The sequence below is a fragment of the Ochotona curzoniae genome, unplaced genomic scaffold (genome assembly GCF_017591425.1).
Source record: "Ochotona curzoniae isolate NIBS_2020 unplaced genomic scaffold, NIBS_Ocur_1.0 scaffold_1037, whole genome shotgun sequence".
In the NCBI taxonomy this organism is placed as follows: Eukaryota; Metazoa; Chordata; class Mammalia; order Lagomorpha; family Ochotonidae; genus Ochotona; species Ochotona curzoniae.
The window spans coordinates 21,086,390-21,229,995 of NW_024467083.1; the positions used below are offsets into that span (position 1 = coordinate 21,086,390).

Here is a 143,606-nt window from a genome sequence, read left to right on the forward strand (position 1 = left end):
AAAAATATTTATCTTTATTTGGGAGGAAAATTTATAGAGAGAGGAGAGACAGAGATATTCTCCAAGCTGTTCACTTGTCAAATGGCTGGAGCTGAACCGATCTGATTGGAAGCCAGGAGCCTGGAGCTTCTTTTGGGTCTCCTGCATGGGTGCAGGTCCCACGGACCCCCTTCAATGCTTTCCCTGGTCATAAGCAGGGAGCTGGATTAGAAGCAAAACAGTTGGGACTTAAACTGGTGCTCATAGGGATGCCACTGTCTAGTTACTATAATCTTTATTTCTTTTTCTTTTTAAATATTTATTTTTATTGGAAAGGCAGATAACAGGAGAAGGAGAGACCAAAATATCTTCTGTCTGTTGGTTCACTGCCCACATGGCTACAATGGCTGCAACTGAGCCTATCAGAAGCCAGGAGCTTCTTCTGGGTCACCCACGTAGGTGCAGGGTCCCAAGGCTTTGGGCCATTCTCAGGCCACACGCAGGGAGCTTAATCCTTGTTTCATAAATGAAGACATAGCATAATGAAGTATACAGCATTTCAGATTATTCATGGAAAATGCGTGTTATCTTTTAATTCAGCTTGTCCATGAAATCTTTAAAAAGATTTATTTATTGCAAAGTCAGATATACAGAGAGGAAGATCTTCCATCTGATGATTCACTCCCCAAGCAGCCACAACAGCTGAAGCTGAACCAATCCGAAGCCAGGAGCCAATTCCGTGTCTCCCACATGGGTACAGGGTCCCAAGACTTTGGGCTGTCGTCGACTGCTTTCCCAGGCCACAAGCAGGGAGCTGAATGGGAAATGGAGCAGCTGGGATTAGAACTGGTGCCCATATGGGAGCCCGGGTATGCAAGGCGAAGACTTTAACCACTATGCTATTGCAGCGGGCCCTCCATGAAATTTTTGCAATATTCTGTTATTCCCCTTAAGTCACAGTCATGATCTGGGTTTTAACACCAAGTTGGTCGATTTTCCGACCTCTAAGTTCAGCCACTATGTACACCAGCTTTTGGAAAAAGGAAACTTGGTGAATAGGTCTTCAGTGAAAGCAGTGTCTTAACCCTGGTGGTTATAGAGGCTGAGTGCATTTCACTTAGAGAAACAAAACACAAGACCTGCTTCAAATATTTTTAATACTTAATGTGGAAACTATGGGTCTTGAGCATATAACCAGGGCAACAAGGCAGATCAATGATCTTCTCCACTTAAGGAATACTTGGAATTATCCAAAAGTGGCAGGAACTCCTTTGCAAACAATATTTGTGTCTCTGTGTGCCCGGGGTTGCTAGGTGCTGGGATGCCGTAGTGATGGGGTGCCGCCCCCTGGAAACTCCCTGCCAGCAGCTCAAAGCATTCAAGGAAAAGATGACCAGTATCTTGTTCTGGAATCCTCCAAGAAGTGATGGCATTTGACTTGATCCATTACTGGATGTGGACTTGCACCCGTGAAATCTAAGCCTGTGAGTAACTCAAAGATTCTTATTTGTAAATTCTTGGATAATTGGGTGTCTCAGGTTCTTTTTTTTTTTTTTCTTTTTTTCTTCTTATTGTTATCACTTTAGGATAGAGTCCCATAGGCCCTGGAATTTCCCTTATCCCCTCCCAAAGTTCCTCCTCCCACCCCGCCACTGAATTCCCCTATATTATTACTTTAGTATATTTCCTCATAAACAGTCATATGTCCATCACTGCGGGCATGGACAATGGCAGAGAGTCCAGCATCCTATTGTCAAGACGTAGCTAACCGTTTCACTGGGAGTCCATCTTTGATCTGTAAGCAGAGACGCACACTGCACTGCATCCTATATCTGGACATAATAGTCTCCATTACACAGTTACTATACATCCCCTTAAATGAAAAGCCACAAAACAAAATCAACAACAGGAAGAAAAAAGGAAATTAAAAACACCACAAACTTAAATAGCATGCTACTGAATGACCAATGTATCACTGAAGAAATGAAAAAGAAAATCAAGAACCTTCTTGAAGAAAATGATGCTATTGTATGATCTACGAGTCAATGAAGAATTTAATGAGTAAGAAAGTATTTTTGAACAGATGAAACTAAAGCAAAACAACATTAAAATCCATGAGACATAGTTTCCGCTGATCTTTGTTGGTGACATATGTCTTTTGTAGGCAACAGATATATGGGTTTTGTTTTTTTTAAAACAGTCTACTAATCTATGATTGATTGATGCATTTAAGCCACTTACATTCAGGGTTAATACGAATGGGTGATAGATTGGTCATGTCATTTTAGGAATGGGTTGTTCATTGATTTACTCTTCTGTTGTTATTTTACTGGGATGTTCTTTACATTTGCCTTTGGTTTTAGTGAGTGCTAGTCCTCTTCTCTGTCAAGAGAACATCGTTAAGCATCATTTGTAGAGCAGGTTTGGAAGAGGCATATTCTTTTAGCCTTCCTTTACTGTGGAAGAATTTTATTTCATTTTCAAAGACAAAGGAAAGCTTTGGTGGGTACATTATCCTGGGTCAAAAATATTTTGCTTTTGGAATCTGGAATATGTCACTCCATTCTCTTCTTGACTGTAGAGTTTCCTGTGAGAGGTTTCCTGTGAGTTTAATTGGCCTTCCTTTATATGTCAGTTGATGTTTTTCACGTGCACATTTAAGGATCTTTTCCTTATGTTCAATTGAAGAGAGCTTGATGATCATGTGTCATGGTGAAGATTGCTTTTGGTCAAGCCTGTTGGGAGTTCTGTGCCCCTCCTGGATGTTGTTTCTCAATTCTTTCTCTAGATTAGGGAAATTTTCCTTTATTATTTATTGATTTCACCTTTAATACCAGCTTTTCTTTCTGTACCTTCTGGAACTCTTACGTTTGGTCTCGTAATAGTGTCGCTTAAGTCTTGAATACTTTTTTAGCTTGACCCAGCTCTGCCTCCAGCTTTTTGTTTGTTTCCCCCTGGTGGCAGGAAATATCTTCTAATTTTGAGATTCTTTCTTCTGCCTCCTTCATTCTATTTTAGAGATTCTCCACTCTACTTTTAATTTGCTCCACTGTGTTCTTCATTTCTGTTAGATCAGCTTTCATTTGATCCATTTCCTATTTGACATACTCCTTAAATTCCTTGTACTCCTGAATCACATGCTTCTCATTGTTAAGAAGTTTTATCACAAATGTTTTGAATTCTGTATCCCCCATTTTCTCGATGTCTTCCTCAGTTAACTCTGAAGTCGGCAAAGGGTTTTGCTCCTTTGCAGGAGAGCCTTCAGTAATATTCATTGTGCCTTTGTCTCTTCTTTGCTCTTGGTCATTTTACTAGTTATCAGATTCTTCTCCCTGGGGCAGGTTTTTAAGCTGTGTCACCCACAGGTCTACAATTCGATTTTACTTATTCTGGTTGGTACACAGCCTTTTGTTTGCAGTCACTTGTGCCATTCCCCTCCAGTGAATTCCAGGTCTGGGTTCTTATATTAGATTTCCACCATGGTCTCCATAGCCCAAGCTCCTGGTTCACCACTCTCTACCTCCTGTGATCCCATGCTGAGGCTGCACTGTTGTTTGTACAACCTTTCTCCCATTTCTTGTTAGAGCAGGTCCCAGGATTAGGGAAACACCAGGTGTGCTATATAGCTAGGTTGGTGGTGGCACTAATCTTGCCAGAACTGTTGGCCATTAGATCTGAGGGCCACACGGACCTATTTTGATCCGTATGATGTCATAGTCGGTATTATTTTCCTGTGGGACCAGTGCAATGCACTGAGCTCAGTGAGTTTTCCCCAAGCTCAGCACATGTGCAGCTCACTGTTGTCCCTTGCAGTCCACACTGTATGAAATGGTGCCTGATGTGCCACTACTAGAGTTCTTGATCGTCTGGCCATCAGGTCTGAGAGCTGCCTGAACCTATCTTGGGTGGAACCTGTAGGGTGCCATGTTGTTGCGGTTCACTAAGCCAGAAATGAGTTTACTTCCAGCTCAGTGCATACGCAGTACTGTCCATAGCCCTTGCCTCTTTAAACAAAATGGTGCCTGATATAGCTGTAGGGGGCAGACTGGGTTGTGAAATCCACCCTGTTCCCACACTGCCTGTCTGGGATCTGCTGCTCTGTCTCTGCTGGTCAAATCAAACATACCAGCAGGATGGGCTTTTTGTGTGTGTGTGGGTTTACCTCCTGAGCTCCCAGTGAATGCCTCTTCCCACCTTGTTGCTGGTGGAGTTCCAGCTGCCAGTGCAGTTCAGATCACTCGCTGAATGCCCTCAATCACAACTGTCACTGCTGTCTTTAAAATCGGACGGTGAGGTGGTAATGAGTGAGGGGAGGTTAGTGCCATGGTATACAGCTTACGGCTTTCTGCCTGTGACACAGGCATCCCATATGAGCACTGGTTTGAATCCAGTAGAAGATGACCCAAGTCCTTGGGCTCCTGAACCCGCATGGGAAACCAGTAAGAACCTCCTGGCTCCTGGCTTCAGGCTGGCCCAGCACTAGCCATAGCGGCCACTTGGGGAATGAACCAGCAGATGGATTATTATTTCCCTTTATCTCTTCTTCTTTCTCTCTGTAACTCTGCCTTTTAAATAAAAATAAACAAAGCTTTAAAAAAAAAGGAACGTAGACTTAGGGTCACTTGAGTTGAGGCACAGCAGGGAAAGCCTCTACCTGTGATGCCAGCATCCTATATGGTTGCTGGTTTGTGTCCTGGATCCTCCACTTTCAATCCGATTCCCTTGCTTATACCCTGGGAAAGCAATGGAAGAGTGCTTGGGTTCCTGTTACCCACGTGAAACTGCTGGTACCTGCGATCCAGTCTGGCCTAGCCCTCGCCATTACAGCTATCTGGGGAGGGAAACAGTGGGTGGACAAATTCTCTCTCTGTGTGTCTCTCTTGCTCTATGTTTGTTTCAAATAAAACAAATGAAGAGTTTAAGAATAAAAAATTCAGACTGGTTTGTTTGTGTATACAAAGACTTGTAGATGAACTTTGAAAGGAGTCTTGTTTGTAATAGACACAAACTGGAAATGACTTAAATAATGAATGGTTTCATAAATCGAGGTCAATTCATTGGATATGGTTCAAAAGAATTCGCTATTGATAGGTGTAACAACCTGGATAGATCTCAAAAATAATTGCAGTGTGTGGAAGAAACCAGAAAAAATGAGTACCTAGAATGCCACTGGTGAAATGCTAGGACATAAAAATTGCAGAGAGAAGGCAGCTCAATGGATATTCACAGATAGGGTTGGTGGTGCTGCAGGGACTAGAGTGGTGCACAAGGAATCTTTGGGGATGATCGATAGCACATTTTCTCTGAAAAAAATTTTTATATATTTGTTTGGAAGGCAAAATGAAAGAGAAGGAGAGCCAAAGAGATCTTTCAGGATCTGGCACAATGGCTCAGTGGCTAAATCCTCGTCTTGCAAGCACCAAGATCCCATATGGATACCGGTTCTAATCCCAGCAGCCTGCTTCCCATCCAGCTCCCTGCCTGTGGCCTGGGAAGTCAGTCCAGGACAGCCCAAAGTCTTCAGACCCTGCACCTGGCTCCTGACTCAGCTTGGGGCCATTGTGGCTACTTGGGGAGTGATCTACTGGATGGAAGATCTTTGTTTCTCCTCTCTATAAAAGCTTCCTTTCCATCAAAAATAAATACATTAAAAAAAAAAAGAAAAAACCAAATTGTCTTATAAGAAAAAGAAAAAAAAATAAATAAAAGCCTGGACTGAAAAGGCTGAAGCTAGGATCCTAAAACTCCTTCTGGTTTTCCCACATGGGTGTCAGGAACCCAAGCACCTCTGCCTTCACTTGCTGCCTTCCCAGACACCTTAGTTGGAAGCTGGATTAGAAGCAGGGTAGCCAGAACTTGAACCAGCACTCTGAGATGCCAGGGTCATGAGCAGCAGCTTAACACATTGTGTCACAATACAGGCACCTGGCTAGTGCATTTCTAATGATGCCAATGTAAGTGATTTGACATTGGTCAAAATTGATAAATGGTGGGTTTTAAATACACCTAGTCTATGGTATGCCTTTTATACTTTCTAAATGCTAAAAATTTGGGGGCTGGAGTGATGATTCAACTGTTGAGTCCTCCACTCTCATGTGTCCTGGCTATTCTGCTTCAGATCCAGCTCCCTATTTATGGCCTGGGAGAGCAGTAGAGGAAGGCTCAAGTTCTTGGGCCTCTACACCCACATGGGAGATCTGGGTGCAGGTCTTGGCTCTTGGCTTTGGACTGGCTCAGCTCCTGCCATTGTAGCCATTTGGGAAGTGAACCAGAGATGGAAAATCTTTCTGTCTTCTTTACTCAGTAAGTCTGACTTTCTAATAAAAAGAATTGTTTTAAAAAATACTAAAAACTAATTAAAAAGAAAAAATATGAAAGGAAATAATGGGAAACCATGATAATTAGTTTTGAAGCTAGGGCTATGGAAAGGAGACTTAACTTTCCTTTTCTGTGCTGTCCAAATTTTTTAGGGAAAAAAACCCCACAGATTGGAACAAAGTGTCTTAAAGAAATAAAACTGTTCACATGGGCACAAAGCATCAGGTTGTCTTGAGTCTAAAAATCAATGGATGTGGCAAACTGCTTCCAAATAGGTTGCATGCAGAACAAAAAAAGACTGTTGTGGGGAGGAATGTTGAGAGGTGGCCTAATTACTGAGAATGGAAAGGGCTGATCTCTAAGCTCTGTCAATGATTTTATGTTTCTTTTGCTTGGGGTCAGTCTATGGACTAGCACAGACCAGAGAATAGCATTCTGCTCCTCGGAGATTAAAACAGAGGTCATCAGGTTAAGAAACTCAGACTTGGTGCACTCTTGACAACATGTGTTTAGTGCTGAGAACAGGCCCAATAGCAGGATGGATACTAGTTGTGGCCATTCATTGTAATACTACCTTGTGAGTCAACCTGTGAACTGTTCTGTGCCAGGGGACTTTAGATGGAGGATTTCTATTTAATTCTAGCACCCATCTAAACTATCAATATTGTTTTTAGTCCCCATCTTACTGCTGAAGAGATTAAGTTGAAAAATGGGTTGGGGCGGCGTTTCAGATGTCATTTGGGTTGCCTGTACCCCACATCAGAATTCCTGGGTTCAGATGCCAGCTTCCTGCGAATGCACACACCTTGGGCAGCAGCAGGTAATGGCCCGAGGGCTCAGGTCCCTGCCACTGGTGCAGGAGACCTAAAACTCCTGACTTCTTCCTCCTGGTTCAACTCTGGCTGTTGCAGGCATTTGGAGAGTAAAGTCAGCAGATGAAAGATCTCTCTTTGTACCTGTGCCTTTCAAATTAAAAAGTGGAAATAATTAAATTTTAAAAGAGGATATTGTACCTTAGATTGCAGAGTTATATGTGGCAGAGCTGGGATTTGATTTTAGATTCTTCCACAATCATTTTGCTTATCTATCACTGTAACCTTGTCCTAGAGGCACTCATGGTCAGTTGGGGGAGACTGTACAGAAACACTTGACACTTGGACCCTACCACATGATCAGCACTCTGATGAAGGCAAGTGCAAACCAGCATGGAGACGAAGAAAGAACCCCAGCCCTGCCTGGGGAAAGAGGCCATTTTGTGGGTCTTGAGGGACAGACAGTTGAGAGGGTACGGCAGGTAAAGGGAACTAACCTGCATGATAGGCAGCAGAGACTGAAACAAAGCATGGCAGGTTTGGGGAAAAGCAAGTCATTTGGGAAGGGCATGGGATGGCACAGGGAAGATGAGACAGGAAGCAGCTTGAGAGAAGTTCTGCTGGTTCCTGAGGAACCCTGGGCAGTGTGTGCGCAGAGTGACAGAGGCAAAGCTGCCCCATGGTGCTGCTGGGACTCATGTGCTTAACATGGGAAACTTAAGACCCTGAAGTTCAACTGTTCATCACTTTGAAAGAAGGGAGGGACACCTCTTTTTATAATTTATTTGCTTTTGTTGCGGGAAGTCAGCTTTATGCTGTGGGTTCTGGAATAGGCAGGAATAAACTCTAGCAAATCCTTGGCTGCTTTCCTATAACACAGGAAAAATGCTCGGCCTGTTGCCCTGCCTGTTGGTCTCGCTGCCTGCACAAGGAAGGACACGCATGGTGTTCTTGGTAGGCTTTTGGTTTCAACTAACTGAGAAATATACTTGGATTAGCGGTTTGTTACTTTCTGATGCTGGGAAGCCCAGTGGCAGCTGGCTCTAAACAAGGTGAGATCTCGTTTTCTCTGCTGTCTTCGTGCTGAAGCCCACTGCCTCTGGGGCCCCCAAGATGGCTAACCACAGTTTCCAGAGCCACCTGCCTCTCATTGCTGCTCAGCAGGCAAGACAACATCTTCATCCCAAACAACAGAGCTAAGAGCCATCCTGATGGCAACAACCTAGGCTACACGCATGCTTTCTAAGCCAAGCAGCCACAGCAACAGGGCGATGGTGCACTACAACATGCCTGCTTTCTGATTACCTTAGCCTTTAGGAGTATGCTGCATCGCCCCTGATGTTGGCTTGTCTGAGACTGCAGACTGCCTGCTGGGAAATAGGAAGGGTCACTTAGCAATCGCTCTGCACCGTCCTGTTACAGAGCTACAGAGGATTTGCCAGCTCAATACCTTGATTCTCACAGAACCTCATCTGTGGGTTCTTAGGAGCTCTGGAAACCTTATGCTCAAGACAGCTTCTGTTTACTCCAGTGATGCTCAACTCTTTCACAGTATTGCTTTCCTCGGCTTTGAGCTCAGCGTTTCGTTTGCTGTTCACCAGGTGATTCTCCTGAGTAGCCATGGCTGGGGAGCACTGCTTTCATCTTTTATTCTTGCCACTTCTTCAATCGTGGGCTTAGTTTTCTGTCCAGCTGACTGATGTTGACTCTAAACAAATAAGGATAATAGTGGTGCTATAGTTGGAATGTGTTAATACCAGAGTTGATGTAATGGAAACTTAACTTCTCAAAGTCATGTGTTAATGGTATTTGAGAGCTAGGTACTTCTGAAGGTGATTGGGCCATGACAATTCTGCTCTTCTGAATGAACTGATCTACTCATAGACTAAGGGATCAACGCTTCCTTATAAAATTGAGTTCACTGGGGCAGACATTTTGCCTAATGTCTGTGAAATGTATGCACTACATCTTGAGTCCCTGGATTCCATCTCTGGCTCTGACTCCTGATCCCAGCTTCCAGTCAGTGCAGATCTGAGGAGGCAGAAGGGATAGTTCAAGTAGTTGGGAATCCCAGCCGCCTGGACAGGAGATCTGGATTGTCTTCCTGGTTCCTGGCTTTCGCCTGACCCCAGCCCTGGCTGTTTCCAGCATCTGGGGAGAGAACCATAGATAGGCTCTCTCTCTTTCCTCTCTCTCTTTCATTTCTCACTGTCGCTCTAATAAACAAATCTAAATACATATTTGTCAAGAGGGCTCCAGCTCCTTTGCTGTCTTGACATATGATGCCCTATGCTGTGTGGCAATGCAGCCGGAAGGTCCTACAGACACCAGAGCAATGTTTTTGGATTTCTCAGCCTAAAGAATCATGAGCTGAATAAATTCCTGTTCTTTAAAAAGATTGTTTATAACTTATATTGTTTGAAAGGCAGAGTTATATATATAGACAGACAGAGAGAAAGAGAAAGAGGGAGAGAAAGAGATTTAATCAGCTAGTTCCCTCCCCAAATGCCCACAATGGCCACACTGGGCCAGGCTGAAGCTAGGAGTCTGGGACTCCATCAATGTCTCTCTTGTGAGTGGCAGGTGCACAAGCACTTGGGCCATCTTCCCATGTGCATTGGCAGGGAGCTGGCTTAGAAAAGAACCAGGGACCATATGGAACACCAACACTGCGGACAGTGGCTTAACCCACTGTGCTACAATGTCATCCTCAATAAACCCCTATTCTTTTTTTTTAAGTGTCAATATTAAAATCCTCTTTTTTAAAATTATATTTTGACAATCTTTACATAGTTAATTGGGGTAAAAAGGTTCCAGGGCAATAGGAAAGTGGGTAAGATTATTATTTCCATATTGTTTCCATCATGTTTAAAGGGGGGTATTAAAGGAGAAGGCCCACCCAATTTCCCACCCTCCCCAGGTCCTGGATGTAGGGCATGCTCTGAGGTTCTTGCTCAAGTGGTTTTGATATTTCAACAGTTATGAATCGCTGCCAATCTTGCCACTCCAAGCACTATGAGGTCATTAAAGAATCCATTAATTGACATAGTCCATTATAGAGTCTCCATTTGCCCTGTATTTCGCTGCCAGCATATAGCTGAGATGGTTGACTGACCTGTTCTGTCTTCTCTCTTTTCTTGGTTACGGTTCTGAGTCCAGCATTTTGATTGGGGAGATCTCCAAAGAAACTCTGTCTGAGGTGTTCTCAAACCAGATTCTTGTATGTGCTAGCAAGTACAGGGCCCGGCACAGTCCATCGCCCTGATCAGCTGGTGGTTGCAATTGCTGGGTTGATTCTGTTTTCAGCCCCAACTTCCACTAAACCCCTATTCTTACAAATTACTTGGCCTCAGGTATTTTGTTATAGCAATTGAAAATGAACTAAGACAATAGAAAAACACACAAGAAGAAAAATAGTTGTACATAACAAGAATATCCCAAGCACATTGCAAGGAATTTTACATATGCTATTTCACTCCCTCCATCCAACAACCTTATAAAATAGTGATTATGTCTCTTTTTCACAGATGAAAAGATCTGAGAGCTAGAGAACCTCACTCAGCAGAGCAAGATCGCATATCTCAGATGGACTTGAACTCAATGGTTTCCCAGCTCTACACACTTGATCCTTGTTAGTCATTGTTTGGTCTAGAACCAGAACTTTAGCATATTCCATTTATAGTTCAATGTTTCACAATCCTCTTTAGTTCCTGACACGCCTGGGGCGTGGTCAGGGCTGGCCAAATCACATTTAGGTGAGGTTTTGTTTTTAAACCATATCTTGGTGCCCTGTTATAGTCCTCGTATTGCACATATTCACATTATCCTGAGTATAGATCTGCATGTATAAAATGGGGTGTGATCTAAGGATGTGTTCAGAAATTACATTGGTAGGGTATTTGTACTTAGAATTTATATCTAGAAACACACACCTATATTTTATGCATGTATAAAAGTTATGGATGTAATACAGGAGAGAGAACACTTTGAGCTGACACTGTGACCTCACTTCCCATTTTGTCCAATCCCCTATTAGTAGTCTGCAGTCCTTGTTTTGTTGTTATTTTCTCTCACATGATTATCAGAGGCTTGGGTGAGATTCCACACCTAGCAGAAAGTCTTGCCTAAACATTTTTTGCCAGCTAGTAAGCTAGCATGAGAACTTCAGCAAACATAAGTGACATATGGGTTCATCTTGTTGAGAGTAATGTCGGACCGCTGTGGCACTCTCGAATGAGCCCTGAACGCCTTCTCTTCCCACGTCACCTTTGCTGCTGAGCTTCTGGACTTCTCTAGAAGGAGCAGGGGCTAAAGGTCAGCAATATTGTCAGAAGCAGGCTAAAAGATAGTAGGACAGGGAGCGTGGGAGAGGCTTTTCTACGATGCACACATTAGCATGCTGGTTTTGTTTGTTTGTTTGAACTACAAAATAATTCATTGTTGGCTTGGGTTGGAGACATCACTTTTTATGCAAAATTGTATAAAAAAAACCCTTGGAATCTAGATATCAAATTGAAGATCAATATATCACTCCCATTTTGAACTAGAAAATCAAAACCAAAAGCAAAACAAGCTACTCAACCATCCACCTTGTTTGTGGCAAGATTTTCACAGAAAAAGTCCCCAAAAGACAACAAATGGTTACCAGTGGAGGGGAGGGATGTCTGGAAGGGCAGGCCAAACTGCTCCTAGATTCTCCTCTGGGTTTTGCAGGAGCATACAGCATTTATAATTTTTTTGTGAAAGTGAAATAAGCCTAGGGCAGAGGGCAGCTAGACGGGCACCGGAGCTGTTCTCCTGGGCTCTCAGCTAGGCCAAGGCCGGCTCCTGGTCCCGGCAGGGCGTGACCCCTCCTGGCCTACCCCCTCGTGCTGTTTTGCCCCACGTGTCCAGCTGCTTAAGCAGCAGGTTCCCAGTGGCTGGTCAGCTGGAACCACTTGAGGAGGACAAACAGGAAGGGCACAGCTGCCAATGTAGATTACTTTGTTGTCCGCACCGACAGAAATCACATTTAAACCTTAACATGCTGGGGAGAGAGAAGAGGTTAAGTTTCTTGGGACATGACATTCTATATAGGATATCTCAAGTTCCTGCACTTTTTTGTTTTATTAGAAAAGCTGATTTTTGCAGACAGAAGGAGAGACAGAGAAACAACTTCCATCTGTTGATTCACTCCTCAAGTAACATCAACAGCCAGAGCTGAGCCAATCAGAAGCCAGGAGCCAGGAGCTTCTTCCACGTTTCCCAAATGCAGGACATGCAGGGTCCCAAGGCTTTGGACCTTCCTTGACTGCTTTCCCAGGCCAGAGGCAGGGAACTGGATTTAAAGTGGAGTAGCTGGGACAGAAACTGGCCCCCATATGGGATCCTGTTGCTTGCAAGTCGAGGATTCAGCCACTGAGTCACCATTGTTCCAGACCCACTGCTATACTTCCAATCCCAACTTCCTACAAATGCACACCCTGGTGGCAACAAGGGGTGGCTAAGTTCTTGCATTCCCCTTCCCCATATCCCTCGACACCTGAATTTACTTCCTGTGTTCTGGCTTTGGCTTGCCATTGGGCATTTGAGAAGTGAAGCAATGAATGAGAACTACTTTTAAAATAAAATAATAAGAACAGCATTTTTCAATGCCAAGATCAATGTCATACTGTTCACAACTCCACACTTCTGCCTGGGTGGGCAGGTTGATCTGAAGGAATCCCATACCCTGGCAGCTTGCCTTCCACACTTGGGTAGAGCTTCAGTTCAAGGGCTAAGGCCATGGCGGTCCTAATCCTGCTTTGTCAAGGTCCCACTTCCTCTACAGAAAGGGAGACCATCCCACAGTTCCTGCTGGGAGATGCTTACAGGAACTCAGGGTAAAGGGAACGTCCTGAAGAGAGGCAGTGTGGTGAGGCCAGAAGCTGAGCCTTGTAGCCAGGAAGACAGCTTGGCACACTCTGCTGTGATGCTGTGTGGCCGCAGGCACAAGTCTTCACCTCTCTGGGCATAGCTCTCCTTGGGTAAAGCAGGAAAAGAAACATCACCTGTCCGCAGCAGGTTGCAGGTGTTGCCCCCTGTAAATGACTCAGCTCTCTGCCTGATACAGAGGCACGTTCAACAACTGCCACCTGTTTTTCTGCCTTGAGCCTCATTCCCTGTGGCTCCCTGCTGTAATGGTGGGTCAGAGATGGCTCTGAAGTCAGATTGTCTGGGCTTAAGTCCTGCCTCTATTACTTCTTAGAGTATGACTTGGGCAAAGCTCTTGAGATGTCAGTTCTTTCTGCAGCAAAGGGAATCTAAGGATTTCTACCGTATAAAGTTTGTGAAGGGTAAGTGAGATGACATGCATGGAACAGTAAAACACATAGGACACAGCACTGGGGGATGGGGCTCTTATCTGCTGCTGACAGTGTACTACATTTCCCACACAGGACAGGGGAGCTGCAAAGCCACCTTGTCAGTCCCCCCCGAATGCTTAGAGTGTGAGCTGCTGCTTTTCGTCTGGGGTCTGGCTCTGTTGGCCTGTGCTCTAGGGGGCTTCCATCTGCACCCCCTCCATCTCACTCTTCCAGCTTCTTCCTCTCTCCTTGCCTGGTCTCCTCATTAGTCTGATTAATAAACCATGCCTGTCATCACAGTTCAGCCCCAGGAACCGGGTCCCTTGGGAACGAGGTGTGGGTGGGTGATGAGGGAAATGAGAGGGTGGAGGAGCAGTGGGGCTGCCTTAGTGCCACAGGGCAGCAGAATGAGGACGTGGAATTGGTCGGCAATGGGCCTCCCTGGGCCCAGTCTCTTGGGACACTAGCAGGATAATCAGTGAGGACTTCATTAGACCAAGTGCAGGGGCTGGGCTGTTTGGCAGAGCATCACAGTCCCATTCAAGGACAAGAAGGTGCTGCCCTAGAGATAATGACCAGCCTGTGGCCTCTGGCCCTCTTCCATCCACTGCCCTTCAGCTCCTCCCCCAACACCTGCTTTGGGCATGCACGCACATGCAGGCAGGCACGCACACAAGGTCTCTAGGCTCTCAGTCACCCGGCCCGGGTGGGTGGCAAATCGGGTGAGGCTGGAGGTTTCAGAAACGCACGACTGCCCCTGTTGATTGCTGAGAACATCCGAAGGCTGAGATTCCCAAGAGCCCATTAAGCCCTCACCCGTGCCCCAGCTAGAGTGGCTTCCCTCCCAGCCCTGGCAGCATCCAGGAGCAGGCCCCGGGAGTGGCAATGGTCCAGCCAGTAGAGAATAAGAGGAAAGGACTTGCTGCAGGTGAGCCCAGAAGGCCAAGCAGCTCCGAACTGGGTTAGTGGCTGGGTACAGAATGAAGGTCAGTAGTTTCAGCTCTGTTCTCTGCAACCTGCAGGAGGGAAACTGAAGTTTGTGACAAGGTGGCGGTAGGGTTGAGTGAGGCAGTGGGAATGGGGGAGCAGTGGGGTTATAGTTTGATGAGAAGTCAGCCCAGTCGTTTTCCCAACCAATTACATATACTTAGGTCTTCAGGCTTATATTTAGGGAGTGGGGGCAGAAAGAGGTTCACATGACACTCGTAGTGCTGATACCTGGTTCCTGACTGCTCTGCTATCAACACTCCTGCTCACCACCTGGCATTAAGAGCTTCTGTGCTGGCTTCAGACCAAGGAGAGTGTGCCAAATGCCATTGTGGGTTTTCTTGTTTTGTTTTTGTTTTTTCACTGCTTTGCCTTATAATCTCCACCATCCCCATCTACCCAACCAAAAAAACACATATGTTGTTATAATTGTTACTGTATATGTGTCAGGAATGTGGCCAATGAGCTGGTCATTTGGGCAACTTGTTTTTCATTGGTTTGGTTGCTTGGTTTTTTACATTTTTATTGGCAAAGCACATTTACAGAGAGAGGAGAGGCAGACAGAAATATCTATCCATGGGTTCATTTCCTAACTGACCGCAACAGCCAGAGCTGAGCCGGAGCTTTTTCCGGGTCTCCCACGCGGGTGCAGGGTCCCAAGGCTTTGGGCTGTCCTCCACTGCTTTCCCAGGCCACAAAGAGAAAGCTGGATGGGAAGTGGAGTAGCCAGGACACGAACCAGCGCCCATGTGGGATCCTGGTGGCTGTAAGGCGAGGACTTTAGCCACTAGTCTATCACACCGGGTCTTATGTACTTATTTATTTACTCAAAAGACAGAGTGACAGAGACGTAAAGAGATGATCCTCTAATTGCTGGTTTCTCCCTCTAAGGGCTGCAATAGCCAAGCTGTACCAGGTAAAAGCCAGGAACCTAAACTCCATCCAGTTCTCCCATGTGAGAGGCAAGGATCCAGGCAAGTACTTGTGCCATCATGTGCTGCTTTCCCCAGAGCATTAGCAGCAAACTGGTTTGGAAGCAGAGCAGGCAGGTCTTGAATTGGGACTCTGATCTGTCATGTGGGCAACTTAACTTACTGTACCACAGTGTCGGTTTTTACCTAGTAGATTTTGCATATTTGGAACTGTGTGTATTATGTTTAAGTTTTCTATTTTAAAAAATATATTTATTTATCTTTATTTAAAAAGGCAGATTTTATGCAGAGAGAGAGAGAGAATCACGCATCTGTTATTCCCCAAATGGCTGCAATGGCCAGGGCTGAGCTGATCCAAAACCAGGAGCTAGGTACTTCTTTCTGGGTCTCCCTGGTGTGTGCAGAGGCCAAGGACTTGGGTGATCCTTTGCTGCTTTCCCTGATCATAATCAGGCAGCTGGGTTAGAAGTAGAACAGCTGGGACTGGAACTGGCGTCTATATGGATCCTGACGCCACAGGCACATGATTAGCCTGTTATGTCACTGTACCAGCCCCAGAACTATGTGTCATTTAAGCACTGTCCTTATCTGTCAATGTTTTGCTTTTTTTTTTCATTTTACCATTAAGTTTTTTTTTTAAAAGATTTATTTTTATTATTTTTTCATTGGAAAGGCGGATATACAGAGAGGAGAGACAGAGAGGAAGATCTTCCGTCCGATGATTCACTCCCCAAGTGAGCGCAACGGGCCGATACTATGCCGATCCGAAGCCAGGAGCCTCTTCCGGGTCTCCCACGCGGGTGGAGGGTCCCAAAGCTTTGGGCCGTCCTCGACTGCTTTCCCGGGCCACAGGCAGGGAGCTGGAAGGAAAGCGGGGCTGCCGGGATTAGAACCGGCGCCCATATGGGATCCCGGGCATGCGAGGCGAGGACCTTTAACCACTTGCGCCACCGCGCCGGGCCTTACCATTAAGTTTTGAGACTTCCATACTACTCCTGCCTTTGCCTTTAATTAAAATATATTTAAAATATTATTTTCTTTGTATAATACTTATGGAATACAGTGTGATATTTACACACATACATTCAATGGATGAAGATTAGATCAGGTTAGTTCACATTTCCAGCTCCATTTAAATATTAAAAATTTTCTGATTAAAATAATTGTACCATTTACCTCCTTTATTGTTGGTGGATATTTAGGTTGATTCTAATTTATAACTTTTTTAAAAATGCATTTTTTATTTGTTATTCTTTTTTATTTATTTATTTATTTTGAGAGGCAGATTTATAGAGAGAAACAGAGAAAGATATCTTCCATCTGCTGGTTCATTCCTCAAATGACCACAATAGGCAGGGCTTTTTCCCAAATTTCCCACATGGGTGCAGGCGTCCACAGACTCCAGCCATTCTCCGCTGCTTTCCCAGGTGCATTAGCAGGGAGCTGGGTTGGAAGTGGACCAGCTGGGGCTTGACTGGTACCCTTTTGGGATGATGGTACCATAGGTGGAGGGTTAGGTTATTAAGCCATGGTGTGGGTCCCTTACATTTAGCTCTTTATAAATAAAACTCTAGTCTCATGCTCATGAAAGTGTGAGTTGGAAGTCTTAATATTCTCGGGTAAATAATACGTTGTCTCAGCATACGTGCTGATTAGCCCCTCCCTTACTGATTTGTAATTGACCTTTGCCTTATGTTAACTATCCTTGTGTACATGACTTTAATTCTGGACTCTATTTTTTTCTGTAAGACTATTTGTCTATCCTACTATCTTGTCATCACTTTCTGGCATATAAAAAACAATAAATATTCAATGAATAAGTAGATTGTGAAATTATTTTCTTCAAAATGTTTTCATTGGGATGAATGTCATTTTATACAGTAATAAAGAGAATCACAGAATTAACTTTCATATTCTTAATAATACATATTTTAAAATTTTATTTCTTTAAAAAAATTATTTTTGTTGGAAAATTAGATATACTGAGAGGAGGACAAACAGAGAGGAAGATCCTCCATCCAATGATTTATTCTCCAAGCGGCTGCAACGATCAGAGTTGTGCTGATCCAGAGCCAGGAGCCAGGAACTTCTTCTGGGTATCCCATGTAGGTGCAGGGTTCTAAGGCTTTGGGCCATCCTTGACTGCTTTACCAAGCTACAAGCAGGGAGCTGGATGGGAAGTGGGGCTGCCGGGATTAGAACTGGTGCCCATATAGGATCTCAGGCGTGCAAGGTGAAGATATTAGCCACTAGGCTACTACGCCAGGCTCTAAATTTTATATTTAATATTGTTTACATAGTTGAAAGGGATGCTCAGACATGTGTGGATACGATCAGGGTGTGTGTGTTGGAAGGGAGTCATGCATGGAGGAAGGTGGGTGGGACAAATGTTTCAATACTTCTATTCTCCTGTGTCCACAGGAAGGAAGGGGAGGGAGCCACTCCTTACTAGCAAACTATATCAGCACCTGGGGATGTGGGACAGTCATTTCATGATGCCTTAAAGACCCCAATGTAGAGAAGAGTGCTCCGAGGGTGATACTTGACTGGGTTTGATAGCCCTAAGCTGTCATCACCTTCATTGTACCAGGCTTGAGAAAACCTGTCCAAGGTCTATTGGCTGACCAAGTCCACCTTAGTGCATCTGCAGGCCCAGGAACATGCTGCAAAGCTTGGCTGGGAGAATTGTCCAACCTGTGCTGCTTTCCCAGCCTCTGAAGAGGCACTCACTGTCCTCCACTGGCCTAAGTGAGCTGGCCATCATGTCCCCTTTGCACATCTGGACATGCTGTCCACCAAACAGGCAACAGCAACTGAGGAGGCCCAGTCCCAATATGTGCACTTGAAGGTCAAACTGCAAATGCTGTGATTCAGCCTGCTGCCAGCATTTGAGTCCAGTCACCCAGCTGGGGAGTTCCCCAAGAAACCTTTCCTGGGGTGACCTCAGGCTTGACTCTTTGGTACCAGCCAGTACGGGGTCAGTTTCAATTTGTCACTTGTACCGTTCAACATATCTACTGGTGAATTCAGCTGCCTGGTCAGTTTTGCCCTCAGTCCCATCTTTCACACAAACTGATGGCTGAGATACAAACAATAGTGATAAAATATGGGAAATGTTAGTTGGATTGGGTATTGCTTATATAAGAATAAAAAATTCTAGGACCAATTTTTTGTAATTAAAAAAAATTATAGGTAATGAGAAATCATTTTTTTTTTCGATTTTTCAAAACATTACAAAACATTAGGAGACACACAGAATGTTGTATTATGATACACTTTTGTGTAGAGAGAAGCTAAAAACACACTTAAATTGGTATGATTTGGAAAGATTATTTCAGGGATTTTTAGAGGATGGGAGGAGAGACCGAAAGACCAGAAAGTTCGTAAGTGATTGCAATTGTAGTCATGAGAGATGAAGGTCTGAACAAAGTGGCAATGGAGAGGCAGGGAAAGTTCTGAGGCCTCCCACAGGGGACATCAACAGAGTCCAGTGACTGCTGAGATGTGGCAGGAAACAAAGGGGGAAAGTGCATTTTCCTGAGGTTTCTAGCTTGAGGGAATGGAACTTATTCAGTTAGTTAGCTTTGACTTTGCATAGAGTAATGACCTGAGACAATGGGAGCTAGCTCGGCTCCATTTGAAAAGGGTTGGGTCTACATCAAGGTCTGAAACAGAAGATCTAAACTGGGTAGTTTTGGGTGTTGTTTTGTTTTGTTTTTAAAGCAGTTTTGAGCAGCTGATGAGGTTCAACTGGCTAAGCACCAGCCTGCAAAGTGCAAGCATCCTACATGAACACCGGTTTGTGTCCTAGCTGCCCCACTACCCTTCCACCTCCTTGCTCATGGCCTGGGAAAGCTGCTGAGGATGACCCAAATGCTTGGGACCCTGTACCCACATTGGAGACTCAGAAGTCCTGGTTCCTGATTTCGGATTGGCTCACTTCCAGCCATTGTGGAGAGCCATTTGGAGAGTGAACCAGAGGATAGGATATCCTCTCTCTCTCTTCTGTAAATCTGCCTTTCAATAAAAATAAATCTTAAAAAAGCATTTTTTAAATTTGCTAAACCCTGGTATTGTACTGTAATGTTTATATCCATATTCCATATTAGAGTGCTAGATTAAGTTACAGCTACTCTGCTTCCAGTCCAGCTTCCTGCTAATACACACTGTGAGAGGGAGCAGGTGACGGCTCACTTGCCACCCCCTGGGAAAGCACACTGCATTTCTGGCTCCTGGTTTCAGCCTGGCCCAGCTCAGCTATTATGTGAATTTGGGCAGTAGGCCAGTAGATGGAAGCCTGCTCTCTAGCTCTGTCCCTCTGGCTCTCAAATAGCTATACACAGAAGCAGGCGTTAACTAGCAGCTTAAGATGCTATGGATGGGGCCCGGTGCGATAGTGTAGTGGTTAAAGTCCTCGCCTTGCATGTGCTAGGATCCCATATGGTCGCTGGTTCTAATCCCAGTGGCCCCACTTGCCATCCAGCTCCCTGCTTGTAGCCTGGGAAAGCAGTTGGGGCCAGCCCAAAGCCTTGGGACCCTGCACCCATGTGGAAGACCTGGAAGAAGCTCCTGGTTCCTGACGTCAGACTGGCTCAGCTCTAGCCGTTGCGGTCACTTGGGGAGTGAACCATCACATGGAAGATCTTCCTCTCTATCTCTCCTCTTCTGTATATTTGCCTTTCCAAAAAAAAAAAAAAAAAAAAAAGAAATCTTAAAAAAAAAAAAAGATGCAAAGATGCTATGGGTGACCACATCCTTTACTGAATTACCTGGATTTGAGTTCTGTCTCTACTTTTGGTCTGGACTCCTGCCAATGCACCTAGAAGCAGCAGACAATGGCAGGAGTACTTGGGTTCTTCCCATGTTTGTGGGAGACCTGGATGGAGTTCCTGACTCTGGACTTTGACATGGCATAGCCTTGACTGTTGTGGACATTTAGGGCATGAACCAGTAGCTAGAAAACCTCTCTCTCTTGGTCTCTTCTTTGACACTCTTTGTCACTTTTTCAAATTAAGAACAAACAAAACTTTAGACAATTTTCGGGCAATGATTATAAAGACATTTTATTCCGTTGTTAGTGAGAAAGGATTCACTAAGACCTGTTAAAAATTGGTATTTACCCTCCAGCAGCAGACAACTGCCTAGGTTGCTGTGTACCTAGGCAAGTGTTACACAGCTGGGAGAAAAGCAGCTAATGGCTGGCGGGCGTTCTGGACTTGGTTAATGCCAAATTTGTTTTAACTATACCAGTGTGCCAGAAAAGTTGCCCAACCTTTTTTTTTTTTTTAAAGATACATGGAGAAGGCTGAGAATGCCAGGCTGGAGCATGTCACTCTGACTCCCAGGAGATTGCCCAGGGAAGGGGGTCTGGGCACATATTCAAGTGGGAGTCTCTGAGGACATATTTGACAGGGGAGGAATAACTTTTGAGATCTTCTACAGACTCGGCCACTGCATTCGCAGAGAGGCAAGGGACTGAGACCAGATGCACTGACTGGTACCAAAGAGTCAAGCTTGAGGTCACCCCAGAAAGGTTTCTTGAGGAACTCCCCAGCTGGGTGACTGGACTCAAATGCTGGCAGCAGGCTGAATCACAGCATTTGCGGTCTGACTTTCAAGTGCACATATTGGGACTGGGCCTCCTCAGTTGCTGTTGCCTGTTTGGTGGACAGCATGTCCAGATGTGCAAAGGGGACATGATGGCCAGCTCATTTAGGCCAGTGGAGGACAGTGAGTGCCTCTTCAGAGGCTGGGAAAGCAGCACAGGTTGGACAATTCTCCCAGTCAAGCTTTGCAGCATGTTCCTGGGCCTGCAGATGCACTAAGGTGGACTTGGTCAGCCAATAGACCTTGGACAGGTTTTCTCAAGCCTGGTACAATGAAGGTGATGACAGCTTAGGGCTATCAAACCCAGTCAAGTATCACCCTCGGAGCACTCTTCTCTACATTGGGGTCTTTAAGGCATCATGAAATGACTGTCCCACATCCCCAGGTGCTGATATAGTTTGCTAGTAAGGAGTGGCTCCCTCCCCTTCCTTCCTGTGGACACAGGAGAATAGAAGTATTGAAACATTTGTCCCACCCACCTTCCTCCATGCATGACTCCCTTCCAACACACACACCCTGATCGTATCCACACATGTCTGAGCATCCCTTTCAACTATGTAAACAATATTAAATATAAAATTTTAAAATGTGTACTTGCTGAGAATATGAGAGCTGTGATTTTCTTTATTGCTGTGTATATTGACATTCATACCAATGGAAACATTTTAAGGAAAAATTTCAGTGATTTTATCATGTAGGGTTTAAAACAATTTTACTATTTACTCATTAATTGAACATTTATCAAGTGTCTATTGTGTGCCAGGTAGTGTGTTAGCCGATATGGGACAACACAGGGGTACTTAAAAAAGTTGTTGGAGGAGCTTGTGCTGTGGCATTGTAGGCTAAGCCTCAGCCTGTGAATCCAGCATGCTATACTGGTGCTGGTTGAGGCCCAGCAGATCAAGTGCTGATTCAGCTCCCTGCTTACAAGCTGGGAAAGAAGCAGGAGATGACTCAAGTCCTTGGGCCTTTGTACCCATGTAGGAGACCTGGAAGCAGCTGCTTGTTCCCAGGCTTGGATCAGCTCAGCTCTTACTGTTGTGGCCATTTAGAGAGTGCAGCAGCAGATGGAAGCTCTTTCTGTCTCTTCTCTCTGTAACTCTGCCTTGCAAATGAGAATAATGTAAATCCTTTAAAAAAGATGTTTATTTAGGCACAAGAGAGTTTGAAATACATGAAAATATACCTTGTTAGAAGATTATGCACACTGTAGATGCTATCAGAGTGACAAAAAGGGAGGAACAAAGAACTGGAAAAATTCTGTTGACTAGGGAGACTCAGATGTCACAGGTTAGGGGCATGAAGCTTGGATGCACCCATTTGGCATGGTTTCACAGGGAAGGTCTGAACTTATAATGCATGGGGACCCACTTGGGTCCCCGTCTGAGCCCAGATTCTTACTGTAAGTTGTTCATCCTGCTCCACAGTCAGGAGAAGGAGGCAAGGAGGTACTCACATTGTGCCATCAAGGCTTTAAAAGTTTGGTTTGGGGATTGGCACTGTAGCTAATCCTGGTCCTGACACAATGGCTCAATGGCTAAGTCGTCTTCTTACAATCGCCAGGATCCCGTGTGGATGCCAGTTCATGTCTTAGCTGCTCCACTTTCTTTCCAGCTCCCTGCTTGTGGCCTGGGATGGCAGTGGAAGATGGCCCAAAGCCTTAGGACCCTGCACCCCAGTGGGGAATTCGGAAGAACCTCCTGGCTCCTGGCTTCGGATCAGCTCAGCTCTGGCCATTGTGGCTGCTTGGGCGCTGGGGGTAAACTAGCAGGTGAAAGATCTTTGACTCTTCTTTTTTTTTCCCCATAAATCTGATCTGCCTTTCTAATAAAAATAAAGGAAACATTTAAAAATCAATGCAATCCCAATTAAAACAAAGAAACCAACCTAATCCTCTGTCTTGTGGTCCCAGCATCCCATATGGGTACCAGTTTGTGTCCTGGTTACTCCATTTCCCATCCAGCTCCCTGCTTAGGGCCTAGGAATGCAGTGAAGGATGGCCCAAGTCCTTGGATGCCTGTAGTCACATGGGAGACCAGGAGGAAGCTCCTGGCTCTTGGCTTTGTATTGGTTCAGTTCTGGCTATTGCAGTCATCTGGGAATTGAATCAGCAGATGGAAGATTTCTCTGTATCTCTTCCTCCTTGTAAATCCACCTTCCAAGTGAAAATTAAAAAAAAAAAGTTTGGTTTGGGTTTCATCTTTGACTGTGGCCTTGATACCAGAGAATCTTTCAGCATCTTGCAATGCAAAAGGAGCTTTGGAAAGGCCGAATTGGACATGCAAACCTGCCATGGGAAAGACTGATTTCACTTATTTGCAGGGTTGGCCCTCTGACCTACATTACCATCTTTTTAGCTAGCTTAGTTTTTAGTTTTTTTTTTAATTGAAGGCCCTCCAGGGCCTTTCATTTATTTATTTATTTATTTTAAGACTTATTTATTTTTATTGAAAAGGCAGACTTACAGAGAGCAGGAGAGATAGCAAGAATGGTCTTTTGTCTACTGGCTCACTCCCCAAATGGTCAGAACATTTCTCATGTGGGTGCAGCGTGCCGAGGATCCTTTACTGCTTTCCTGGGCCACAAGCAGAGAGCTGGATGGGAAGTGGAGCAGCTGGGACCTGAACCAGCAACCATATGGATGCTGGTGCTTGTAGAAGGAGAATTAGCCAATTGAGTCATTGTCCAACCCGTTTTTTATTTTCAAGTAAAAAAAATCCATTCTAGAGACAACCCTGTTTCTGCCAGCAGGTATTTTTTCTAACTTCTCTGGGTTTATTTTCTCATCAGCATGAACTTTTGCCAACTTCAGTCACTGAAGCATGAAACAAGGGAACAAGATGAGTATGCTCTATTTGTATTTAAAGATTTCTTTATTTTTAACTTAAAAGGCAGAATTAGAGTTAAAGGGACAGACAGATCTTCTGTCTTCTGGTTCATGCCCCAAATGGCTGCCATGGCCAGGCCTGGGCCAGGGCAAACCCAGGAGCCAGGCTTCATTTGGATCTCCCACGTGAGTGGCCTGGTCCCAAACAATTGGACCATATTCCACTGTTGCTGCCAAGCTGGACAGGAAGTGGGGCAGTCAGGACACGCATCACCAGTTAGCGGGGATGCTGGCACTGCAGGTGGAGGCTCAATTCACGACACACAATGCTGGCCCCTCTTGATTTTCTAGTGTTCACTGACTTGTTTTCATCTACTTGAAAGGCAGAGCATAGCAGCACGCAGCAGCACCCAAGCTCCAACTGCTGGCTCATTCCTTAAATGCCTGCCACAGCCAGGGCTGACGTCAGGAACCTGGAGCTCCATCCACGTCTTCCACATGGGTTGGCAGGAGCCCATACACAGGAATCTTCACCTGCTGCTTCCCAGGATACATCACTAGAGGTCTCGGGACTGGAAACAGCCCTCTGACATGGAACGCACACCTCTCAAGCAGCTTAACCCACCACACTACAAACCTTGACCCCAGCAAACACCTTTTGACCAGTAAAATGCACGACATAAAGATAAGCCATTACGATTACTCTAAAATACTTATTTCTAACCTGGATATAATGCCTGGCAGAATGTGAGCCATGTGGGTAGACTTCCCTATTTCCAGTAAATTTCCATAGCCTCTGCTTCGGGATAAATACAATATTTCCTCATACTCTGTTTTTGCTTTGTTGGCTGCTCAAACCCTCCTCCCCCTACCCCCTTTTTAAAAAATCATAATCCTCTTCCAGGCGCTTTTCTGAGACTAGGTAAGCAGGACAGTGTTGACCAAGGCAAGGAAAAGAAGATACACTTGGACCTGCACTGCAAGTCAGAACAGAAGCTGAAGCAGGTGCACGGATTAGAAACCAGGGCATCAGGAACCTACACTCCAACAACAGCTATGCACTGGGAGAAAGAATTATCCCATTTGGGTAGGGCAGCAGGCGCTGCACTTGAGCAGCAAGGAGCTATGGAGGCCGCCCTGGCCAAAGCTAGGGCAGAAGGCAAACCCTTCTTGCCTTTCCCTTCAGGGAGTCCAAAGAAGATACATTTTTCTGTCACTACAGCAGGTTTGCCGCTACTCAGGACTTTGGACTCAGCCGTTGGCCCCGAGGTTCCCTCTTCACGGAGCCACCGCGCCCTCCAGTGGAGGAAAGGCCGACAGAGTCCAGAGGGGTACCCCCAAAGTCAGGGTACACCTTAGCACCCCGCTCCGGAGGAGCTCGCCGGCTGCGACCTCGCCCCCGCCGCCGTCCCGCCCCCGACGCCAGCTCGCCTTTGGCGCCGATTGGCTGGCTCCCGTGCGTGAGGACGTCGCGTCGCGGGGCGGGGCATCCCAGGGGGTGTCTGTGGGGCCTCTGTCGGAAGTCACCCGGGCCGCCGCCCCCGCTGTCGTGCGGCCTCTGCCCCTCAGCTGCCTCGAGCGGGTGCAGGCGATCGGCGGGGCTGCGGGTGGCCGCGCGGACGCCAGCCTCGCAGCCGAGCCGCTCTTCTGGGCCAGGTCCAGGTGCTGAGAGGGGACTGGAAGATGGCGCCGGCGCCCCTAGGCGTCCTGGGGTGTCGGTCCGCACCCCTGTGGCGGCTCCTCTTCCTCGTGCAGGCCCTTGTGCTGCCCGCCGCTGCAGCCGGCCTCTGCCCCGGGCTCTGCTCTTGCCGCATGCCTCTGCTGGACTGTAGCCGCAGGAAGCTGCCCGCGCCGAGCTGGAGGGCGCTGTCGGGCCCGCTGCCCCCCGACACGGCCAGCCTGTGAGTAAGGGTGACCCAGCGGGAGGGGAATGCAGGACAGGGGACCAGGGGCTGGTTTGCAAGGACCATGTGGGGGTGCTAGGAATCTGGAGTGGCAGCTGTGGAGGTTTCTGGAGGCTTAGCCTGGTCAGCAGCGTGCAGATGCTTGGGGCGGGGACAGGTAGTGTGAGGGATACCGGTCCCAGGTCCAGCGGGGCGGGGCGGGCGTGGGGAGCCCTCCCTCTGGGCTGCTTCCTTTGCTGTGTGTGCTTGAGCTGGTATGGGCCTCAGTCGCGTGGGTTTGGGGATCACAATGGTCCAAGAGGTACAGACCGTGTGTCTCGTGGGCGATTCTCTTATGTGTTGGTTGGTTTGGTACTGTGGGTTTGGTCCAGGGTTGCAAATTCCACCCTGTGTGAGGAACTTCAATGCCAGCTCCGGAAAGCTGTATAAAATAGCATGTTGGAGCAATTCAGGAGTGAGTGTCAAAGGAGGATTCGGCACTCATGTTTTTGCAAAGCGACCTGGTGCTTGTTTCAGTTCTTTACCTCGTGTCCCAGGACCCCTGGATCCGTCGGTTATGTTCATGTAAGAAGCAAGTACAGTGGTTGCATGAATCCTACCTGGAGTTTCGACCGGTCAGCTTGCATCTTGACAGGCTTGTGTTAGAGGCACCTTGGAGAGCCTGGTGGTGTTGGGAACAGCAGGAGTTACTGCATGATACAGTTACAGGCCTTCTTAACCGCCAGCGCAGTTAATTTCTCAGCCGCTTCCCTGAGCGCGTTTATTAATTGGCATCCTTCTAATACAGTCCTTTCCGAAAAGGGAGTCATCATTTCAAAAGAGTAGCTGGAGGTGTGGTTAAAATAGGACAGGCTGTTGAGATTTTCCAGGAATAGTATGCACCGAGAAGGCCTCTGTTACAGATGTTAACTACGCACCTGCAAATAGGTGATGGATTGAGATGGGAAACAAAGATACCTCCCTGAGTAGCTTAGCCTGGATAAGCAGACCTGGTAAACAGACTCACACTAGAGTAAGTTGGCTTCTGTTGGGTCATGGTAGTGACATCTGCACCTGCAGGCTTAAAAATCCCTACCTCTGTGTGGCGTAGTGTGATTTAATCCTAGCACAGCATCTCTATGACGCAGCAAGTGCCCTTTCCTGAGAAATTCTTGGAACAGCCGCCTGATGATGACAGAACATCTGGCCCAGGGTTAAGAGCAGCATGACTTCATTTAACTGTAACTGAAATGAATGTGGTCTATTTTGAAAGTTCCTCCCTTGGTAGGTAAACTGATCAAAAGTAATGCTGTGTCATAGATTTATTTTATATCAGGCTTTGATTGTGGGTTTTTTTTTTTTCTTTTTTGGTTATCAAGACAAATTGCCTAAAGCCAAGTGACGTTCAGAAATTTTAAATGTCCCATAATGAAATTGACATTTTCATTTGCAGTGAAATGCCTTGGAGGGCAGTTCTGGTGCAGAAATGTAATTGTATGGACCTCTTACATTAGCAGAAGAACACTCAAAATATTAAAAGATGCATTTGTGCTGTTTCAAGTTGAGAAATGAGACATTCATCACCAGTTGTACTTTTCTGTAAAACTACCAAGTACTCTTGGGTTCCTTTTCTGTAATTTAGAGTTATTTAAAAATGTTTATTTGAAAGGCAGACACAGAGAGAAATACATAGAGGTCTTCCATCCTCTGATTTCCTTCCCAAAATGCTTGCAGCAGCTGGGGCTGGATCAGACCTGCGCCAGGAGCCTGGGGATTGTTCTGGGTCTCAGGTGGGTGACAGCACCTGAGGACCAGGGTGCACACTGGGAAGAGCTAGGGCCGGAAGCAGAGGTGGGACTGGAGCCCAGGCACTCTGCCGTGCCTTGTGGGCTTCCTAAGTGGCATCTGTCGTTGTGCCCAATGCTCTTGCCCTGTCATTTTGAAATTTTTAATGACTTATTTGAAGAAAAGAGAGAAATGGCTGCCTTGTACCAGTTCACTTTGCCGAAGACTACAACGGCCAGGGCTTAGCCAGGCGCCCAGAACTGCGGCCTGAGTGGGACCCGAGCACGTGGACCATCTCCACTGCTTTCCCAGGAGCTGGGACAGCGGGGGTGTGAACTGGGGCCCCTGGGGAGGCTGGCATTGCAGGCAGCAGCTTTACAGCTCCCTGTGTCATGTTCTGTTTCTCCATACATCAGTGTTGGGGTACTTCACAAAGTTTTAGGGAAATGAAATTGGACCAGTTTATTTTGGTGCAAAAATTTTTTTGAAATGCATATGTAGTTTTTTTAATAATACGCATTTTCACAGAATTTTTGAACGACCTGTTTATTAGTCTATTTTGTAAATATTGCTTTTTAAAAATTTATTTTTATTGAAATGCAGAGGGAAAGGAGGAGAGAGAGATCTTTTGTAGTTCACTTACCGAAGGCCTGCCATAGCCTAGCCCGGACCAGGTTAAAGCCAGGAGCCTGGAACTGTCTTGGCCTCCCGTGTGGGAGGTAGGGACCCAGGCACTTGAGTCTTCTTCACTTACTGCCTTCCAGGGTGTGTATCACCGGGAAGCAGGAGGAAGCAGAGAAGCCTGGACTTAAGTCAGGCTGTGGAATGTGGGCACCCCAGGCAGCAACTTAGCTTGCTGCACCACAACCGCTGTCCAACAGTTTGCATAGCTTTCGGAGACCAAGGGGGACTTCTTACAGCAGCTCATGCTCGCTAACTTTTCCAGTCTTTTGAATATCTTATTCTGTACCTTTTCAAGGTACCTCATATCTCATTGTAAATACTGTAAATGAACCAGAGCATTATTGAGCATTATTTTAGCTGCTTAAGTTTCAAAGTCATTATTTGTTTGTTTGGGTACAGAGATGGGCCAAGAGAGAACAAATGTGGTTATTCCCAGCTTCCTTTGTTGGTTCACTGCCCACATTCCTGCAGTGGACCCCACTTGCACCTGCAGTCCAGTCAGGACACAGTTCAAGGCTGACTGGTGAAGATTTAATCACTTGCCAGTATCTGCTGCTTCCCATGGCTTCATCATCAGGCAGCTGGACACAGAACTTGATGCCAGCTCTTCCTGTAAGAGGTGCAGGCTTCTTAGGCACCAGGCCAGCTGTGCACCCATCGAAGCCATCTTTAACAAAAGGAATCCTAGGAGCGGGCTGCTGCTTGGAATGCCTGTTTCCTGTATGTGGATGTTGATTTGAATCCCAGTTCTGAACTAGCTCCCTATTTATGAGCCTAAGAGGTGAGAGATGATGGCTCAAGTATTTGAGTCCATGCTACCCCGAGGGGAGACCTGGTTCCTGCCCTTTACCTGGCCAACCCTCAACTGTTATAGCCATGTAGGGAGTGAGCCAACAGATGGTAGCTTAATATGCTGCGCCGCAACACCCACTCCAGTGTGGGAAAGTTTTGAATTCCTCTGTTCTCTTGAAATATACCAATTGTTGACTGTAACTCCTGCATTATGTTACACAATATCAGATACTTGGTTTCTTTCTTTCTTTCTTAAGATTTACTTATTTATTTGAAAGGCAGACTTGAAGAGAGGGAGAGATAGAGTGAGAGAGAAAAGAGATCTACCATCTGCTGGTTCATTCCTCAAACGGCCACTATGCCTGGCGCTGGGCCAGACTGAAGGCAGGAACCTGGAACTCCATCCTGGTCTCCCACGTGATGGCAAGGATCCAAGGATCTGGGGTTTCTGCTGTTTTCCCGGATACATTAACAGGGAGCTAGATTGGAAGTAGAGCAGCCAGGAATCAAATCGGATGACAGTATTAGAGGTGGCAGCTTAACCTATTGTGCCGCAGTGCCAACCTCTGTTAGTTATTATTTTTTTTAAATATTTATTTATTGTTATTGAAAAGCTGAGTTTGAAAGAGAGAAGAGACAGAGGGATCTTCTGTTTCCTGGCTTGCTGCACAGATGGCACAACTGCTGAGGCTTCTTCTAAGTCTCCTCATGGCTGCAAGGCCCCTAGCACTCGGGCCATCTACCACGCTTTCCTAGACACAATAGCTGGGAGCTGGGTTGCAAGTGGAACAGTGGGACTTGAACTTTCCCATATGGGATATTAGCATTGCAGGTGGATGCTATCCTACTACACTGTGGTGCCAGCCACGTGACAACTATATTCTAACTTGTCTCCTTACCCACTTCCCAGAAAAACCTATATATGCGCAAACAGTCTGCCTTTTCTTTTTTTTTTTAAGATTTTTATTTATTTTTATTGCAAAGTCAGATATACAGAGAGAAGGAGAGTCAGAGAGGAAGATCTTCCATCTACTGATCCATTCCCCAAGTGGCTGCAACTGCCAGAGCTGTGCCAATCCAAAGCTAGGAGCCTGGAGCCTCTTCCAGGTCTCCCACACGGACGCAGGGTCCCAAAGCTTTGGGCTGACCTCAACTGCTTTCCCAGGCAACAAGCAGAAGCTGGATGGGAAGCAGGGCTGCCGGGATTAGAACCAGCACCCTTATGAGATCCTGGCACATGCAAAGTGAGGTCTTAAGCCGCTGAGCTACCGTGCCAGGCCTTGCCGGTTTTTTTATTATTATTATTTTTTGTTAAAGATTTATTTGAGGGCCTGGTGTGATAGTGTAGCAGTTAAAGTCCTCGCCTTTAACGTGCTGTGCCGGGATCCCATATGGGCACCGGTGCTAATCCCGGCAGCCCCACTTGCCATCCAGCTCCCTGCTTGTGGCCTGGGAAAGCAGTTGAGGATGGCCCAGGGCCTTGGGACCATGGTCCCGCATGGGAGACCTGGAAGAAGCTCCTGGCTCATGGCTTCAGAATGGCTCCGCTCTGGTTGTGGTGGCCACTTGGGGAGTGAACCATCAGATGGAAGATCTTCCTCTCTGTCTCTCCTCCTCTTTGTATATCTGCCTTTCCAATAAAAATAAAATAAATCTTAAAAAAAAAGATTTATTTGAAAGGCAGAGTGACATAGACGTTGATCTGCTTTCAAGCGGTTCACTTCCCAAATGGCCACAGCAGCCCAGTCTGGGCCCGGTTAGAGCCTGAAGCCTTCGTCTTTCTCTTTCTTGGTCTCCCACGTCTGTAGCTGGGGCGCACATACTGGGCCATCTTCACTGCTTTCGCAGGCTTGTTAGCAGGGAGGGGAGCAACCAACATTCGGATTAGCACTCTGTGTGCTGCCAGTGTTACAAGTGGCAGCTTCCCCTATTGTGCCACAATGCCATTCCTTTGTTTTAGACAACTTTGCAGCATCTGTTAGATCGTTACCAAGTGCTCATGAATAACTAATTGCATGTGGAGTGTCATTAGGTCTTGCAGGTAGTTTGAGGAGCTGTTAAATTGTTTGAAGCTTGATGAACCTACCTATATGCTTGTATCAGTCGCCCATTTCTTTTTTTCTTTTTTGGTTAAGCTTTATTTATTTATTTTGGAAAGGCGGACTTCTAGAGAGAAAGAGAGACAGAAAGAAAGATCTTCCATCTGCTGGTTCACTCCACAAGCAGCAGCAATGGTGGTAACCAAGCTGATCCACAGCCAGGAGCCAGGAGCCTCTTCTAGGTCTTGCATGTGGGTGCAGCGATGCAAGGCTTTGTGCCATCCTCTACTGCCTTTCCAGACCACAAGTAGGGAACTGGATGGGAAGTGGAGCGGCCGGGATATGAACTGGCTCCAATATGGATCCTGGCCCATGCAAGGCGAGGATTTTTCCAGGCTCTAGTTGCCTGTTTTCAGAGTTTAGATACTTCAGAGGCATTGTGGGTGTTTCGCATACCATAGCTTTCTAGGCATTTTGCAAAAATACCAATTTTAATCTCTTAAGAGAAAGAGACCTACTGGTAAATTCCTAAAGTAAATTGGATTTGTGGGTGGGATAAACTGCTGTAACGGTTCCAGAATTCAGGATATGTTGCTTTTGGCTTATATTTATGCATTACTATTTTTAAAAAAAATTTTTTTAAAGATTCATGTATTTATTTAAAAGCCAGAGTGTAGAGAGAGGGCTTGCATCTATTGGTTCACTGCTCAGATGGTTGCAACTTTGAGTGCTGGGCCAGCTGGTAACCAGGAGCTTCTTTCACATCTAGCACATGGATGGCAAGAACCCATGAACCTGGGCCATCTTCAACTGCTTTTCCCAGGTGCCTCAACAGGGAGCTGGATTGGAAGAGGAACAGTCAGGGCACGAACCAGCGCCCATCGGCATTATGGTGTCAACAGGCAGTGGCGTCAATGGTTATGCTACAATGTGGCCTGCTTTATGTTCTATCTAATGAACTGTCTCACTTTCAACAATCACTTCAAATATATGCAATATGCCTTGGGGGTTTTTAGTGCTCTTTTTTTTATCTTGTTATTTTGGGGGAAATAGTAAACAGAAGATGTGAGCCCAAAATAATCTGGTGCTGTCGTCAGACACTTTCGTTAGTTCCAAATTAAAAAGCTCATGATGAGAGGATCTGAAGAAATCCAATCTAACATAATGGAAAGGAAAGCATTTTCTCTCTCCCAAATTTACCTTTCTGGCCCAATGTGTGCCTGAACATGGCTCAAGTATGTATGTGATTTCTTCACCTTTTAAATAAACTTTATAAAAGAGAATTTTAAAAAAGAAATCCAACCTATATTAGATTTTATATGTATCTATTAGGGGTAGCTGTTATAGTAGATTATGTTGTGATTTTGTATTGAGCCCAGCAGACTATTTTTATATAAAGATTTATTTATTTCTATTGGAAAGGCAGATCAAATTTGCAAAGAGAAGGAGAGACAAAGATCTTCTGTCTGCCGGTTCATTTCCCAAATGGCTGCAACAGCTGGTGCTAAACTGATCTGAAGCCAGGAGCCAGGAGCTTCTTCCATGTCTCCCGCGTGGGTGCAGAGTCCCACGGCTTTGGACCATTCTCAGCTGCTTTCCCAGGCCACAAGCAGGGAGCTGGGTGGGAATTGGAGCAACCGGGATCAAGCTGGTGCCCGTATGGGATCCCAGCACTTGCAAGGTGAGGATTTAGCCGTTGAGCCTAGAATAATTTACCAGTGGAATCTTCTGCTGCCATTGTGAGAGTACCTGTCTTCATCACGCTTTCTCTAGTGTTGAGTCACATCATTTTTTTTCCTAATTTGATCTGAAGAAAATAATATTGTTTTTCCTCTGCACAGACAATGTTTAGTTCTGTTAATAGTGAAGTTGTCATTTTTCCTGACTGCTAGGCTACTGTTCTAGGCCCTGTGAGCCAAATTTTTGAAAGGTGTGTGTTCTCTCCTTATTTTGACCTTTCCTGCCCACAAAGATATTGCTGTTATGTTCTCCATAACAAACGAGTGGCAGAATAGCTGACAGCATCTGTAATGGTTATTAGTAGTTTTAAAGTTAGGCCATAAACAGTATAACAGTAAAAAATTGTGGATAGGCCCAGCGCAGTAGCCTAGTGGCTAAAGTGCTCACCTTGAAAGCACCGGGATCCCATATGTCTGGCAGTTCTAATCCCGGCGGCCCTGTTTCCCATTCAGTTCCCTGTTTGTGGCCTTGGAAAGCAGTCGAGCATGGCCCAAAGCTTTGGGACCCTGCACCCACGTGGGAGACCCAGAAGAGGCTCCTGGCTTTGGAATGGCTCAGCTCCAGCTGTTGTGGCCACTTGAGGAGTGAATCAATGGATGGAAGATCTTCCTTTCTGTCTCTCCTCTCTGTATAGCTGACTTTACAATAAAAATAAATATTTTAAAAATTGTGGATATAAATTTGTGACTGCCTCTTAATTTTGAGTTTCTCTTAACACACTTTACTTTTTATGTGTCTATTTCAAAATCACTAGCTAGATTCACAGCAGTAAAAGCAAAGCCAACCCTGAGCCTCAATAAGCTTATTTGATGAGACATTAGAGTTGGTGCCAAGTTAAACTATGTGGGAGTTGGGAATTATGGATCTCATTAATAATGAGAAACCCAGTTACTATCTGGCTTTGATTAGGCTTTTTCTATCAATAATGTATGGGATAAGATGACTTGTTTTGATATCTAATAACTTTTGAGAATATTTATAGGAATAATTATAAATATAAATAATATGAAACAAAGACATGAACTCAGTTAATAGCTAAGTAATCACTAACAGTGATGGGAAGTGTCAGTGTTTTCTGTATATTTTTGAAGCTGAACTGTTAATTTATTCTGAATGGAGAACAAAAGGCATTAAAAACATAAATGGGAAGGGCCTGCGTTGTGGCACTGCAGGTTAAGGCCTGCCTACAGCTGATATTGAGACACCAGTTTGAGTCCTAACTGCTCTGGTCCCAATCTGGTTTCTTGCCAATGTAGTTGAAAAGGCAGCAGATGATGGCCCAAGTACTTGGGCTCCTGTCACTCATTTGGGAAACCTGGGTGAAGAATGGGCTCCTGGCTTCACCTGGGTCAGCCCTGGCTGTTGGCAGCGCTTGGGGAACCAACCAGTGGCTGGAAGATCTCTCACTCTCTCCCTCTGTCTCCTTGTTCTTCTCCCTCCTCTCCCTCCGTCTCCTTCCCTCTTTTTCGCTTTCTCTCTCCCTCTCCCTTCCCTCTCTCGCTCTCTCTTTTCTCTCCTTCCCTCCCTCCTCTGCTTTTTAAGTATATAAAAATAAATGAGAATTTTTGAAATGAAGATTTACTTTGGGATAGTGTTATGCCTTAAGCTATAGAAAAATGTTATGTGAACATTATCTGTACCTGTGCTTCCAGTCATCAGATGCAACCTCGTAGCAGAAATGCTTGCGGGAAGCGTTTAGTCACAGAGGAAATCCTCACTTGGATCCCATTTACTGCTAATTCAGACAGTTCTCACTGACACCTGGGGTTGCCTCTGATCGTTGATTAGAAGCAGCAAGTTAGAGAAAATGTAAGCAGCCTATTACAGACAGGAAGCTGACAATTCCAAGGAGTGAATTACTGGTACTGGTAAAGGAAAAGCAAGCCTATAAAGGCAGACAGAATTTTAAGACTTGTTTGAAAATTCTTGTGTTTTTCTTTATCCCAATAATATTCAGGGTCATTAGCATGTTAAATTATACCACAGCATGATATTTGATTATAGAAAGCCATAGTAACAGTAGTGTTTTAAATGTATAAATTACAAATGACCAATTTTTAAAAGTTTTATTTGTTTGTATTGATGAGACAGTGCTTGTATCTACTGGTTCAAGTGACCGTAACTGCTGGAGCTGGGCCAGAGTGAACTGGCAGGAGCGGGGAACTCCTATCTGTGTCTCCCACGTGGATGGTGCACCCAGTCACTTAGCTATCATCTACCACCTCTCAGGGTTCTCGTTAGCAGAAGCTGGAATCAGGGCCTCAGGACTCAAATGCAGGCAATCTGAAATGGGTTTCCCACATGGCATCTTTACAGCCGGCCCAATGCTTGCTACACCTGAGCATTACTTAATTTTCTAGAGACTTACTTATTTATTTGAATGAAAATGCTACAGAGAAGATGCTCTTCCATCTGCTGGTCTCGCAGCTGCGTGACTAGGTCTCCACTGGTGCTCAGCCATGGAATGCCAGGGTCTCCCGGTGTCTCAGATCATGGCTTAGCCTGCTGCATCTCAGCACCAGCCTCCTCCCACCCCCTTGTAAAGTAAATTATGGGTCCAGTATGGTAGTTCCAAAGCCTAATCCTCCACCTGCAAGCACCGGCACCCCGTATGGGCACCGGTTCTTGTCCTGGCTTCTCCTCTTCCAATCCAGCTCCGTGCTTGTGGCCAGGGAAAGCAGTGGAGGATGGCCCAAGTCCTTGTATCGCTGCACTTACTTGGGAGACCTAGAAGCGCTTCTGGCTTTGGACCGGCCCACTTCTAGCAATTGTGGCCATTTAGGGAGTGAACCAGTGGATGGAAGATTGTCTCCCCTTCTCTCTATAAATCTGCCGTTCAAATAAATAAGTAAATATATGTACCTATTTAAAAACCAGTGAATTTTACCAGGTATACTCAAACAAGACAGAGATTTCAGCTCACAGAATATGGAAGAACTATGCTAAGTAGTGTTTTCATATCCAGTATTATAGGCAGTAATATTTTCTTGCCCTGAGCTTTTGCAAAGGGTCCTGTTTTGAGAGGTCTCATTATTGTTGAAGTTGATAATTCTGCATAGTCAGAGCTGCCGATTTGCCAAAGCAGAAGGTTGCTGATGCCTCAGTGGTGTGTGGGTGGGACTGTGGGACTTTGCTGTTAGCTTGCAGAACTTGATTCTCAAGCTGTTGTGATTGCTCTGTGTATCCTATAAATAATTTACACCCTTGATGGCGCTAGACGATTACCTTAATGGCACCTCTGGCTCCACACAGTATCAGGAACTTTAATAATTTATCGTTTATTACAGCTCCATGGCTATAGATCAGCATGAGTGGGGAGGTGAGATTGTAATAGACAGGCTTTGTCGTAAGTCTTTACTCCTCAGTCAGCATGTCCGTAATTGCTCAGATATTAGTGGTATTAGAAAAGAAAAGAGAACAGAGAGACTAATGACAGTTGCAAAGCCAGATAGTATTTACCAAACATAGATTACTTCAAGATCCTAAGTGCATTTTAGGGATACTTCAAGGCGAAGTACTTTGAAAAATAGCAAAACACTTCAGGGCTCTGTCTTTAAAAAGAAAAGACAGGCAGTCACGAACTTAGGTAAACTGAAAGTGATGATTGAACCTTGGGAAGAACAGTGAGAGACTTCCATTGAAAAAATGATCTGTGTTATTAATCATATCCAATATTTTAAATACTCAGAGTTCATTCTCAGTCTTTTTGGGGAACTTTTAAAAATAAGCAAGATGGAGCAGTGTGTGGCACAGTGGGTTAAGACGTTGGCATTGGGCATCCCCTGTGTGCACCGCTTTGAGCCCCTGATGTTTGACTTCCAACCAGCTCTCTGTTAGCGTGCCTGAGAAGGCAGCCAAGGATGCTTTCTCACTTGGGAGAACTGGGTGGGGTTTCAGACTCCCAGCCCTGGCTCTAGTGGCCATTTGAGGAGTGAACCAGCAGGTAGAAGATCCCCTCCCCACCATTTGTAACTCTGCTTTTCAAATAAATAAATAAATAAAACCTTAGAAAAAGTATGTTTATGGAGAACAAGAGTAGGTCTGTGTACCTTTTTTGGGATGACCCCACCCAAGAACTATAAATGTTGCTTTTGGGAAAAGAAGAGGTTACTGAAGATGATATTGTTTGTGTAGTTTGCACAGAGCTGGTATGTGTACCAGTGATTTTTTTTTTTTTTGTATTGCTACCCAACCATTGTATCAGTCCATGTAGTTGCAGTTGGACCCTGCTATATTACTAAACAAATTAGTTAATAAAATATTAATTAATTAATTACTAATATATGTTACTTGCTTTATATTTTAGGACTGCTAGGATTGTATTTTATTTTACTTTAAAATTTAAAAAATTCTCAGTGTGGATTTTTTAAGAACGTTGCGGAACACCTCTTTTTTTTTTTTTTAAGATTTATTTGTTTTTATTTGAAAGGCAGCTTTACAGAAAGTGCAAAGGAGAGACAAAGAGAGATCCTCCATCCTCTGATTCAGTCCCCAAAGAGCTGCAACAGCTGGAATTGGGCTGGTCTGAAGCCAGGAGCTCCTTCCGGGTTTCCCTCTAGGGTGCAGCATCCCATGTACTTGAGCCACCTTTCTCCGATTTCCCAGATGTGTTATCTGGGAGCTAGATCAGAAGTGGAGCAGCTGAGACTAACTGGTGCTGGTATGGGTTGCAAGCACTGTAGGCGGAGGCCTGACCTGCTACACTGTGGTGCCTGCCCTGAGAGTCTCATATGGGATTCTGACTTATGAGGCTACTTCAAAGCATACAGCCTAACGATGGCATCGCATAAAGATACTTCAGAGTGCTCTAGGTGTCTGATGGGTTCCGTCAGAAAGTCTAGGTTCTTCAAAGGTACAGAGAAAAAGGCTTTCCCCAGATAAAAACATTTTCACTAATACTGACCACAGAAATGTTTAATGCTTGTATAAAGTAGGTTGATTTTATTGCTTTGATTTTTTTTTTAAATAGTGGTTATCCTTAAAAATGATGACGTGGTCAGAAAATCTAGCCAGTGATTATCTGTGTCCAGTAGGGGAGCCACAGGGGATGAGTACAGTCCACAGTTAGACTACTTGGCAGACTCAGGGCTTGGAAGGTGTCATGGGCCCTGGTAAGCTTTAATGAAAGCCTGTTCTCTGGAAGGGGAGTGATTGTTAAGTTTTGGTAGTCATGAGATGTAGAAGCAGATCATATTTTATTAACTTGCTACAAATATAATATAGCTCTTAATTTGCCAGACCAGCCAGTTTGGGGCAACAGATAGAGTATCTAACTTGAATTAAGACAACTGAATGTCTGCTTGAGTTAAAATGCTTCAAAACAACAAGAAAAGGGCCCAGTGCTATAGCCTAGCGGCTAAAATCCTCGCCTTGGACACGCCGGGATCCCACATGGGTGCTGGTTTCTTATCCCAGCGGCTCCTCTTCCATCCAGCTCCCTGCCTGTAGTCTGGGAAAGCAGTCGAGGATGGCCCAAGGTCTTGGGTTCCTGCACCCGTGTAGGAGACCTGGAGGAGCTCCTGGCTCCTGACTTCGGATTTTCTCAACTCCAGCTGTTGCAGTCACTTGAGGAGTGAATCATCAGATGGAGGATCTTCCTCTCTGTCTCTTCTTCTGTCTATACAGACTTGACTTTGCAATAAAAATAAGTAAATTTTAAAAGAACAAACAAAAAAACCCAAGAAAAACCTCTTTTAATTTGTATAAAATTTTCTTTGTCTTTAGTACTGAGTTGAATTAAAAAAAAATCTAACTATTTGAGCTTTAAAGATTTTTCATTAAAAAAAAATTATGTTTACTCTCAACTACTTGAAAGGCAGAGTGACAGAGGATTTCTCATCTGCTGGGTCATTCCCCAAATGCATGCGGCATCCAGGGCTGGGCCAGGCAAAGGGCTGGAACTCCATTTAGTCTTCCACATGAGTGGCAGGTGAGCAGGCATTTGAGCAGTCATCCACCGCTCGCAGGATGCTGGGTCAAGATGCTGGGTCAGAAGCAGAGTCAGCCAGGTCTGAAAGTGACACTCTGAAGCGGATGTGGGCCCTAAAGTGTGGCCCAACTCGCCATATCACAGCACATGCCCTGCAGAGTTTATTTTCATTTTATTTAAAAGACAAGCACAGATGTATCTCGTCTGCTGGCTCACTTCCCAAAAGGCTACAACATGCTGGAGGCAGGAGCCTGGAACTCAATCTAGGTGTCCTGCCTCAGTGGCTGGAACCTTGAGCCATCACTGCTGCCTCTCAGAACACACCATAACAGGTGTGTGGATGAGAAGCAGAGGGGCTGGACTCGAACCAGGCACTCTTGTGGGATGCAGGCATCCTAGGCAGCAAGTGAAGCGCTGTGCCACACACTTTCCCCTGAATATCAGATTTTTATATGGAATGAATTCATGTTTTTGTCTCTTACATCCTTCCATTATCTAAAACCCCTCCATACATGAGTATCGTTGAGCAGAAACCATGCTAAGCCTGTTGAAATAAAGTGATGGCATGGTGTAAATTAAGCTCTTAAATGAAAGTAGTTGGGATTTACAGATGTGCAGGCATGAACCTAGCTGAGAACACACTGATTTGCTTGTTCTGCTATAGTAAAGACATCATTCAAACCTGCCTGTTTCTCTTAGCTGCCTGTGGGTGCGCAGTTGAGATAAATTGGCCCTTGATGCTTCTCCAGTGAGTCCCTGTTGCTGGCCATATTGTAACATGTAGTACGTGTCTTGTGCAGACAGCTTGTGTGGGCTGGATTCTGCCTCAGCCTGCATTTGCCAGGAAGCTATGCCAGGAAGCATGGTGGATTTTTTAAAGCCTATTTAAATAGTCAGGTGAATACTTTCAGTGAACTCTCCACTATATCTAATAAAACACTTACTAGAAAGATTTTAGAATTTCAAATTTATGCCTTTCTTATTATTTGCTGTATGGCTTTGGATTGACAAATTATTAATCTCTCTGTGCCTCTTTCTATATTAGGAAAAATGAAGGTTGTAAAAAAAAAAATAGTTGCCTCCTAAGGTTGTTGTGTGGATTAGTTAGTATGTGTAAAGTGTATAGACAAGTGCCTGGCAGTTTATGTTAGCTGCCACTATCATCATCATGGTTAACTAGATTTTCATTGTTAAGAAACAAGGATTTGATCGACTGATTTTAATTCAGAAGCTCACCATGGTGACTTGGAAATCTGTCCTCAAATTTTCTTAGAGCTAAAATACATCATGGGAATCATTAGAAGGGATGATATATTCTTTACATAACCATTACACGGTGATTAAAGATTTAAAGATTTTTTTTTAAATTTTATTTTTGATGATGATCACGTTGTTAGAAAGGTGCATTGCCCATGTGGTCTGCTGATTAAGGTGGGAAGGGTCAAGGGATAGAAGGCGGATGAGACCATTGTTTCCAATTTTATTTTTCTTCCTGTATCTGGGGGAAGGAAGTAGAGATGGGGAGAAGCCACACCCAGCAGCTTAACTGCATCAGTACCCCGGGACAGCCACCCAAAATCATCCCATGATCCCTGATGTGGAACATTCTCCAAGGGTGCTGCTCAAGTGCTTTTGATAGTTCTGAAATGTTATTGATTTCATTGCTCCAAGGATGAGGAAATCCAACTTAGAGTCTCTGTTCACCCAGATAATTGCTGTCAGCATTTGACAGGGAGAGTTGCTCAATTTGTTCTGCCCTCCATCCTCTGCTATGGTACTAGATGTCCTCTGCAGGTCCCAATGGACTGCCATATCCCCTATGGGCATCTGGGCACGCCTTTCACTGCACTGTCTTTAGCAACCAAGAAGATTCAGTTCTGACTCATGAGCTCCATCATCAGATCATAGATCCTGCGATTTTCCCTGTGGTTGGAGTTCTGAGTCCAGGGGTCCAGTTATGTGATTCTCAAAGGAACCTCACCGAAGATGACCCCACAGCTGACTCCTGTGTGTGCTTACCAGTGGTAGGTCTGGCTCAGTCCATCACCCACATCAGCCTACACATACACTAGTGGTACAGTTGCTGGATCAGTTGTCTCCAGCCCCATCTCTTATGCAAACCAATGGATGCTGCGACCCAGCCCGACCCAGCCCAACCCTGCCCACCACACACTTGGTCCTCATGTATGTTAGTGGAAACTGCAGCCCAGTTGGAGCCACCCCCCAGTAATCACCACCAGGCCCGCCTCAGCCCCGGTTTCTGCGTGTGACAGTGTGTAGTGGACTAGTGTGGTCTGTCCCACATTCTTTTTGACTCTAGTATACGTCAATGGGTTTTGGAGTCTAGCTCAGCAGAACTGACACCATTATCCAGCCCACACTTAAGCTGGCTGGTTCTGTTGCCTGTCCATCCAGGCCCACTTCCAGCCCTGGTTCCCATGCTCACTGGTGGGAGCTGCAGCCCATCTGAAGGGTGCCCACGATTTCCCTACTAGGCCCACTCTCAGCTCCAGATCTTGCACTTTCCAAGTGGTTCTGCAGTCTAGCTTAACAGGATTTGTCCTCATTGCTTGCACTTGCCAGCTGATGCTGTGGCAAAGCCCAGCCAGCCTGCACTTACTGTGGCTTATGCATGCCCCAGTGGATATGGTCGCTTAGCACAGCCTGGCTCTCCCCCAACCCAACTTACATGCAGGCCAATGGGTGTTTTAGCCCTGCCTAGCTGGTCTGCTCCCAGTCCTAGCTCTTATGTTCACTAGTGGGAGCAGTGGCCTGTCAGAGGAGCTCCTGTTGTTCCCTTATCAGGTTTACCACCCCCACAGTGTTACATGTGCTGGTGGGTACTGCAGCCCTGTCTGGGCATGGCCTGCCTCACTTCAGCATTTATCAGTCTGCAGCCCTGTCTGGGCATGGCCTGCCTCACCTCAGCATTTATCAGTGGGTGCTGCAGCCTAGCTCAGCCTGGGCTGTTCTCAGTCCTGGCCCTATGTGAACTGGTTGGTGTTACAGTCCAATCTGACTTACCCTGCACCCCATTCTGGTTCTCACATCTGCCAGTGGGTGCTATGAACTGGCCCAGCCTGGCCTGCCCTAAGACCTGACCTGTACGAATACTGACAGGCAGATACTGTAACCTGGCCTGGTCTGGGCTGCTGCTAGTCTTGATTCTTGGCACTCACCTACAGGGACTGTGTCCTGACAGAGGAGTTCCCCAAGCTCCTTTATCAGGTCACCTCCCAGTTGAGAATCTTGTGTACATTGGTGGGGGTTTGGCCCTGCCTGACTGGCATGCCCCCATGCTCGCTCTTACTGTTGGGTGCTATAGCTCAGCCGTGCCAGGTCCACTTCCAAACCCAGTTCTTTCATGGTTCAGTGGATGTAGAGATATAGCCCAGCCCATCCTATACCCACCCTGGCCTAGTCCAGTCTGGCATAGCCTGTATGCAGTGCAAACCCATGTTGAGGGATGCTACAGCCATGTCCAACCTGGTTCACTGCCCCCATTCCAGTTCTTATGCTCACCAGTGGGAACCACAACCCAGCCAGGGCATCCTCTTAGCTCCCTGACTGGGCCTGCTCCTAGCCACAGATCTTGTGTGTGTCAGTGGTTGCTCTGACCCAGCCCAGCCTGTCTCCTGTCTTGGCCTTTGCCATCAGATGCTGCAGCCTGGCCTGCATCCCATCCTGGCTCCTGCATATGCCAGTGTGCTAAGGTTTGGCCCAGCCCTGTCCCATCTGCCCCCTCTCCCTGAGAACCAAGCCACACACCTGCCCATAAGTAGAGCTGTCTTGTCTAACCTTACCAGTACTCAAGCCTGAATCACATGTTTACCAGTGGGAGCTATAGCCTACCAGGGCCACTCCACTTGTTCCTTAAGTTCCCCCACCAGGGCCATTCCCAGATCCAAATCTCACATGTGCCAGTGGGTGCTAGGCCCTGTCCCGACATAGTCTGCCTGTTTTGTCTAGGTCAGCCTACATTCCCCACACCCTGTTCTTGGATATACCTGCGGATGCTGCAGCCTGGACCAGCCTGGCCTGTTCCCAACCCCAATACCAATGAATGTTAGTGGGTTCCATGGCCATGCCTATCTCAACCGATCACTAACTCTAGCTCTTGAGCAAACCAGCAGATTTTGCAGTCCTACAGGGATGAAGCCACACATCTCCCACAAATCTTCCCCTAGACCTTGTTCTCTCACCTGCTGGTTAGTGTCATGGCCCAGCCTAAAGTTACCTGTACCCTGTTCCAATACTCACTGGTGGGTACTGTGATATAGCCCTGCCAGGTAGGCCCCTAGCCCCCTAACTTTATTGTGGCCTGGTGGATAGTGGTCAGCAGTGGTTGATTCTAGTCCCCAGCTCTGGTTCCCACGTAGGTGAATGCATTGGTCTGACCCAGAAATGTCCTTTAGCTTCCCTCTCCAAACAGCTCTATATTAGCCCCCTTGTTTTACAGTGGCCTTGTTGGTGGAAGTTTACCAAAAGTCATTCCTTACCTACAGCATACTCCCTCAGCTCCCTTCCACATGTCCCCACTCCCCCTTCCCTGAGCAATCCACAGTCTCTGAGCCCAGGAACTCAGTGTTCCCCAGCCTGGTCTTCCCCAGCCCAGTGTTCTGGTGTTATGATGTTTTGACCTGGAATCCCACCAGGGATCCGAGCTCATAGATGGGTCCCCAGACCCTGTCCCAGGCCCCTATCCTTCTATCCACCCAAAACTCAAGCACATTCACAGTTCCCCAAGCCCGGTCCACCAGCACACCATGCCAGCATGCTAAGCTAAGGCTCTTCCCTGACCCCTTAGCCTGCCTGAAGTCAAGAACATGCAGAAATCCCCAGGCTCTCTGCCTCCTGAACACCAGCCCCAGGTCCCCACACACCACCACCGGTGCCATCACCCAGGTCCTCATGAGCCCACCCTTACTTGTGGAAGCCAGGTGCTCACTTAAGATGTATTATTAAGTGAAAAGCACAAACACACACACACACACAGGTCTCAATAATGTGAATTGTATCCTTTGTGTGAACATTTAGTGGTACATGCATAAAGTGTGGACAGCTGCACTAGAAATGAGTACATTTTTATTTGTGGCTTTTGGGTGGAGGATTGGATGGCTGATGGCAAGGATGGAGATTTTTATTGTAAACTGTCTAATGTGTTTTGATATTGAATCAGGTGAATGTATTTCTTAATCAGTTAAAAACAAAGGTATTTTTGAAGGGTAGATAGATTTTTATTCATAAATACTTCTGTTTTCCTTACTTAAATTCACATTTAATAGGACTTAGTATTCCTATATTGGTTTCATTTTTGCTTTCCAACACTAAGAGTGATATTTTGTCTTTTAGGGATTTGAGTCATAATCGACTCTCTTACTGGAACATCACCTTGGAATCAGAAACATTACAGGAAGTGTAAGTTATTTTTATTTATTTAAAGTTATGTTGAATTAATTGAAGGTATTTAAGAAATTGTAAATTTGGGGATGTTCTGTTGATAGCCAGAATAAAAAAAATTGTTTTAAGTTTAAAAATCTTGTTGTCCTTGGCTTTATTTTCACATATTCATATTCTGTAGATACTGGGTTAATGATTTCAAGTTGCAAGTTGTGTAAAAATATCATTCTGTTTCCTTGTGACTAAAAGTAAGATTCCACTCCTGCTTGGAGTGAGTGTGGTAGCGTCATCTCTGTTACATGACAGAGTAGCAGCTGGGAGCTGGTCTGGTGAGACCGCCTAAATGTGTTGGCCAACAGAATGAGTTTCATCAGTAATTCCTATATCTGATGGTGAAAAAGATGTGCTAGACTCAGAGGCCAACTTTAGTGCCCTGAAATATTTCATTTTGCGTATTTATTGCATAAGCCAACATGATAGACGTAGCATCCAGTGGGATCGATGGGGACCAGTTTAATTGGAGATGTCCCAAACCTTGGCAAGAAATATCAAGGCTACTGTGTTCGCTGTCCTGCAGCGATGGCTTGGTGAACAGAGCCGGGGAACTGGATTGAAAGTGGAGCAGCTGGGACTCAAAGCGTGGACTACTGTGATGGTCAGATAGCCAAGGTTTATTTTCAGCATCAGACTTTTAAAAGAAGGTTGTCATGTAGGCTGCAGGGGTGGTGGGGTTCGAGCCATTTACATTTCAACAGCAAGGGACAGCTCCCTAATACACAATCTGTTAGTCTAGCAGGTTCCTAAACCTGCGGACCAGGGAATTTCCTGTCTATTAATTTCCATTTTAACTCCTGTCTATTAATTTCCATTTTACTGGAGAAATTGTAGCTAGCTCTGGCTCCACATGGCAAAAGATTCACAATGTCCTTCCTGGATTGTATCCTTCCCTGGGCATAGCATTTGTGGAGTTGAAGACAGTAACATTCTGTGTACTAACAACTTGGGCACTTAGGCAACATGGGAGCAGGATGAACATCTTTGGAACTGATAATCTAGAGCTGTGGCCAGCCATGTGGGTGCTTCAGTTTAGTAATCTTCTCCCAGGACTTCAGCTGATCAGGCTGGGCCTAGCTAATAGGCCTCTTATCTGTTGTGTTAACAGGCTGTTTTCCCTCTACAACAATCCCTCTGCCAGGAGTATAATGCAGATGAAGTACTGTGATACAGCATGTATTTGAGCCCAGTCTTGAATAGCATCGCTGTGGGTGCAGAGATAGAACCTGTATATTCTGTACATCACACTTATTGCTGCCAGCCATGGCTTCACTTCTCAAATGGCTGTAATTGCTGGGCCTGGGCTGAGGCCAGAGCCAGGGATGCAATCCAGGACTCTCATGTAGGGAAACAGGAACTCATGTATTTATTTTAAAGATCCATTCATTTATTTCAAAGGCACAGTTACAGATAGGGGAGAGAAGAGAGGTCATTTATCTGCTAGTTCACTTTCCAAATGGCTGCAATGGCTGAGGCATTGTAACACCTAATTGCATTGTCACACTTGGTAAAGGATGCTCCAGGCCGGTGCAATAAAAAATTTTGACTTTTGAATTTTCTGATTTTGATTTTTTTAAAAGATTTATTTTATTTTTATTGGAGAGGCGGACATACAGAGAGAAGAGACAGAGAGGAAAATCCTCCTTCTGATGGTCCATCCCACCCAAGTGACCGCAATGGCTGGAGCTGAGCCAATCCGAAGCCAGGAGCTCTTCAGGGTCTCCCACGTGGGTGCAGGGTCCCAAGGCTTTGGGCCGTCCCCAACTGTCCTCCCAGGCCACAAGCAGGGAGCTGAATTGGAAGCAGGGCTGCCGGAACTAGAACCAGCGACCACATGTGATCCCAGCACGTGCAAGGCTAGGACCCTAACCATTACACTATCGCGCTTGGCCTGATTTTGATTTTTTTTTTTATGTTTCCACAGGACTTTTTATTTTCCCTATGCTGATAACCACATCCAGGATTACTAACAGAACCCTCCGCCCTCTTAAATGCCCAGTTGTCTGTGGGGCCCACATTTTCACATAGGCAAATGAACATTTAAGATTTCCGGTTTTAGGCCCTTCAGCCAGGCAGGTGCTCAGCCATGGAGTGACTTGGATGTCAGCTGCGAGCTGATGCTGGCAGGGTCATTCTGAGCTAATGGAGGTGTGACAAATGAGCATCCAGCAGCTGCAGACAAGCCTTGCCCCTGATTTTTCTCTGATGCCTGCCAATTACCTCAGTCCGGCTGCCTCCCGGCAGCGAGCGACCCAACTCCAGGCCGGTCCTGATTTTGATTTTTAAAACATTGGGTGGCTTGTCTCAACGCCAGATTTATTAAGACACTCTCTTGCCTGTGCCTTTTCAAGGAAATGTCTGTCCTGGCAAATCTTCCTTCATTTGGCAAAAAATTCCTCATTCCCATTTTTTTTCTTAAGATTTATTTATTTATTTATTTATTTTTAAAGATTTATTTTTATTATTTTTTCATTGGAAAGGCGGATATACAGAGAGGAGAGACAGAGAGGAAGATCTTCCATCCGATGATTCACTCCCCAAGTGAGCGCAACGGGCCGATACTATGCCAATCCGAAGCCAGGAGCCTCTTCCGGGTCTCCCACGCGGGTGCAGGGTCCCAAAGCTTTGGGCCATCCTCAACTGCCTTCCGGGGCCACAGGCAGGGAGCTGGAAGGGAAGCGGGGCTGCCGGGATTAGAACCGGCGCCCATATGGGATCCCGGGCGTGCAAGGCGAGGACCTTTAACCACTTGCGCCACCGCGCCGGGCCCGATTTATTTATTTTTATTACAAAGTCAGATATACAGAGAGGAGGAGAGACAAAGAGGAAGATCTTTCTTCTGATGATTCACTCCCCAAGTGGCTGCAACAGCCGGTGCTGCGCCGATCCGAAGCTGGGAACCAGGAACCTCCTCTGGGTCTCCCACGTGGGTGCAGGGTCACAAAGCTTTGGGCCGTCCTCGATTGCTTTCCCAGGCCACAAGCAGGGAGCTGGATGAGAAGTGGAGCTGCCGGCATTAGAACTGGCGCCTGTATGGGATCCTGGCACGTTCAAGGCAAGGACGTTAGCCGCTAGGCCACCACGCCGAGCCCCATTCTCATTTTTTTTTCCTTTTATATATATATATATATATATTTATTTATTTTTCACATTTTATTATTATTGTTATCATTTTACGATACAGTTCCAAATTCCCTTATCCCCTCCCCAATTCCCTCCCACACCCCCCCCCAGTTCCTTTATATCATTACTAACATATAGTTCTTCATACTCAGTCATATGTTCATCATTGCGGGCATGGACAATGGCAGAGAGTCCAGCATCCTATTGTCAAAATATAATATAAACAGTTTCACTGTAAGTCCATCTTTGTCTGGAAACAGAGATGCCAACCACACTGCATCCTCACATCTGGTTGTTAGTCTCTATTACATAACTACTGTACATTCCCTTAAATGAAAAGTCATGATACAAAATCAACAATAGAAAGAAAAATAGAAATTTACAATGCCATGAAGTTAAATGACATGTTACTAGATATGACAGTCTCCATTACACAACTACTATACATCCCCTTAAATGAAGAGCCACAAAACAAAATCAACTTCCGGGAGAAAAAAGAAATTACAACACCAAGAAGTTAAAAAACATGCTATTAAATGTATAATGTGTAGCTGAAGAAGTGAAAATCAAGAACCTTCTTGAAGAAAATGATGCCACTGTATGATCTACGAGTCATTGAATGATTTAATCAGAAGAAAGTGTTTTGAAGAGATGAAACCAACAGAAAACAACAAAACCCATGCGATATAGTTTCCGCTGATCTTTGTTGGAGTGTGTCTCCTCCCAACAATAAACACATGGGTTTTGTTTTTTAATCCAGTCTACTAATCTATGATATTTGATTGAGCTTAAGCAATTTACATTTAGAGTTAAATATACATAGGTGGTACATTGGTCCTGTCAGTTTAGCAATGGGTTGTTCATTGGTTTAGTCTTCTGTTGTCATTCTACTGGGATGTTCTTGCCGCTTGCCTTTGGTTTTGGTAGGTGCTATTCCTCTTCTCTGTCAAGAGAACATCTTGAAGTATCATTTGTAGGGCAGGTTTGGAAGAGGCAAATTCTTTTAGCTTTTCTTTACTCTGGAAGAATTTTATTTCATTTTCAAAGATGAAAGAAAGCTTTGCTGGATAGGTTATCCTAGGCCAACAATTTTTTTCTTTTAGAATCTGGAATATGTCACTCCATTCTCTTCTTGCCTGTAGAGTTTCCTGTGAGAGATCTCCTGTGAGCTTAATTGGCCTTCCTTTATATGTCAATTGATGTTTTTCACGTGCACATTTAAGGATCTTTTCCTTATGTTCAATTGAAGAGAGCTTGATAATCATATGTCTTGGTGAAGATTGCTTTTGGTCAAGCCTGTTGGGAGTTCTGTGTCCCTCCTGGATCTTGTTTCCCAATTCTTTCTCCAGATTAGGGAAATTTTCCTTGATTATTTCATGAAATACATTTGCAAACTCAGCTTCTCTTTCTGCACCTTCTGGGACTCCCATAACTCTTATATTTGGCCTCTTAATAGTGTCTTTCAATTCTTGAATACTTTTTTTGGCCTGATCCAGCTCTGCTTCCAGCTTTTTGTTTGTTTCCCCCTGATGACAGGCGATATCTGCCAATTCTGAGATTTTTTTCTTCTGCTTGCTTCATTCTATTTTGGAGACTCTCCACTGTACTTGTAATTTTCTCTCAAAAATTCTTAATTTCTGATATTCCAGTCTTGATTTGCTTTACTGCTTCCTTAAATTCTTTGAACTCTTGCATTAACTTCTCATTTTTGACCAGAACCTTTAAAATGAATCTTATGGATTCTGTGTCCCCCATTTTCTCAATGTCTTCCTCAGTTAACTCTGAGGTTGGCAAAGGGTTTTGCTCCTTTGCAGGGGAGTTTTCAGTAATATTCATTGTGCCTTTGTCTCTTCTTTTGCTCTTGATCATTGTACTTCTGGTTAGCAGAGTCAGTCTTCTTCTTGGGGCAGGTTTCTAAGCTGTGTGACCCACAGGTCTACAATGCGATTTTACTTATTGCAGTTGGTACACAACTTTTTGCTTGCAGCCACTTGTGCCACAACCTCCAGTGAGTTCCAGGTCTGGCTTCTTATGTCAGATATCCACCATGGTCTCCACAGCCCCAGTTCTTGGCTTACCACTCCCCACCTCCTGTGATACCGTGCTGAGGCTGCACTGTTGTCTCTGCAACCTTTCTCCTTCTTCTGGTTGGAGTGGGTTCCAGGGTTAAAGAGACACAAGGTGTACTATCTAGTTAGGTTGTTGGTGCCACTGATCTTGTCGGAACTTGTTGGATGTTAGGTCTGGGTGCCACACGGACCTGTTTTGACCAGTACGATTCCACAGTCGGTATTATTTTTTCTGCGGGACCTCAGCGAGTTCTCACGAGCTCAGCACATGTGCAGTTCACTGTTGTCCCCTGCAGTCCCAAAGCTATTGCCACAGTGCGCAAAATGGTGCCCGACGTGCCACCACAACAGTTCTTGATCTGCTGGCTGTCAGATCCTAGGGTTACCCAGACCTGCCCTGGATGGAACCCGTAGAATGCCACGTCATTGCAGTTCACTGAGTCAGAAATGAGCTCACTCCCCGCTCAGAGCATGCTCAGTCCTTTCCTTTGCCCTTTCCTCCTTAGGCAAAATGGCGAACAATTCAGCTCTAGGGGCTGACTGGGCTATGAAATCCTCGCTGTTCTCGCACTGCCTGCCTGGGATCTGCTGCTATCTGGAGTCATGAGCTTCTTGCAGTTCTCCCTTGTGGTTGCGGGTTTCCAAGGCTTTGGACCATTCTCCTGTTATGGAGTGCAATCGAGAACAAACCAGACATGTCTAAGGTTTATTAATGAGTCTTTATTAACCAAACTTGGTGATAATAGAGCACTCTAGAAATAGCAAATCCCAAGTCCATATGGCAATCCAACCAATCATAATCCATCCGAACATAATCCCAAGAGGAACAAATGGTCATTACCCTTAAGTCCATCCATTAAGCTGAAGACCTATGTTCCAGCTTCCCCAACAATATAAACTATCCTGAGACATGCAACGAATAACCTGGACACACTTACAAAGCTGCAGACATTCACCTTTCCCTGGCTTCTCTGCCCATATTCCATCACTGCTGAACTTCACCTCTCCTGGAACTCCCGGTAGTACACAAACCAGAAATAACATTGCTATATCCATTGTCCCATCTAAGCAGTACACAGGGACCATGCTCGGAGGATTACCTGTCCTGAGTCACCTAAGAGTCAAGGTGCCAGAGCAATGGAACCACCTGACCAGAAAGAGAGCGAGCCCCTGCTGCACAAGCCTTTAAAAGGGGCTTGTGAGGGAAGTGGTGTGCAATACCGTCCCCTCTCAGATGATAGGTGACTCACAGGTGGACGGGCCAGAGTTGGGAGTTAGGAGCTTTTTCTGATTTTCCATGTGGGTGGTGGGGACCCAAACACTTGGGTCATCATCAGCTGCTTTTGCTAGGCCATCAACAGAGAACTGGATTGTTGGCTATTTTACCTGCTATGACACTGCTTCCTCCTCCTCCCCCTGCCCCCACAGCTTCTCAGCTGCTGTGTCAGATACCCACCCGAAGTTTGAAAAGCCTTAAAAGCAGAGTGAATGGGCCTGATGTGGTGTAGTAATTAAGCCATCACCTGTGATGCTGCCATTCCACATAGGCACTGGTTCAAGTTTCAGCAGCTTCTCTTCCAGTCCAGGTTCCTGATAATGGCCTGGAAAAATAACAGCAGTTGTCCTGAATATTTGGGTCCCTGCAACCACAAAGGAGATCTAGAAGAAGTTCCTGGCCATTTGAGGTGTAACAAGCAGATGGAAGATCTGTCCTTCCCTTTTCCTGTACCCCCCCACTCTCCTTTCCTCCCCCTCACTTCTCTCTGTAACTCTTTCAAATAAATAAATAGATCTTTAAAAGGAAATAACAGCACATTGTGTATATGTAAGGGAGAGGGAGGGTGTAGGAGGAGGGCTCTTTGTATAACTCCTCATTAGCTGTCATAAATGCAGTTTTCAAAGACTTGCTGAGACAGAATAGATTTCTTAGCTTTTCTAATCTTGGCATTGTTATTAAAGTAACACTGAAGGAGCAGTGCTTATTAAACTCCTTAGGCTGTCAATAAAAACATTTTTATCTCAGTCTAATTCATTTTTAGTCGTAAGGCTTTAATTTGGTATTTATTCTGAAGAATATTTGTTGGCTGGGAACTAGAATTCAAGCAGTAATGTTTTTCTTACTGAAGTTTACGTTTTTCCTTCCCTAGGAAAATGAACTACAATGAGTTAACAGAAATACCGTCTTTTGGAGAACCAACATCTAATATTACTCTGCTTTCACTGTAAGTGATTAAGATTTTAGATATTTCGCTTAAATTATGAATAGCTTATAGTTTACTTTGTTGTTTAAGCACTTAGATTATTGATCCCAATTATTTTAACCTCCCTGTATCCCATGGCAAATCACTGGCAAAAAGCTGTAATAGGATCTTTATTTTATAGAGTCCATAATATGATTCCAGAAATCAATGCAGAGGCATTCCAGCTTTACTCTGCTCTTGAAAGTTTAGACCTCAGCTCAAACATAATATCTGAAATCAAGACATCCTCGTTTCCTCGAATGCAGCTTAAGTACCTGTAAGTAAAAGGAATTCAAATTAAGGTTTAAATTAGATTAAGAACATGTTTAGTATTGATACTCTGAATTTCTGTTAGTTAATGTGATTTAAATATAACATATTTAAAAGACATAACGTCAGTTTTTTGAAAATGTTTTTTATTTCCCCTGAAGAAAGACTGTTATTTTCAGAAAATATGAATGAGTACCCAAGGACAATTTTTGAGAAATTAATTCTGGATTGGTTTTTAAACCAACAGTTTTGTTAGAGGCAAATAGTATGTTACTGAAGAGTGGCTTACTATGGTGATGATAATTAATATGTGTGCCTATGTTTCCTAGTTTACAGAACATATTCATACTCACTATTTTGTAGCAACCTATGTGAAGTAGGGATCGTCCTGATTTTTATATGAACAAATGAGACAGCGAGATGATTTGTGTAGTTGTATGTAGTCGGTCATAGGGCCGCTTTACAGTGATAGATTTTTAAGTGCTTTTCTTTACTATACTGTTCACTTTAGGAATTTGAGTAATAACAGGATAACCACCTTGGAAGCTGGTTGCTTTGATAACTTATCAAGTTCCTTATTAGTGGTAAAGTTAAATCGGAACCGAATTAGCATGATCCCACCCAAGATCTTCAAGCTGCCCCACCTCCAGTTCTTGTAAGTAATTAAATTGATGAAGAGGAGAGTTTTTTCTAAGTTTTTCTCCAAAAAATTTTCCTGACCGTGAACCTATTTCTGTTAAAGGGAACTTAAAAGAAACAGGATTAAAATTGTAGAAGGTCTTACATTCCAAGGGCTTGATTCTTTAAGATCTTTGAAAATGCAGCGGAATGGAATTAGTAAACTTAAGGATGGAGCATTCTTTGGCCTCAATAACATGGAAGAACTGTAAGTATTAGAAAAGAGTCCAGGGCATTTCAGGGTCTTGTGCTGGGATTATTATACAAGAGTGCATTCATTCTTTCTTTGTTCTCTGGGGTGAAATGAGTGCACACAAAGCTTTTTAAAGTTTTGTTAGTAACTAGCATTTTTGTTAATGTTAACATTGCTAACATTTGTTAATGCTAACATTAATGCTAATTAATAGGGAATCCTATACAATTTGGCATATTGATTTTGGGGAGCTGATAATTTAGTTTTCCTATCCTCTAGCACTAGATGTTAAATCAGATGCAAATATTTATGAAATAGATTTTGTTGGCTCACTTGGGTTGAGCAGAAGTATCGGTCTGAAAAATGGAAGACTTAAATCTGCTTGTCATTGAAGTGCCTTGGTTTGCAATATGTTTTCTCCTTTCGGTCTGATTCTGCAGAGAACTGGAACACAATAATCTTACTCGAGTGAACAAGGGATGGTTGTATGGCTTGCGAATGTTACAGCAGCTCTACGTGAGCCAGAATGCCATTGAAAGAATCAGCCCCGACGCATGGGAGTTCTGCCAAAGGCTGTCTGAACTGTAAGTGCGGGGAGTGTCGTTTCTCTAGAGGCTACAAGCCTAGAGTAGGAGGGAACAAATCACCCCCCTGGCCAGTAGTGACAAATCAACACCTTGCCTTCCTAGAGGTATGCAAGAATTTGTATGTTTAACCAAGATATAATGAATTCCCTACCTTCCATGTTTTCTGTTTTCAGTGATTTGTCTTATAATCAGCTGACGCGCCTGGACGAATCGGCCTTTGTGGGTCTGAGTTTATTGGAGAGATTAAATTTGGGGGACAACAGAGTCACTCACATTGCTGATGGTGTGTTTAGATTTCTTTCCAATCTTCAGACTCTGTAAGTATATCCATTTCCCTCCCTCTCTTCACCCTTCACTCTCCCTGTGCTAAATTTTAATACAATGTAAAACATTAATTAAAACAACTAATCAAACTACACATTTATGTGTGTTAACATCTTGTGATTCTTCTGCCCTGTGCCTTGAGGCAAGGCAATCTGCCTTGTTTTCTATCCCCATGAATAAGATTTATTTCAATCCTCTGGTGGGCACTTTTGGTTTTCTGCTTTAATTCTGAGCTAATTACCTGAACGGCAAAGCCTTACTCATGATGCCAGCTACTATGAATAAAACATAATTACTAGTGTGAAGAATTCAGTCATCAAGAAAAAATGAAAAAAAAAAAAAAAGAATGCAGTCATCTTCCTGTTTCTTTGGCCTTGGCATGTAGCAGAACTGCTGTTTTAAAAGGATTCAGCGCGTGTGGGGGGAGCAGCACTCACTGTTGGTGTTTGCTGCATGACTTTGGACAGGAGAAACTTGGCACTGACTGTCTGATATGTGCCGGATATTTTAAAATACCAGGAACGTTGCTGTGTTTTTCTTTAGCACATTGAGGCTCATGGAGCTGTATGTGGCTTGCTCAGAATCACGTAACTTGTAATATGAGCCATAATTGGAACCCAGGTTAAATTGATTTGGAAATTCATGTGTGTTTTCTATCTCAGCAGATAGCAAAAATCCTGGATACCATTTTGTACCATTCCTGCAGTTAAGGGAGGATCTAGAACTAGATGGTTGTTAAAGACAAACTCAACCCTAAAACCTGTGGCTCTGTAAATTCAATGTTTTAGCCTCATCAGGGAATAGAAGTTTTTTGAATGAAACTATTTTAAAGAAATACAATAATCTTAAATGGAGCAAAATAAGAGAAAACAATTATTAATAGAATTTGCAGCTTCTCAAGTGTCCTGAGTAGTGAACTTTGTGGTCATCAAGGTCAGAATTGTTAAATGGTCTCAGAAAAGAGGCTCCCAACTTTATGATCTCGACATCAATAATAAGGATAGCTTGGCAATTCTGTCTATGGATACACGTGAATAAGCATGATTTTTTTAGCATATTCCTTCTGATTGTGTGTGTGTCTCTTGCTCGCTCTCTCCGTCGGTGTCAGCAGGAAAGTGGTATCACTGCACATGGGCCGGCAGATGCCCTTGCAGCTGATTGGCAGTTCAGGAGGTGGCAGACAGTCTGTCTCTTCACTTACTGCTTTTACAGTGCAACTTCCGAGAAATCATTGCAGAAGTAAATAATTTCTGGTGCCACAGAGATAGTTAAGGTAGAATTAGCATCAAATCTCAAACTCTGCCAAATTCAATGCTCTTACCAGGTTAGATGAGTTGTTACTCAGTTTGGTGAAGAATTTCTCCCCAGATTTTCTGTGGAGGAGGAGGACAGTACTGAAGCATTGGGGCACTTGTTTCAGCATTTATTTGTTGACAAAATAAAATACACTTAAATAACTGAGAAGAGAGATGTCCCAAACCCTTTTGTTAGTCACCCAAATTTATGTTTATCCTACAAAGAAAAAAGCTTTATGTTTTATTTTACTATGAGACAACTTTAGGAGCAAAATAATTAAGTTTTTGACAGGTGTTTCTCCTGTCAGCATGTGCTGTGGTACAGTTACATGTCCTCTGAGAATGAAAGAGTAGATTTCTAAAGATCTGTAATTTCCATTTTTTAAAAAATACAATGATCAAGGGCATATCATTCCCTGCTTTTATTGAAGTTGCAAAACTCTGTATCGATGCTATTGTAAGCTATTGTAACTTCAAAGACCCAGAGAACGTGTTGGATCTCCCAGATTCTCAGTAGTCAAATAAAATTTGTAAGCTGGATCCCCTGCACCTTGTAATCCCCGTTTTTTCTTTTTAAAAAAGATTTATTTATTTGAAAGGCTGAGTTATAGAGAGGGAGAGTCACATAGAGAGATCTTCCATCCATTGGTTCACTCCCTAATTGGCTGCAACAGCCAGGCAATTGGGCCACCTGCTGCTGCTGTCTCAGATGCATTATCAAGGAGCTGGATCCAAAGTGGAACAGCTGGGACTTGAACTAGCATCCAAATGGATGTCAGTATTGCAGACAGCAGCTTAATTTGCTGTGCTGCAATGCTAGCCCCAGTCCTCTTCTTCGTAGGACCATGTATCTTCTCCACAAGTGAGATTCCTAAGTCTTTCCCTTCCAACATACCGTCCTGAACAAAGATGGCTTTTATCAAGAGTCGTTGTGTGATTCGGTAGTATGTTTATTATCCCAGGAACTAGCTAGGGACCAGGAAGAACACACACTCCGCCCACCCCGTTTCATATCTTGAGCAAAAACAGCACCTGTTCTTTGTCTATAGGCAAGCCAGGCCTACAGGAAAAAACAGTACCTGCAGATTTATGTTAATATTAATCTTTTGGACGGTTAGGCAGGAAGATAGCACTTTTAGCAGGTGTCTAGATTTGCTTAGCCAGACCAGCTAATTCCTAGCCTGAGACTCGGCTCTTCCATATTTGTCACAAATACTCTTTTAAACACACGTGATCAGGTGCTTGTAATAAGTAACTGCTGCAGTAAGAATCAGAATCAGTATATGCACCTTGCCATCGCCACGCCGAGGTAGCTGGATGCTCGGTGGAGTGATGGTTGTGCTACCATAACCTGTCTTTTCCTGTCGTTTCTGTAGAGATTTAAGAAACAATGAAATTTCATGGGCCATAGAAGATGCTAGTGAAGCCTTTGCTGGACTTACAAGCCTCACTAAGCTGTATGTATTTATGTTTGTGTGTGTCTCCCGAGGGTGTTTGGGGACCCTGCTGTAAATGTGAAGAGCCATGTTTGTTTGCTAGGACAGAGCATGCTGACCTGTGTTAACAGGGCGGCTCTGTCAGGTGACTGTGTGTTGTATTGGTCATCTCGAGGGAATTTGTTGACAAAGCATGGCTGCAGGCACTTAGTGAAGTTATTCCTGGAATTAGAATGGTTGAACTGGGAAATCATGGTTAAACTACCATGGTTGGACTGGTGATCTGTTTCATTGTATGAGATTTGTGAATGATTCACCTAGCAAAAGGGGAGGGTTTTTTCATGTCAAGATTTTAGCTCTTGAGAAAAATTTCTCCCAAGATTCACACTTTTGTCTTTGTCCTGATCTTTTCGCATGAAGAGAGAACTGGGGAATACAGTCCAGTTTAGTGTATACAAATGACCAGTTTGCCAGTGGTCAGGGTGATTGTTCAGAGGTACCTCAGGGGGCCCTGACAGCATAATGGAAGGCTTCAGCTTGTGATTTGCATTGGTTAACAATACAAGTCCATAGCTTTCCAAAAAATGTATGTTGTCATCAAAGAATACACACAAAATGCGTATAGTTCTTTGTATGTATAATTGATTAAACCTCAATGAACCTGTTAGAAAATATCACAAATGAGATATTTTACTTATTTTCATCTTGCATAGAAACTTCTTTAATGAATTCAATTTTATTTCAGAATATTACAAGGAAACCAGATTAAATCAATTACAAAGAAAGCATTTGTTGGTCTCGAATCTCTTGAGCATCTGTAAGTATTTCTTAAATATGTTTCGTTCACTACATCATCTTTGCTATTAGCAGAGGTTTTCATCACTATCTTTAGAGTGTTTATATAACTTAATTGTAGAAATGGTGACTGGTGATGTTTTATTTCTCTTCAGGGATTTGAACAACAATGCTATAATGTCTATTCAAGAAAATGCTTTTTCTCAAACTCACTTGAAAGAATTGTAAGTAACTTACGCCTTTTTAATTTCTTACTGATCAATGAGATCATTAACCAAATACCAACCCTAGCATTGCCATTCTTTAAAATTTGTTTATGTGTGTTTCTTCTCATTTATTCAAAAGGCAGAGAGAGGTGAATAAATACCTTCAATTTTCTGGTTCACTTCACAAATGCCCTCAACAGCCAGAGCTTGGTGAGGCTGGAACCTAGAGTCTGGAATTCAGTCCTGTTCTCCAGTGTGGGTGGCAGGGACCAAAGTACTTGAACCATCACCTGCTTCCTACAGAGATGTGGGTTAGCAGGAAGCTAGAGTCAGAAGCGGACCTGGGACTTGAATCCAAGTAGTATGGAATGGGATGCAGGCATTCCAGGTGGCATCTTAGTTGTTACATCCCTCAAGATAGGTGTTTTAGATCAAGTGGTGAGGGGTGACTTGTGAAGGTACAGCATTTAAACTGGGACCTTGATGAAATGACAAGTCACATGAATCCTGGGAAAAGGGATTTCTGGTCACGGGGGAGAACAAGTGAAATGGAGCCAGAGGGCAAAGCAGGAGCTTATCACGTGGGGCCAGCAGGTCATAGAATTTGGATGGTTTTGAGGAAATTCTCAGTCCAGAACCTGGCATATAGTGAAAATTGAAAATGCTGTGAAAATCATCATTGGTTGTTTTCCGCCAGATTTTTAAAGTATCTTTTCTGTTTGTTTTGTTTTGTTTTGTTTTGTTTTGTTTTGTTTTCAGTAGAGGAGAGATTTATTGAGATATTTTGAATTGTTTTTCCTAGGCTTAGTTTAATTTACTATAAATTAGTACTATTTACTATAAATTAGTACTACCTTGTTTTTTGCAAGTGATAGTCTACATATCAGTAGGAAATTTTTAAGTTATGTATTTGTTTTCATTTACTTAAAAAGACAGAGAAAGAGAAAGATTTGCCATCCAGGTTCTCTCATCAGATGCCCACAACAGCCTTGTCTGGGGCCAGACTGAGGCCGGGAGCCCACAGCTTCAACTGAATTTCCCGCATAGGTGGCAACAGTCCAGGAACTTGGGTCATTGTTTGTTGCTTCTGAGGACACATTAGCAGGAGACTGGATAAGAAGCAGAGTAGATGGCATTGGGACCAGGCACTCTGATACACCTTACCTGTTTATCCCAGCAGGCAGTGGCTTCACTCACCTGCCCCCAAAAAGTTCATCATTAGAACACAGTTTAACATGCAGTTTAGAAAGTAAGCAAAAGCAAATGTTGTCATTTCAGTCTTCAGAGAGTCATTTAGTGATTGGGAGTTGTGGCCAAGATTCTTTTCTTGACCCTACTTCAGCCTCATTTTGAACCTCCTCTATCCTTTGTGTATACTTCATGTAAAATTGTTTACTAATTTATTTTTGAATTTTTGAAAAGATTTGTATATTTGAAATTCAGAATTATAGAGAGAGGAAGAAGGACAGAGAGTAGATCTCCCATTTGTGGCTCACTCTCCAAATGGCCATAGTGACTAGGGCTGGGCCGGCTAAATCCCGGAAGCTGGTGCTGTTTCTGGGCTTCCCAGGAGGGTTCAGGGGCTGGAAGACCTGGGCTATCTTCTGCCACTTTCCTGGGAACACTATTAGGGAGCTCAGTCGAAGTGAAGCAGCCAGGACGAGAACTGGCACCCATCTACAGTGCTGGCTCTGCAGGCCTTGGCTTAATCCTCTGCTCTTCAATGCCAACCCCCATATTTCAGTTTGAGCAAAAACTCACCCACATCAGTATCTTATTTATTCTTTATCTGAGCAGGTTTCTTATCTCACCTTCTCCCAGTTGATGTCTAATCACCTTGGCCTGTCTTCAGCAGGAATCCTCTTAATTCAGCCAGAGTGCTTAACTTCTTATGCTACTCAATAGTTTTCCATCCAGCAATCCCTATCCAATTCCTTGGCTATCAGTTCCTTTTTGCCCAGACTGTGTTTGGAGTCGAGCCCTGTCTCTGCCCTATTTGAAATTCCATTGCCATGGTGCCTGTGCCTGTTGTGTGGTCCTGAATAAAGTTGCCCTTATCATGCTTTACCAACTATCATTGGGTAACTTTAATAGCTATAGTGCTGTGACTTGGATAGGATCAAGTTTATCATTGGACCCCCAGACCTCTCAACCAGGACCCCCAGTATGCACCGTTGAAGCCTTTGTCTTCACTTGTGATTGATTGGGGATCCAGTGGTGAGTCAGGCTGTGAACCATTGCTCTGGACAAGTGTCCGTTGAAGCTGGTAAGAAAGGTGATGATCTTAGGATTCTAAGTGTTCTCTGTAAATCTCTTAGGGCTTAAGGCTTCTTTTGAAAGATGTGTCCTGGGTAGAGGGCCTTTTTCTTGGCTCTTCTTCCTTTGTAGGGATTATTCCCTGACTCCCTGGGCTGGGAGTCTTCCTTCCTTGGCTCCTGCTTCTCTCATTAGAACTTCCCTGTAACAAACACCCATTTTCCCCAAACTCCTACTGACTATATTCCACCGATTCTGTCCTCCTTCATGTTGGAACATGATTAGCCATTTTGTGAAATTTAAGATATCCCCTAATTGGGTCCTCTAAGATGTCTGGTTCCACACTGCTTCCTGTCCGTCTTCCTCCGCTTGCTGACTTTTGTCTTCTTGCAGGTCCCTTAAATTCTTTGAGAAGTCCCCCTGCAGATCCTTACTCCTTCATCCTTTTGTCCACTGCAGCTGCTCAGTTGTCTGAATTTGGTCCTCCTAGTCTCCACAGGGAGTCTTAGGGGACTTGGGAACATCAGGAAGCAACTAGCTGAGACAGAAAAGGAAAAGGGATAATTGAAAAAGACAGAATTCCTTGTCTACGTACAGACTTTGGAGGTATCCAGACAGCTTCCAGACATCTCTTCAGCCCCTGTGAGCTTACGTGTCAGGGAAAAAGCACCTTGAAAGTTTTCTCCACAAGTAGTGGTAAATGGGAAACCTTTTGTCAGAAACACAGTGTAGATAAGAATATAGAAAGTAGAGAAGAGAGAAGTAGTAACTATTTTATGTGATCCAGAAGGTTTGTGTTACTTGTGTTACTGTGTCATGGCTAGAATTTTAGAGGGAAAGTTGAGAGATCTAGGTTTGCATCTGTGCGCGTGTTCACAAGTAAGTGAAACCTGCTTAGAGTAGGGGAAAACATAACAAATATGCATGCAAGAGAAGTATGCTATGGAAAAGAGTTGTTTTGTCCTATTTGGAGAACATTTAATGTTAGATTGAGAAAGGAGAATGAAGGATATAAGGATGAAACATGTGCGTTTGGCCTAGTGGTTAAGATGCTGGTTGGGATGCCAGGATCCCCTATCAGCATGCCTGATGGGAGTCTTGGCTCCACTCCCAATTCCAGCTTCCTGGTGAATACATTGAATTGACAGTGGAATACTCAGGACTCCAAAAAGCAATCCAGTATGGGATGCTGGTTTTGTGAACAGTGGCATATTTTGCTGTACCACTGTACTAGTCCCCACACACACACTTTTTTTTTTTTTTTTTACCTTTTTTAGTTTTTAGTCTGACTAGGAACTAAAGATAGACTAGGAACTAAAGCATTGGGCCGTCCTCGACTGTTTTTCCAGGCCACAAGCAGGGAGTTGGATGGGGAGCAGGGCTTCCAGGATTAGAACCAGTGCCCATATGGGATACCGGGCATGCAAGGTGAGGACCTTAACCACTACGCTATCATGCCAGGCCTGATACTTGGTTTTATTAATTTAATTTCCTGTGCCTCAAACTTTTTTTTAAAAGATGTTTTGTTTATTTGAAGGACAAAGTTGGGCCCAACGTGCTGGCCTAGTGACTATAAAGTCCTCACCTCGTATACACCAAGATCCCAAATGGGTGCCAGTTCTAATCCCAGTAGCCCCACTTCCCATCCAGCTCCCTGCTTGTGGCCTGGGAAAGCAGTCGAGGACGACCCAAAGCCTTGGGACCCTGCACCTGCGTGGGAGACCCGGAAGAAGTTCCTGGCTCCTGGCTTCAGATCAGCTCAGCTCTGGCCATTGCAGTCGCTTGGGGAGCGAATCATCAGAGAGACAATCTTCCTCTCTGTCTTTCCTCTTCTATATATATCTGCCTTTCCAATAAAAATAAAATAAATCTTTTAAAAAAAAAAAAAGAAAAGAAAGACAAAGTTGTAGAGAGATGGGGAGAGACACAAAGCTGTTCCTTCTTCTGATTCTCTGCCTAAATGGTCACAGCGAACAGGGTTGGACCAGGTCAAAGTGGAGCCTGCAATTCCATCTGGGCCTTCCTGGGATGAGGGGTCTGATCCCCTGGGCCGTCTTCTGCTGCTTTCCAGGACACATTAGTAGGGAACTAGATTGGAAGCAGGTTTAACCTCAGGCCAGGGCCCTTCATCAGATTTAGATTATTTAAGGAAACTGCATATTTTAATACAAATATTGAAAGAACCAAGTTTTGTTTACAACTATGTAGCTTTCTGTGTTTCTCTTTAAAATATTTCATTGCCACCTTGAATAAATATTGTTTCATAATTAATTGTCTATGATCCTATATTTGTGTAAACCTTTTTTTGACAATTTGACAGTTACCCCAAATCAGTGTCTACATAAGATCATTGTGACCTTTAATTAACTTTGAGATTTTCCGGGAGTGCTCCGGATCCTAAGCCTTCTGTGGGTGATGTTTGTGTGGATGTGAGTACTTGAGAAGTTGTGTGAAGTTCATGGACAGTTGTCCGTATTCTTGCTCTGGGTGACACAGTGTTGTCTGGCAGAGTGTTGTCAGTTATGTTAGTATATAATGTTATCAGTCGTGTTAGTGAAGTGTCTCCTTGAAATAAGTTTTTCTGAAAGCTTTTGTAAGTGATTACCTGAAAGTGCTTTATCCTTGAGGAGGTTCATGGAAGATTCTCTGACAAGTGTAGAGTTCTCTTAACCTTAAGTTCATATATTAGACCAGCAAAGAATTTCCAGAACTCTAATGAAGAAATTGGTAGGTTCATGGAACTGTTAAGCCTGGTGAGTTAGAACAAGAGTTAATTGCATGGGACTGAGCGACTGACGAAGGATGATTACTGTTTTTCTTCTAGAACATTGCTGGGTCTTTCATGTTTTATTTTCAGATTTTCAGGAGCCCCTTTCTGTTTCCACTTAAGTGCTCTGAAAGTTACAGCAGTTTTGTTAAGTATATATTTGTGAACAAAAATGAAACAATTTTTATTTTTTCTGTTTTCTGCAGAATTCAGTTACTTACTCAGTATTTTTATTTTCATGGCAGTGGTTACTTGCTTGGATTCAATAGTAACATGTTCTCCTTGCAACAAGACACAATTCAAAATCTTGATTTAAATATCAGGACTTTTGAGTGTCATTTTTTTAAATGATTTATTTATTTAATTTTGAAAGTCAGTGGTACAGAGTGAGAGGGAGAGACAGAGAGATCTTCTATCTCTTGGTTTATTCCCCAACTGGGTGCAACAGCCAGAGTCTCACCTATCTAAAACCTGCAGCCCAGTAGCTTCTTCTGGGTGTCTCACATGGCTGCATGGGCTCAAGGGCTTGAACCATCCTCTACTGGCCTCCTAGACAGTAAGCAGGGAACTGGACTGGGAAATGGAGCAGCTAAGACTTAAAGTGGTACCCATGTAGGATGCTGGCATTACAAGCCAAGGTATAGAGGTTTAACCTTCTAATGCCATTGTGCTGGCCCCAGTTGCCCAGTTTTTAAAAATAACTAATTGTGTGGAAAAGAAAAAAGTTTTAAATAACTGTTTATTTGAAATACAGGCAGACAGCACTCATCTGGTGGTTCAGTCTCCAAATGCCTGCTCTGGTCAGAGCGCTTTACTGATATATGAAATATCTAACTGACTTAATACCCACCCCTCAGAGTAGACTCTGAACAGCCTCCCAAGGCAGCAAAGCAGGCTAGGGGCTCACTCCAGACTTCACCTTCAGTACCTGTAATGGGGTGAGTGCTTTAGTTTGCTAAGTTTGTGACATTGTTACTTTTCTCTATCCCTGTTCCTCCAGCGATCAAAAATATGTGTTGTGAACTTTCTGGGGTGCCTGGATGTGACCTTCCTTGACTCTAGGGCTAGGAGCTGGACATCTTATAAGCAGGTTCTCAGATTAGTTTATCTAAAGTGCCTTTATAAGCATTGGCACTTCCCAGGTACTCTTATGACCTTCCTGGGATGAGCTAGGCTTGACATGTCCACGACCCATATTTAAGAACCTGGGTTCCCTGCCTGGCTCTGGCTGTTGATGCTTCCTGCTCATGCACACTCTAGCAGCCAGTGCTGTTGGCTTGAGTAATGGAATTCTTGCCACCCAGTGAGTGGTGTTTCCAACAGTCCAGTGCAAACGACTGGGGACATTTGAGGAGTGAACCAGCAGATAGGAGCCTTCCCACTGTTTGTCTGTTGCCTCTCAAAAAGAAAAAAAAATATTTGAAAAATTCCGGTAAAGCACATTGATAAAGACCTCTGTGGTAAATTATCGTTTTCCTGCACTTACATAAATAGTAAGAGTGAATTAACGAGACCAGCTTTACCTCATAAACATGAATGAAAGGTAAGGGGTCTGGCGGGGTGAGGACATGTTTTTCTCTTCATTGGGAAACTGTAGTGCGCCCTTGTAGGTTCTGTGCACATTTTGCCAATCCTTAGGAAATTAAAACTTTCAATTCTTGTGGTTTCCTTAAGTATCTAGCCATATTGACTGTTTCCCATTTTCTCATCCTGCTGACTTAGTGTGAGTAAAATTGCTGCTTTGTGAAGCCCTGTGAACTGAGGCTGATGACTTAGCATAAACCGTTAAGAGAACTCACTTCTGTCAGTCACGTGTGGACAGGCTGCACACCTGTGACCATATTCTCTGTGAACATCTTGATGATACTACAGAACAGTTCACACTGTGAGTCGGGATGCTGGCTTGTCTTGATTACATCTGATAATGGATTAAGCCCAGTATCTACAAACCCAAAGCTTCCTTCTGGACTCAGAAACTGACTGCAGTTTGTTCTGTTAACCATTTTTTTTTTTTTTAAATAGAAGTCCTCCTAAGTATCTTGATTGCTCACACCGTGGGTGAGCAGTACTCTCCTACCAGGTCCCAGCCAAAACTTATCTGGTCCTTGTGAATGAGAGCAGCAAATGAGACAGTGGCACCTAGGCTGTTCAAAGGAAAGCAGAGATATGGTTCACTTTTTCTTAAACAACAGGGCACTGAGTGATTCCTAAACTTCCAGCCCTAAACACGTATCACAACTGAGAAATTTTGATTAGTTTTGGTCATTTGAAACCTAAGTTGTACTTAAAATACTTTTTGGGCCAATATATCTTTTGGTATTTCTCCATGGTGCTTTGTTTGGCATTTGGGGGAAAGTGAAAGGGTTTATAATCTAAATTTGGGGGCCTGGTGCAAATATCTAGTGGCTAAATCCCCATCTTGCATGTGCTGGGATCCCGTATGGGTGCTGGTTCATATCCTAGCTGTTCCACTTCCCATCCAGCTCCCTGCTTGTGGCCTGGGAAAGTGGTAGAGGACAGCCCAAAGTCTTGGGACTCTGCACTCATGTGAGAGACCTGAACGAATCTCCTGGCTTTGGGTTGGCTCAGCTCTGGCCTTTTCAGCCGCTTGGGGAGTGAACCAGCAGATGGAAGACTTTTCTCTCTGTCTCTCTTCTCTGTGAATCTGCCTTTCCAACAACAACAACAAAAAAATCTTTGGATTAAAAAAAAGGTAAAGTTAAATTTAGGTTCTGGTGTTGTGAATAGAGGGTTCAGCTGCTGCTTGTGACACTGGCATCCTGTATTAGAGTGCTGGCTCAAGTGCATGTGCTTTGCTTCTGAAGCAGCTCCCTACGAGGAAGGCAATGGAAGACGCCCCAGGTACTTGGGCTGCCACCACCCGCCTGGGACACTGGGATGGAGTTGTTGGCTCCCGGCTTTAGCCTGGCCCAGCCCCAGCTTTTACAGTGTTTGGAGAATGAACCAAATAAAGGATGTCTTTGTGTTTGTTTCTCCATCACTGTCCCTTTCAAACAAACAAAATAAAGCCTTTAAATATAAATTTTAAAACTGTATTCAGTGGCTAGTATTGTGGCACAGTGTTGGCCATCAGTTGCCAACACTGGCATTTCACATCAGACAACCAGTTTAATTCCCAGCTATTCCACTACCAAACCAGCTCTCTGCTGTAGGGGGCAGGCTTGCAGATGAAAACCCAAGCAATTGAGCCCCATCACCTGTGGGCTCCTTTGTCTTAACCTAGATGACTCATGTGGCCATTTGGAGTAAACTAGCAGATGGAAGAAATCTTTCACTCTAGTCTTTCTGTTTTTCAGTTAAATAAATATTTTTAACACACACATGTATGGTAAAAAATTAGAAAATACAGTGCACATTCAGATTTCCCCAGTATTGGAGGATGTTAGGTTTCTTTTTTCCAAAGGTCACATACTTCATTTGGTTACTGAATCTTCAGTCACTTTGCTCTTGCTGTCATCTTTTGTAGTCTCTTTCATGACATTGATATGTTTGAAGAATTGGGGCTGACAGATTGAATATATCCTACATAATAAGATTCCAAGTAAACATTTTTGAGAAGAAACAAATAAGAGTGTACGGAGATTTCAGTGCTAAAGAAATGTAGAATGAAACCAAGGCCTCTCTTCTTCTTTCCTCTTCTGCAGGATTCTGAACACAAGCAGCTTGCTCTGTGACTGCCACTTAAAGTGGTTCCTTAAATGGCTGGTTGATAACAACTTTGATCATTCCGTGAACGTGAGCTGTGCGCATCCTGAGTGGCTCGCTGGGCAAAGCATCCTGGATGTGGATGTGAAAGATTTTGTCTGTGGTATGTATTTTTCTCTTAAAAATTTATATGTTATGTACCTAACTTTCTTAACAGGGTTGAAAGTAGAAATCAGGGGCACATTCTTAATGTAGCGGTTAAGCCACTGGTTGGGAAATTGCATCCCACATACGAGTGCTTGGGTTTGAGCTGAGGTCCCAGTTCCACCTTCTTGCTAGTGCAGGGCCTGAGAAACAGAGGATGGTGATGTCCCAAGTGGTCGGCTCAGGTGGATTTCCTGGGTCCTGGCTGGCTGTGCTGGCTGTTGTGGGCATCTGGGTCATGACCCAGCAGAAGGGTGAGTTCTCTGTCTCTTTGCCTCCCTCCAACCCTCTTTCCTGTCTCTTTCTTCATTTCCCTCTTCCTCTCAAAAAGTAAATGAATTGAAAAAAAAAATTATAAACCCACAGTGCTTTCCCCTTAGCACATATATTTCTTTCTCTATAATCTTCTCTGACCTATGTTTCAGTGATTATGCTTTTATTTTATAGTAATTGTAGGTTGAATTTTACATTAAATTTTTTGTATTAATTTGAGAGGCCAGGCACAGATCTCCTGTCTGTTGGTTCACTTGTAAAATATCTACAACTGAAGCCGAGCCAGTCCAGTGCTGTGAGCTAGGATTTGGTCTAGGTCTCCTGCATGGATGGCAGGAACCCAGTTGCTTGTGCCATCCCAGCCTGCCTCTGTTACAGCCCAGGTTTTGTGGAGCCAAACCAGGTGTTGAATCCAGCTACTCTGATAGGGAATTCAAGCATCTCAACCACTCAGCCAATGCCCTCCAAGGCTTGTATTCTTTGTTTTAATATTTCACGGTAGATGTTTCACAGATTGCTTTTTCTCTCTGTGTCTAGTGATCCTGTTTTTTGAAATGTACAATCTCTTGGATTGATAGCTACAGTTGTTTTCCCTTTTAATTTTTGTTTAACTGAAAAGCACAGAAAGAAAGCTCTGACTCATTGGTTCAATCGCTAAATGTTTAAAATGGCTAGGGCCGGGCCAGGCTACGGCCAGGAACCTGGGACACCATCCACATCTCCCACTTGGGTGTCAGAGACCTAGCATTTTGTGCGATCACCTGCTGCCTTCAGGGCATACAGTAGCAGGAAACTGGGATCAGGAGCCCAGCTGCTCCTGTGGGGGTGCAGACTTGCTGACTGTTGAGGAAGTGCCTGCCCCACTGGTCACTTTCACTGGTAGTCTAACGGCGCTTTTATCAACGTGGACCTTTCCCTTCTAGGGCAATTCTTTAGCTATTGAGTAGACAGACTTAGTCAAAATATGACTTTATCTGAGGGGAGGGCTTTTTGGAGGGGGAATCCCAGAGCCTATGAAACTGTGTCATAAAACGAAATAAAATAAATAAATAAATAAAGTGCAATATTGTGTAATTGTACACTTAATGCACTGAAAATATTTCTTTCCACAGCATATTGGGTACTGGGTATTCTGTTAGAAAAGAACCCAGCAATTCTACTAAAAATTGATGAAAGAGTTACTCCTATGAAATATAATGTGTTTTGTTTTGTTGTTGCTACAAATACCTGACACATAAATTAATTATTAAGTTGTAAAAACTGTGAAACAAAGTGAAAAAAGACGTGACTTTATTTACACAAACATTTTTAGTAGATCTTGAAAAATGTCACTAAGCATTTTCTGAAAAGTTAGCTCCAGTTTATATTACCTGCATTGTAGCACATGTATAATGTGCCATTTTGTGTATTTTGTGGCTTTTTTTTAAGGTTTATTTATTTGAAAGGCAGAGAGAAATGCCTTTCATCCACTGGTTCACTCCCTAATAATTGCAATAGCCAGACTTTAGTTATGAGGCAAGAAGTCCATGCGTGTCTACATGGTGGTGGCAGAAATTCACGTACTTGAGGCGTCATCCGTTGCTTTCTGAGCTCATTAGCAGGGAACTGGATCAGAAGTGAGAGAGTCGGGGCTGTAGCTGGCACTCAGATGTGGGATGTAGACATCAGAGGCAGCCGCTTAACCCACCGTGCAGTGTGGCCTGCCCTACCACACAACAGTGACGGCGCAGTGAGACAGTAACCAGGAAAGATGTTAGGTAAGAATTCATATACATGCTTCTCTGAAGTACTCCAGTGACATTTGTCTTTGTGAATCTGTAGTTTATTAACCATTCCTAAGTTAACCTTCAGACATGTATTTGACATGTTGGTAGTCTTTCATCGTTTCTAAGTTCATATCCCCATTTTATATAATCACACAATAAAGATAATAGTGTGGGCTAATGCCAGTTTGAGTCACAGCTGTTCCACTTTGGTCCAGCTCTCTCTATCCCTCCTCTCTCTCTTCACTCTGCCTTTCAACTAAATAACATGAATCTTCTTATTTAAAAAAAAAAACTATAAAAAAGATGTTTATTTCATACTTATTAAAGAGGATGCTTTAAAAGGTTTCTTGGGAACGAAATTAGAAGATGTTTATTCTGAATTTTTAAAATTCTGTTTCCTCATAATGAGTGTGTATTTTTCCATGAATTTTTTAAAAGATTTGTTTATTTGAAAGGCATAACAATTGAGAGAGAACAGAGAGAGAATGTTCTATCCAGTGGTTCACTCCCTAAATGACTGCCAACAGCCAGGTCTTGGCCTTGCTAACTCAGGAGCCAGGAACTTCATTCTGGCCTCCCACATGAGTTGCAGGGCCCCAAGCAGTCAGGCCAACACCTGTTGCTCTCCTAGGCGTATTAGCACACATTAGCAGGAAGCTGGGTTAGAAGTTACAGTCAAGACTAACCAGTACTTCCAAATGTGCCATGGTCACAGGTAGAAACTTAATTCACTGGGCTGTACCATGGGCCCTGTTTCCACAGACTTTTTAAAGACCTCTCATATATACAGATTGCAACTTTTTTTTTTATGGCACCCAGATGAATTTACTTTTAACTCCATTTCTTATGCATCTTTTGAAAGCTTGTATCATTTCTGTAAATATGAGGGATAGTAGATTAGAACCTGTTTTGGACGTCTGATACAAAGATTTTTCTTTCTACTTGGCATACGCAAGTGAGAGTAAGGGGTAGGGAAAAGAACTGACTCCCGCAGGCCGGAAGTTGGAGGACAGTATTGTTTTTGAGCAGATCGTTGGGCTTGTCTGTGCTTCATTCTCCCAGCTTTGAACAGGGAAGCAGCTTCTCGCTCTGCAGTCTCTTTGAGCCTCCTATGCACCTTGCAAGCAGGACACAGAATCTCAACAGCTTTTATCTTAAATTGAAGCCAAAAAAGTAGACACCAATAACTGAGTTGGTTCCTACTGCATTTTTCCCTTCAGATGATTTTCTCAAGCCGCAGATTCGGACACATCCTGAAACGAGGGTTGCTCTGAGGGGAATGAACGTGACTCTGATGTGCACTGCCGTGAGCAGCAGTGACTCCCCTATGTCCACCGTGTGGCGCAAAGACAGCGAGATCCTGTACGACGTGGATATTGAGAACTTTGTGCGTTATTGGCAGCAAGCTGGAGAAGCTCTGGAGTACACTAGTATCTTACATCTGATCAATGTGAATTTCACAGATGAAGGGAAATATCAGTGTATTGTTACAAATCACTTTGGTTCCAATTATTCTCAGAAAGCCAAACTGACTGTGAATGGTAAGGAATTATACTCCTCGCTTCTTGTGGTTGCTATTGTTCACTCCTTGAACCACTTGGCCAAGGAAATTAGACTAAACCTGACACCTGCTAATGGGATCTGCTAAGGGGTAGAGATTAGCCTGTCTCTCCTCTCACTGTCCCTAATTGATCTTTGGTTATAAGTTCATGATCCTAGGACTTTTACTGCTATTTTTGCTTTTGAAACTTTTTTTTTAAATTCTCACTTTTCTTACTAAAACCACAGTTATCTTCTGAAAACTATGAAGTGTATCCCCATGCTGTTCACAGGGCCCGTGATGCTTGGGAGTGTTGAGGGAACACTTCTGGGTCCAGTGATCAGCACCCCCATCTACGTGTTGTCACACATTATTTATCAAGAATGCTTTTTTCCCTGTGGCTGTCACACATTTCTCCAGGAGAGCTGGTTTCATCCACTGTCTTTTAGGTTGACTAGCCACCGTATTTTAGACTTGGTGCTTGTGTCTTATTTCATGTCTTATTACGTGTCTACAGTGTGAGACTTTTGAAAGCATGTTGTTTTGGTAAGTTGTAATTGCGCTGCCAGCCCTGTAGATGTTAACCTCAGCAGCGCTGTTTAGCTCTGTGCTAAGCGTCAGGTTCCAAAGTACAGAATACAGAAAGTTTTGTGGCCTTCTGTTCCTTTTGCCATCAGGATGATCAGGTAGATGGGCTGTACATCCTAGAGAGTTGGTCATCACTGTTGGCCAGCTTTTGTGAGCTGCCAGGGTGCAAGATGACCTCTGACCTCACACTGACTTCCCCATCAGTCCAGAGCGCATGTCTTCTTCATGAAGACAAAGAGCCCCTCGTTGATTTATCTATCAAGTTCTCTTGTGTATATTGGTAAGCGCGAGCGCAGGTATGTATTACGTCTGTTTTCCCTCTGGCCACCTTGTTTTGATGATCTTTCTTGAAACAGAGATGCCATCCTTTCTGAAAACGCCAATGGACCTGACCATCCGCACTGGTGCCATGGCCAGATTGGAATGTGCTGCAGAGGGGCACCCCGCACCTCAGATTTCTTGGCAGAAGGACGGTGGTACTGACTTTCCTGCAGCTCGAGAGAGGCGCATGCATGTCATGCCCGAGGACGATGTCTTCTTCATTGCCAACGTGAAAATAGAAGATATGGGAATCTACAGCTGCATGGCGCAAAACGTGGCAGGAGGCCTCTCAGCCAATGCCTCCCTCACAGTTTTAGGTACGTCTGGCTCTGCTGCCCTACAGGTCCCTGCTTTTAAGGGACCTTTCTGGTGCTGCCAAATTCAAATATGTTTGCCAGCTACCTTCTCTTTTCTTCCTTTCTTTCTTCCTTCTTTCTTCTCTCCCTCACTCCCTCCCTTCCTTCCTCTCTTTCTTCTTTTTTTTTTTTTAACATTTATTTGTTTGAAAAGCTGAATTACAAAGGAAGAGAGAGAGTTGATCTTTCTTCCCCTGGTTTGCTTCCCATATAGATACAATGGCCATGGCTGGGTGAGACTGAAGCTGGGAACCTGGAACTCCATCCTGGTTTCCTACATGGGCGGCAGGGGCCTAAGTGCTTCGGCCAACTTCCGTTATTTTCCCAGGCGCATTGCAGGGCTGGATCAGAACTGAATTGGAAGTAGAACAGCCAGGATTAGAACTGGTGCTCATATGGGATGCAGGCTTCACAGGCAGTGGCTTAACCTCTGTGTCCCAGCTCCAGTTCCAGCCTTAGTCCCAGCTTATCTTTTTTGTCTCTCTCTCTCTGGAAGTTTCCACGTCTTTTAAGTGCTCAGTGAGTTTGTAATGGAGAATTCTGTTTCTTAGAGGTAGCTCAGCTGATGATAGCAAACAAGCAGGTTTGCCTCCTAGCTTTTTTTTGTTTAGATTTCTTGTTTACCTCCAGTCCTTCTCAGTCCTGCGTTCTGAGAGAATATTGTTCTCTAAGAATTTCCCTACTAACCTGTTCTGTCTCTGATTAGAATACTTTTCTTCATAGAACTCAAATCCAAGGCAAGTTTCTGCTTTCCAGTTCTCTTTCCCCAGATATGTGTTTTTTATTTTAAAAAGTTTTTTGGTTTCTTTGTGTTGTTTACTTCAAAAGAATAAGTAGCTTGTTGTGTTTTTACTTATTTTCTTTATTTATTTGTTTTACAAAGAGAAGAGAGACAGAGAGAAGCGTTCCATCCGCTGGTTCACTTCCAGTGATGGCCACAGTGGCCGTAGGTGAACCGGGAACTTCTCCCAGGTTTCCCAGGTGGGTGCAGGGACCCAAGAAATAGAGCCATCCTCTGCTGCTTTCCGAGTCCACAAACAGGGAGCTAGATCAGAAACAGAGCAGTTGGGACACGAACCAGTGCCCATACAGGATTCCAGCATTCCACAGCATTCCACAGGGGCAGGACCAGCATTCTGCACCACTGCACCAGCCTCAGTTTTTTATTTTAAGAACATAAGATAAACAGAACATCAGGAAAAAGAGAGAAAGTGACTCAAAACATAGTGAAAAGATTTTAACATAGTCTGCTTTAAAAAGGATTTCTGTGTGTGTATGTGTATCTATTTAGGTTTTTATTTGCTTGCATTTATTACAAAGGCACAGAGAGGGGCATAGCTCTTGCCATGCCCTGATTCATTGCCTGGGTGTCTGCAGCAGCTACAGCTGCGCCAGGCCACGCTCCGGAGCACAGCATTGGAATTCCTGCTTGCAGGAAGTGGACGCAGAAGCAGAGCCAGAACTAGAACTGAGATGCTGTGAGAGAGGATGTGGATGTCCCTGGAGGCACCTTCACTGCTAGGCCAAACACCTGCCATTTATGTGTGTGTGCGTGTTTTCATTTCTTGATTACCGTTTATTAATTTATTTGAGAGACAGAATCAGACACAGAGTTCCTATCCACTCATTCACTTTCCTAATTCATTTAGTCTGTAATGGCCCCAGGCTGGAAGTCAGAGCCTGGAACTGAGCAGTCTACATGAGCAGGCAACTGGAGTCAGAAGCCAGACTGGGTGTGCAGTGTGGGCATCTCTGTCAGCAGGCCAGATACCCACCCCGCACTTGTTTTTTTTGACGAACTAATTTTATTATGTAGTTGAATATACCCACTTTTTCCCATTGAATAATACATTACAAAGGTGTACTCTGTCCTTAAAAAAAAATGTCTTCTTAAAGCATTATGGTGGGGTGGGCAGTGGTGGTACTGCAGGTAGAGCCACCGCTTGTGGCGTCAGAGTCCTATATGGAAACAGGTTGAAGTCCTGTAAGCTCACTTGTGATTCAGTTCTCTGGGAAAGCAGCGAAAAATGGCGCCAATGCCTGGTCCCTGCCATCCTGGTGGGAGACCTGAAAGGCGTTCTGGGCTCATGACTTCAGCCCATCCCAGCCTTGGCCGTTGCAATGTCTCCGTCTCTCAGTCTCTCCCTCTGTAACCTTACATTTCAAATAAATAATTCTGGTTTTTTTTTAATTGTGATTTTTTCATAATCAGTTTTCTTCTAGGTTTTAAAAATATTTTTCTTAATGTTTAAAAACTACAACTAATTTTGTAACATCTGTGTGTTAACCTTTGAATTCCGCATTTAGGATAGTTTGCTATCCTAAGGTGGAATGCTGTATTAAGACTCAAGTTTTTTGAGACTGGATTATCTGAAATAGTAAGTTATAATCTCCCCATGAGTTTATGAAAGTGCTGTTTATATTACAACCTCATTGTATAATTTAGTAATTTACTCAGGGAATAAAATTAGCTAACTTGATTTTCTTACCCTCTCTCTCGATAGAGACACCCTCCTTTGTTAGACCCCTGGAGGACAAGACAATAACCCGAGGTGAAACAGCTGTGTTGCAGTGCATAGCTGGAGGCAGTCCTGCCCCTCGCCTGAACTGGACCAAAGATGATGGCCCACTGCTGGTAACAGAACGACACTTCTTTGCTGCAGCCAACCAGCTGCTCATTATTGTAGATGCTGGGCTGGAAGATGCTGGAAAATACACCTGCATTATGTCCAACACCCTTGGAACAGAACGCGGCCACATTTACCTAAATGTCATTTCATCCCCCAACTGCGACTCTTCTCAGGGTGGCCTTGGGCATGAAGATGATGCCTGGACCACAGCTGGCATTGTCATCATCGTTGTGGTCTGCTGTGTCGTGGGCACTTCCTTGATCTGGGTCATTGTCATTTACCACATGAGAAGGAAAAGTGAAGACTATAGCATCACCAACACAGGTGAGTGGGAGCCAGATGGCACCAGTGGCTTGTACTTAAGACTGCAGGCCAGGAGTAGTGCTCAGTAGAGAAGAGGAGCGCTGGTACATTACACCATGGGGATTAGAAGCAAGTTTTCTGTTAAAACAGCTAAATTCCTTGATACGACAGAATCTCATTGAGGAGTAATGTTTTGAGAATTTGTGCAATAGTCTACCAAGCACATGAAGGTGCATCTTCTTTCTTTAATGCCAAAGCTGAGAAAGAAGTTCTCATGTCCAAGGTTCATCACTCATCCCCCTTCCCTGAAATCCTGTGAGAGAGGAGATTCAGCCAGATAGATTTGACAAGTGTGGCTGTGGACAAAGGAGATGTGCTTCTTTTGGTAACACTTTTAAATGAAGCTTGGGGAAGAATGCCGATGAGAGATGGTTTGGGGAAATGCATTGGGGTTCCAGGGCCCGGCCAATAATATTAAAGAGGAGCATGTGTGCAAAATAGTCTGTTGACCTCCACTGCCCAGCTCTCTGACTTGCAGATGTCTCTGTTACAGAGGAGCTCAATTTACCTGCAGACATTCCCAGCTACTTGTCGTCCCAGGGAACGCTGTCTGAGCCGCAGGAGGGCTACAGCAACTCAGAGGCAGGCAGTCATCAGCAGCTCATGCCTCCTGGCAACGGCTACATCCACAAAGGCACTGACGGTAACCACACTTCGTTACTGGGTTAGCAATTTCATCCTCTCCTGTCCAGTTTTTAGTTGGTAAATTCCTCATTAATCTAAAGCAAATATTTTGGAGTCAGATGCTCAGTGTAAACATTCAGCCCCATGGAAAATAGCGTGAAGATTTCTGATTTTTTAAAAGAACACTTAAAGGTCTCTACTCTGAGATCCGTGAGAAGTAACACCACTTTCTGCTGGTGTATTTCAAGGCTCTGGGCTCTGGAACCAGAGTGCGTGGTTTCAAATTTGGGTCTCTCACTCTGGCACTGTTTATTACTTTGGGCGGGTTACTTAAGTTTGTGCCGTGTTTATCCTGTCTTCTTTGGGGATTTGAGGGAATAACTGAATCCATTTGTAGAAGGGCCTTGAAACTTCACCTGGTTTGTAAAGCAAGTGCTGGCAAATGAAGACAACCTTTAAGGGAACGTGATGATTGTCGCAAGTGCATTCCTAACTGAAGGGTGTTTGGGTTCTTTCCCATGTTGTCACTAGGTGGCGCTGGTCCCCGGGTGATGTGTTCCGATTGCTGTGAGAATGCCAACATGTACTCCAGGAGCCGGGACTACTGTCCGTACACCTATGTCGCTGAGGAGGATGTTCTAGATCAGACACTGTCCAGCCTTGTGGGTCAGATGCCCAAAGAGCCTTACTTGACACATCCTCCCCAAGACTCTACAGTCCTGGAGGGCCTGGTAGTGTCAGCAGACAGAGAGCTGTCAGCCTTTCCCACCAACCATGAGAGGACAAATGAGAAGAAACTACCCTCCACAAAGGCAAACAGTGGTAAGGGTTGCAGTTTTTTGTGTTTTGTTTTCATTTGCTTCTAATTTTTTTTCCTTCTGTTATATAGGTAGCATTGCCACGTGACAGGAAACAAACTGATGTACTTTAGTGATTGGCCACTGATACGTGGTAGGAACTAGAGCCAAAGATTGCTATACAGTGGACTTACGAAGCAGTCTGCATCTGCAGAATGCAACTTTTTGTGGAGGATAAAAAGATGAAAGCCTTAAGAGCAGTTTTATGTCGAGTATTCATTTTTTTCTTCCATCTTAAATAATGGCAATTTGAAATGCTAAGAATATAATTTAGCGTTTTAGTGAAATGATTTTGAAGTGTTTGGTTGCTCTTTGCTCAGGGAAATGTTGCGTGTCGGCATTGCGTGCTAGGTGCTTGCTCGCTGTGTTGGGTCTGGTCAGGGTCATGGGTAGGAAGCGGGTTTGAGATAGTGTCCTTCATTCCGTGTGGCCCGGGAGAAGTGCAGGTTGTGCACATTCGGTATTTGATAACGGCTTGGTCAGTCAGATGGGGAGAGCGCTTTTTATACCAGACAGGGCAGATGTAAGCACGCTTGCCTGTCCGTCCAAGCTGTCACCTTCCTGATAGCATGAGATGAAAGTCCTCACGTGGGCCTGCAGTTGTACAGAGCAAGGCAGAATGCACACCAGCACTTGGGCAGGGGTAAATGACACAGTGTGAGGCTTCAGATAGGCTCTGTTGTTCTTAGACTGTGAAGATTTCCCAAGAGGGTATGGCTCAGGAGAACTTACTGAAGTCAGTCTCTTTACGGGCAGGGTCCGTGAGAGACATGTACCAACACTAAATCCATTTTCCTATGTCCTAGTAGAGTTGCCAGAAAAAGGGTTTAAGAACCAAAAATGCAATGCACCCTTTTTCTACTCTTGGGGCTGTCTTAATTTTTAATCTGGCTGGTGAGTGCTTGGGCTCATTGTCAAGTTCGTGTTGTGGGTGCTTTACCGTCTTGCTCCTCCAGGTGTGGGGGCAGAGCATTGGTACTGGCTGCCCAGGAGCGTGTGAGAAATGCAGAGGCCTGAGCCCAGCCCACACCCAGTGAGTCAGTCTGTATTTAACAGGATCCCCAGGTTCTTCAGTGGCTCGAGAAAGCTTGAGAAACCCCGCTGTAGCTTACATTTCCCGTGGATTCCTGTTTTATTCCTGAATGTGTATTTTCAGAATATTTGGCTGAGTTTTCCCCAAAAGTATCTGGTGGAGTTAATGGTACTTGCAGTAAGGAGTCTGGGAAAGAGCTCATCGTGGGAATGGGAAATGCACATCTTGGCAACCAGAGTGCAGCTGACTGATTAAATAGAGCTGCTTTGGATTGTTAGCTCATGTGCTGGAAGCTGGAAGGGAAGGTTGTTTGTTTTGAGTGTGTTTAAAGATGTAATGGCTGCACTGAATTGATGATATTTGTGCTTGTCGTGAAACTCTCATTACAGTAAGGATACCACAAAGCAACTTCTACCGCTTTCCCTTGCATCTGTATCTCAGAACCACCGACATGGCAGGTGAAAAAGTACGCGATAGATAATGATAATTTGCATAATTATGGCAAATGAAATTAAAAGTTTATTTTGTTACAAAAAGTTTTGAAATCCATACATTGTTTTTTCATGATATACATTGTCTGTGAACTTTTGAAGAGCCCTTAACTGGCATGCCCTCCGAAATCAATTGGTTGATTTTGTTGAGTAGAAGGGCGTTTGACGGACAATGATTCCAATCTTTGCTTTGTTTTTCCAATTGTGGCCGAGAAATGGCAAGCATACATATCATCTCAGTGTCCTTGTTCAGAAAGGCTGACCACGTTTATTGCTTTGGCGACTTGGTTGGAAGGACAATAAGTTTTAGCAAGTTAGTCTTGGACCTCCAGGCACCATTGATGTTTGTTGTTTGTTCTCAGAAGTACTGCAGCACCCTCTGTGGAACATGAACAGAGAGCTGGGCCTGCCCCATCCTCCCTGTTCCCAGCAACCAGTCTTCGAGACACCACGGCTCCATCAGAACGAAGGCCTGGCCGAGAGGGATCCAGACTGCTCGTCCTCCCCCGTGACCTGCCACAGGTTGCACGACCACACTCTTGATTTCAGTAGGACTCGGGACATTCAAAATTGTCCTGAGGGCACATGAAACTCACTGCGGGATCAAGCACAGGCCTAGACTGAAAGTTATTGATTTTGTATTTACTACCTCAGCGTTCAGAAGTAACCCCAAAGTCAGCCTTTGTTTTACTCTTTGTTTATGATTGCACCTGCCCCCGCTGGGGTGGGCCAGGCGTTTGTCTGGGCCTCTGCCTGTCGAAGCAAGGGTAGCAAGTGACGGACATGGGAGCAAGGGGTCAGAAATACGCAGCACCGGCAGAGGAAGACACGGGGCGAACATGCCTCCTGCCCGCTGCCCGGGGATGTGCCCAGCAAGCCCCGCCTGCCAGGAGGCCCCCCTGCTGCTGAGCGTCCTAGGTGGTCCCACCACCAGAGTGAGCCTGAGGAAGTGTCACGACTCCGATGGTCTGCTTTTCCTTCCAAGGGACAGGGACAGTGTGGGGACCCTCCAAACGTGTCTGAGATTCTTGGGGGATTTGAAGCAGCTCGTGGACATGAGGGTTTTGATATTCAAAGCCTTTGCAAAGCATCTCAGGCTTGACCAGCTGGTACCAGCTCAAAAGGTTTTTTATTGTGAGTTTATTTTTGTCCCTAATGCCCAGGGATTTCATTGTAAATATAAGTGTATTGATAAATAATTTTTTATTCATTGATCATACATGTTGGCTGCAATGTAAATATTTTTATATGCCAAAATTATAAATAATATTCAGTTATAATATTGACAGTAGCCTCTCAGATCATGGTCATATTTTGGGTTTAGTGAGACCTAAAAGCTGTTTTAAACAACATCTCACAATGTGTTTGTTCAGAAACGTGTTTAAGAGGCGGAGAACCTAATGACTCTCTATACACACACACAGTCTGAGTGTAATTACCCACTTTCTCCCTGCCTAGAGATGCGTGTGTGTAATCGTTTGCCATCTGTTTACAAGTGCCAGGTGCTCCTCCCCTGCTGGTGTGAGCGGCTTGCTCCAGCGGAGGCAGGCGCTGCTGTCAGAGCTGCGCACACATGGAGCGGGGGACTGGAGCCAGCGTGTTCCTGCAGCATAGGACTTTGTTGACGGGAAACCAAAGACTGCTTCTTTCCTGTTTGCTTTCATCTCTGTCTGGCCAGTGCACACAGTACACCTTCAGAACCGAAGTAGACTCTTGGGAGAACAGGTGGGCATTCCTGTACTGTAAAGCTATGGCATGGTCTTTGCAGTGATTATGTAAACCAAAGGTTTTCTTGCGTTTCTCATATCAAAGAGTTCTTGTAAGCAAAGAGCACTCTCCTGCAACGGAACAGAATTCTTTCGTTTTGCTTTCAGCTTTCCTTACCCAGGCTGTCCCATTCTCTCCTATTAATCACTTCCTTAACTAGATGACTGTAATCAAACAAACTTCTCTAGGTCATTGTGTTGTAAGTCAAGATTCTTGGCTCAGGACTGCTCAGCCTTTTGTCAGAGTTTAGCTGACCTTCATGCTAGTTTTTACCCAGAATTATTCTCACATGGCGGCAGCACTTTTAAAAGGACTGCCATGGCTGCCTTTTTCCTCTCTGTGCTATCACCCTCAGTTTATTTTTACTTCAAACCACTCAAATGTCACAGCCTTCTCATCCCTTTTCTCTGTACTCCCTCTGCTTGCCAGGTTATGGTGCCGTTTGTCCTGGGCCAGCTCCAAACTAAGGCGGCTCCCCCAAGGGCAGCGTAATCACAGATCGAGTCCCTTTTCTTCTCTGGGTCCCAGCCCTCATTCGAGAAATGAGGGCATTGACTCGATGCCCCAAAGCCCTTTCCAGCTGTCACACTCTATGAGTCTGTAATTCCCTCTGGGAGCCAAAGAGGATTATACGATGTTAATAGAAAGCTGCTCTCATGAACCGTTTGTTAGAGTAGGACAAGCGTGATGCTGCTGACTCTGACTTGAGTCATGATCTCAGAACTGTGCATGAGGAAGGAAACGAGCCTGCATCTTGACCGTGTCAGTGAATCTTGTGACCCTGCAGAGCAGCAGGTCTGCAGCCAGCCCACGTCAGATCAGCCCTGGGCCTGCTGGTTTGTGTCTTTCCCATGAATTCAGGTTGTCCCTGGAAGATACACACTCACATTCTCGCAGGCTTCCTTTTTCTCTTTTTTTAAGATTTATTTATTATCAGAAAGTCAGATTTACAGAGGAGAGACAGAAAGATCTTCCATCCACTGGTTCATTCCCCAAGTGACCACAACGGTCAGCTGGAGCTGAACTTATCTGATGAAGCCAGGAGCTTCCTCCAGGTCTCCCATTTTGTGGGGTGTAGGGTCCCAAGGCTTTGTCCCATCATCTATTGCTTTCCATGCTAGAAGCAGAGAGCTGGTTGGGAAGTGAAGCAGTGGGGACACAAACCAATGCCCATATGGGATCCTAGTGCATGCGAGGCAAGAACTTCAGCCACTAAGCTACACACCGGGCTCTCACAGCTTTCTTAAGTGGAAAAGGTAGAGTTGGGGCTGGGCAGCCCTGGAGAGCCAGGGTGATGAGCTGTCACTGGAGAGAGGGCCAGGAGAGGCCATGAGCCAGTGCTGAAGGCCTTAACCCCTTTGTCTGATTGTTATGTTAACTCACATGGTTGGGCCATCTTCCCAGGTACTCCTGCTTTGCCTAAATACCTACCTAGTCTGGGATCTGGTTGGATGTGAAGTAGCTGTGGTGTTCACATTCTGATCCTAGCAAAGGAGTGCCTGCAGTGATTGCCTGTGTTACTAACCAGACAGTGCTTCCCCCTCAACATAAACAGGCTTAGTGAGTCCTCAGTGTTTCTGCCTGGTAGCGCATGGCTGCTAGCGGTAACTCCATGGGGTGTGGCAGAACAGGGCAGGTTGACATGTGAAACGATGCCAGCGTTTTATCTTGTATCCCTTCTAGGCTTGATCTCCCAGTGTACGTGGAAGAAGAAACAGCAGATTTTCCCCAACTCTCTAGTTGGTAACTGCATAGGATCTACCCCCTGCCATTGGCTTTCTGTCCTGGCGGCTTCTACAGTACTGTCTACACTCCAGAATAGGCACTGTCAGAAACCCAGCCAAGGCCCAAGTGCCCCTAAGGCGCCATCAGGCTGCCTCAAGTCTGGGTGTTACTGTAGTGTTCAAGTTTAAAAACAGTTGCCTTCACATTGCCATCTTGAAGGCTGTATAAGGAGTACTCAGATGGGCGACATTTAGGCCCCATTATCCATTTTTCTGGGGAAGGGAGATGGGGTAGAACTACTTAAAAAGGTTATCATGTGGAATAAGGGATTTATTCCAGAGGATGGGGGTCCCAGGGTGGGGCAGAATGACCTCGGCAGTAACCGTCCATCAGGTAACATACTTACCAGACAGTTGGCTCAAGCAGGCTTTCCAGGAAGGTCCATCCTCTGAATAGTGCTGCAGAAAGGCCCTCGCTGCAGTGGGGAACAGGCCAGGGGACTGCTAAGGAAACCCCCAGAAACAGCTCGCTGGCCTTCAAACTCTCACCCTCCATGCTTGGTGTAGAACACTGGAGAAATGTTTTTAAACTGAAGAATCATAGACTTGGATTTAGTCTGTTTCATGCCTGAAAGCATGAAATTCAGAACTTATTTTTAAATATTTATTTGAAAAACAAAGTAACAGGGAGAAAGGGAGAGGTGGAGAGACATCTTCCATCAGTGCTTCATTCCCCCACTGCCCAGCGCTGGGCTGGCCTGAGTCCAGCCAGAATTCCAGCCAGGTTTCCTACATGGAGGCTAGAAGCCCAAGTGCATGGGCCGTCTTCTGCTGCCTTCCCGGGTGCATTAGCAGAGAGCTGGATCAGGAGTAGAGTAGCTGGGGCTCACATTGTAAGGGCTGCCCCACATTGCAGGCAGTAGCTTAACTCATTGGGCCACATTGCTGGTCCCCAGAACATATTCTGAGGAAATGTACGTATACTAATAGAATTGGCTTCACTGTAATAAAATTAGCATTACTGTAACATAAAAATTAAAACCTGTAATATGTGATTACTGTCCCTTTTACTCTTTGACTTTAATATTTCTTCTTTTCTGTGGGACCCCAGTTGAAACAGGCTTGGGATTTGTGGTGTCCAGTTGTATGCCAGTATTTTACCCAAGTGTTAACGGCCTCTTCTGATAATTTTAGTATCCACAGAAACACGAGCATTTTCTGTACCATCATCTGTTTCTCACTTAAGAAATGCAGGTTGTGAAAACAGTTGGACTTTGGACGATGAAGGGTTTTTGTTTGGGGTTTTACTTATTTATTTATTTATTTATACAACCTGCAAACAACTTTGCATTTTTCTATTTCGTAGTCTTTCCCAGTTTGGTTTGACAGATTTTTTCCTGTTACTTTTTCCTACCCTAAGCGTTTTTTGTTTGGAGGACAGCCTAATCAGCTAGCCTTAATTTTTTTCTTTAGACAACTTCCTGCTTCATTGACAAAAGTTAAAACTCGAAGAAAGATTATTGCAAGCTGCTTTTAACTAAACAAAACATGAAAAACCAAGAATCATCTAGAGGTTTAGTGGTCTAGAGGTCCAGTTAGGTGTGTGAGTGTTTCAAGAGTTCAGGTTTGACCTTCCCTCGAGGTTGTGTGTTGAGTGTCAGTCCACCAGCGCGTGGAGGGAAACTGAAACAGACTCACCTGCGGCTGTTTTCAGCTCTGGGGAGCCACGTGATCACTCACCGGCTGTCGCTGTCCTTCAGGAGAACTTGCTGAGCTGGTCAGATGCTCCTGGCTTCCTACCTTGGCCTGTGAGCCACAGTGAGACGGGCTTCTGTCCTCTGCTTTCCCCTCGTCCTTGTCCCCTCTGCCAGAGAACATCGGGCAGAACAACCCTGCTGTTAGAGAACTGTCCAAGTTGTTGTCCAGCGCGGCTCTTCCCCCTGGTATCTGTGTCTTCTCACCCACAAGAATGTATATTTTATAGAGCATGTTCGTCTATGTGTTTGTCTACTTGTGCTGTGTCTTCAATAAAGCTAAAATACGTGAGTGATTTTTCTGGTCTTCTCTTCCTGAAGCCCAGCAGTGAAATGGTGCATTTTGGAGTCTGTCCATCCGAGGGGGATTTCAAATCAGGGAATGACTTAAAACGTGGTAGAGGTGCCCTTCTTTAGTTGTTGCCACGACGCTTTGTGAGCCTGCCACTGGCCGCACCCTGCCGTTAGGAGCTGCGCCTCCCACTTCCTCTCCCTTACCCCACCACACCTACCCAGTGCTGCATGCCTAGCAAGTGTGGAAAGAGACAATTCATAGTCCATTAGGAAGTAGTTCAGGGCAGCATTTGGTAAAGCTTTCTTTATACTCCTGCTTTGATTACAGCGTCGAGGGCCCTTTCCTTCGAGGCGGGGCTCCCTGAAGCCCTCTCCATGGGCACTGTCTCACTGAGGTCACCCAACACTCTCACCAAGTGCGTCGGGCAAGCGACTTCAATCTCCACACTTTGCTGTTAAGGTCGTGGGCTTGGTGGGATTATGTGTACCCAGTGACAAGCCAGGATTTGAATCCAGATTTTTCTAACCCAGATGTCAGCTTTTGCCCTGTTGTGGTAACTGCAGTTGTGAGCAGAGTAGCCTGTGAAAACATAAGCCAAACCTTCAGACATGAGTCACTTGCAGGGTGCAAGTTAGGACTAGAATGTTCCTTGGCAGCTGCAGATTCTTAACCAAATTCTGATAGAAAAAAAATTATTGTGAAGTGCAAAAGAAAAAAAAAATACAGTTTTAGTGTTTGTATTGGGGGTGGGGGAAGATTCCAGAGCCTAAATTGTAGTACCCTGTTGAGTCCTGAAAAGTGCTTGTTTGCACTCAGCTGTTTGCAAGCTCATAGCCTGGTGCTTACACTGTGCTGCAGGACTGGTGCCTACATACCAATACCTTTGTGAAAATACAATCATGAATTTCTAGAAAACAAAGAATAGAAAATACAGGCCTCACATTTTCACAGATTGAACCAAGTTGTTCTGGCAGACTTGTTAAAATGTCTAAATGTCTGTTCCTGTACTTTATGTGGCCTAGTAGCACCTGGTTGGGATAAACCTAGGTTTGCCGGCCACTTTTGGAGTTGTGCTCCAACCTTGTAATCACGCAAGTCACATGTCATGATGGAATTTGCTTTTACTTGTTTCTGAGGGCTCCCTTTAAAAAGAGTCCTTTGCCTTTATTTAGTTGGAAGAGTTCCCATCTTTTAATTTACTCCCCCAAATGTCCACAACGGCCAGGGCTGGACCAAGGCCAGAGCCATGAACACAATGCAGGCCTCCACGTGGGTGGTATTAGTTGAATTAGTTTAGCCATCACTGCTGCCTGCTGGGGTCTGCACTGGCTGGAAACCAGGAATCGAACCCAAATTCTGACATGGGACACAGACATCTTGACCACTACTGAAGTGTCCTTTCAATCTGGTGATGAATGGTTGATGTAGGTCTGCTGTCCAGTGCCCCTCCTGACTGGAAACCACAACTGCTGCACTTGCTGGTGAGGGCTTTTGTGACTTTCCAATCCTGCTGTTTCCCTGGCCAGTGCTCCGTGCAGGGGGCTGCCTGTGACTTAACAAGGGAAATCCTGTCGTAAGGTTGTGGGAGGAGCAGGTGCACCGGCCATCCTACTGGGAGGTGATCTGGTCCTGTGTTCCTCTGCCACCCTTGCCGCCTTGTTCAGCTTGTGAAGACAGAGACTTATCACTGTTCACTGAGTCCCCAGACCATCACCAGAGCTAGCTGGTAAAGCACTTTAATGAGAAGCAAAATAAGGAGCATTAATCACCATTCCTTGTGGGAAGAAATGATGCAATTAGTGGCAGACACATCCAGCCTGTTCCTTTCGTGTACTGCTAGGTACTTCCACGGCTTAGCACTTCATTGTCACAACAGTCCCTCTGCAGGACAGCGCAGGATTCCTAATGATGAAACAGATTGAGACCTCTCTAAACTCACATTGTTGGCAAGCACTGGAGCCGGGAGCTGAGATTATGTCTCTGCGATGTTATAGCATGAGTTCATTCCCTGTGCTGCAGAAAGGAAGAAAGTGGAGCTTTCATCAAGCCCCTATTTATCATTTAGTCTTTTTTAAATTGCTTTACCTAAATGGTGTTCTCGTTGCGCCCACACAGAAATCCACACGGCCTATCCCCCAGAATGTGATGATGTGAGTTAGTGTGGAGCTTGGATCTTTTCAAGGTCTTACTGGTTTTTAATTCTGATTGGTGACATGGGCAGTCCAGAGGAGAGGCCCAAGACCGGGTATGGTATCCTGGAGCAGGTGAGCAGCTGCCAGCCATGCACAGCCTCTGAAGCTAGCAAAGCTGCTGACTGGCACGTTGACTTTGAACTACTTAACTAGCTTCTGGAACCACAAGATGAGAGTTAGTAGTAAGCTACCCTTCTAGAATGTTGTGATGATAGTCCTGGCAGTCTTCCAACAACCCAGACAGGTGGGTAGAATTTTCTGTGAATTTTGCAAATTTGTTTTATTATTTTTTTTTAACAACATCATGAAGTTAATTGACATGGTGTTGAATTTTGCAAATTTGAAAAATTAACTCAGGGTTATGTGATGTTCCCAAGGTCACACACTCCACCTGCTCTGTCTCCTGAGCTGCCCTGGGTCCTGGCCCCAGCTGGTTCTTTGTGCAAGAAAATGGTCTCTGGAGGCTTGTGGCTGCAGACCTGCGGTGGGGGACTGGAAATCAAATCAGCTACTGATTCTAGCAGCCCTGCCAGCACGTCCCCAGCCTTACAGAGATTCCGACAAAAGGCTTTTGCAGCACCGAGTGGAGCTTGCTAGAGAGCCAGGCACAGCCACATTTCTGATATGAATGAGCGCATCTGGGCATAAAGAAACTAAACTCAGTCAAAGCATTCAAGAGAAAGACCTTGGGAACCCCTGTCCTAGACTTCCCCTCCAAGGAGAAACGTGGCTTTTGAATCTTGACTGTAGAATCCCCTATGTGGAAGGTCTGGCTGCTCTTGAATCTTTTCATTTTGTCTCTTTTCTAAATGCTGCCCGTGTGAATGCCTTTGTCGTGCACACAATAGGTGTGCAGTTGAGGTTGGCAGGGATAGAGACTGGCTTGAGCTGTGTATTCACTGGGGTACATTGCATGCCAGCAACAGCTAGTGCAGAAAAGCAAGACCATTGTGGTCCATGGCTTTGTCCTTTATGCAGGTAACCTACACGGCTCAGGGACTACACAGATACTGTTCCTGCAGAACAACCTCTGGGGAAGTCATGTGTGCGATGCCAAGCACGTCTGATGTGGCAGCAGCACAGACTCACAGCCAGTTGCAGGTCTTGGGGGTAAGGGGAGGACAACAGTACACCCTGTTGGCAGGCCCCACCCGTACACGGGGAGCAGTTTTCTCTGCACCCCTTTCCAGACCGGAGTCATCCGCCAGATGTGTGTGCCGTTTCCTGAAGTTCTCTTGAGTGTAGAAGATTTAACTGGCCAGGGAGGCAAGAGGTCTGAACATGGCCTCTGCCCGTGTTGAGCACTGTGATACTGCCTACTTTGGGTGGTCTGGAGAGAGGGCCCAGGAGCTGGCCTGGCTGTACATATGTCTTCCTTGGTCCTGGGAAAGGATTCTTTCTCTCTTTCTCTCCCTCTCCCTCTCTTCCTTTCCCTAGAAAAAGAGACAGAACAAGAGAGTCTTCCATCCACTGATAATTCACTCCCCAGTGGCTGCAACAGCTGGAGCTGAGCAAGTCTGATTCAGGAGCCTTGTCCTGGTTTCCCACGTTGGCACAGTGCTCCAAGGTCTTGAGCCATCCTCTGCTGCTCTTCCTACCTGTCCTCCAACCCCCAAGATAAGCATTTGGGTTAGAGCTGGAAGGAACTAAACTTGGGCTAGTTTGCCATCTGCGGCGGGAGTCCCAGGGCTTTGCAGGGGTAGCTGTCTTAGATACATGAAGACTTCTCCTCTGCCAGGCTGGAGTTGCTGGAGGTGCCTTTAGCACATGGTTTAAGAGGGTCAGCAGTGGGCTCTACCCTCCACTAGCTTCTTAGGTGCCATGGGCCTTGTTCTGCTGGCCTGTGAGGGTGAAATGGAAATGCCCACCTTGCACGTTTGCTGGCAGGCTCCTGAGTGCCAGCCTCTCTCAGCTGTTGTCAGGGGTACTCCTACGTGGTGCACTCCCTCCCTGCCTCCATCTGCCACAGCTCAAGATGAAGAAAGCAGACTGGCTGCAGCTCCCCAGTGATAGCCCGAGCTACGACCCCACAGAGTTGGACTCTGAGCTGCATTTTGCATAGAAAGAGGGCAGAGAAATTCTAAGAAATTCATTCAGCTAAGAGTCTGTTGGACTGCAAGTAACCAGCTAGCATTCATAGACTCTGATCTTAGCAAGTTTAGATTACAGAGTTTTTCTTCTTTTAAAGATTTATTTTTATTGGAGAGGCAGATTGACAGAGAGAAGGAAAGACCAAGAGAAAGATCTTCCATCTGCTGGTTCATTCCCCAAATGGCTGCAGTAGCTGGAGCTGAGCCGGTTCAAAGCAGGATTTTACTAGGCAAGAATCTGAGCATGTCACACATCTTATTTCTTTTTCATTATTTTTACGAATGCAGTGAGCTGAGTGGCAGGCAGCTGCACTGCCAGGCTGGCAAAGGAATATACAGAAAAACTGGAAACAGGTGCAGAAGGGGTTTCTAAACCAAACTGCTTGCTCGCTCCGACACTCGGCTGCTGTTCCTGCTCGTTCCTCGAGCCAGGACCCTGGAGAGGCTGGGGCCGTGCTGATGCTACTGGGATTTTCTGCAGGCTAATGTAATTAGGAGCTCCTTTCCAACCATCAGTTTATCTTTGATGCCTTGGTAGGCTCTTGCAGCCAGTTGCCAACACATAGCCCAGGATATATGTGCATCCAGGCCCAGGGCCAAGCAGGCAAGTCCAGTGCAAGCAGAATCCACAGTCTGCTAAGAAGGAACCTTCTCTAGCCCCTTCTCGCGCCCTCTGCTGCTGGAGGGTGGGGAAGGGTATCTCAATACCTGGGTGGGAGAGGAGTGAATGCAGGGCTTCCCTGGCATCTTTGCTCTCCAAATTGAGAAATTTCTTTGTCTTTTAAAGTTCATTTTATTTGAAAGAGTGACAGAGAGGTAGGGGGAGAGCTTCCATCTGCTGGTTTAATTCCTAAATGGCAATGCTAGTTGGGGCTGGGCCAGGCTGAAGCCAGGAACACTGCCAGCCCCAAATCTAGATCTTTCTTAGAATATATGAGCACACTGGTCCCAAGTCCCAGAGGATCCATGCCGTTGGGAAACTGAGACATTCACCCATGGATCTCATCAGGAAACCACAAAAGGGCTGGGAAAGGGAATGATGGTGTCTGTCTAAGTGCCTGGCCCGTGGCTCAGCTGGTTAGCTGCCACCTGCAGCTCCAGCATCCCGTATGGGTGTGGTTTTCACTTCTGATCCAGCCTTCTGTTAGATCACCTGGGAAAGCAGGGAAGGATGGTCCAAGTGCTTGGGCCCCTGTATCTACGTGGGACATTCAGATGACGCTCCCAGCTCCTGGCTTCTGGCTTCAGACTAGCCCAGCTCCAGCTGTTGGGGCCATTTGGGGAGTGAACCAGAGGATGGATGATCTGTATCTTTCCATTTGTCTGTGTAACTCTGCTTTTCAAACAAATAAACACTTTAAAAAAATAAGGGTTTCGCCTTCTTTTTTTTTTTTTTTTAACCATTTTATCTTTTTAATTCAAAGCCGTTTCTTTTCCTATGGCCTAGCGGCTAAGGTCTTTTCCTATTTCCCACCTGAAGGCAGATTTTTAGAATTAATCTTCCACCTTGCCGTGGACCAGAGCTGGCCTCTAGGTGGCGCGTGAGTACCGAGAATGGCCGCGCCGGCTGTCCCCGCGGCCACGGTTGTCCAGGGAGACCGTCCTCTAAGGAGGTTCATGGGAATTCGGGCTCGGCCGCTGCAGCACCGAGGCCTGCCCTTGGTCCTCGGCCCTACAGAGACCCTGACAAAGTCGGGGCGGTACAGGGCGATGGAGCCCACCCGCGGCCCGCCCAGGGTAGCCAACCAAGTGGGGCTTGGCCGGGCGTGCAGGAGGCCTCGTCCAGGCCCGCAGCCCCTGTCCCCACCCCCTGTCCGCCTCTTGCCTGCCCTCCTCCCTTCCCCCACGGCCTGGCCTCACCTCTGCCGCGTCCTCGCCGGCCCCACAAGCTCTCATTCGCTGCTCAACCCCTCACCCCACGCCTGCCCAGGGAGGAGAGACCGGTTGAGCGCCTCCCACCCCGCCTCTGGTGTCCTCCGAGGACAGCAGGGGCACGGTGCCCGTGAAGATCACATGACCTGTCAATACCGGCAGAGCAGCTATTGGTTTCAACTTCGTGCTCCCAGGACTGGGCATGGGGGAGGAGCGCCAACCTGCCTCCTGATTGAGTCTATTTAAGAGACAGTAGCAGGTAGAGACCACCCTAGGATTTAAGGTGTCTAGGACCACCTGCATGGCTGCCCTGAGTACAAATTACTGCTCTCCAGTGCCCTGGAAAATGTGCAATGGGCAAATGTGCCTTGGGGCCTGGCACCCCACGACATCCAAGTGTACCTGGACTCAGGCACTACAGGGTGGATGGGGCTGGGAGAGCAGCAGGCCCTTCTGGGGCCTGCCTTAAAAGAATGGGACAGGGGCCCTGTTGTGGTTCAGCGAGTTAGGCTGCCACCTGTCACACCTCTAGCCCATGCAAGTACAAATTCCAGTCCATGTTGCTCAGCTTTTGATCTAGCTCCCTGCTGGGAAGGCAGCAGAAGCTGACCTAAGTGCTTGGGCAACTGGTACCCCCGTGGGGGACCCAGATGGGCTTTTCCAGGCTCCTGGCTTCAGACTGACCCAGTCCTGGCTGTTGTGGCCATTGGGGAGTCAGCTGCAGGTGGAAGATCTCGCTCTAACTCTACTGTATATATTTGTGTATATATTTATATACCTGCATATACTTTTGAATCATGGGACAAGTCAGCACACTGAGCTCCCCATCAATCAAAACTTTTCTATCTTTAACTAATGTAATGTCTTGGATTTAAAATTCTGAGACAGTAGAACCAGTGTGGTGGTATAGTGAACTAATCCTGTGCCTGCTAGCACTAGCAACCCGTGTGAGTTCCAGTTCATGTCTCAGCTGCTACACTTCAGATCCAGCTCTCTGTGGCCTGGGAGAGCTACAGAGGATGACACAGATCCTTGGGACCTTGCATCCGAATAAGAGACCGAGGAAAATCTCAACTGGCCAGAACTGAGCTGATCTAAAGCTGAGAGCCGGGTGCTTCCTCTGGGTCTCCCATATGGGTGCAGGGGCCCAAGTACTTCGGCCAACCCTCACTGCTTTCTAGGGAGCTGGATGGGAAGTGGAGCAGCCAGGATACAAACCAACACTCTTATAGGATGCTGGCATCACAGGTGACGGGTTGCTTTACCTCCTATGCTACAATGCTGGCCCCTAGGTTATAGCTTTCTTGAGGTCTAAAGAAAAGACAAAGTGATTTGTAATGCATTTTTCTGTGGATGGGCAGTGCCATCTTTATTTCATCTATGGCCTAGCCTGGTGACTGTGGGAAGGAGTTCTCCACAGTAGTGTTCACCACGAAGCACATAGTAGGTGTTTAATAAATGCTTACTACAGGAAGGGAGGAAGGAGACACTGTACACAAGTGTCACATATATGGACAAGCTCCCTGTGGGATACTTACTTGTCCCCTTAGATCTGCTGACTGAGTGTAAAAATCACCAAGGAAATGTGATCAGCTCAGAGGTGAAGGGGGCGGGGAGGAGCAGAGAGAAGAAGCCAAAGCAGCCTGCTATCTGGCAGGGATATCAGTCTTTCCATTGCACTTGGTTCCCCTTGTTCAGGCCAAGTTGGAAAGCTCACCTCTGCTCCAGGACACCGACAGCATCTTCAGTTGCTGCTGGCCCCAAGAGTCACCCTCTCGTGGCCAGTGTCCTTTCGTCTCTGGCCTTGTAGGTGCTCTTCTGGGCTAATGAGCAGCCTGCTCAGTAGAGCCTGCTGTGTGCTTCTGCGGGAGACGGGAGGTAGACAGACAATGCTCCAGGTCAGTTCTTAGTCAAACTTGGCTGTCTTCTCCCAGTTCTTGGGCCAAATTGGACTTCTAACAGACCCTCTCTCACAGGTGAGATCCTGTAGGCTGAAAGGCTTAGAGGAGACAGCTAGTAACCAGAGAGGACTTTGTTGCAAAGGTTCCTTCAAAGCGGGGTTGAAACTCATGGAGCTTTTTCTAGCCAACACATTAGCCACTGAATCCCCCAGGTCATGGTGCTAAATAGGACGACTTCTCAGTTGCATGGAGAAAGGCCGCCTGGAGAATTGCGTTGAGGAGGACCCTGAGGGTACACCACCCCTTCCAAGGCTGAGGAGCCGTCATCAGCCGACCATGTCCTTCCCAGGTGCAGCAGGTGTACCGCCCCCCCCCCCCCAGAGAAAGGCTTTTACCTGTGTGAGTTGCTAATGAGAATGAGCTTGAAAAGTCAAGATGGCTGAGTATAAATCAGCTGTGCTGACTTGATTCAATCATGACAGATCAAGCAGTTCAGCACTTGCGGAAGTCCTCAGGAAGGAAGGTGAGGGAGGAGCCGGATGAGGATGGCGGAGCGTGCTGCTAGCTCCATGTCTCTCTGGAGCCTCAGAATGCGAGGAGTCAGGCTGATGGTGAGCAAGGAACGCTCAGTGATTGTTCCAAGTTGCAGTTCAAGATCTGGGTGCATCTTGGAGGAACGTCAGGATTGGCAGCCAGATCAAGGGAGTAGAGCGTTGCCCATGAATCACCTCATGCCCAGGAGGTGTTAGAAGCATTGTCCTTGGGGTTGGCAAGGTGACTTAGTGGCTAACGTCCTTGCCCTGTACGCACCGGGATCCCATATGGGCACCCGTTCTAATCTCAGTGGCCCCGTTTCCCATCCAGCTCCCTGCTTGTGGCCTGGGAAAGCAGTCAAGGACGGCCCAAAGCCTTGGACCCTGCACCAGTGTGGGAGACCTGGAGGAGGTTCCTGGCTCCTGGCTTCGGATCGGCTCAGCACCAGCCATTGCAGCCACTTGGGGAGTGAATCATCAGAAGGAAGATCTTCCTCTTTCTCTCCTTCTCTGTGTATTTGACTTGCAATAAAAATCAATAAATCTTTAAAAATAAATAAATAGAAGCAGTGTCCTCCCCCATCGTCTGCAATGAAAAATAGGCAGTGGTGGGGAAGGGAATTCTTGGTCATTCAGTCTGGGAAACCTGTCAAAGAAATTCAATGAAAATAACTGCAACTCCTGGCTACTGGCTACACAAGGATTTATGGACAAGAAATGCAATAAGCTATGCTAGCAAAAATGTCGACCGGCTCAGGTTTGAAAAGGCCTTGAGTGATGGGTTGAGGAACTGGTCCTGATTTGTGGGGAGGGGGGCGGTCATGGGGGATCTGTAGGTAAGAAGGAGAAATGCCACACTCCAGGCTGGGGTTCGGTGGAAGATAACTCAATACTACCAATTGGAGACTGAAGGGAGCAGGGCCTGGAGGTCAAAGGACTCAGTAGGAAGCCGTTCAATGCACGCAGATGTTCAGTGCCACTGCTGGGGCAGTTGCCTTGGCGGGGCCACAGCCAGGAGACATCTTACCCAGCAGGATGTCGGGACCAGCCTAACCTCAAAGGGTGCTCATGGAGGTTAAAAGAGCTTCACAGTCCAGACCTTCCCCACTGCTCCCAGAACGAAGCCAGCAGGCTGGGAGGGAGGTTGCTAAGATAGAGCCGCTGGTCCTTCAGAAGAAACCCTGGAGAGCTCCCTGGCAGACAAGCAGCTGATGGCCAAGGACCAACAATCCCCTTCCGCTGCTTCGGTCTGCAACTGAGGGCTTACTTACCTGGCTGGTGGGTTTCCAACGGCTGAACACCAGGATCCTCCCAGGAGCTCAACCAATCACAGACACCCAAGCTCCTCGTTCCGGGCAGAGCCTGAGCATCTGCATTTTATAACATCTTCAAGTGATTCTCTTGCATGATCTAATCTTGAAACTTTTTAGACACACCGCTTCCCTTTGTATGGGTGAGTCAGTTGAGGGACAGAGAGGCAGAGGGCTTGCACAAGATCACAGGTCAGTGACCTGCGCTGGGACTACAGTCCCGGGCTTGGGGTTCCCGCAGGGCATTTACTTGGTTCCAGACCTGAACATTTCAGACATCTTTTTCCTGTTACCCCTCCTGGGAGCCCATGGAGATGCACTGGTTGAGTGTAGCATGAACACATGAAGGGGCTACAAGGAAAACAACAGTGATACTAGCACGCAGGCCAGCCAGGCCACCAAGTTTGTGCACCGAACACCGTGGGCACTCGGTATCGCCCCCTCTGTGTGGAGGGAGAAATGCAGGCACAGTGAGGCTGAGCCCCGCTTAGCCTCGCCCTGGGACGCATTGGGCCTGCACGCTGCACCTGCTCTGGTCCTTGCAAATCCTCAGAGCTGGCCTCCTGCTCCCCTTCCTTTCTCTGAGATCCGTCAGAAGCTAGTGGCAAGGGAGAGTCTTCCCTGTGCCAAGCCCCACGCTGAGCCTCCTTTACTGAGCTGGCAGGGCTGTTGGGGCAGTTGGCAGGTATGTCAGGGAGCAGCCGTGCCAGTTGGCCTGGCATGGGCCCTGTGGGGCAGCCAGACAGGCCAGCCAGCAAGGGCCACCACTACCCTTGCCAAGCCCACCTGGCTACCAGAGAGCTGGGCGTCCTCCCACATTTAATTGTGGATCCAAACTATGGTTAGTTGTTGATGCTGTTAAAGATGTATTCATTTGAAGATTTGAAAGGCAGAGTTACAGAGAGAGAAGCAGAGACCTTTCATGTACAGGTTCACGCCCCAAGTGACTCAGAGGCCAAGGTGAGGGTCTGGAACTCCATCCTGGTCTCCCACAGGGTGACGGGGTGATGGGGGCCTGAGCATTTAGGCCATCTTCCACTTAGCAAGGAACTGGATCAGAAGTGAAGCAGCCGGGACTGGAAGCAGCACTCTCATGGGATGCTGGTGTTATAGGCAGTAACCTATTCGGCTGTGCTGCAACGCCAGCTCAAGAGCTGTAGGACCTTGAGAGTGTTAGGTTAGTAGACAGAAATGAGGCACCGTAATGCCATCACGCAGTTCCTGCAGCCTCGCTCGTTCCATTAGCCAAAGACCTCGCTTTCTTAGTACTCACTTGACAAGTCCCCCTAGAGTATGGTGGAGAAGGTTTTTCTCTTCGAGCTCCTGGCAGTGAGTTCTCCTTCCTGGGCATGTTTTTATTTTGCAGTGGCCACCAGGAAGCTCGGGAGTCTTTGTTGCTAAGGTTGCTGCTCCTGCTGATTCTGAGTTCTTGGTAGAATAAATTGCCCTCTAGTTTTAATGGCTATTAATGTCCAATCCAACAGCACGTGTGCCTTTACGTTAAGCCTCCTCAAACAAGCAGAAAATGAGAGAATTAAGTTTCTTCTTTCTGCACAACAATGAATATTTATGGTACAATATATTTTTTAAGATTTTTAAAATGTATTCGAAAAGCAGAGTTACACAGATAGATCTTCCATCCACTGACTCGCTCCCCAAATGGCTACAACAACCAGGGCTGGATCAGGGCAGAGCCAGAGGCTTCATCTAGATCTCCACGTGAATAGCAGGGGTCCAAGCACTCAGACCCATTATCAGGGAGCTGGACCAAAAATTGGTCAGCCATGGGGCCGCAGTGTGGTGGTGTTGTAGGATAAGCCTCTGCCTGTTGTGCTGACATCCCATATAAATGCCAGTTTGAGTCCCAGCTGCTCCACTTTCAACCCAGCTCCCTGCCAATGCACCTGGGAAGGCAGCAGAAGATGCCCCAAGAGCTCGAGTCCCTGCCATCTATGGGTGTAATCTGAATGGAGTTCTTGGCTTGTGGCTTCTGCCTAGTTCAGTCTCTCCCTTTCTCCTTTTCTCTCTGTCACTCTCCCTTTCAAATAAATACAATAAAATTTTAAAAATAATCTCTTTAGGCTTGCATTAGCTTGGTTCTCTGTCCCTGATCTGCCTGCAAAAATGGGCATGCCTCAGAATGGGCTGGGCGGTTGTGTGCACAGCTACACATCTCATATAATGGAGCATGCACCCTGGGGTTCCTGGCATCTGGCAGTGGACACCGCCTGGGAAAATGTCTCGTAAGCAGAAGCAGGACGCTGCAGGTACTCCACACCCATTGTCCCCACCAGGGAGACGGGGGTGTGGGGTGTGGGGGTAGAAGAGGACAAGGGTCACCGGGGGAGATCACCAGCTTACATCAGGAATGAGTCCCCCATTCCCTGACTAGAACCATTCAGAAAGACCTGGGTCACTGGAGCCCCAAGCCCCACATGTTTCCTGTGCTCCAGTGCCCTGACTGCCCACTCCTCCCCATCTGACCCATGACACCTCCTCTCCCAGCTTCCCAGACACTAACCTGTACCCCATTTGCTCTTTGTCTTAGAGCTCATCCTGTCCACACCCTCCACCTCACCTAGACCCCTGGCACAGCCACCACTGCACACTCCCTGGGGTATGCCCTCCAGCAGCTGGTACACTGCTGGTGCTGCGTGAGGAAGTGACAGCTGAATGCCGCCCACCACAGCCTCCCGTGCACGCAGCCACAAAGCTCCTTCCAAGCCTGGCAGCCTGGGCATCCCTAAGCAGCACTGCCTGCCCAGGAATGGGCAGAGCGGGGGTGGTGGATGTTGGGATGCAGGAACTGTGCAGGAGGACGGGTTCTGTGGGTCTCCTCTGTGGTGCCCAGCATGGGGCTGGCTGGCAGCAGTGACTGGCATGGCTGGAGGAGATAGACTGCTGCTCTGCTCTGCATCTGGACAGAGAGAATTTGCTTCTACCAATGGGCCTAGGGGACAGCTGCTGCCCGCCCTGCGCAGAGGATTTGGGATATGTAACACAGGGCACCTGGACATAGCTGTCAACCCTGCCCTTGTCTCTAGGCTTACCTCAGCTTCTCCCATTCTTTAATTTTTATTTTTTGTTTTTAATATTGTTTACATAGTTGAGAGGGATACATGCCCATGTGGGTCTCTGCTTAGGGTTGGAGGGGTTGAAGTGTGGAGATAGGTGGGTGGGACAAATGTTTCCATTTTTTTTTTAAAAGATTTGTTTATTTTTATTAGGAATGCAGATATACAGAAAGGAGGAGATACAGAGAAAAAGATCTTTCATCCTCTGGTTTACTCCCCAAGTGGCCACAATGACAGGAGCTGAGCCAATCTAAAGCCAGGAGCCAGGAGCCTCTGGGTCTCTCACGTTGGTGCAGGGGCCCAAGGCCCTGGGCCATCTTCCACTGCTTTCCCAGGTCACGATCAGGGAGCTGGAAGGGAAGTGGAGCAGTTGGGACACAAACCAGCACCTAAATGGGATCCCGGGAGTGCAAGGTGAGGACTTCAGCCTCTAGGCTACTGCTCTAGGCCCTGCAATTCAATTTGTTTTTTCTCCTGTGTTTGTAAGGGAGGAAGCAGAGGAGGCCGCTGCTTGCTGTCAAACTGCATCAGCACCCTGGGAAGGGGCTAGTCCTTTGATGACGCCTTAGAGATCCCGATAAGGGGGAAGCATGTTCCAAAGGTGTTATTTGAGTGTTTTGATACTTCTGAGATGCTGTCAGCTTTGTGGCACCAGACTTGAGAAAACTTTTCCAAGGTCTTTTGGCTGACCAAGTCCACCTCAGTGTGCACAGACCAGGAACGTGTTGCAAAGCTTGGCCAGGAGAGTGGTCCAGCCTACTCAGCTTTCCATCCTCTGATGGGGCCTGGATGAATGGCTGTCATGCCCCCCATGTGGATCTTGACACGCTGTCCACTACACAGGTATCAGCAGCTGAAGAGACCCGGTCCCGACACATGCGCATGGGCTGTGGTCTAATTGTGTCTGTCCTGCATTCCATCTGGCTCTCATACATACCCATAGGTGCTGTAGTTTAGCTCATCCCAACACTTCCCCAGATCTGTCCCACATGCTAATGAGTGGCCTAGACCAGGCTGATCTGCCCACAGCCCTGGCTCTTGCTCTCACTAGTGGGAGCTGTAGCCTAGCAAGGGAGTCCCCAGAGTTCCTCTACCAGGCCCACTTCCAGCCTGGATCTTTCACCTGCCAAGAGGTGCTGTGATCCAGCCTGGCATGATTTGCACTCAGTCTTGGTTGCTGCATTCCTTGGCTGGGTGTGACAGCCTATCCCAGCCTGGCCTGTCCTCAGACCAGCTCATCCCCAGTCCCAGCTCTCACACTCACCAATGGAAGCAGTGGCCCAAGAAGGGAGTTCCTGAAGTTCCTCTACCAATACTCCTACCAGGCCCACTCCCAGCTCTGGGTCTTATGCATACCAGTGGGTGCTGCAGCCCTGTATGAGATAGTCTGCCCTCAGTCTTGGCATTTGCCAGTAGATGCTACAGCCTGGCTCTGTCCAGCCTGCCCCCAGTCTCAGCTCTTACTGGTGGGTACAGCAGCATAGCCCAGCCTGACCCACCTCAGCCCTCATGTAATCTGGCTGGTGTTAAGATCCAACCTGGCCTGGTCTGTGCCCTGTCCTGCCTCCCACTTGTGCCAATGCATGCTGTGGATTGGTTCAGCCTGGCCTACCCCCAAACTCAGCTCACACATATGCTGATGTGTGCTACAGCCCAGCCTGGCCTAGACTGCCTCCAGCCCTGGTCTTTGTGTTCACCAGCAGGAGTGGCAGCCTAATAGGAATTCCCCAAGTTCTCCTACCAGGCCTGTTCCAGCTATGGATCTCACACATGCCTGCCAGTGTTTAACCCAGTCTGACATGGCCAGTCTCTGAGTCCTGGCACTCACAGGTGGGTACTATGGCCTAGCCTGACTGGTCTGTCAAATTCTCGCCAGTCTGGCTCTCACTAGTGGGTGCTGCAGCCTTGTCCAGCCTGGTCTGCCCACACTCCTAGCTCTTGCTTTCACTAGTGGAGTCCCCCAAATCCTTCTACCAGCCTTGGATCTTGCTGGTAGGCATGGGTGCTTCAACCCAGCCTGGCATGGCCTCTCCACGCTCTCAGTCTTAATGGTGGGTGTTATAGCCTAGCCCAGCTGAGTGTGGCCCACATCCTTTCTTGGCTCTCCTACGTACCAGTGAGTGCTGCAGCCTGGTCCGTCCTGGCCTGCCCCCAGACCCAGCCCACACAAAAGCTGAGGAGTGCAGCAACCCTGCCTGGCCTGGTATGTCTTCAATCCTGGCTCTTGTCTCCCCAGTGGGAGCTGCAGACTGGCAGGAGAGTTCCCCAAGTTCCCCCAGCAGGCCCACTCCCAGCCCTGAATCTTAAACACGCTAGTGGTTGCCATGGTCCTGCTCTCAGTCCTGGCCTTTGCATGCACCAGCAGGTGCTTCAGCCTGGGCAAGCTGATCCCCTCCAAGCCCCAATGCCAGCAAGTGTCAAGTGAGTTCTGTGGCCCAGCCTGGCTCGACCCATCACCACCTCAGTTCTCTGCATAAACTGACTGGTGCTGTGGTCCCACAGAGGCAAGCCCATAAATCTCCTACAGAATCTGTCTCTAGATTCAGTTCTCTCACATTCTGGTGGGTGCAACAGCCCAGCCTGATGTGAACCATTCCCTGCTCCAACATTCATGGGAGGGTACTGTGGCCTAACCCAGCCAGGCATGCCCCCTGACCAGCCCCAAGTTTTGTGTACAGGTGGGCTGCAGGCAATGCTACGTAGCCCAATCCTGGTCTCCTACTTGGGCAGATACCTTAGCCCGACCCAGACATGTTCTCTGGGCTTCCTCCCTCTAAACCATTTTGTCCAGGTCATTCACCTACCTGTGAATACAGTGGCCTGCTCCATGGAAGCCCCCAGAAGTCATTAATCCACCATCAAACATACCTCAGTGGTTCTCATTCCAATCTGTCCCTAGAACCCCCTATCCTGAGGCAATCTGCAACACTCCCCACCCCTCCACTGCAATGTGGGGGGAAAATTTTTGGTTAAAGTTTATTTTTATCAACTTGAATGGCAGAGAGAGATTTTCTGTTTCCTGGCTCAGCCCCTAACTGCCTATAACAGCTGGGCTGAGCCAGGCTTAAACCAGGAGCCCTGAACCCCATCTCGGTCTCCCATACAGGTGGCCGGGATCTGGTCACTTGAGCCGTTATCTGTTGCCTTCCAGGATACATTAGCAAGAAGCTGGCTTAGAGGTGGAGTGCCTCGGATGTGAGCCACTCTACTATGGAATCTGGGTTTTCCTAGCAGATTAGGCCTACACTACCACAGGCTGTTAAAATAGAGTAATGTTGCTGTGAACATTGTGGTAGGAATTCTTGTATGAACGAATGTCATTGTTTCCGTGGGGTATATATCCAGGAGTGGAATTTCTAGGTTATACAGGAATCACTGGAGTTCTTGATTACAAACAGAAAGGTAGATTTACAAGGAGAAGGAGAGACAAAAAAAAAAGATCTTTCATCTTCTGTCCTCTAATTCATTCTCCAAATGGCTTCAATGGCCAGAGCTGAGCCAATCAGAAGCCAGAAGCCAGGACCCTCCCCCAGGACTCCCACACAGGTGCAGGGTCCCAAGGCTTTGGGCCGTTCTCTGCTGCTTCCTCAGGCCACAAGCAGGGAGCTGGATGGGAAGTGGTACAGCCGGGACATAAGCTGGCACCCATATAGGATGCCGGAGCTTGGAGATAGAGGATTAGGCAATTGCACCATCACACTGGGCCTTTCTCTGGCTCTCTTGCAATGAGGAAATTCGTTGGTAATGTAGCAGAGTCCTCCAGCATCTGTGAGAGAAGCTGAGGGTCTGCACCTAGGCAATGGAGCCAGAGCACAAGGGCTCAGTGGCAAGCAATGGAACTGCAGGAGAGTGATCCCTTCCTGCCGTGTCCCAGCTGACACCCCATCACAAGAGACAGGCTAATAGGATGACAGATTGGCTTGATCATAGAGCCTTCAGATCAAACACCCAAGACCCAAAGTGAACAATGCATTGTTATGCTTAGGCTCCAAGTTGCATGGCCAGCTGTGGGGAAATAGGATAGGACTCAAGGCGTCTGAGCTGATGTTAATAGGTTTGTCACCAGGAATGGCCAGCCAGCCTTGGTTCAATTATGCTGACAGGGTAGTGAATTATAGTAGAGAGGGAGGCAGAAGTAGGGAGAGTAGAACAAAAGTTTGTTGAAGTATCTTCCAAGGGAGGGAGGGGTTGGTGGAGAGTACCTGGTCCCCCTCCCTTTTGGGGCTCTAGCCCTAAAGCGTAAGAGGTGCTGACTGGTGCTGTGGCTCTGAGATGAAGAGTTTTTGTCTGATACCTGAGAGTGCATAGCTCAAGTTCCCTGTGCCTGGGGCTTCCCCGCCTTCACTGGGAATGCCCACTTGGGGGTTGCCCGGGATGGACGCTCTGGCCGCATTTGCCCGCACAGCACAAAGAAGACATCACGCAATGGGTGGTTTCCCCAGAGGGCAATGAAGCCTATAGTGTGACCTTGGAATCAGGGGCAGTGCTGGACGCCCAACACCAGTGTGTACATCTAGTGCAGGGCCTGATTAGCAGGGGAGAAAAGCAAGGGAGGAGCAGAGCCACTGCCTGAAGGTGAAGCCACCAGGCTCTGGATTCGCAGCTTCGTGGGCCAGCGTGGCTGAGCGCTTCTGCTGCTTGCAGCCGAATGCAGCCTGGCTGAGGAGGCACGGGCTGCACAGAAAACCCAAGCAGACATGACCACGGTCAAGGTCAACAGGAGAAGACCTGGGTGCTGGCTCCCCTTCTGCCCCTTCTGCTACCTATCTCTTAGCCAAGTAATTTGATTTGCCTTTTTTTTTATATAGATTTATGGGCCATGGCCTAGCAGCTAAAGTCCTCTCCTTGAACACGCCGGGATCCCATATGGGCACTGGTTCTAATCCCGGCAGCTCCACTTCCCATCCAGCTCCTTGCTTGTGGCCTGGGAAAGCAGTTGAGGATGGCCCAAAGCCTTGGGACCCTGCACCAATGCAGGAGACCTGGGGGAGGGTCTTGGCTCCTGGCTTCAGATCTGCGCAGCACTGACTGTTGCAGTCACTTGGGGAGTGAATCATCAGAAGGAAGATCTTCCTTTCTGTCTCTCCTCCTCTCTGTATATCTGACTTTCCAATTAAAAAAAAATCATTTTTTAAAGATTTTTTTTTTTTATTGCAAAGTCAGATAGAGAGAGAGGAGGAGAGACAGAGAGGAAGATCTTGCTTCTGATGATTCACTCCCCAAGTGGCAGCAAAGGCTGGAACTGAGCCAATCCAAAGCCAGGAGCTTGCTCCGGGTCTCCCACGTGAGTGCAGGATTAGAACCAGCACCTATAAGGATCATGGAACATTCAAGGTGAGGACTTCAGCTCCTAGGCTACTGCGCTGGGCCCCTGTGAGTCATTTGTATGCCATATATAAATGCATATGTATGCCAAAAATTATGACGGGACAGGGAGAAAGCTCTTATGGCTTTCAATTCAAAACTTCAGCTTTGGGAAAGGTATGGTGATCACAAATGGGCCTAGGAGACAATTCAGAGTCTGGGGGCCTTCCAAATTAGTTTCTATTTCTCAGCTGGATTGACAAACAAAGAATTCCTTGAAAAGGACAACAGAGCTTCTCACATAGGCAGAGCCTGGCCATGGTTCTGGACCTTCATGGGGAAGATAGAGGACCTGTAAGAGGCGGTGAGCGTGCCATGCTTACGGGGGCCCATGATCACGAAAGGAAGAGATGAAGAGTGGTAGAAAATGGAAACGCCAAGCGGCTAGCTTTGTGGTGTACCAGGCTAGTTCCCCGCCTGCAGCACAGCATCCCGGATGGGTGCCAGTTCAAGTCTGCTTGTTCCACTTCCACTCCAGCTCCACGGGGATGGCCCAAGAGAGAAGTGGGGAGGTTGGTCCGAGGCTTTGGGCCCCTACACCCATGTGAGATACCAGGAGGAAGGTCCTGGCTCCCAGCTTTGGACAAGCCCAGCTGTGACTACTGGTAGAGTGAACCAGTGATGGAAGATCTCTCTGTGTCTGCTCTGCCTTCCTCCCCTCTCACTCTGACTTTCAAGTAAAATAAATGTTTAAAAATAAATAAGTGACTAAAGTCCTCATCTTGCATGCCCAGGATCCCATATGGGTACCAGTTCATATCCCAGCAGCTCTGCTTCCCATCCAGCTCCTTGCTTGTGGCCTGGGAAGGCAGTCAAGGATGGCCCAAAGCTTTGGGACCCTGTACCCATGGCGTGGGAGACCCGGAAGAGGCTCCAGGCTCTTAGTTTCAGATTGGCTCAACACTGACCGTAGAGGCTACCTGGGGAGTGAACCAAGTGGATGGTTTACTTTCTCTCTGCCTCTCCTTCACTTTGTATATCTGCCTGTCCAATAAAAATAAATAAAGAAAGAAAATAAATAATGGAAATATGAGGTCTCTAGACCTGTGTTGTGGTACAGTAGGTTAAGCTGATGCTTATGAGGTTGGCATGCCTCCAAGTAATGGTTTGAGTCTCAGCTGCTCCACTTCTGAACCCGCTCCCTGCAAATGTCCTGGGAAAGCAGCAGAAGACAGCCCTGATTTTCTACCTGTTGGTTCACTCCCCAAATGGTTGCAATGGCCAGGGCCAGGCCAATTTGAAGCTGGGAACCAGGAGCTTTCTGGGTATCCCCCATGGGTTCGGGGGCCCAAGAATTTGAACCATCTTTCTCTGCTTTCCCAGGCCATTAGCAGGGAGCTAGAGTGGAAGCAGAGCAGCTTGGACTTGAACCAGCACCCATATGGGATGCCTGTGCTACAGTGGAGGCTTAGCCTGATACACTACCACACTGGGCCCTCAATTTTCTGATATTTAAAAATGTTATCTGTAAGCAATCTGAGATACCTAGGTGAGATTTAAACTATTTTTAGCAATATAGTTCCGTTTCGTGAAGACAATTTTCAAGACAAAGACAATTTCTTTTCATCTTCCATGAGAATTGCTTTGCAGCTTGAAGGGCAGCCAGGTGCTGGCCAGTCTGTTCAGCTGGGTTGTCTTTAATCTTCACTTTTATGTCAGAGAGCAGATTTCCATTAGGATGGAAATCAAAAGATTTTTCTGCTTCACATTTAAAGCTGTTTGTTTTGGCAACCTAGGAAGTCAGTTGAGGCATGCCAATGTGAGAATGAAGTAGTTCACCTGAGCCAAGGTGCATATGCCTGCCTTTAAACACGGCTTCTAGTTGCCCAGAGTAGCTGCTCCAAGATGGCGCACTAGGGCAGGCACTAAGGTACAACAGTTAAGATGCTGCCTGGGTTAGCTACATCCCAAGTTGGAATTCTCTGCCTGGGTTTCAATTCCAGCTTCTGCTAATGTGCTCCCTGGGATGAGCAGGGGTGGCTTAAATGCTTGAGTTCCTGTCACCCATACGAGGGACCCAGACTGACTTCCTAGCTCCTGGCTTTAGCCTGTTCCAGCCCCACTGTTGCAGACATTTGGAGGAATGAACCAGCCTGTGCAAGATGTTTCTCTGTCTCTGTTGCTCTGCCTTTTATGAGAGAGGGAGGAAGGATATTCCCAAAAACATGCAATTAAAGGGTGAATTTAATTTTTTAAAAAATGGCAACCAACCAGTTTGAATATATAGACAAGATTTTTTAAAATGGAGGGACACAGAGGGTTACCACCAATTGTTTTCTTTTTTTTAAGATTTTTTTTTTTTATTGGAAAGGCTGAAATACAGAAAAGAGAGACAGAGAGGAAGATCTTCCGTCCGATGATTCACTCCCCAAGTGAGCACAACGGCCGATGCTATGCTATGCCGATCCGAAGCCAGGAGCCTCTTCTGGGTCTCCCACGCGGGTGCAGGGTCCCAAAGCTTTGGGCCGTCCTCGACTGCTTTCCCGGGCCACAGGCAGGGAGCTGGATGGGAAGCGGGGCTGCCGGGATAGAACCGGCGCCCATATGGGATCCCGGGCGTGCAAGGTGAGGACCTCAACCACTTGTGCCACCGCGCCGGGCCCCACCAATTGTTTATTACAGTTGCAGTGGCTAACAAGAATAACACAAGGACAGGCTGCTGATTGGCCCTTGCTTGCCTCCTGCTGTATATTCCAGGACAGAGTGGTAAGAGGGAACAAGCTCCATCCGTGAATGGCTTCCAGTCTAAATGGCATCAGCTAATCAGCAAGGAGCAGCTGATACTCTAGGGGCTTACACGACTTGGGTCCCATGATATTATCTTTCCCACAGTTAGTGATTTGTAGTGAGCCTAAGTCTTACTTGGTTTTAAATTATTTTCTTAGTTGTTCACATGCGACAGACTATGTCAGACCTTAAACTGGCAAGTACACCAAAGAATCTGGTCTGGGATCAGTTCAGGCGAAATTTCTTTGGGAATCCCCTCAATCAAACTCAGAACCTCAACCATGAAGAGCATTGCAGGTTCCATGGTCTGACCATGGAGTGCATGTATCAAAGCTGAGCCTCCTCAGTGGGTCAGATGGAGCAGTAGACAGCATATCCAGGTGCACATGGAGGATATGGTAGTACATTGGAGCATGCATAGGACATCTGATACCACAACAGAGGACAGAACAAATCAATCAACACTACCCACTATTGGCAGTGAAAATCTGGGCAAGTGGAGATGCTAAGGTAGACTGTGTCAGCCAGTAGATTCTCAAGAGATTTCATCATGCTTGAAATGATGAGATTGGCAGCAATTCAGAACAGTAGAACTACTGAAACCACTTGAGCAGTGCCCTCAGAGCACGCCCTGCATCAGGGACCCTGGGATTGTTGGGAGGGTGGGTGCGGATTTTCCCTTTGTCTCTCCCCTTCCCCAGATATAAGAAGGAAAAAAGAGAATGTGGAAATAATGGTCTTACCCACTTTCCTGTAGCCCTAGACCCTTTGAGCCCTAATCAATTATGTAAAGATCATCAAAATTTTTAAAAAAATTAAAATAATAAAACAAACAAAAAATAAACACATTCCTTTTTGTGCGTGTGGCTCAGGAGAGAAAGAGAAGCAAACAAAATTCCTGGGCATAATTAACCGAAATTCTCAGCCAAGGGTTTACCTGGCATGAGACTCAAGGAACAAATATCATTCAAATTAATTCTTACACAGCAACAAAATCATAAACTACTAAAGCAAGATCCAGATCACTCTCAAAGATAGGTACAAAGAAAAGTTTAATTAGGTGCAAATGGGGTAGAATGCCACATGTGTTTCTTACGGTTCCCAACCTCTGTCTGAGTTCTCACAAAGGTCTGACAGTCACGTACCACGCTGGATACAAAGTAAGAGACACAAGCTGTTGAAGAGATGGAGAAGGGTTCCTAACTCCTTACCAGAGGTCAAGAGAAACCACAGATATAAATTCAAAACAGGTAATTCACAGTAATCCTTATCAATGATTCTCTCCAACAGATTCACTCAAGGAATTAGAACTGGATTCGGAGGAGGGGTGCTTTAACTCAGGGCCCCGGGGGGATCTCAAACATCTTCTGATGTTAAGGATTTTAACTTTGTTCAAAACCCAATTCCTGCCTTTAAATCATGTCAAAGGAGCCCTTTAAGGCTATTCATCTATTGCTTTAGTAGCATTTCATAGGTACCGATGAATCAGCTCTATAAGATAAGAGAACTCTCTGCAATTTTTTTTTCTTTGAAATATTGAAATCTTGTTAATTCAAAAGATCCAATATCTGGCCAGTAACAATTACGATCCACCGTGGTGTAGTTAGCAAGGCAGTGTAGCTCCTTTAAGATCAGACCACTCCAATAACAGCTTAAAGAGGAAAGCTTTGCTAGCAATAAAAGTTAGAAATCAAAAGCTGTCCATGGGGAAAAGAAAAGATTACAGATGGGCACCCTAAAACTCAACTTACACTTAATCCAATCGACCTCTTCATGAAAAGCAGTGAAGGCTCCCTGAGGAGGGTGCAGAAGGCCGTCCCTGTGGTGCCTGGAAGTCCACTCTCAGAACCAGACTTTAGAAAAGCTCCAGTTCACCCCTGACATCCCTGCTTGGGGAGCCTGCTTGTTCAGTGCATATGACACCTTCAGTCTCTCCAGGGCCGGACGAGCCCCTGGGGAGGTGGACAGCTCAAGGGTAGCCCCTTAGTCCCAGACCTGTTTATCTATGACAGTGAGCATGATCTCCAGGGACAGGAGTTTCCTAGCACTCAGTAGGCAACAGGAGTCAAGAGAACAAAGTCTCTTCTGGACAGGACCCACTCTCCTGAGTGCTTGGCACGCATGGCCAGAGAGCGGCAGAATCCCTAGGTCTTGGGCTGCCAGGTGGAACCCAGCCTTGGCAGCCATCAGTTGGTGATGACCAAGAGAGAGTTCCTGAACATAAGACGAGAAAGGAACCTCATCAGAGTTTTGTTTCAGAGACCCACAGCAAAGTGCAGTCTGAAGTCATGCTGGTGTGGTAAGAACCACAAAACTCATGGGCCTTGGGGTACATCTTGAACAATGAGCTTAGAGGGAGGAGTTTCAGGCCCAGGTTCTATGCTAGAATCTCCTTTACAACAAATGATATGGGAAGGCAAAGAAATAGATGGAAGGAAATAGCCTATTCCAGGCAAGAAATGGAGCAGACCAGGAGTACCAAAGCAAGACACCCCAGAGCCATTGCCCTTAGGATGAATTCAAGACACTCAAATGCTTTCTCCCACTAATCTCAGTTGGAAACAGAAATAGAGACAAGTACTGTGTATTTGTTTTGTTTTTAAAGATTTTTTTTTTTAATTGCAAAGTCAGATATAGAGAGGCGAGAGGAGGAGAAACAGAAAAAGACCTTTCATCCACTGGTTCACTCCCCAAGTGGCCACAATGGCTGGAGCTGAGCCAGTCAGAAGCCAGGAGCCAGTAGCTTCTTCCAGGTCTCTCATGCGGGTGCAGGGTCCTAAGGCTTTGGGTCATTCTTGACTGCTTTCCCAGGCCACAAGCAGGGAGCTGGATGGGAAGTGGAGCAGCCAGAACCAGCAATCAAATGGGATCCTGGTGGATGCCATGTCCTTGTTTTATTTTTTTAACCATCCACAGTGCTGGGTTGTCAGGCTATGTGTTCCCTTAACTACAACATCCAAAAGCACAGAATTATGGCTTTGATTTATTTGAGCCACAGCACCAAATGTGCACAGGTGTGTGAAACTTGGCTCTCTGAAGGTTCGCCGGAGTCAACCGACAAAGACGCAGTCGCTGGGGAACAAGGTTCCGCTGACATGCATGGAAGCCATCACTGTGGTGTAAGTACCCTGGCATTTGATTTCTGAACCTCATTTTCCTTTTTTTTTTTTTTTAATCCACAAAGCTGTTACGCATTGAAACGAAGGATACAAGAGCCCTGTGCAAAGCAGTGTTATTTTCCCCACAGGCTCTTGTAATCAAATGAGACGGGAGCAAAAACATGGTAATAAATGAACAAACAAACAGCTGTTTTCTCAAAGGCTTTCGCATTCCAGGTTCCCATTTGGCCCAAGTTTTCATGCGGTTCTCTCTAAACTTGGCAGCTGGGTGGGAGGTAGTGGGAGGTAGGAAAGAGGAGGAGATGCTTTGAAGTAGAACTAGGTCAAAAGCTGATCATTAAACAGCCTGTGGGTCTGGGGAACTTGCTTTTCCTCTTCTCTATTCTGAAGGAAGGGTTGGGCAAGTGGTAGGAGGGGAAGGAAGGAGGGGGCCAGAGGCACCAGCTGCTTTGCCTCCATTCTAGGATTTTCCTTCTCACAGTTGCCCTTGGTGGAAAGGATGGTTTCTCCGCTTTGCGGTTGTGGCTGTGGTTTGGAGACATGCGGTCACTGGCTGCAGGTGTGCGTTTGAACGGCCGCCATCACGGTGCATGGCCCAGGCAGTTCTGTTCACCTCACCAGTCTGCTCTCCACCTGCCACCCCCTGCAATCCCAGGAGGCGGACAAACAGAACAACATATTCCAATCAGAAATTGGAGTTCCAAAAAGGTCAAATGAGGCTTACAGCAAGCAGGTGGAGGGAAGACCCTGGTTACTCAGGTTGACTTCAAACATTCTTTATCCCCCAAGGAAGGCAACTGTGGTCCCAAGAAGCTGGTCTTGTTTGTGAGAGCCAAGCATAGATCGGAAGCACACTCAGGGAGTTGGCCATAATGGGTGACTAAAGCTGGCTGGAGGATGCAGACGGGCCTTGAACTCCCCCTTCTCCTAGTTAATAAGCATTGTGATTGATGGCAGTTTGAGCAGGAAGGGTGGAAGTTTACAACGTAACCCAATCCTCACATCTGGACCGTTGCCACCATCACCATCCCACACCAGAGAGGAGGTTTGGGCCCAAAGTTCAGGGTTTGCTTGAAGGTTCTCTCTTGCTGTTGTACGTGTTGGGGTAATGACTTGCCTCTGGCGTGGGGGTGGTGTACTGTAAAGCTCGACTGCCCTGCACACTCCCTGTGCTCTGCCCGCTCATTGGCTTCTGTCTGCATCCCCTAGCAGCGTGGCCTTTTCCAGAAGATTCTCTACCTGCACTATACACAGTATGCAGTCTTTTCAGGCGGGCTTTATGCACTTAGCAATCTGCACTTCAGGTTCCTCTGCTTTTTCCCCATGGGTGAGTAGCTCATTTCTTTTTTAACCCTGAAGAGCATCTTATTGCCTGATACACCATAGTGTATCCACTTGCCCACCGAAGAACATCTTGGTTACATCCAAGTGTGATCTTGCTAGCCGTACCCACATGCAGGCTTTCGTGTGGCTGGGAAAGAATGTGCATTTTTTGTGTGGAATTGCTAAGCTGCTAAATGGCTTTGGCATTTTCCAGTTCCATCTCCACATCCTCATCAGCATTTTGAATTGTCCATGTTTAGGATTTGGGCCAGGTCATTTACATTTTAATTTGTAGTTTTTTGATGGCATACGAAACCGTGCCGTTGAAGACCTTTTGATATGCTTAATTGCCATTGGTATATCTCCTTTGCTGAGGTGTCTATTTAGGTCTTTTTGCCATCATTTGATTTTTGACCTTTAATGGTTATTTTACATTTTGCATAACAAAATTTTTATTAACTGTGCTTTTTTAAAGATTCATTTTATTTTATTTTATTTTATTGCAAAGGCAGATCTACAAAGAGAAGGAGAGACAGAAAGATCTTTGTCTGCTGGTTCACTCCCCAAGTGGCTGCAATTGCTGGAGCTGAGTCATTCCGAAGCCAGGAGCCAGGAGTTTCTAGTTTCCTACACAGGCACAAGGGGCCAAAGGTTTTGGGCCATTCTCTATTGCCTTCCCAGACCACAAGAAGGGAGCTGGAAAGGAGGTGGAACAGCCAGGATATGAATCGGTGAACACAGGATACCTTGGTGGATGTAAGACAAGGATTTTGCCACTAGAATATTATTCCAGGCCTCAAATGTGCTTTTTAAATTTTTTTTTATTAAAGATGTATTTATTTTATTGGAAAGGCAGATGTACACAGAGGAGGAGAGACAGAGAGGAAGATCTTCCATCCGATGACTCACTCCCCAGGTGGCTCCAACAGCCGGTACTGCACTGATCCAAAGCCAGGATCCAGGAATTTCTTGGACTGTCCTCAACCGCTTTCCCAGGCCACAGGCAGGGAGCTGGATGGGAAGTAGAGCTGCCAGGATTAGAACCGGCACCCATATGGGATCCTGGGGCATTCAAGGAGAGGACCTTAACCATTACACTATCCCACCGGGCTCCAACTATGCTTTTTTAAAAGATGTATTTATTCATTTGAAACTCAGAGTTGAGAGAGAGCGAGATCCTCGATGATTTTAGAGAGTGAGATCTGTGATTTCCCATCTGCTGATTTATTCTCTAGAAGGCCACAGCAACTGGACCTGGGCTAGGCCAAAGTCAAGAGCCAGCAGCTTCTTCCAGGTCTCCCATGCTGGGTGGGTGGGTGGCAGGGATCCAAACACTTCAGTCATCCTCTGCTGTTTTTCCCAGGCCATTAACAAGGAGCTGGATTGGAAGCAGAGCAGCTAGGACACAGTAGGTTATGCATCTGGGCCACTGGCATTACAGTCAGTGGCTTTATCCACTGTGCCATACCATCAGGTCCTATATGTGTCGTTGACAAATATTTTCTCCTAGTCTGTGGCTTCTCTTCTTGTTCTCTTAAGATTGCCTCTTCAAGAGTCCGGCATGGTAGCCTAACAGCTGAAGTCCTCGCCTTGTGTGTGCCAGGATTTCATATAGGCTAATCCCAGTGGCCCTGCTTCCCATCCAGTTCCCTGCCTGTGGCCTGGGAAAGCAGTCAAGGACAGCCCACGGCCTGCACTCATGGCGTGGGAGACCTGGAAGCTCCTGGCTTTTGGCTTCGGATTGAGCTGTTGCGGCCACTTGGTGAGTGAACCAGCGGACGGATCTTCCTCTCTGCCTCTACTCTTCTCTGTACATCTGACTTTCCAATAAAATAAATAAATCTTTTAAAAAAAATTGCTTCTCCAAGAGCTGAAGCGTTTCATTTTAAGGAAGTCCAGCTCACCAATGGCTTCTTTCAAGAATTAGGCCTTATTGTTCTAATGAGTCACTACACCCAAGGTCATCCGGGTCTTCTTCTATGTTATCTTCCAAGTGCTTTGTAATTTTCTGTTTTACATTTAGGCCTTTTTGAATCATTTTAATCAATTTCTTTTTTTTTTTTTAAAGATGTATTTATTTTTATTGCAAAGTCAGATATACAGAGAGCAGGAGAAACAGAGAGGAAGAGCTTTCGTCTGATGATTTACTTCCCAAGTGGCTGCAACAGCTGGTGCTGAGCCAATCTGAAGCCAGGAGCCAGAAACCTCCTCCAGGTCTCCCACATGGGTGTAGGGTCCCAATGGTTTGGGCCATCGTCAACTGCTTTTCCAGGTCACAGGCAGGGAGCTGGATGGGAAGTGGAGCTGCCGGGATTAGAACCGGTGCCCATATGGGATCCCAGTACGTTCAAGGCGAGGACTTTATCCTCTAGGCTACCATGCTGGGCCCTTGGTCAATTTCTGAAAGGTTTAAGTTGTCTTTGTTCTCTCGCGCTCTCTCTAATGGCCTGCGAATATCCAGTAATACCAGAGTCATTTGTTGAAAACACTGTTTTCACACCATCGAATTGTCTTTGTTTCAGTGTCAAAGATAAATGACCTGTGTGTGTGTGTGTGTGTTTGTGGCCCCTCTTCTGCTTCACTGATCTCTCTGTCTATTCTTTCCTAAGTCATGAAACTGGGCAGTGTCTATCCTCCAACTTTGCTTTTATGCTTCAATAGTGAGACTTTTCTGGGTCTCTTGCCTCACCGTATAAACATTAGAGTCAGTTTGTCTACACTTCCCTAATTAACTTGTTAGTATTCTGATTTTATTGCTTTACTCCGTAGATCAAGTTGGGAAGAACTGATATCTTGAAAACACCAAGTCCTCTAACCATGGACATGGAATATCTACTTATTTAGTATATTTTTTAATATCTTTAGCCCAGAGGTTTGCAGTTTTACTTATGTGGATTTTCCATGTAAATTATACCTAAGTATTTCATTTTCATACCTGTGTAACAACCTTATGCCTAATTATTTTTAAGACTGAGTTTTAATTTTTTTTTGAGTATACTAATGTAGTAGTAATGTATTTCTAACGTCAAATTCCACTTGTCAATTAGTGCCATATAAGAAAGTAATTAACTTTCATATTTTTTACTGTTTTTTTAAGTTTCGATTTGTCTGGTTGTTGCTCAATTTTTTCAGGTTTGCTACATAGAAGATTGTGATTTTCGTGAACATAGACAGGTTTTTTCATTCCCAATATTCACACCTTTATTTTTTCTTTCTGGCCTTATTAAATTATTAAGAATTTCCAAGGCAGTGTTGAAACACAGTGGTGAGATGGATATTATTGTCTTGTTCCTGATCATAGCAAAAAGTATCAGCTTTTTTGTCACCAAGTAGAATATTAACTGTAGAACTTTTGTAGCTGCTGAGTTGAGGAAAATTCTCTTCTATTCTTCCTAGCTTGCTCAGAGTTCTTTTTTTTTTCATATAATTATGAATGGGTCTTGGATTTTTGTCAAGTATGTTTTTTTCTGCATCTATTAATATGATCATGTGATTTTTTTCCCCCTTTAGTTTGTTGACCTGATGGATTACATTAATTTGTTCTTGAATATTGAATCAGTTTTGAGTACAAGGGACAAATCCCCCTGGGTCATGGCTGTAGATTGGATTTTTATGCCTCTCAAAATTCACACGTTGAAATGTAATTCTCTAATTAGGTCATCAGGGCAGAGTCCTTGTCAATGGGATTAGCACCCTTATTAAAGCAAACTTAAGGTGTTGGTGCAGTGGAATAGTAAGCTAATCCTCCACTTGCAGAGTCAGCATCCATATAGGGGCTATTTGTGTCCTGAGTGTTCCACTTTCAATCCGGCTCTCTGCTAATGTACTTGGAAAAACAGTTGGGGATTCTTCAAGCCCTTTGACCCCGGAAGCCACCTGTGGGATGTGGAGGAATCTGGTTTCAGATCAGCTCAACTCCTCCCCTTGTGGCCATTTAGGGAGTGAACCAATGAATGGAAGATCTTTCTGCAAATCTGTCTTTCAAATAAATAAGAAGTAAATAAGTAAAATAAATAAATAAATAAATTTAAGGAAAAAACCAAACTTGTAGATTCTCTTGTCCTTTAAACCATGTGAGATACAGCAAGACAAAACCCCGAAACACTTACTTATGCACCACAGAGTGAGCCCTTCGCCGACACCAGTATTGGAACTTGTGGGTAAACACCTGCTTCTCTTGAGAACTTTTACATCAATGTTCATGAGAGGTATTGGTCTAAAGTTGTTTGTAACACCTTTGCCTGCTTTTGTTATTAAGGTAATGCTGGCCTCATGCAGTTAGGTCGGGGCCATTCGGTTTCTGTCTGCTAGAAGAGCTTTTCGGCAGAGCTCACCAGTGAATACATTTGAATGCAGTGCTTTCTCTTTTGGAAGGCTATTATTATTCCAATTGCTTTAGTAGTTGCTGGGCTATTCGGACTATTGCTTCTAATACGCTTTTCGGAAGATTATCTCTGTCAAGGAACTTATCCGTTTTGCCTTAGTTATCGAACTTTGAGCCTAGGGTTGTTCGTGTTATTTATTATCCTTTCAATGTAATGGTATCGGTAATGATGTACTCTCTTTTATTCCTGATTTTATTGATTTAAGTTTTTTTTTCTCAGTGTGGATCGAGGCTTATTAATTTTATTAATCTGTTTATACTTAATGCTTTCTGAGGGAGAGTTGAATATAATCCTTGGTCCTTTGTAGGAAGAAGTATTTTTCTCCTCTAGCTTTTACAAAATTTTTTCTTTATCATGGACTTTTGAATATCATTGGAGTTTTATATGATATTGTTAGGTATTGCTTTTCTTGTCATTTATCCTGCCTATTATAATCTGAGATTCTTGGATGCATGGTTTGGAATCTGACATTAATTTGGGAAAATATTAATTCCATTTTTGATTCAAATGTTGCTTCTGTCCCCTTTTCTTTTTCTCTTCCTTTTGGTATCCCCACGATACTTACACTACCCCTTTCATAGCTGTTCCATGACTCTTGGATACTGTTTTTGTTCCATCTTTTTGTTATTGCTTTTCAGGTTTGGAGCTTTTTATCATCACACCTTCAAGCTCAGAAATTCTTTCCTGCATCCAGTCCCAGATGAGCCCATCCATTCTTCTCTTTTGTTACAGTGTTTTTGATCTCTAGCATTTCTTTTTCATTCTTCCTTAGGAGTTTAATTTTGCTGTTGACATGACTCATCTGTTCCTTCATGTTACCTGATTTTTCCATCAAAGCCTTTATCATGTTAATTATAGTTCATGAAATTCTTTTTTTAATCATTTCTTTCATTTTATTATTTATCTCTCATCTCCATTTCCAGTTTCGAGAAGCTATATTTTTGTCGGCATTTATCCATATATTTACATTTATTTGCATAATGTTGTTCTATACTTTTTAAAATTTTTATTTTTGAAATTTGTCATACAATTCTGTATAGTCTGGGATTCCCCTCCCCCAAATTTCCACCCCCTGACTGATTTTTCCCATAGTGTCACAACTTCATAAGAAGTTACAATTCCATCAGTCTGCTATTTAAGTGTCCCCTGACATTGCTGGTACAGACAATGTCAGACAGTCCATCATCCCATTGTCTAGATATATCCAACACTTTCATCAGGAGTCCATCTTTTGGAAGCAGAGATGCATGTTACATTGTGTCTTCACATCTGGATATGGTGGTCTGTATTATTCTACCAGAATTCACAAAACTCTTGACCTGATAAGACCAAAGTTCCTGCTGTGTGTGACTCCGGCTCTGATGCTAACTCTGTCTCTTCAAATTGTGCTTTTTTGACTATTAGTGGGATCTGTCACATGGGTGGATGTGACGTACTACTTAAAAGAAATTGTGGTAAACAGGTCTTTGGTAATGTGGAAAGTAATAGGGGGAGAAGAAGCACTCGGTAGGCACAGGACTATGGCTCCGTCTTTTAGTGGGACTGCCACCGGACTGTGACCTTCAGCAGTGCCTCTGGGGTTTTCTCTCCCCTGCAGGAGGCCAGACTTGGGCATTGTCCCTCTCCCACCTGGGTAACTAGAGTCTTACAGAGTTGGGGATTTCTTTTCTGTGAGTTAGGTTAGGTTGGAGAAAATTCCAGACCCTGGCAAGTTAATTTCCCCTGGAGACAGAACTTATTAAGAAGAATTAACTATTCTGGCTTGTCCTTCAGGGAATTTAGACATTATTGAATGTTTTGATTTTCAGCCTGAAGTCAGTATGATGAGTCTGACAGGAGAACAGTTGTATTTGAGAGGAAAGAAGAGGGTGCGGAGTCAGATTTAACATCAGGACCCAGAGCTGAGTAATCCCCAAAAGGGCACTTAACCTCTCTGAGCTGTGTTGCCTCATAACCTCAGGGTGGTTGCACCCCTTGGTGCTATCTCAGTCCCCTGTCAGATGTCCACCCCACCAAATCAACTCAAATTCCAGAAGTTATTCATTAGAAAGCTATTGGAAAATTTTGCTATGGTATAGTAGGCTAATCATCTTGCGTATTAGCATCCCAGCCTTTTCATGGCCCAGTTGCTCCACTTCCAATCCAGCTCCCTGCTTATGACCTAGGAAGACAGCATAGGATGTGTCAGTGCTTGGACCCTTGCACCCACGTGGGAGACCTGGAGGAAGCTCCTGGATCCTGGCTTTGGATCAACTCAGCATTGGCTGTTATGACCATTTGGGAAGTAAACCAACCAGCAGATCAGAGACCCCTTGCTCTGTCTCTCCTGTCTGTAACTCTGCCTTTCAAGGACAAATTTAAACAAATTGTATAAAAATAAAGCTATTTGGGGAGATGCACAGTAGAAGTCAAATCAAATTCACCATCAGACACCTGTCCATCTTCTCCCTGACAATCATTTCCTCCCTTCCTTTCCTCCTCTTCTGGAAACTCCTCAGTAGTCTGAAGCAGGCCATCTTCACCCTCAGCACCCAGGCCCCAGTCAGCCAAATGAAGCCCAAGCAGACCCCTCTCTCTGCTCCTCCACCTCCACGGGCAGCCCCTGTCTATCTTGCTTTGTGTAAATGATGTTGTGAGCAGGATCAGAAATGGAATTAAGACCCAAGTTTTCTGACCTCAAGTTCAATGTCCTTTCCATAGCCAGCTGAAGAGCCCAGCATATTGTAACACTCTGCTTCCTAGAAGCTTGCCCAGTTTAAAGCTTGCTCTACTTGACTGGATTTGTTTGTAACTATCAATTTCCAGAGGAGACAAGGCATTAGTCAAGAACATGATGATAAAAATTCGATTGCTGGAATGTCTAGGAGTCATTGCAAATTCATTGCAACATGTTCTTTGTGTTTCTATGATGTCTGCCTGTAAGGCTGAATTTAGAGCAATGACCCCTGAAGCAGAGTAACATCCTCCATCAGCAATGAGATATCTTATTATGTTCACTGACCTCAGCATAGGCAACCTTGCACATAAAAAAAGAAAATCAAAGCTTTGCTGGCAAGGCTTGAGTGTAATGAGGTCTATCTCCTACAATTGGGCTGGGATCTCACTGTCCTTGACCTTGCAGGAAGGAAAGGGGCTGAGAGTGACTGGGCCTGTCAACAGATCTGCAGAGGGGACAGGTGGCTGATGCAGCCAGCCGGCCGGCAGCCGTGAAGAATTTTGTCTGGGACTGCAAGGTGCCCCAAGTGTGGCCAGGAAATGTGAGATCAAGGCGTTCTTTCGGAAGTCTCTGAGGAGCTCTGCCTACTTCCTTGTCCCATCCCAGCCTCTGGTGGCTGCTGACCCTGCCATGCCTTGCTTGTGGAAGCAAGCTCGGTTGTCTCCTAGTATGCCTCTGTTGTTTCTTCCTCTTTTTTTTTTTAAGACTATTTATTTGAAATACACAGAAAGAAGGAGATACCTTTTATCTGCTGGTTTATTTCTCAAAGGGTTGCAACAGCAGAAGCTGACCAGAGAAAACTAGGAGCCCAGACCTCCACCTTGAACAGGAACCCAAGCACTTGGGCTATCTTCCACTAATTTCCCAAGTGCATCAGCAGGGAGCTGGAGCAGTAGCAGAGCTGCTGGGACTCGAACCAGAGCTCCTATGGGAATGCTGCTGTGGCAGGCAGCAGCTTGATTCTCCTTGCCACACCATTGCCAGCCCCTGTTGTCTCTTCCTATAAGGACCCAGTCACTGGGTCAGGGTCTCACTTACTTGTGCTAATTATACCTACAAAGTTTCTATGTCCCAGTAAAGTCCCATTCTTAGGTGCTGGAAGTTGGGACCTGAATGTATCTTCATGCTCTTTCTGTCTTCCATGCTTGTTAGCAGAAGATATTAGTAATGTAATATCTAGCTGGGACAGAATCAGCAGGGACAGAAAGAGGGGAAGCAGGCAGCTGACCTGTGAAGAGCAGCTTCCACTTGTCTGGGAATGGGGTGCTGGAGACTGTGGAGACCAACTCAGCCCATGCCTCTCTCCCACATTCCTGGCAGAGGCCTATTTATTTCTTTCTTTTTCTTTTCTTTTCTTTTCTTTTCTTTTCTTTCTTTCTTTCTTTCTTTCTTTCTTTCTTTCTTTCTTTCTTTCTTTCTTTCTTTCTTTCTTTCTTTCTTTCTTTCTTTCCTTCCTTCCTTCCTTCCTTCCTTCCACATTTCTTTATTTTTATTGGAAAGGCAGATATACAGAGAGAAGGAGAAAGACAGAGAGAAAGATCTTCCATCCACTGGTTCACTCCCCAAGTAGTCACAACAGCCAGAACTGAGCTGATCCAAAGCCAGGAGCTTCCTGGTCTTCCATGCAGGTGCAGGGTCCCAAGGCTTCGGGCCGTTCTTCACTGCTTTCCCAGGCCACAAGCAGGGAGCTGGATGGGAAGCAGAGCAGCCAGGACATGAATCGGATCCCCATGGGATCTTGGCATATAAAAGGTGAGGATTTCACCACTGAGCCATTGTGCCAGGTGCCAGAGGCCACATTCCTAAGCTGGCCCCTGAAGACCAGGAAACTTATTTTCACCTGAGTCATAACTTCCAAATGAATGCTGACAGTAGGTGTCAAAATTGTCTCTTTGGGGAGATTTAAAAAGCTCATGAAATATGGGATGAGAAGATCATGTAACCGTAAAACATAGATGAAAAAGTAAGCAGATGCCACGTTCTTCCACTGAGCTTTACAAGTCCTCTTGTGCAGTGTGACGTGGTGGCGAACCGCCCTCCCAACAGGCACGTGTAAAATGCATCAGAGCAGTTAGGAGAGGCTGCCCGGGATTCTGCGCAAATTTGTTATCCAAATAGTAGTTTGGAAAGATTGCACTGACGCTGACTCAGGCCTGGCAGGGAGAAGTCGCCACAGGCTCTGAGCACTGGCATCGATTCATGCCTTCCCAGCGGGAGAAGCTCAGGGGTGGAAGCCCACGATCCTGATTGCCTTTTTAGATTAATATTTAATAGGATGACCGCCTCTCTCCTGCCTGCCAGCCCGGATCAGTGCCACAAGCCAAGGCCAGCCCGTGCTGTGTGCAGAGGCTGTGAGAAGCCTTGGTGAAATGTTAATTAACTGAAGACAAACATGGAGAGGGAGGCTGAGTCCATTAGCCAGCCCCACCACCCAGAGAGGAGGCATCTCTTATCAATACGCCACTGCAGGTAGACTGACCTGCAGGCTGGTTGTGTCCGTGTGCTCTCAAATTAGAAGGCATGTGTTCAAAACAAATATGCATGGGGCTCCCGTTCATCATGTTGTTTCTTCTGGGAAGTGAGAGAGCTGGGATGTTAACAAGTGGCTGTTTGCAATATTTCGAAAACCAGGCAAGGATGCAAAACCCAAGCACAGCAAAGCAAGGCTGGATTGTCCTTTCCTCAGGAGAGGGAGGGCAGCTGGAAGGGAAGCAAGCAAAGGCAGTCAGCCAGTGAGTACCCATCCCCTATAAAGGGTCCAAGGTCACAGAAAACTGGCCTGCACTGGCTCAATTTAATCCAGAAGTGGGTGGGACAGTAGGTGCCACAGAGGTGCATATTCAGCTGCAGGCAAAGAGTCAGTAGAGGCTGAATCCTGGAATGGGTCTGCAGTTCAGCAATCTTTGTGTTGTCAGATGGCCAAACAACAGGGCTAGAGCTGGAGTTGACCATGTTCTAGAAGGAAGTTGTTATAGAGTGTGATCAGAAAACAGGCACGTTGCCCACCCATTAGACTGTAAATTCATTGCTTCATGTATAATGCACTTTATTCAAGGGTGGGGATACAACAGGGAGGGATTTGACAAAACCTTCCTTTCTCACTCTATGTTCTAGTTGGGGGAGGCAGATGGCAAATACCCAGGAAAGCATCAGGTAGCAATTAAGATGGACACCTGAATGATGAGACAGAGCTGGCTGTATGCAAAGACCTGTGAAGGGCAGTGCAGGCCCCAGCAGGTGCGTGTACTGAAGGAATGGAGAAAAGACCGGTGGTTGGAACTTAACAAGAAAGAAGATGAATAGCAGAAGAAAAGATTAGAAAATGCAAGGCTAGGAAGATTGGATTTTATTTCAAGTCCAATTATTGGTGATTATTTGTGTGTAACCCACCATTCCCCCTGGATGACAAGCCTCAAGAGGACAGACTCCATGGATTGTGCTCATGCCATGCCCAGTTGGCATTTGAGGGCATCCACTGGCCACCTTATCCATGTATTTGACTTGATGCTTTTACAGTGTGGTGGACCAGCTTGCAAGATGACCTTCAAGGACACTTAGTCCTTTTCCACAGGGAATCAGTGGAAGACCAGTGAAGTGATCATGGCATGTGAGTCAGGATCCTAAGTCATGGCAGCACCCACCTTGTTCTCTTGTGTTTCTTCCTGCAGAGGAGGCCTGCTGCCATGTTACATGGGCACTCACACAGCAATGTGGAACTCAGCCCCTGCACAAGAGCCAGCAGCTAACCTGCCCAAGTTGTGTGAATGTGTCACCTTGGGAGTGGATCTTCTTTCCTGCTTCAGACCCTTGTAGTCCCAGTGGACGTAGTCACAATTGCCAGGATGAGCTCTTCCCCAAATGCTATGCAGCAGAAGCACGTAGCAGGGCAGGCACACATCCCCATAGTGGAGTGCTGCTTCCCGTTGTTGTACCTGGAGGACAGCAGATGATGGCCCAAGTGCTTGGGTCCCTGCCACCTACATGGGAGATGCATACGAAGTCCCTGACTCCTGGCCCCAGCCTGGTCAAGCCCCAGCCTTTGCAGGATTTGGAGAGTAAACCAGTTAATGGAAAATCTATCTGTGCTTCCCTCTCTGTTACTTTTATTTTTCAAATAAAAAAACAAATCTTAAAAAAAGAGATTTATAAATTCTTTATAAGAAATAAGCCATGTAAGGTGGTCTACTTTTTTTTTAAGTTTTGGGTGATTTGTTTCACATCATGATACCAGAAGATCTTATATGTCACCAATGAAGTACTGGCATGGAAACAGGATTGCGAAGTCCTTCAAGGGAAGCGTCCTTTTCTGGGACAGAGGGTTGGGAAGGCCCTGAGGCGGCAAGGGCTAACGTGATTTCCGCAAGCGCATCTGCACCCGTGGAGGTAGAATTCAGCTATTGTCTCCTGTAAAGGAGGAAAAAACCAAACCCATGAAGAACCATGTTTAACCGCCCTGCACGTGCTACCCTCATTCTCCAGGTCTAGTTTTCCAGGGTGAAGGACTGCTGAAGGTTTGTTTGCAGTGACAAAGAGAAGGAGAGAGGGGCGGGGGTGGGGATGTTGTCCCCTTCAAGCTGTAGGCGGCATCTCTAAGAGAGGAGGCAAGCAGGCTGAGGCCCTGGACTGTGCTGCGGGCACCCGGTGGGTGGAGGGCATACTTGCCATGCATACTAGCAGGGAGCTACATCAGAAACAGAGCAGCTGGAACTTGAACCACAAGAGATGCTGGCATCACAGACAGTGGCTTAATGTGCTGTGCTCCTTGATTTTGGTATCAGTTAATGCTGTTCAGTCGAGATCTGTTAAATTCTTGTTTCAGAACAAGAATTATCTGGAAGTCCATGCTAAATCAATGAAAGTGGTAGTGCCCCTTAAGGTGCCCATAGGAGTTTGGGAGCCCTGCCTTCCTTCAGCTTCATTTCACCTTTCCTTTGGGTCCCTGGGCATTCCCAAGAACCCTAAAGTTGTGAAGATCATATCTTGAAGCCTACAACTGTCAGATATTCAGGAGCCTGTTGCTTAATTATACAACAACCCGCCGTCTGTGCATATCCGTGCCATCATTTTCTCCTTTGGCCGCAGATTCTCTTTCTTCACAATCCTATTCAATGCACTTTCCTGTGCGAGGACCTTGCTTTTCAGGAGTTGAAGTTGGGCGTGGGCCTTTGGAGCAGCAGTGAGGGCAGGCACCTGCCTTACTATAACCCATAGTGCAGGTGTCGTGGTTGGGAGCTCCACTCCCAGCTTCCTGCTAATGCACACCCTGGAAGGCAGCAGATGATGGCTCAAGTACTTGGCTCCCTGCCACCTGCCATGGGAGACCCAGAGAGAGTTCCCAGCTCCCGGCTTCAGCCTAGACCAGCCAAGGCCGAAGGCAGCGTTTAGAAGAGTGACCCAATGGATGGACAATGTTGTGCTCTTTCTCTCTCTCTTCCTGTCAAATACAGAATAAAAGAAGTTAGCATCAACTCTGCCTTCTCAGCCCTGGGTTAGCTCTGCAGTCCCCTCACCTGTCAACCACAATCCTGACAGTCCCCACACGCTCCCTTGCTAGGCTCTGTGCCCGCACATCCTCCTCCTGCACGGCCATCCTCTGCTCCATCCTCAGACCTGTTTACAGCTCACTTCCTTCGCCCCTACTCTGAGGGACTATTCCCCAGCAGCATCCACTAGCAAAATGTATCAGTACCAGGTGTTGACCTTGGAAATGATCAGAGGTCAAAAATCACAGAAACAGATCTGAGGAGAGTACAGGGTGTTGAAGTTTGGTCTAGAGCAAGTTCTTGTTAGCATATGAGCAGACTGAAGCTCAGGAGTTCCCGTCACTTGCTCAAGGTCACCTAGTTCAGCAGTTCTCCTGGCTGAACCAGCTGCTCTAGGAGCCTCTTAAAGGGAGGGAGAGATGGTGTTTGAATTTCTTTGATTTCACTGCACACAGCAGGTGCTATTTTTTTAAATATTTATTTATTTTTATTGGAAAGGTGGCTATACAGAGAGAAGAAGAGACAGTGAGGAAGATCTTCTGTCCGATGGTTCACCCACCAAGTGACCGCAACGGCCGGTGCTGTGCCAATCCAAAGCCAGGAGCCAGGAATTTCCTCCATGTCTCCCACGTGGGTGCAGGTTTCCAAGGCTTTGGGCCGTCCTCGACTGCTTTCTCAGGCCACAGGCAGGGAGCTGGATGGGAAGTGGAGAGCAGGTGCTATTTAATCTTGAGAGAGTGGATAATTGGTTGGCACTCCCTCTCACATACAAAGAGCAATAATTTATTTGAGAGGAGAGAGACAGAGAGAGAGAGAGAGACAGAAAGAGAGAGACAGACAGAAAGAGAGAGAGATCCATCCACTCATTCACTCCCCCAATACTCACAAATGCTCATGATGGTTCCGAAGGTTGTGAAGCCTGGAGCCAGCAACTCCAGCTGGATCTCCCACACGGGTGGCAGGAACCTAAACCCTGAGCTACCCCGCTGCCTTCCAGTGTGAGCATCAGTGGGGAACCTGGCAAGAGGAGTGAACTCCACATGAGACAAGGAGTATTTGAATCGCTGAGCCAAATGCTTGCTTCGCCCCTTCATGTTTGCAGTTCATCAAAGGCCAACACTGAGATTGAAGGTTGAGAGGCAGCACAGGAAAGTCTGTTTTTTAAACTGCAGGTGCCAGGAACCTGCCCCTGGCCTATTGGCCTCTGGGGGCTAACGCTCACCTGTGCCCTGCAGTGGTGTCTGAAGCATCCAATCAGAAAATCCAGCTCTAGTGTGTACACTTGAGTATCTCTGGAAAAGCCATTTAGTCCCTCTGTTAACCTTAAAATCAGGACAATATGGGGACTGGGAGAAGGTATGTAAAGCACTGGGTACACTTTGGCACCCAATAAATGCATTTATTTTTTTAAATCAGCACTCTTATTTTTTCCAGTTTATCGTGAAAATTTTCAAACACAGGATAAAGGAGGAAAAGATGTATGAAAAATAGCTGTACGGTAACTACCTACATTCTACTTGTAACATGTTAGTAAGATTGGCTTTCCAGAGCCCAGCGCGATAGCATAGTGGTTAAAGTCCTCGTCTTGAACGCGCTGGGATCTCATGTGGGTACCGATTCTAATCCCGGTGGCCCCACTCCCATCCAGCTCCCTGCCTGTGGCCCGGGAAAGCAGTCAAGGACAGCCCAGAGCTTTGGGACCCTGCACCTGCATGGGAGACCCAGAAAAGGCTCCTGGCTTCAGATTGGTTCAACTCCAGCTGTTACGGCCACCTGGGGAGTGAATCAGCAAATGGAAGATCTTCCTCTCTGTCTCTCCTCCTCTCTGTACATATGCCTTTCCAATAAAAAATAAATCTTAAAGAAAAAAAAGATTGGCTTTCCATTATCTCACCATCTCTCCATCTCTCACTCATTCATGAATTGGTCTTAATTCTAGTGATGTCCTTCAAGATGTCTTCTAAAGTACAGACATAAGCAATCCACAAGACACTTTCCTTAAATACTTCAGCGTAAGTATCACTAACTTAGATGAATTACTTAGATTTTTCATGGATTATAGAATTTAGATACAATGAAATATACAATTCTTTTTTTCTTTTTGAAATACACAAATCTTAAGTGTATATTTGCTGTGTTACTCAATTTTTAAAAAATTATCTATTTATTTCATTTCCTTTGGATATGTTATATTCCTATGAGCGGGATAGCTGGGTCACATGGCAGGTTTATTTGTAATTCTCTAAGCACGCTCCATACTGATTTCCACTGTGGTTGTGCAAGCCTACACTCCCACCAGCAGTGAAGGAGGGTGCCTTTCTCCCCACATCCACGTCAGCAGGTGCTGTCAGTAGGGTTCTGAATGTAGGCCAGCCTCACCGGAGTTAGGTGGTACCTCAGTGTGGTTTTCATCCCTGTTGGCAAAGTAGCCAGACCATCTTTTCATATGTCTATTAGCCATTTGAATATGTTGTTTTGGAAAATGTCTGTTCATTTACTTCGTTCATCTCTTCACAAGGCTTTTTTTTTTTTTTCAATTTTTTACTGAGTTTCTGAAACTGTATTTTAACCTGGATATTGGTCCCCTATCAGTTGTGTAGTGTACAGATTTCCCACTCCTAGGAATATACCCAAAGGAAAAGAAATATGAGAAAGGCATCTGTAATCCTATATTTACAGCAGCACAATCTGCAATAGCAAAGACATGGAAACAATTCAGATGCCCATCCAAAGAGGAGTGGTTAAAGAAACTGTGGTACATCTACTCCATGGAATATCACACAGCCATTAAAAAGAATGAAATCATACCATTTACAACTAGATAGTCCCAACTGGAGACCATTATGCTCAGTGAAATAAGTCAATCCCCAAAGGACAAATACCATTTGTTCTCTCTGATATAAGGCAGCCTTCATGCAAACTGCAAGATCAATAACCCTTTCAATACTGTTTTTGCTGCATCCCATGTGTTTTGATGTTTTTGTTTTTATTTTCATTTCTTTCAAATAGTTTCTTTTCTCTTGTTGAATTCATCGCCGGCTCATGGATCACATGGTGGCATTATTTTAAGAGGCTTCTGTGTTTTCTTTTCTTCAACCATGCTTTGGTTATTCAGTGGTGCATTTTTTGACTCCATGGTGCTATACATTTTTTGTTTTAACTTCATACCTTGTTGAGTTTGTTTCATGACTTCTCATTTAAGGCAATGTATAGTGATGGCGTAACAGAGACTATCATATTCAGATGTGAAGATGCAATGCAATATGCACCCCTACTTCCAAAGCAAAACTGGACTCCTGATGAAGCCATTGGACAGCTGAACTGTCTGACATTGTCTGTACCAGCTTTGTCGGGGCATGCTTAAATAACAGATGATGGACTTATGACTGCTTGTGATGGACTATACTATTGTAATAATATGGGGAAAATCAGTCAGGGGGTGGGGAAATTCCAGACCCTATAGAATTTACCTCAAAATCCAAAATTTTTAAAAATGTAAAAAAAAATATTTTTAAAGATCTTATTTATTTTACTTAAAAGTCAAAGTTACAGAGACAGAGAACGAGGGAGAGAGAGAGAGGTCTTCCATGTACTGGTTCACTCCCTAAATGGCTGGAAAGGCCAGAGATGAGCTGGTCCAAAGCTGGGAACCAGGAGCTTTCCAGGGTCTCCCATGTGGGTGCAAGGGTCCAAGCAACTGGACCATTCTCCACCTACTTTCCCAGACCATCAGCAGGGAGGTGGATCAGAAGCAGATCAGCTAAGAATCGAACCGATGGCCAAATGGGATACCTGCACTGCAGATGAAGAATTACCTCACTACACCACAGCACTAGTCCCTTATTTTACTTATTTGAAAGGCAGAGTGACAAGATGGCTGCAATGGCCAGGGATGGGTCAGGGTGAAACCAGGAAACTGCATCCAGGTATCCCATGGGAGTAACGGAGTGCTAGCACCTGAACCATCATTCAGAGATTCCTTGAGTGCATTAAGACATTGGATAGGAAGTGGAACAGATGGTACGTGAGCTGTCACTCTGTTCAATGTAAGATGAAGGCATCACAGGTGGTGGCTGACCCCACTGCACCACGATTCTGGCCCCTAACCTATGCAGTTTAAGCCCCTCCCATTTCTAACACCACGAGAAGTTCTCTCTTGCCTCTTTCTAGTCCTACCCCCAACCCCGTCCCTAGAGCTGTCCCCAAAGCATGGAATGAGGATTCTTTTCCTCTATAGGTTGCCTGTTCTAAAACACCACACAGTAGAGGGAGCCATATGCAATGTAGTTTTATAAGTGGTCCTGGGCCCCTCAGTTCTCCACTCTTTCCTACTTCTTGTTCTCAAGACGAACTGGACTGTGCTGGGGTACAGCTTCTGAGATATGTGGGAGCTTCTAAGCTATGTCCTTCCACACTGTGGCCCAGCCAGCCACGTAGTACTGGGGTTTTAGACCCCAGGGCGAGCTTTTTTTTCCTGGGATTCTTTGGCTATAAGGAGAGCATGTGCAGTTGAGACTCCACCTGCTCAAAAGTCTTGGGACCCGCGCACAGTGAATCCTTTAGTGTCCTCGGCTGCTTGTCTGTAGTCAACCTGCTTTGTGTAGCCTGTGCGTGGGGATGGTCTATCTCCCCGGAGTTGAACATGCTGACAAGCGATGCATACGAGCCTGCTTCACCTCACCCAGAGCGCAGTCTTTTTCTCAGGCTCCCTCATGTCGGTGATGCTCAACTATGATTTGCGTGATCGGTGGCCCATCTTTTTTATTACTTGATAATTTTCCATTATGTGACAGTGCCACCATTTCTAGTCTGCCATCGGCCATCTCTCTATTCACGTTTAACGAATGCTAATTATCTCTCCTCTCTCCTTGCCAGGAGACAGTCATCAACAACACCAACCAGCACAAGACCCAGCTGGCACAGAATTGCCTCTGGGAGACAGACAGCCCTGAACCCAGGGGAGAAGTGGCTTCTCACCAGTGAGTTCTTCCAGCTCTTAACTCAGTGCCTAGACATGGCATCATCGCGGAGAGAGGATGAGATGCTAACTTCCTCCAGGGAGATCCCTCACCCTGCCTTATTCTCATTCTGCACATTTCCTCCAGCGTCCTCCACCATGAAATGACTTGGAGCCAATTAGGAGCCTTCTGCTTCCTCGTCAGTGATATTTATGACTTGGAAATGTTTATGGTGCGTGGAGAGGGCTTGGGTCAGGGGAGATACACAGCTTTTGCTGTCCTTGTAAATGGGATCTGTCTTCTCATTTTCCCAGGGTTGTAAAACGGAACACAGTCGCTCATGGAGCTTAGGGATGCCCCCTCTCTCCCTCCATCCTACCTAATCTTTGCATTCAGACTGGGAACTAATCAGTGATAAGCAAGCACCCCTTTCACTGCTTCTTTTTTCTTTCTTTCTTTTATTATTATTATTTTTTTAATTGCTAACCTGTGTGCACAGAAGGAAGAAGATGTTTTGGTTTTTTGGACAATTTGGTAGTGTCACCCCCATCTTCGGAGCATGCCCTCTGAGGCCCTGTCCAGCTAAAGCTATAAAATGATAGAGGAGATTTAATAAGTTATTTTAAATTTATGTGAGGGTGTGAAGGAAGAAGGGGAGTGGAGAGAGCATTCAACCTCCCATCCTTCCATTGGCTCATTTCCCAACTTTCTACAATGGCTAGAGGGATGGCAGGAATCCCGTTACTTGAGCCCTCACCAGTGGTTCCCAGGATCTTCATTAGTGCAAAGCTGGAGCCAGTCAGACTTGGGCATGGAACTCTGGTCCTGTGAAGTGTGACACAGACGTCTTAACCATTAGGCTAAATTCCGATCTCCAGGAATGCATCTGCAGTCCAACAGAAATGTCTGCATTCTGTAAGAGTCTCAGGGACTGCTTTGGAGTTTGCACTGTGACACAGTGACTTTAAAATTTTATTTATTTTTATTGAAAAGGCATATATACAGAAAAGAGGAGAGACAGAGAGGAAGATCTTCTGCCTGATGATTCACTCCCCAAGTGACTACAACAGCCAGAACTGCACCAATCCGAAGCCAGTAGCCAGGAGCCCCTTCCAGATCTCGCATGTGCAGGGTCACAAAGGCTTTGGGCCGTCCTCAACTGCTTTCCCAGGCCACAAGCAGGGAGCTGGATGGGAAGCAGGGCTTCTGGGATAAGAACCAGTGCCCATATGGGATCCTGGCACATTCAAGGTGAGGACTTTAGCTACTAGGCCACTGCGCTGGGTCCTAGACTCATCTTTTATTTTGTTCAAATGGTAGGGAACCCTGCCTTGAATCTCCAGTATCCATTTTGCTCTGCCCTGCATGCATACCCTCACTCCTGCCTGCCAGGAGTCCCTTCCCCCAGCACATTTGCCGCCCTTGGCTTGTACTTGCAACTGGGGACCCCACCCTCCACTCCGCGGCCTCAGCTCTCCTCCATCTTTGGTCGCTCCCTCGCAGATTCTACCACCTCCTTTGTCCACAAACACCGCCTCCTTCTCTGCCATCATGCTACAAGGCGTGTGGCTGAAGAAATACCTGTCAATTCCACATTGATGGCAAACGCCTCCTGTGTGCCAAGCTGTCCTTCCACATGACTGTACTCACATTCCTTCTCTCCTGACCATTGCACGCTCTGCCTTTGGGTCCCTCTTTGCCCCTCGCCACCTTGGAGGTTCTTGGTGTTGGACTGTAAGAGCCCCCAAGACGGCCACTCCGCAGACAGTGTTCTCGGACCCTTAGAGTCCCCTCCCCCATCACTGCTGCGTTTCTCCTGGCAGGCAGCATCACCCCAAGGCCCTCTGACATTCAGGTCCTCATTTCCAGATGCCATGCACCTGAGTCGCTCCACCCCAGTGACCGACCTCCTCCCCAAGCCAAGAGGTAAAAACCACAGCTGTTCCCTTCTGGGTGTTTGACCTTTCGGCCGAGAAACATGCAAGCAGATTTTGAAGTGTATTATAGCAAACCTTGGGACATGTAACAAGGTCATGCGCTGTTACAGGATGTGAGATAGGCTGAATTAATTATATGAGCTCCTAATCAAAGCACAGAGAAGCCGTAGGCTCTGTTCCCGAGGGCAGGGCGTGTAGAATGTGGGTGAGCAGGTTCAGTAGGGACAAAGAGAAAGGGGTGTTTGTTACAGACCGGCAGAATCAGAGCATGAGTCCCTTTCAAAGAATGTTTTCTCTACTTGCCTTCATTGGCCATGATGCTTCTTTTGTTTTTATGTATTTACTTGTTTTAATTTGAAAGGCAGAGTTACAGAGAGAGAAAAAGAGAGGAAGAGGCAGAGATATTCCAATCACTGGTTCACTTCCCAAATGTCTGCAACAGTCCCAGGAGCTTCTTCTGGGTCTCCCATGTGGATACAGAGGCCCACGCATTTGGGCCAGCCTCTGGCATTTTCCCAGATGCATATTAACAGAGAGCTGGATCAGAAATGAAGCAAGGGGCCCAGCGTGATAACACAGTGGTTAAAGTCCTCGCCTTACATGTGCTGGGATCCCATATGATCGCCGGTTCTAATCCCGGCAGCCCCGCTTCCCATGCAGCTCCCTGCTTGTGGCCTGGGAAAGCAGTCGAGGACGGCCCAAAGCCTTGGGACCCTGCACCCGTGTGGGAGACCTGGAAGAAGTTCCTGGCTCCTGGCTTCGGATTGGCGCAGTATTGGCTGTTGCGGTCACTTGGGGAGTGAATCATCAGATGGAAGATCTTCCTCTCTGTCTCTCCTCCTCTCTGTAATCTGACTTTCCAATAAAAATAAATAAATCTTAAAAAAAAAAAAAAAGAAATGAAACAACCAGGACTCGAACCAGTACCCAAGCAGGATATTGGCATTACAGGTGGTGATTTAACCCCAATGGGTTGTTTTCATTTTCATTTATTTAATGTTATTTTATTTCAATGTTAGAAAGGAAGACAAAGATCTATTTGCTGTCTCACTCCCAAATGCCTACAATAGCCAAGGGTAGGCCATGCTGAAGACAGGAAACTAGAACTCATTCTGGGTCTTATAAACAGGGACTGAAGAACTTGAGCCATCCCCTGCTGCCTCCCAGGGTGCACGTTAGCAGGGAGCTGGAGCAGAAGCAGCAGAGCCAGGACTGGGAAGCAGGCATTTGCATATGGGGTACAGATGTCCCAAGCAGCACCTTCACCACTGACCTGAAGCAGCACTGCTCCCCTGGGTGATCTTGGAGCTGTGCCTGTTTCCCGCTCAGTGATCACAGTGACCAGGGGGTGCTAGCCGCATCGTCTCTGGGAATCAGAAGTGATAAGCATCCTACACTGAGGTCTGCCCCATGTCCTGTCGTAACTCCGGAGCTGAGAAACATCATGTGCAGGGAAGGGAGACAAACTGTCCCATGCCATCTTCCTGCCTCCAAACATCATGTCTTGACTTGTAAAACCCTAGTCGCATCCAGTGAGTTTGGCCTACATTTAGAAATCTACTAACAACACCTCTTGGCATGCGAGTGGTGAGAAAGGCTTTTTACTCCACTGTTGATGGGAACGTAGGCTAGTGCGGTCACCATTGAAGTCAGGCTGAAACACGGATGTGCCTGTTTCTTCCAGGACGGCCACGCCAGTCATCACCCTGTTGCTGCATTTCTCTGACAGTTCTCTAATGGTCTTCCAGCCTTGCCCCCTCCCCTGTTCTTCTCTTGGCTACCCAATCAGATTTTTCCAATGCTGCAGTCTGAGCATGTCATTTCCTGCCCTAATCCTGCTCCCTCTTTCCACTCCCCGCCCCACCATAACACCTGCCGTAAAGCTCAGACATCTTCCCATGGCTTGTGAGGTCTGCCCTAGTCCAGCCCTGGTTTGTACTTCCAGCTTCATCCTTATCAGTTCTATCCTAATTCACACTCCCTCTGTATTCTCAGCTTCTCTCAGACAAGCCCTCCTCCCCAGGTCTAACCCATCTCTCTCTGACCCCAGGGCCTTTGTGTATGTTATTTCTCCTTTGGAAAGTCAGAGAGTCAATTCTAATCTGTCTCTCATTCCTCATTCTGTTGTCAGGGGCTTCAATTCCCTTCCTATATCCTCCCATAGCACCCCAGCGCTGCCCAAACAATGTTGATTTTTAAAAATCTTTCATTGAGTAGTTGCTTTGCACTGAGTCCTTCTCAACTCCTGCTGTTCCTTCTGCTTGCTGGGTTCTCAGCTGAAGTATATCCATCCTCCCACAAGAGATTCTGCCCTCCTGTCCTCTCTCCTGGTGGACGTCTGTGTTCCAGGAGTGAACTCCTCTGGACCTTTGCACCCAAGTGAGAGGCCAGGAAAAAGCTTCCAACTCCTGACTCCTGATCACCCCAACTATGGCAGTTGTAGCCATTTGGGGAGTGAACCAGAAGATAGAATATCTCACTCTGGGGCCTGGTGAAGTGACTTAGCAGCTAAAGTCCTCGTCTTGAAAGCCCCGGGATCCCATATAGGTGCCGGACTAATCCCAGCACCTCCACTTCCCATCCAGCTCCCTGCTTGTGACCTGGGGAAACAGTCGAGGATGGTCTCCACATGGGAGACCTGGAGGAAGTTCCTGGCTCCTGGCTTCAGATCGGCACAGCACCAGCCTTTGCAGTCACTTTGGGAGTGAATCATTGGACAGAAGATCTTCTGTGTATCTGACTTTGCAATAAAAATAAATAAATCTTTAAAAAATATATATCTCACTCTGTCTCTCCTTCTCTTTCTGTAACTTTCCCCTTTCAAATAAAAAAATTAAATTAAAAAAAGGCATAGTATGTAAATTCCTTGCTATATTACTAGTGCAGGTTGGATATCCTTATCCAGAACACTTAGAACCAAAAGTGTTTTTGAATTTTAAATATTTTTAGATTTCAGAATATTTGCATATACATGAGATATCTTGAGGGAAGATGGATGGGACCCAAGTTCAAACATGAAATTTACTTTTCATGTACACCTTTTATACATAGCCCAAGGTAGTTTTGTACAATTCCATAATAGCTCTAAGGTAGTTTCATACAATTTTTAAAAGGAAATAAACTTATGTATAAAGTGAAGTTTATGTACATTGGACCAGCAGACTTGTGGTGTCTTGCCAGAACTCAAAAGTCTCTGGTTTGGAAGCATTTTGGAGTTTTGAATGAAGGTTACTCAACCTGTACAGATACGAGGCATCGGGCAGAGGCTAACACTGCACCTGACAATCCTACCGGCCTGGTGTACAAGTGGGAGAAATTCCTGTAGACTAACTCTGGTTGCTGCTTAGCTCCTGTCTAGTTTCTCTTCCACTGCCTCCTGTGTACAGGGCTGGATTCCATAGGACGCTTTCAAAGCTGAGTCCTCTCTCTGGCTCTACCCCTTAGCGCCACCACGTATCAGAAGATAGCATCAGAGGCCAATATTCCTGAAGCCATATCTGCTTTGAACCAGCTAGCAAAAACTGCCTGGACACAGACTAACTGCAAACCACCTCAATATCTCCCACCACAGCCCAACCCCAATTGTATCTTCCATGTAACTTCCCTTTAGCCATCTTGCCAGAATGCCCACAGCTGCTGCAACACCAGCCCAATAGGGTGAATGGACCACAGGAAGGGGCTGGATAGAAGGAGCCAGGACATTTAGCCAAGTTTAGCCAAGAGCTGACTTTGGAAATTTTACAGGAGCTTGTGGCCACATGGCCCCTTCAGAACTCATCCCAGTGGGAGGCCCTTGTAAAGAGGAAGCCTCATTAACTTCCCCATCAACTTGCATCTGCCTGAATCTACCCAGTGTTTTGTACTGCCCTCAGCACCATGGCTGGCACAAAGTAGTTGCTTTACAAACACATGCGGAGTAAGAGGAAGTGCTGCCCGGTCTCATTACTCGGGGTGGGGGTGGAATTGGGGAATCATCTGTTCCTCCTGTCCCTCTCCCTACCTGTTTGAAAACTGACACAGAATGGAGTTCTATAGGTGATTGGGGTGGGGGCTAAAGGGACTCATGGGTGGGAGGAGCTGTCCTAATCCACCCACTGCTAGGCAAACAAGTCTGTGCCAACACATCAGCTGTCCTCATTAGCAGTGTGGCTGCCCTGACCGCCCTCTCAGGATGATCCTAATTGGCCCCAATCAGGGCGAGCCAGACCTGGCTTTGTCAGCCGTGACAACAGCTCTGCCGTGCGCCTGTGGGCAGAACAGGTGGGAAGGTCCCCTGGAAAACCGTGCAAAAGGCCGTCCTCAACACAGTGACACATGGGACTCCCGTATTCCCCAGCTCTGCGCAGGACCTTGCTTGGTCCAGCCCTGGCCCCAGGATCCTTTGGCCTTCCTGGGTCCCTCTGTGCTATCAGAGGATTCCTTCCCTCCTCCACATTTATTTTTTTTTTCTTCATTGGCTTAGAAGCAGCAAGCAGAAAGTCTGTGTGCCCCCAAGGCTGGCTCTAGAATCCCACAGTGTGGCTACCCACAGAGGGAGCACAGCAGGCTGTATTTGCAGATGAGTGGGAGGCATCCGAGGCATGGCTTTAAGGGGGCTGAGGAGTGACAGCCAAGCACCCTGGGGCTTTCTCTGCGCTCTGCAACTCCAGTCCTGGGCTCCAGCAGCCAGCCACTGCCCCTGCTGCTCCCAGGGCAGCAAGCTCGTATCTCCATTCCATCACTCCTGGCACTGCGTGGATCTGCTCAGCCATCTGTCTCCCCGGATGCCTGCCAGCTCCTGCTCGTTTTTATGATCTTGGTCTGTTCCCCAGCACAGAGTCTGGCCCAGCACTTGAGATGTATTTACTGAGCGACTCTCTCGAGGAGAAGACACGGAGATGAGGGTCATCAGAAGATGAACCGACGTGGGCATAGAGTTTCTCAGCAAAATCAGCACGGCAGGGGCAGGCTACTGGCCTGTGGTGAGGGCGCTGGTCAAGGTGCTCACATGTACCAAAGTACCTGGGTTTGATTGCCAGCAATGCTCTCACTTCCAGCTTCTTGCTAACAATGTGCATCCTAGCACACAGCCATAAATCAAGTCCCTGGGTCCCTACCACCCACCTGGGAGAACTCGACTGAGTTCTGGTTCCCAACTTCAGCCCTAGCCCACCTCTGGTCATTGTCAGCATTTGGGAAGTGAACATGTAGATGAATGCTTTCTGTCTATTCTCTCTCTGCCTCTCATTTTTTTTTTTTTAAAGAAAATAGCCAAATAGTTAAGTTGGGTTTCTGGGCTTCTGGAATCAAACCAATTCCAAATTTCAGCTCTATGGTCCTATTGCTGAGTGTTAGGTTTGGCTACAGATTCTCTCTCACACACACACACACACACACACACACACGCACACACACACAGAGGGATTACACAAGGTAGTTGTTTTGCTCTCAGGTAGAAGCCTAGAGGCAATTCCTGCAGGACGGCCAGTTGATCAAGCCCTGTGGGGTCCTCAGGGAGCCAGGTTTGTGCTAGCTCAGGGCTCTGCTGCTTACGGCCTTGGTCTAGTCCTGCCTCTGGTTGGCTGATTCCGTCTGCATCGCCCAACCAGGGAGGAAGGGGGAGAAGGCTGACCATTCCAGCAAGCTGCCTGGCCCATGTTTGCTGCCCCTGTTACTTGCAGTCTCATATTCCCAGCTGCAACAGAGCATGGTCTTAATCCTGGAAGGTCACAGGCTCAGCCCAAATCGGGGTGAAGGGGAGGGGGTCTGTTAACTCAAAGAGAAATCGGGTAGCAGGGGAAGGAGCCTCTGCCATTCTCACCATAGCTGTGTGACTTCAGGGAGGGCAGTTCATCTTAGGGATGCTGTTTCCTCACTCAAAAATTAGAGGAGTGTGAGGAAGCACCTTCATCAAGTGCTTGGCATCCACGAAAGGCTCCGTTATTGTTTGACTTTGGTTGGTGGCTAGGCTGGCATAGGGTGGTGACTGGCATAGCCAGCTGGTGTCTGCACACAACCTGGCGGCATCTGGATCTAAACTGGCGCTGCCTAGTAGCTCAGCAACTTGGTAAGTCATTTGCCCTGTCTATGCTTCTGCTTTCTCATCTACTGAGTGGAGATTATAATAATTCTTTATTCCTAAGGTTGCAAAGAGAACTAGTTGAAACCCTGTAAAAGCATTTAGCTTAGTCCCTAGCAATACATTTTCTGTCAGTATCAGCCTCCTTCATCATTACCAGTGAGAGTAAGCCCCGAGTGACCTTGAAATCGAGTGTAAAGAGGATGACAGAGAAGTCTCTGTAAGATTCTGCCCAGCAAACAGATTCCAAATTCAACTCGTTCCAGGGGGCTGGACTGACACTATAACCAGGAGGCAATAAATGAACTTGGCCTCCAGTGACTGCATTAGTATGCTTGCATTTTGACTTCTCTCCAAATAGAACTGACCTTAAAAGCAAATGACAACAGCCTCTGCCTTCCTGCCTGTTCTTGCTTCCCAAAGCTGTCAGCAGCTCTCCAGGCCGCTTTTCCCAGGGGAATCAGGCAAGGAGCTCTTCTGGGTGAGGGATTCCAATTGCCCCAGATCCCCAACAAGGGCCAGGGAGAGGTGGTGCTGGAACTGCCTGTCTCCTCAGGCAGAAGTTACAGGCAGCAGAAAACAAACCAAAATCGGGTCAACCAGACTGCAGCTTGATGAGACAAGCACAACACACCCTTTTTTCTCCCTGGCTGTAACCCCTGGGATGAGGGGTTCATCTCCAGTGTATCGTGGTGGGTTTGCCCAGGTCCAGGCTCATAGGAGTAGAGAGGGATGGGGTGTAGTCTCTCCAGGACTCCCTGTTTTCTTACAGGAGTTGAGCATGGATCCTCTGCCATTTTCCCTTATCATTCTCAGGCTAGTCCCTCTTCAGGACCAGCTAAGCAGGTGCCCCAGGTCCTGGAGAGAGGGGAAAGACAGGACGACGGTGGCCTTCAGGGTACCCTTCCTGCTTAAGCTTTCTGCCCTGTTGACCATGGGCTACTTTGGGGCAACCCACCTAGAACCAGGATCCCTACTTGATCCCAGAAAACTTCCAGTTAATTCAAGAATCTGCTGTGTTTCCTCAGTTGGCAAGAGGATGGATCACTTGAAGCGAAAAATTGGAAACAATCTAAATGACTAAGGAAAGGAGAATGGATGTGCAAATGACGTTTTCATCGCTTCAAGGGATATTATACTGCCATTAGAAAACATCATCACGAGGATTAGGTGGGGACTTGGAAAGATGCTTATATCATAGTGCTAAATGAAAACATAAAATCTCATCTAGCCATGAGTAGAACTGTGAAAATTATGTGTGCCTGTGGATGAGGACAGAAAGGAACATCAGAAAAGGAAAAGAAGGAGGGAGTAGGACTGCAGGTGCCATTCCCCCTTCTCTGATGTGTTCTGATACCTGCCCCTTGCTGCTTGTGGGCTAAAGGACTAAATTAAAAAAAAAAAAAAAATCATTTACAGTCCCGCTTACTGCCTGATCATACCCTTCCAACGCTCCTCCCAGAAAGCAGAAAACAGAAGCTGAACCCCTGGAATGTACTAGTCTGATTCTTTTGCTTATTTTGATATCAAATTTTCCATCAATATTCTCAGGAAAAGACTTAGTGATTTCAAGTTGAAAGCAAACCCCAGAGGAACTCAGTTCCTTGGTCCATTCTCCAACCAGCAGGTGGGCAGATGAAAGTAGCAGCTGACTGAGGGCAGGAAGGGGGGTGCAACTCACCCCCTGTGGATAGGCCCTGCAAACAACTTAAAAATCATCAGGTGTACAGTGGCTCAGTTTCAGGAGCTCCTGGAGCAGTGCTCAGAGATAGGGTCAGTTACTACTCTCTCCCAGCAGTCTTAACGTTTTGGCTCCCGTGTTGACCAGAAGCATTTCCCAGAAAGAACACCCCAATCTCCTTTGGTAAACCCATTCTGTGTGGGTCCAGTGGGGCTGATCTCACTCCTCCCCAATCAGAATGTCCCTCCAGAGCTTGTCCTAGTGATTGGCAGAGGGTTGGGTCAGGACTCAAGCATAGCTAACCAGAGTTTGTTTCAGACAATGCTCTGGCAGCCAGAGAGTGGCTCTGCCTTCTTAAATAACTAAACACCTGGTTTGGTTTGGTTTTGTGTTTAAAAGGCACACACACACACACACACACACTGGGAGAAGCAGGAGCTGTGAGGGACAACCTCTTTGCTCCATTGGCTCACTCCCCTATTGCCAGCAAAGGCTGGGCCTTGCCAGGCTGGAGCTAGGAACCTGGAACTCAAGCTGGGGTTCCCACGTGGGTTTTAGGCACCCTACTACTTGAGCCATCACCTGTTGCCTCCCAAGCCACTCCCTGGCTGGAAGCTAAATTTGGAAGGGGAGCCAGGACTCAAACTCAGACACTCCCACACAGGGACCCCCAAGTGTCATCATAACTGGTGCAGCAAATGTCTCCCCACTAAGGCTGATTTTGTCTCTGCCTGCAGCTGTCTTCTTCAGTGGGCCAGAGGCACAGAGGAAGTTATCGTCATCTGGGGAGAATGAAGCCAACACACAATGAGAAACAGCTGAGAGATGAAATGCTAAGACACCTTAAAAAGCAAGGCTTGCTTCTCTGGATCCTTCTCTCCCAGGCACCTGATGCCTGTCCTACTTTGGGGATGTTCCTTGGACCTGGGAACCTGCCACTTGCCATGGAGGAAGAATCCTACTGTGGCAGCAGGGTTTGTAGGAAGACTCCTCTGAGACAACTTTTCTCACATCCCACCCATCACATGGGCCCTGGACTGGAGCCCCGGTTCTCGTGAAAGTAATTTCAGGCCAAGTTGGGGGAGGAGGGACTGTGTTCTCTGTGGACCCGGGGCCCAGGCTTGGCCACTCCGTCAGCGCCGACTGCTTAGAACTGCTTCCCTGGGAAGAGTCATTGAGCATTTGAACCCAATCTTCTGTGTCTCTGGCCCTTTAAAGTCTTTTTGCCCCGCACTTGACCATGGATTCATGACAAGTCTCCAACAATGCCTTGAGTTTGCTTGTCAGCATCCTGTTCTGCAGCTTCCTGAGCCTTGTGCCTGGATGCCCAAGGGCTGGGTGTTGGTGCGGGCCACACGGAGACTGTCAAGTGCCTTCAAGTTCTCCTCCTCCTCGGTGGTGACCCTGACTTTTTCCTTGCAGAGTTATCTGGGACAGACGGTGCTGCTCCTGTCAGCTGGGCGGTCCATGGCGGCTCTTCAGCCCAGCTGTCACCAGAGGTAGCCGGAGGAATCCTGAGGAAAATGATGAGCAAATTCAGCTGCTACAAAATCACTGGCAGGGACTCAGTGGATGAGGTTCCCCTCTTCGGCTCCAAGGAAAGGCCATTTCCCTGTAGGTGCTGGCTTGCTGGCTACCCCCTAGCTCCTCCTGGCCGCAGCCAAGGCCACTGCACACTTTTGTGCCCCTCATGGTGGGGCAGCCAAGGATGGTCTGGATGGACCCAGATGCAGGCTCACACAATGAATGTGGCCTTGTACCTACAGCTCCTGTGCCACTGGCTGATTGACCCACAGGGCCACTAGCCTCTGCCAGCCCTCACGGAAGTGCAGCCTCAGGATCCTGTCATGCTGGCTGGGCACCAGTGCTGCCTGTAGCCATGACTCCACCTAAAAACTCAGCTAAAGTCTTACTTCTACCAGTTATCTTCAAGTGTTTTCAAATCACCCATTGGAGCCTTGAGTATCCCAGGAACTAGACTGTTTTGTTTTTTGATTTTTTAAATATTTAATTATTTTTGTTTGAAAAGCAGAGTCACAGCAGAGAGAGAAAGAGAGACTGACAGAGAGAGAGATGCTCTATCTGCCAGACCACTCCCTAAATGGCTGCAGTGGCTAAAGCTGAGCTGGTCTAAAGCCAGGAGCCAGGTGCTTGCTCTCGGTCTCCCACAAAGGCACAGGAGCCCAAGGATTGTTGTGGGGTATAAGCAAGATCACACCAGTCATGTCTAAGGTTTATAAAGGGGTCTTTATTAACCAAGCTTGGAGATAACAGGGTCCACTATAAATAGCAAATCACAAGTCCATATGGCAATTCAACCGATCATAACCCCTCAAGTTATTATTTGAGGGTTATTACCCTCAAGACCATAGATTAAGTCCTATGCCCCAGCTTCTTAACAATGTAAGTTATCCTAAGAGATATGCAACGAATCACCTAGACATAGCTACAAAGCTGCAGACATTCACCTTTGCCTGATTTCTCTGCCCACATTCCACTACTGCCTCATCTCTCCTGGAACTCCCAATAGTACACAAATTACAAATACAAGGCATTTTAGCATTGCTATCTTCATTGTCCCACCCAAGCAGTAAACAGAGGGTGAGGAATACAGACACAGGGGCCATGCTCGGGGGATACCTGTCCTTAGAGGTACTAATGGAAGCCTATGACCAAGACAGCAAGCCCCACCCAATCATGAGGCTTTAAAGGGGCTTGTGAGGGGAGTGGTTACACAACAATGCAGTACTGCCCCCTCTCAGGTGATAGCTGAGAGTCACAGGTGGGCAGGAGGGAACACCTAGGTGATGGGAAGTGACAAGTTCATGACCCTGAACTAGCTGCCTATCTCACAAGATTCAGGCCATCAGCAGGGAGTGAGATGGGAAGTGGAGCAGCCAGGACCTCGAACTGGCACCCATAGGGGATGCTGATGCTGTGTGAGGAGTCAGATGGGATAGCAGGTAGTTAGGGTTTCCTGGTCCCTGGTGAAGTTATTTCTTAAAAATATAAGATTGTGTTTCTTTCCCCGCCCCCCACCCCACATGTCTTAACTTCCTCAGAGCATGTTTTCAAGGACAGCCTCTCTCCTTGTGGAAGGACAGAGGGGCGGAATTAACACAGGAATTCACTATCTCAGTGGCAAAAGCAAGAAGTGACCCACCTAATCTCACCTCTGGGTCACTGTCAAAGAGATAATCAGCTTATCATTACAATGAGGGGTGAAGTCAGCTAGCCCCACCCTTCTGAGATCTGATTCTAAACCAGATGCAATTGAGAATGATTTTTTGTCTTCTGTAGTAATTCCCCTTAGATGGTGCATGGAAGAACCCATCTTCACCATTAACTTTTTTTTCCCCTTCCTCCTGCCACTGGTTTTTTCCCCCCTCTGGACACATGGAGCCCCCTTTTGCCACCATGGCAGTAACAATTATTCCCCCTTTTTCTAAATAAATCCTGCTTTGCCAACTGGAATTGCCTTTCGTGTGAGACAAGAAATGAGATTGCTGCCATGTCTTTCCTCTCCCTCCCATGCATCAAACTTCCTACAACAATGCCACAGGCTTAGGCTTAACCCTCTATGCCACAAGGAAGCCAGGGTTGCCCACACAGTGTCTACTAAGCACAGCGAGGATTTCTGTGACTCTGAGCTGCACAGCAGTACTGCACTACACTCGTGGGCACGGAAGGTGGGGTCGGGTGGTCTTCACCTGTCCCTGTCACTCTGCCAGCCTAGCTCCTCAATCCAAGTTAGCAGTCACCTACCCCAACCTCTCCAAGTCTCTCTGTGGGTCCCTGATCACCGCAGATGCATGCCAGTCCAGCCTCAGAGCCAGGCCAGCTCCTTTGCCCTGAAATGTTACCATCTGTGTGGATCTAAACCCTAGGGAGTCTCCTGGATCCTGTCCCAACCACCGTACTTGTTTGCCTCTGGGTTTGTGCTGGAGCTGGGACTCCACTGAGGGGCGTGGCTTCTCATCCACCCTTGGCTTTTGTTTAAGCTTGCACAATGAGAGCCTGTTCCCATGTCCAGGACATAAGGAGTCCTCCCTAACTTCGCCCGGGGCATAAGGAGGCCTCCCTAACTTCGCCCGGGGCATAAGGAGGCCTCCCTAATTTTGTTTCCAGAGGTAATGACAGAGTCGCCTCTGAATGGCCGAGCAGCAACATCCTCTGTCTCTCTGTGCATCCAAGGTCCCTGTTTGGTTTCTGTTCTGTGCATAAGCCCAGCAGCTTGGGTTTCTGACTCCCCACTATGCAACTCAGTAAGAGGATTTGGATAGGAGCCCGACTATTATCCCTTCTTTCATGTTTTTGTTTGTGTTACTGTCAAATGGCATCTTCTTAAAGGTTGCTTCCTGTTCTGTCTTGGGAGCAGGTTAAAAAAAAATAAATAAAGTGTGTCTTATGCCCTATCTGTATCAGATGCTTTTTTATTATTGATGAAGATGTACTATTCACCTGCTTATCCAGGTCAAGAGCTGGGAACCTTTCTCCAGGCTGTGTTCAGCCTCTGGCCCTGCAACGATGTGAATACAAAGTAGGCCTCCCAGCAGGTGCTCAGCACACAGGCCACCACCGCCCCAGCAAAATGAAATGCGTGTGTGACAGAGCAAGACAATCTTCACTTTCTGCTTCAGCTCACGAGTCCCGCTGTCGAGGAAAAAAATCAGGTTGAGGACTTGGTCCTCCCCTGAGTCTTAGCCACACCTGCCTTGTGCTGGAGCCTGAGTGCTCGACATCTGCGACATCTTCTAAAGCTTGAAAGAACCTTATGGAGTAGAGATTGTTGTTTCTATTGATGAAGCAGCAGGTGCAGAGAGCTTGAGGGAATACCTAAAGAAACCAAAAGGCTCTCCTAAGGCCAGAGGTGGCCCTGGGCTGCTGAGGGCTGGCAGTGAGAGCCCTAGAAGGTAGGCAGCAGAGACCCTTCGCAAGACTCCAAAAGGGGTGGGGGTGGGGTGCCCTGGAGAGCATCCCTTAGTCCCAGCTGCCCAGAGAGAGTCAGACACATCCCCAGGTGGGGTGGCTGGTACGGAAATACAGTCATTGAGCATTCCTAATGATTTTGTGTGTGTCTGGGGTACAACTATCTTTTTGTGCTTTGCAATAGTCCCCCTCCACCCCTGCCCCAGGCATTACATATATCACCCAAAGCAATGACTTCTTTAAAACACAACCCAAGCCCCTTGGGACAGGAAGCAGAATTTATAACCCTTTCCTGTCCCACTGGTGAGTTAGATTCTTTGAATAGCTCTGAGTCATTTCAATACAATGTCAGGGGCAGAGTGAGATGAGCATTGCAGTGCAGATCCAGAGATCTAAAGCCAAAACCCTGTTTAATTGTTTTGCTGAGTATAGGGAAGCCAGTAAACAGATTCCAGGCCCCAGAGGGTTCAGAACAACCACCAATCCTTGTTTTGCAGCTGTGCTAGTCTTGGAGCTTTGCAGAAATCTGTGTCAGAGACAGACAGGGAACTGTGCCCAAGAAAACACGTGAGGAGCACTGTAGCCTGGGTCTTCCTGGGAGGAGGTATGCTGTTAGGGCAGGACCAAGCCCAGCCGTGATTCCCCCACCAGGGGGAATACATTCCAGTGATGAGTGGTGATGACTTTGATAGGATTTATTTTATGTGAATGACAGAGATGAGAAGATGATAGAGAGAAAGGAATCTTCCATCTGCTGGTTCGTTCTCCAAAAGGCCGCAATGGCCAAAGTTGGGCCAGGCCAAAGGCGGAAGCTGAGAATTCCATCTAGCTCTCCCGTGCGGGTAGCCCAGGCACTTGGGCCGTCTTCCCCTGCCCTCCTAGGCACAATAGCAGGAAGGTAGATTGGAAATGGAGCAGCTGGGACTCAGACCTGTGCCCTGACATGGGATGCTGGTGTTGTGAGCAACTGCTGCCAGCCCTGGAAGAGAGGAAGGGAAGGTGCTGCCTTTGCCCCTGCAAGTCCTGGCGCCTCCTGATTGGACTGTGGCTGCAGCATGGCCAGCAGCAGGGCCAGTGGCCAAGGGAGTACACACAGGGGCCTGTTCACTCTCAGCAGCAGATGCAGCTTCGGGATCATCCTTCCTTCTGTTCCCATAGAGCAAACAGGCTTTCTTTGCCTGTAGGTCTGTCTCAGCCATCACTTGGGGCTCTCTCTCTTTCTGGAGCACATACCTAGGCAACAGTGGGACCATCTCTTCCCTTTATGACTTTTCTGTCCTCAGGACAGGGTTACCTTGGTCCTCAGCCTTACTTTCTCTTCTTCCATCCTACTTATAATTTTGATGCTGGCCCACACAAGTCCCTGCATTATCTGCTTGATTAGTAGAGAGCTGGACGGGCTTGAGGCTTCAGTTTCCCCAGAGCGCTCTCATGCAGTGAACTTCTTGAATGATCAGACTGCAGCAGTCTGGTCAAAGCCTGTCTCTTTTCTTCTGCAACATCACATAGATAAATGATAGACACACTTGTTGGGGCAAGGGAGACGTAAGAGCAAGCATGGCACAGCAGAGGAGGCTGCTCACGTTCTGCCAGGATGAGTGGGGGCAAGCAGTCCTGGCTTGAGCAGTGCTGCCTCAGAAATGCAGGTGTCCAGCCTGGTCATGAGTGTGAAAATTTCAGAGCAGGAAGAGCAATGTGATTTGATACTTTAGCCAAGGTAGCTGAAATAGATGGCCAAAGCTGTCATGAACTTCCTGAGTTGGGGCCTTGGAAATGGCAGGCAGGAGGGTAGAGGAGAGGGGGTGATGAAGGAGGGGAGAAAAGGATAATAATGATGCAAGTGGCAGATGTGGGAGATGAGCTTTATCGAGGCTCACTTCATGACAGTTTGCTCCCGCCTCCATGCGGTGCACCTGAGGGAGCTGATTCTGAGTGCCAGGCGCCGTAACACAGAGATGAGTCCACTGTCCAGTGGGGCCTGCCACACGGAAGCACCAATTACTGTTTGCTGTGCTGGGACAGACAGGGTCATGGCAGTGTGGAGGTGGGCTTGGGAACTAATAATGGGGAGAAGTGAAGGTGGCCCTGTGCTGCTGTGACAACAAGGGATGCAGGTGCCACAGACTGAGCTGAAGATGATAGAAGAAGCAAATCTGGTGGAAGTAAGCAGTGAAGGTAGACAGGCCTGGGGGCCGGGGCTTGCTGTCAACTCTGTCCAGCTTGGCATGCCGAGAACCTGCAGGAGCACCTAGCACCAGTGACCTGTTCAGTAAATACACGTGGAATGGGTGTACATATGTGGGCTCCCCCATTCCTGCTACAGAAAGCCTGGCTCATTGCTCCATGACCACACTGATTGCACACCCTGCCGTATTCAGGAGCCGCACCTGTCACACTGACTGTGTCCAATCAATGACAAATAGACATATTAGCATATCAACATAGCATCAATAACATGTTGACTGATATCATAGATGCTAGATATGGATGTACAGATAATACACCAAAGCTCTCAAGGGGAGAGAGGGCTTAACAAAGACATTGCTCATCAGGCAGACAGCAGACATCTTTCCTTCTTAACTCCCATCTGCTCCCTCGGCTCTCTTGATTCTCTTTCCCCACAAGAGCTGTACACTCCTGCACTAACTGAACTACTCACCTTTGGTGCTTGGCTCATGGACCCGAGCATGCAAAAGGAAATTCTAGCAGGTCCCCAGCCTTGGTTCGCAAGCTCTCTCTTTGTGGGACTCCCTTAATTCTGCCAAAAGCAAGGTCAGGAACTACAGATTTCGAGGCCACAGGAGTGATAAGGGGTTACAGAGGAACAGAAGGAGAGATAAGCATGTTTGAGGGAGATGGGGACTCAGACATCCTGCTTCCAGGGGTCCAGCATTCCAGTGCCCCGGGCTGTGTGTCCTGCTAGTCATGGCAGCATCAGAAAGCAGCCTGAGCTTCAGGAACAAAGTACACAACAGAGAAGGTTCCTGCCACTCCCACCAAAGTGGGCCCTCTGCTCCATTATATAACTCTAGTTCCCAGAATGTACCATGTTCCTACTTAGCTATTTCCATCCATCCTCCTGTCCATTCATTGATCCATTGTTCCATTCATCTATACATCCATCCTCCCACCCATCTATCTATTCATCCATTCAACAGGCCCAGTTCTAAAACCGTTTCCACACTTCAGGCTTTTGTTCTGGCAGAACCCACTCATAGGCGTGAAACCACATGGACACATTCTCAAGCCACCACTTGCCGCTATCAGACTAAGCTCCTCCAGGGCAGGGACAGACTTTGGTCTCCGTGTTGCCGTGAAGGCCTTGGGGACACTCAGCTGACCTTTCCAGGTTGGATACTGAGACCAGGTTGG

General features: G+C 46.2%; 1 protein-coding gene across 2 annotated transcripts; it reads left to right on the forward strand.

Moving 5' to 3' along the window:
- The first annotated feature begins 25,305 nt into the window (after positions 1–25,305).
- On the forward strand, positions 25,306–79,777 carry LRIG2 (leucine rich repeats and immunoglobulin like domains 2). Of its 2 annotated transcripts, none has more exons than XM_040998295.1 (18): positions 25,306–25,686; positions 43,990–44,055; positions 51,431–51,505; positions 51,666–51,800; positions 52,305–52,448; positions 52,536–52,679; positions 53,105–53,248; positions 53,425–53,568; positions 56,247–56,327; positions 57,052–57,123; positions 57,257–57,325; positions 65,996–66,159; positions 69,460–69,780; positions 70,724–71,005; positions 73,549–73,998; positions 74,552–74,680; positions 75,193–75,483; positions 77,405–79,777. In XM_040998295.1, the coding sequence occupies exons 1-18, from the start codon at positions 25,469–25,471 to the stop codon at positions 77,629–77,631; spliced, it is 3,156 nt and encodes a 1,051-aa protein (XP_040854229.1). In that variant the 5' UTR covers positions 25,306–25,468; the 3' UTR covers positions 77,632–79,777. The 2 variants fall into 2 exon arrangements, with proteins under 2 accessions (XP_040854229.1, XP_040854228.1); XM_040998294.1 differs by having other exon boundaries at positions 25,307–25,686; positions 74,531–74,680.
- Positions 79,778–143,606: the final 63,829 nt, after the last annotated feature.

Bases quoted from the DNA above. Each gene is read 5' to 3' on its own strand.
- LRIG2 (XM_040998294.1), top strand. From the start codon at position 25,469: ATGGCGCCGGCGCCCCTAGGCGTCCTGGGGTGTCGGTCCGCACCCCTG. The intron at 52,680-53,104 runs GTAAGTATTAGA...CTGATTCTGCAG, and splicing joins CTCAATAACATGGAAGAACT to AGAACTGGAACACAATAATC. The intron at 53,569-56,246 runs GTAAGTATATCC...TCGTTTCTGTAG, and splicing joins CTTTCCAATCTTCAGACTCT to AGATTTAAGAAACAATGAAA.